Genomic DNA, 142,548 nt, shown 5'->3' on the forward strand with positions numbered 1-142,548 from the left:
CGATTACCAGTCAAGGAAATCTGGAATTTTATAAATATTTCTGTTTGTAAATTAAGCTCTAAATCTGATCAGTTCATCCTTTCAGAGATGGGACAGGGCAGGATTCTGGTTATCTTTGTTAAGATTGGTAGTTTTGTATTTGCGTTATATATCCACATATTTTACACTTACTGACGAAATTCAACAACTGTCCTTAGACTTCAATCATAAATAAGGTTCATACAATAGGGGTTTATAGTGCAGGGAAACATTTACAAAAAAAAAAAAAAGATTTCACAGAAGTGACAGTTGCAGTGGATAGAAATTAGGAAGAAAAATTCTAGAGTAATCCTTTAATAAGGCTTTATATTAAAAATACTGTCACCAAACCTCCAGCTAACACACGTGATTTCTACAGAACGTGATTCCCGTCCCGGAGCCGGCGTTCCTGGATGCCAGGGAACTGTGGGAGAAATGGGTGGGGCTCCCGAAAAGTTCCCATACCATCGTCGTGGCAATTAATTTGCTGAAGTTCATTTCTATAGTACACTCAACTTACACACGCACTTGCATTGTGGATGCAAAACATAATCTAAATCTGATAATAGATTTAACACACAAATAATAATAAATAAATAAATCACAAAGCATCGATATGTCGACACTTTCTTTAAGGAGACCTTTATGGAAGGAGTCTCCAGCGTCAGAGCTTGTTACAGTCAGAGGTAAAGCTGTAATCTTCAGGACTGACGAGTTTACGCTTTGTGAATCTTAGTACGATGACAAGCTGCTTTTACTGACGTTAAGATAGATGGAAAAAGAAGCGACTGCTTGTAGCTGCTATAACGTAAACGAGAACAGGAACGAACTTGCTGCGTAGACGTCTCAACGTTAAATGTAACTATAAACCGATAAAAAGGATAATGTCTCGTTCCTATCATTAAGAACAACGTAATCATGTACGCAAATGACTGTCGTATAAAAAGTGTCTCTCTCTCGGACAGTTATTCCCTAAAGTAAAGTTCAGCTAGCATTAATATTTTAAAAACAATAAGAGTAAACATTTTTAATTACCATTTACTTACTTTTTTTGACGATCTTGTAGTTTTCTACAGTCTCTGAACACAAAACCAACTCTGCAAGTCTACTTTACTCTTTCCTTTGTTTTCCATGTTGTTTCAGACACAATAAAAAAAAAAAAAAAAAAAAAAGACACAGGTGGCAAAAAAGTGCACAATAAAAGAATGAGATATTTATTAAATATAATCATAAAACTCTTTTCCCGGAGTCATACAGATCAGTATGATGGAACGAAGCTGTCCACGGACGGCGTTAAAGGGTTACAGAACTGCTCACTGGTCGATGGACGTTACAAACATGCAGTACGACTCCGTTTTTTACATTTATTTTACTGTATTTAAAGCACGTTCGATACATCCTTCATCTCAAATCACGTTACGATCCCGCTTTACGCCTCGCGTCGCTCTCTACAAAGTCGCCTGTTTAACCAAATGAGAAAACCCAGGATTTTCTTCATCTCCGTGACATCCTTTTTGTACAAATCAGCACTAAATGGAAAAAAAGAAAAAGGAAAAAAAAAAAAAAAAAAAAAAAAAAAAAAAGGGCTATACAGCACCGTCCCATTTATTTAATATAATCTACGAAAGCAGAGATTACGACGACTATTAGCTAGGATTCCGTGACGACGATCCTAAATACAGAGAAATTCCAGATCTTTTAAAATTGGACTCGTACGACAGGATTCCCATGATGAATGCTGCTCTGGAATGTCGGGATTTGCGATGGAGTGTGTGTGAGAGAGGCGAGAGGCAGCACTCTAAGCTCTTGGACATGATCCTGGATCGGGCGCTCGTCCTCCGAATCGCTTGATAAATAACTTCTTTCGAAAGCTTCCCAAATTAAATAATAATAATAAAAAAAACAAACAAACAAAAAAAAAAAAAACACCCCCCCAAACACACTCACTTGATCGGGGTGGAGACGCCGTAAAGAACGACTAAAACACATGCAGGTCGACTTTAGAAAAATATGACATGGTCGCGTCTTATTTGCTGTTTATTCGATACATGTTCTGTTAATATTCAAGGATACGAACGACTAGCTAAGAGGTGTTTCATAAGGAAACACTACATAATTTTCGAGAGAGGCGTCGGAGGATTTAAGAACCATTTCTAGCCTTCTCTCCCCGTAAAGCAGAGAGAGAGAGAGAGAGAGAGAGAGAGAGAGAGAGAGAGAGAGATCATACCAGCAGCGAAAAGAGTCTCGTATTCCTGATAACCAGGATGTATTCATCAATTAGATGGTCACAGAAATATTGCAAGTGGATAGACTGGGTGTGGGGTAACAGGAGGAAGAGAGCAGAGGGCTGACTGTAGTGTGGTGGATCAGGTGAGAATACGACGTTTTAGTCAAAGGAGATGAGCTGAGCCTCTGCACTGCCTGCCGGGGGCTGCTGCGCCTGCTGCTGAGGACCACCAGGAGGCGCCATCTGCATATATACGCACACAACAGAACAAAAATGGGTTAACAGCATTAAACATTAAACGTAGCTATAAACGGACAAAAAACGTATAACCGGTCATTCTTTAATTCTTTAAACATACCAATTCACTGTAGTATAAGAGGAATAAAACCACAGTATACGATAGTATAATGTCATACTACCATAGCTAGCATATTTTTTTAAATGGTAATATGCTCATTTGAGCGTCCCTAGTTGTCATGGTAACTGGAAAACCTTCTCTGCGGTTAGCTAAGCACTTGGCGAGAACTTCTACAATTCAGAGTGTAATTTATATGCTTGTCAGGGCAGAACTGGTCCGTCACAGCACACGTAGTCATACTAAACGCAGTGGTGTGAAGTTTCGGACATGTATCTGCTATACCACTGGATTTATCGCATCGTACAGTATTATCTTTTTAAATGTCTAATAAAAAGACAGATGATTAGAAAGACTATGCCTGTTGAGTTTAAATCAAGTGCACTTGACAGGTAACACACTATGTTATGAGCTCACCTGCTGGTACATGGGTTGTTGGCCAGGCATGTACTGCTGCTGAGGAGGCATGTTGGGGTCCTGTCCAGGAAGTGCCGATATCATGTTCTACGAGGACAAGAACGATGCAATGTTTACGTTTAAATTCATTCAAATCATCGGCGATAGTGCTACGGATCTGAAGGAGGACGAGCGAGAATCCTGACCTGCATGCTGTACGGCTGGTAGCCCATGTAGGCCATGCCGTTGGTCGGGGCAGCCTGGGACATCGGGGGCAAACTCTGGGATTGAGACGCAACATTCTGCAGCGAAGAAAAAGAGGTGATGGGTTAAACCGTAGCGTTTGAAAACCGAGACAGGGGTCATAACGCAGATTGGTTCTCTTGACACAAAGGGCACTTTCACACCTTTTGGTCCACTTTAGAGCAAAAAAGCTCCGTCAACAGGCTCAATTTACACTGCAGCTCGCATTGACATAAATAAATAAATAAATAAATAAATAAATAAATAAAACCCGAGACCACCTTGCTCAGAATCTCTCAGATCGCTTGTTTGTTTCCACAGCGGAGTGTGATTGTGTTCTCACCCTAAAGAACCACTCTGAATGGAACCCTGGTGTGCTCTCAAACAGACTGAACAGTGTGTGTATTAAATTATGAAAAAATTATTTAAAGGGTCATTTCAATAATTTTCATCATATTTAAAAATAATAATAAAATTCTTTTCCTCTAAAAAAAAAAAAGTCAATAATAAAACAAAAAATATATATATAATTTTTATTTATATATATTTTTAATTAAGGTTATTTATACCATGGTCTGATACTCGATTCTGATTGGCTGGAAGGGGTGTGTTCTAAGATTATAATGCACACAGGTCGTTCCAGTGAGTTTATGAATTAATACGCTGCCTATAAACAACTGTAACCATAGCAACATACAGTTACAGCTGCATACAGTAGTTAAACTCTATAACCTTCATTATCAGTAGAGATGCGGCACAGACACGGGTAATTCACACACAATCTCTCCTCTCTCTCTAATAACTATTTATTATAATTCAATCAAATAAATTCAAACAATCTTATCACACTACTGTACGTATAATTTAGAGCAGGCAGAATCCTAGATCTAATGACCCATATCACCATTATTTGTATCCTCAGACAAATTTTGTGCTGCAAAACATGAATGACAGCTTTAACTTGTCAATGCTGGCAAGGGACCACTGGATGATGAGCGGGATGATGATCCAGGGAACACCCTAAATTCCAGCTCAAATTATTTTGGAATTTTAAGACAAAACCAATGCGAGAAATTCTCTCAAAAGGTAAACGATAGATTTTTGATAACATTTCCAATAGGTAACACGACTGTAGTCTATTCCAAGACTTTGTTAATCCATAAGTGTTGCCTGCAGCTCTTACCTGGTAGCCCTGTGTCGGAGTGGGCTGGTAGTTAGTGTATGGAGGGCTGGTGTTAGGAGGCGGACCCTGACCAGGGGCAGCTTGTTGCCCACCGGTACCTGCGGTCTGATACATGTAGGCGTTCACCATGTTGGGATCTGTGTGACATGGAACACGATCTGTGTTATAAACTTTTTCAAAAACGATCAATTCTGCCAAGTCTATGAGGAGCTGGCGTTTATGAGGTTATGAAGAAGCATACTTCAAACACATCAAACATGATGGTTTCAACCATTTCAGATTTAACCACGTGGAGCTCACCCGTAGCTGACACTGGCATGGCCTGGTAGGGTCCTCCTCCGGCCTGCCCGGGTTGGTTCATGTAGACCCCGTGCATGGGAGAGCCCTCCACTGAGCCAGCAGGGCTGAACGTGCCGGGGTAACTGGGGGGACCAGCGGGTGGATACACCACCCCTCCTGCCACGTTAGGCGGCAGTGACTGCATCTGTAGCACCAAATAAATAAATAAAATTATAAAAATTTAAAAACTCAGCAAAATATTGTACAAGCTGATTATTTAAAATTGACACACGAAGCTAAACGTTAGCCAAAAACTGAAAATATTTACATATTTCATAAAATAAACAGACTGTTTATTATATTAGTTGGATTCAGTGGGCAGAGCTCACCTGGGCATAAGGCAGGGAATAGGGCATCTGAGCACGCATCTGGATGGTGTGTTTCTGCTGCTCCAGACGCATCTGCCGCTCCTTCTCCTGCTCCTGCAGACGCTGAATAGCCAGCTGTCTCTGCATCTCCAGATACTCCTGCAACCAATAAGAAACTTGACTGATCGATGAATAATCACGTCCCAGCCATGAGCGAGAGAGGAGGAGTCAACGTGTGCGAATAAATTTTAGGGACGTCACAAACAACCTCCCATCATTAAATTTTCAACAGCGGTTAGGTAGATTTCCTAATCTCTCCTGAACTCTCATGGCTTAACGTACGGAAATATATGAAAAGATCTTTCCACCTTTTGATACTTCAATTGCGTCCACTGGATTCATTTTTATTCGTTCGCACAGCACTCACCTGCTTCTTCTGCCTCATGATCTCGAGTTTCTGGGCAAGCTGGATCTGCCGTTGTCTCTCGGCCTCCTCGGCGGCACGGCGAAGTTTCTCGCGGTGCTCGTCCCTCAGAGCATTCAGAGCGGCCCGTGCGTCCCGAACCTGCGCCAGCTTATCCTGCAGCCCTTCGTAGTACACTACAGACAGAAAGAGAACCGAAGGTCATCACAGAGTGCTTCGTGTAAAATGAGCGGTGTTTTTAATTATTCTTCTTTGTAAATAAGATGTGACACGATTGACTTTATTTTTTTTATAATAATATTGAAATATTGAAAGAGTTCGTTGACTTTGTGTCAACATTTTGCAGTGCAAGGTTTCCATAATAACGCTTTATTCTTATTTAAGAGACATTAGATGGATTCGTTTTGTTTTTTGTTCAGTCCTGAACTCAACACACTTGGAACACACTAGATTCCAGTTATAACGCAGACCACCGCCGTAATATAAACGTAACATTTAACACGCAGAACAAACGTGGAAAAGGACGGTATAAGGTGTGACGGCGTTGACTCACGTCTCTTCTCGTCGTGCTGGTTGAGGAGCTCCAGGAGCTGCGGGTGCATGTTGTTGATGGACTGGAAGAGGGAGAGCACGGCGCTGTCGTTGGTGATGCTGCGCCCGCGCATGTGGTTGCTCTTCATGCGGTTCAGGAAGGTGGTGACGGCGTTCTGCAGAGCTTTGAGGAACTGCTCGTAGTTCTCCTCCGATTCTCCGTTCTGGTACTGCTGCTGTGGAAACGCGTCGAAAACGAAAGCCAGCTGTTACTTAAGGCCGTGTTACTCAGAGTAAGACCTTCCGCGATCTTTCTGTGAAGGGGCTTCCGCAAGAAAGGTGCACGGCGAAAAGAACTTTCTGGAAGAACTCCGCATTTTTAAAACGGAGCACGCATACTGAACACTTTAAATGTACCTCCACTATGTTGATGGGCTGAACGGGGGCGTGGCTTTCCACTGGCTGGCTGATAGGCAACGGTTCAGCCAACGCCACCGGAGCAGGAGCAGACGGGGTGGGACTCTTGCGCACTTCCTCCTGCTTTTTCTCCCAGTAAGTCCTATTCAGATAACGGGCCAGCTGGAAAAGATGAATATAAACATTGTCACTACGGCGTCTGAAAAGACCTCGTGCTAAGCTGCATGCTGGAGCAGAAACGCCGTCGTGTGAGGAACACGGTTAGGAGATACTAACCTCAGGGTCGACATCCTCAGCTGAAGGAGCAGAGGAGTTCTAAAGATACAGAAGACGAGGTAAACGTTCACAAAAAATAAAAAATAAAAAGTCTTGACCCATGACAACATGAGATTTTTCACACAAAGCCCTCTTCTTTTAAATCAAATCTCTCGTTATAGCATCGAAAACCATATTTCGCATATTCTAGGACCATCCAGATGCTTACCACAGGAGAGGAGTAGAGAGTGCTGACGGGTGGAGCGGAGGAGGTCACCGGAGTCGGATCAGCTTTGGGATACACGGGGTACGAGCTCTTATGCCTCTGCATGTACACAAGAGTTATTAAAAGAAAGAAGGGGGGGGAGACAAAGAGAGATAGAGCATATAACCCCGACCCCAATTCTAAACATATCACGGACGTGTTCGTTTTTTACGATCGCTATGACAATTTTTTCAATACTTTTAACAATTTGCCTAAAATCTCAACACAGTCAGCACAACATCCGTCTGTGTAGGTGATACAATTAACGTTGCTTTGACACAAAATGCATACAGTTAACCCAAACTTCTTTTACACTCGAGCTCAACCGAGACCAAAACAATGGATTCTTACTGCCAAGTTTACAAACGCTTTCACACTGCATACCAGAACAGATAACATGTTCTAAACCTAACTTATAGGCTAAAGTCAAAGTGAACAGCTGCTCATATTGTGAATATACCCTGTATTTTATTCCACTGCTATGAAGAAACAGCTGGTTGAAGCAAATAGATCAATCACAGCTGATTCCCATCTAGGAAACACACTCGGCTGTTGAGGTTTCTTTCAAATCGCGTGACCATATGGTATACGGTAAAAGAGGACCTCTTTGGGCTGATCTTGTGTGGAAAAGGAACAATATAGAGCAACACGAAGAAAGTAAGAAAAATGCCTGCATGAGGGAGAAGACGACGTGTACCAGGACAAGGGAGAGGAGTAGGACAAGGGCAAGGGAGAAAAATGGCTGGACGAGGAAAAGGTAGAGGGAGAGGAGTTAGAATGCGTGCTGGCGCTCAACGAAAGGCGAGAGCTAGGGTAACTGATGATATAAGAGCTACTATCATAGACCATGTCATAAACCACGGGCTATCGCACAGAGAGGCTGGTGAACGAGTACAACCAAATCTCAGCCGGGACACAGTGGCATCCATTGTCCGGATTTTTCGAGAAACCAACAGGTAGGAGGATATTGTATAAGAGTTCCTCCTACTGTAAAGTGTAAAAACACACTTTTTACACTTTACCATGTATTACTGTACAGTGACTGCATGCCTCCGGTCTCGAATACGTAACTGTATTGTATAAGGGCAGACCTGACCTGCAGTTTCTGTAATTCCATCTGGTGTTAGTGTTTTTATGGTATTGTGCTATGATTAACATGTTCTCTTCCAACAGGAACGTTCAGTCAGTGTTTTGGAAGAATGATCTGATTTAGTCTAGTTTACAACGTGTGATTTTGAGCATGAAATTAACCGTTTTGCCAGGTGTGGCTGTGTTGGTACGTTAAGAGTTTAGGAAAATTGGATTGTGAGAAAAAAAAAAATTGTCGTGTCGATCGTAAAAAAACAAAACCCACTGTAAACGGAGAGAAGGACCACGTGCACGTCTCACCATTCTCTCCTTCTCCTCAGCTTCACTCTGAGACAGAGCGATGGCCAGCTGCAGCTCCTCTTCCTCTTGCAGCGCTGCCTCGTCTCTCTTAGGAGGCATCTAGGGAAGCAGAGCGGAGATATAAACCCAACATCCATAAATAAACAGGACAGAGTGCAAAACTGGGGCACGGCTTACCGTAGAATTGAATATTCTAAAGAAAACCAATCTAATTATTTAATATCGTGATAGCAGTCGCATGAAACGCTTTGTATTACCTGAGCAAGAAACACAAGCAAGCGGTGCTGAAAAACGAGCCTCGGTGGCAAGTGAATATGAAGAGCATGTTACGGTATGATGAATGGAACATTTTTTTCATTGGAAATATTCCGAATGTCGCAGCGTAACTAACGATAACAATTTCTGCCTTTAAAGCTTCAGCAAAGACGAACCGACCTCCTCGTCGAGTTAAACAGATCCTGTAGTTCATCTCCAAACAGCAAGCTAGGCTAGTTATCTAGCAGACGGCTAGCTCACCGGTACTACCTGAGACTGCTGAGCCAGAGGGCTGGTCAGGTACTCAGGAGGCAGCTCTGACTGCCCGCTGCTGCTACTGCTACTGCTGCTGCTCTTTCCTTCGGCTTTCCTAGAAGGGGGAGAGAGGGAGGGGTGGCTGCTAAGGAGAAGGGATCAGGAAACACACACACATGAGTAAATCTCAGAAGGAATGCAGAACACTTTGAACACATGACTTCACAGGGACGAATAATAACAGATAAATAAAAAACACGGCTATGAAGGTTTGCAGTCGAATACGTCGCGATGGAGCGGTGCGCGTCTCGTAACGGTGTCAAGTTTGGTTCTGAATGTCAAGGAAACGCCTTACAGCAGCATCCTTCGGCCATTTTAAAAATAAGCAGAACTGGAAAAAACAACAGTGCGTATGTGTATGGGTTGTCTCATTTCCGCTCGAACTTACTTGTTGAGCTGCTCGAAGCAGGGCTCGCACACTCGCACCTCTTTCTCAATGCCGAACTTGGGGATAGTGGAGTATTTGGAAGAGCATTTGCCGCAGAAGATCTGTCCACACGCCCTGCAGTGGTGCTGAGGGACGAGAAGCACCATGGGTCAGGAAACACCAACACCTCGCCGATATTACTCATCAGGCTACTCTTAGTTGCGTTGTCCTATTATTAGCAGCGATGGATATGAGTAGTTTGGCGAAACGAGCCCTTGTTACACAAGGCATAGATTAAAAATTCGATTCGGATAAATCCCAGTCCCCCTCAGTACAGATTTACTGATGAACCTGATCCAACTATTTCTAGATTAAGATCTCTGGCCTGACAGGAAATAGAGCTTATACTACATTAACTTACAAACTGCACTAAGTTTGTTAGCCAGCAATAATGGCAGCGGGTACGCCCGAATAAATCCGAGCGTGCCAATACTTTCTCTGATTAACATCGCGCGTCACATGGCTTTTTATTGTACATAGAGGGTCCCGCATAGAATCCACAACTTGGCCAATATGTTATTGGGCGTATATAGTGGATAGGAAGCCATTTTGGATTTGAAACTGAAGATGGTGGATTTTTAAGAACGGTAAAATCTAGAAACATTAACGCACGATACATTACTGTGAGAAATAAAAACTAATCTAAATACATTTCATCTATGAGATCGATATCACTGCATAACATAGCGCTACTTCCTTCCGTCGTAGTAAATGATTTGAACTCTCGAAGCGGCACACGTTGGCTTGGTTAACTGACTATGTTTGCTGCCTATGTTTTGACGGTTAATCTAAAAGGAAGATGTTCTGGTATTTAAATGGTGAAGGAATCTTTCACACACATTTTAGCCAACAGGATTAGCACCACTGTTTAATTACATGTGGTCTTGTGCAGGTTTCTGACCCATTTAAAGCAACTTCAGGAACAAGCGGTCTGCGTTTACCTTTCGGGTCATCACACCGAACTGAACTCTGCACCTGTGGCACTCCTCGGCGTCCACCCAATCAGGAGCCTGGAAAAGGACACGTACACCGTTATTATCGTCGTCCGGATAACACGAGCAACACCACAACGAGTCTCTCTAGCAGGATCGCTCACCCTCTCTGCAGCAAACATGGCGTCGCTCTCTTTAAACTCCGGGAACACATGACCTGATGGAGCACAGGAGAATTAAAATCAGACGTGTTGCTTCGCTTTATATTTGAAAACTCCGTCGTTAAAGCCGACCGTGCTTTGTACCTTCCACCTTCATGATCTGGTAAGTGTCTTGGACCACTTTGTATTTGGGCTCGTTGCGGAAGGCGTGGGCCCAGGCCTGGACCAGGTACAAGATCTTGTTCCTGACGTTCGGCTCCGTTTGCTTCTGAGGACAGCAGAGAAACAGTCACATCAACGTAACGGGACGAGGGTGTATGTGACGGGTTTTGAGTCATCCAGCGCCGTCGAAAATTTTCGGTTTGGACTTTTTGACGTTGGTTTTCTATCCAATTCAGTGCTTAGGGACGTCAAGAGGGTGTGTGGTGGTGTTAAAAAGTATAAACTGACATGAAGACTTGAGCACTGTCTATGGGAGAAAAGCAAGCCGTTTTGAAGCTGAGAAAAGAGGGAACATCTACCAGAGGCATTGCAGAAACATTTTGGGATGTCCTGAAAAAGAAAGAACCCACTGGTGTACTGACACAAAACAAGCTGCTTAACACATCTAGATGTAAATACCAGGGGGGGAAAAATGAAATCCTAAACTCTCGTCTCATATCCATCTTTTGATCTCAAACCCAAATGTCTTTGGTGTATAGCGCAAACAAATGAACTGGCCTTGCCGTTCCAATAGTTTTGGAGGAGACTATACATTTCTGCGGTCTGTTTATCTGTATACGTCATTTCTTTGTTTTGATTTGTCTTTGGCCTAGATATCCAGAAGACATCATATTCCAAGCTGTCACTTAATTTACCATTACATTAAATTTACCCATAACACACAGCTCACTTTCTCTACAAACTTCCTCACATTTTCAGCGCAATCAAACTGCTCTAGGATTCACTCGGCGGCAGAGCGAGACTTGGACCGCAAACGAGGACGGCGACACACCAGGATTTGATTTAAATGGATACGTGAAAAGTCACCGAGCGAGCACGAGCAGCATGTTGAGGCAACTGGACTTGTTGTACAACTCTCATCAATCCACGACCTCGGGTAAAACCTCGACACAATAACACCACAGGCACGTCCTCCTTGACTTATTACTATCAACAAAAGCCTTTTCACAGGACTTTGTCAACATTGTACACAAGAGCAGCTAAATATGTAAAAGTGTCACAGTGACACACAAACAAAAAGCCTTCTGTTCTTAAATATTCGACACTTTTTTTTTTTTTTTTTTTTTTTTTTTTTTAAAAACGATCCACACTGAACCCGTCGTTCCAGAGATTACCTTTTACACGGAGTTGCAGGTTGATTTCGGACGATCCACAGAGCTAAAAAGCATGTCTCACTCTGACACTTGCTGGAACATCCCCGGGGTTTTAAGAACCGAGAGGACATGTGACACGATGACACAACCAGGAAGTAAAGTGCAGAGTATGACTCATCAGGAAGAGCAGGATCATAACACCTCCCAAAGACAGAACAGAGGAACGACACTGCATGTTGTATAAATCACATCATGTCACAACAACGTCTGATGTTTTTCCACTGAACTTTTGTTATAATTTCATCATTTAACCCATGCATGTACAACCAGAAAACCAGCACAAAAAAAAAAATTAATAGACTGTATTCACTGCTAAACGCTCTACTTGGTTTATATAATATCTCTTGGTGGAATGATGTTCCTCAACGCCAAATATTCTGGTAATAGCCAACAAATCATGATTCACCTGGCTACCCCACATTATCATAACAGATTTCCTCTGTTAATACAAAACATGCATTTATCTATACAATAATCAGACCGACACCACAGCGCTGATGAATTCTGGATTCTGATTGGTTAGAAAGTACTGATTAATTTCCTCCAACAGCAGCTCCGACATTAAATGACACGTTATCGATTCTATATTAACAACAAATTCTAGAAACCAACTGCGAGGAGACGTCGGTTCAACGTTTGGGGAAGGAGTCTCCGGTGTCAGCAGAGTCGAGTTAACGTGAAGAGACGGTGAGAGTAACGTCAATAATAAGAGGAACTAACTAATTAAACAGCAATTCGTTTATTATTGGACTTACGTGGAGCTTCTGCCATACAACTCCCTGTGCTTTAGCTGTTACTACAGAAACAACAACGTAAAGCAAAAGGCATTATAATATACTGTTTAGTACAAACTACTTTATACAGTTCTGCACAGGTACAATTCTACGCTAATGTAAATACGGAATATTAAACGTAGTAGAGACACGTAAGGTGCAGAAATGTGCATCAAGCTGTAGATTATGCAATACATAACTGACGTGTTACTACGCTAGGTTTAAACGTACGCAAACAAACGCGGCACTGCTCAGCAAAATGCCAGCGGCTCTGGATTATTACAAACACTAGAACCGTTCGTTCTAGATTTTTCTTCTTCTAAAAACATCGTTCGTGCGCTGTTAATATCCTGCGTGTCGTTTTTTTTAAACCGTGTGTTTTAATTAAAATCGGCACGAGTGCTCGCTACACACCTTCAATTCGAACACGCACAGTTTCCGCGTTCGAATGTGGATTTTTATTTTTGAAAAAGGAGACGAGAGGACAGAAGCGGCGCGGACGGCTAAAATGCCGGCGACGTTCACTCTTACGTAAACACGACGGGAAATCTCCAGGTCAGCAAAAATGATCGAGGTCACGTCTGTATATAGTCGATAACGTAATTATCGTGACAGGCCTATGGAGTCAACAAGAGAAGACACGGAGGGCAAGAAAACGGCTGCATGAGGCGACGACAAGTTCGACTTCATCTGAAAGCTACGACTGATTCCACCTCTATTTACAGATGGACAAAAACAGAAAGTTTGATATTCAATAATTATTGAGACACACAAATAATTCGCAGCTCCTCCATTGTAACCGGGGAGTGGTGTCTTTGCTACGACACATGCGAGGCCTCGTCTTATTGGTTGTGCGTCGAAAACGTCAGTGTAAACTAAAATTCAGTAAAGAGCTGAATTTTAGTGATCTTTCTTTCTCCAAAGGGAAAAACGTCTTGCTGGTGAACGTCTGCAGCTGGCCTAACCAGAGCTCGGGATTGGGAACTTGGGAGGCTGGAGCTGCGAGACATAAATGCTGTGCAATCGTGGCAAAATGCAATATATAATTTATATCACATAACTAGCAAGGACAACTAAATCTTTTAGCTAAACCTTCAGGTAACCATAGCGACCACTAACCCTGACTCATCCAAACTTGTGCATCCAAACTCGTCTTTGGACTGTCCTACTTTTCTCAGAAGGGGAATTGGAGGGGATTTTTAATAATAATATAATAATAATACAAGAAGAAGAAGAAGAAGAAGAATAAGAAGCTGTTGTCAGGTAACATGTACATGCTTTAGTGATGTAGCTGCATCATGAACCAGATGAACGAAATATTTAGAAATATTTAAATCTCATCTATATCAGATGAAGAGTAATAAAACTCTACCTTAAACAGGTCCTTGAGTTCCTCCATGGTTTGCTTACTCGCCACTTCGTCATGAATCGTCTGGCCACAGTTCTTCACCACTGACTCCAGAACCTGTTTAGAAGACAAGAGACAAGTCACCATAATTATAAGAACCACCATAAAAGCATTTCCTCATCAAATTCGGAGATCGCGTGTCCTATGACGTTGATCACAACGAACACGGCAGCTCTTACCTCGAGGGCATAGAGGGCCACGTGCGGATTCTTGTCGTTTAGCTTCTTCTTGATGGCAGCGATTGCGTATTTAGCCCTGAGAGCGATGGAAAAACAGAGTTCTTAAATCTCGGACATGAATATTCACTACAGCCTGGTCACGTGGTGCCAGCGTGACGAGGACTTACTGCGTGTCTCCTTGCCGGATGAGGTCGCAGATCTGGAGGATGGATTCCCAGTCCGTCTCCAGGAGCAGCTGGCTGGTGGCTTTGTCTGTAAAACAGAACGGATGATATCTGAACACAACGAGCACCTTCGCTGCAGGTTACAAAAACACGCGCCCGCAGTGTGCACTCCACTTGTTAAATCATCGGTTCCTGTTTCATCCTTCACCATGAAGAGGCCGCAGTCTCGATTCTCACTTCCTGTTAGTTCACGGTTCTGACTGACCCAAAATCCCAGGGTTCCGGTTCAAAACAATGACAAAACTCACATTTAGAGAATTTACGCATTCACAATTTACACGCTCTCTCTACCACCGATACGGATCAACCATTTTGATTACATCATTCTGCACTTCAGCTTCTCGTTAGATTTTTTTGCCCAATTGAACGCTTGCTAGAATCCTAAGTGTCCCGCCCACAACATTATAAAAATCCATGGTACTAACCGTTAGATACGCCTTATCCCAGGCTGTGATGTAAGCTAAACGCTATTAGTCATTTTAAAAGGGTGAGGAGCTATTCGATATGTCCCGCCTGACTTCCTGTTTCAGTGGAAATTACGTCAACAGGTCGAATAATGCTGTGCGTTTCAAGGCACTTCACGGGGACTTTAAAGGTTCATGAAACCTCCCTCTTTCAGCTAAAGTCTACCTCTCAATGTTTTTGAAAAACACAGCGAAGAAGGGCGGGGGAGTGGGTGTGGCAGGGAAAGGAAGGGGAGGAAGAGGGGGGCGAGCCTTCAGAACACTCACAAAGATGGATAGTGCCAAAAAATTTGCAGATGAGGCAGAGGACTTCTCCTGAATCCCCAAGGCTAAATGGAGACACAATAGATAGCGTTGCAGGACCTCTGCCCTATCGATTTAAACCATTAGCCCCTGGCGTGACTATGGAGGAAAACATCAAATAAAACCGAACGCAGTGTCGGAATGCTAGTTAGCTAATAGGCTCGAGCTTATCACGAATAAAAGGCGAAGGCTCTTCCCTTCAACGCGGACTCTCGTTGTATAGTTCTGCACGCGATGGCCCGCGGTGCTTTAAGCGATTTAATTAGCTCAAAAAGTAAGTAAAACTGTCATGGTTAAAAACAGACACATACCACATTTGAAGGGATAGAAAAGTCCTCGGGACTGAGTACCGCATCATCGTGTAGACGCAAACTGCTTTCATGAGCAACTCCGAAGTCCACCTTTCTCCAATTCTCATAGCGCTCCCGAATAAACACACTCGAACTCTTACACCACTGAAACGAACACCTGCGACCCATTTGAACGCCACGCTCATCTACTACATCTGTAGGAAAGCACCACGTGCGGTCGTGAATAATTAAGAGACATCATCTTCTCATAGGATAAGAACACACGGGCTCATGAATAATTGAGACACCGACAAGTCATCGAAGTATTAGGAAAATATTCAACTTTGGCTTGGTGACAGTAAACTCCGCTTCATCACACCACTCCGTCACTGATTATTTTCCTCCAACAGCATGACACACGGGGTGTCTCGGAGATGCACCGATACTAAATTTCTCAGCCGATATCGATAACCGATTATTCAGAGTGATCTCGGCCGAAACCGATAGCCTTTTATGCCTTCTTTTACATTAAAATACACTACTCTACAAATATATTTTTCTGCGCAATATATACTTTGGCAACTCATCTTCATTTAAGTCTTTCAGTGATGTACTGGCGCTTTAATTCAGCGCGAGCAGCATGGGGGCGGGAATTAATTAGACTCGATACCGAAACTCTCGCTTCACTGCTGCAGCGTCCGGTGTAAAATTTTAGCAGTGCAGAGATTACAAACTGCAGTTTTGTCATCATGCCACACAAGAGACATTTTAACACAGCATGAATTCGATGTGTTTTCCCACCCTCTTTTGATTGACAGGATATAATCGGCCCTGATCATCGGATGTTTTTAATCATCGGCCGACGGCCATTAGCGGGAACAATCGTTCGATACATCAGTGCATCTCTGGTCTTAATCTTTGTGTAACATGCGTGTTATTTTACCAACAGCTTTTTCCTTCAGTATACAATACTTTTACAGACTAAAAATCAATTGAATTCATCTCATTCATATTATATACACACACACACATATACATACACACACGTATATATACACATACATACATACATACATACACACACACACATATATATATACACATACATACATACATACATACATACACACACACACACACATATATATATATATATATATAATCTGGTGTTTAAGATGTTATCCATGTCATTTTCCAAACGAATCACAAGAATTATGTTCATAACAGTTGCACAAGACACAATTATTAACTGTTTCCATGACAATCACTCATCAGGTAACACTGAGAGGAAATAATCCCAGTTACATCCATCCTCCGGTAAAAGAATAGACTTTATTTTAATCCCAGCTGTTATTTTCTTTATAAACTACTGTGTGCTGTGATGGTTATCAGGGGAGTTCATGGCACAGAAAGAAAACAGGACACAAAAACAAGGCCAGCTAACTCTGCCAGGGTCTGTCTGGGATAAAATGTCCGCTAATGATGCCCATCTTTAATCGGAAGTTAGCGCATGGGCTTAACTCGAGTGTTTAAATTAAAGCAGTGACGTGTGATGTTTAATTGCGTCTACATTGAAATCTTACTAGCCGTCTACATTAGCAAGACGCACAAGGCTAGCACTTTAAACATTCGGAAACTAGCTTGCTATTACGGCTAACCTAGCCTTCTTTAACTCTTAAGAGACGGGAGATTTAGCTCCATACGAGTCGTGTTTTAATTTTTATACCGCTAAACAAGTTAATATCAAAGACGTCATCGCGAATTAACACATTTACATCCACGCACAATAGATCGGTTGCTACTGAAACCCCTGGTTTCGTTCCCCAACCGTTTTCAGTCAAGTCCCGTGTTGTGCGTTCTGATTGGCTAGAGCGAATGCACTTCGCGCATTAGGATTGGCTATGTTCTCTGAAATCGGGTGTCAGAGTAAAGGATTGACCAATCCGAGAAGAGGAGGCGGGACTTGTTAAAATGAAAACGGGTGGCGAACCATTAATGCACGCGCTAACTGGCAGCCACAGCCCCGCTAGCTAGCTAGCTAACAGAACTGTTGTTTTGTTTTCCCCCAGAAACTTCTTGGCTTTATCACAATTTATCGTGAGAGTATTATTAAATAAGTAAATAAAACATACCCAGCAGCCTTTCAAATGTACCTCCACCTTTTCCCATGGTTGAGTTCTTGTACAGAACACTTGATGACTAGACGCTTCTATGTTTGTTGGTCAACCGAACCCTGATTTGTCACCTGTGTCGAGATGAATCACGTGACACGTACTTCCGGTTTCTACGTCACTAGTGTCCAGTTGTAAAAAAAAAAAAAAACAACATATATATATATATATATATATATATATATATATATATATATATATATATATATATATATATATATAATAATAATCTGGATTAGAAAGACCCGGATTTGAAAATCCTATGTTTTGCTATCCAGGATCAAGTAATTCATTTTACTTTTGTAACATTGGATTGTATCACCATGATCCAGATACAAACCTTTCAAGATTCCAGATTAGATCCAGATTCCAAATCCAGATAACGAGAGCTCTAAATCAGTTTACATATCACACTGTAGGTTACTAACCATGTAAAAAAAAACAACAAAAAAAAAACAGGTAGATTAGCCAGCATGGGGTCGCTTTAAGTGTTTTTACTTGAAGAGACAGAAATCGGAACAATAATACAATACAAACATCCCCTTCTTTTTTTCCATTTCTTTTAAACAGTCAGACCCCTCATCTGACCCGCAACAAATAAATACAAACAAACAAGTACACTTTATTCACAAATACATTGGGGATATTTTCTACGCATGTTTTAAATCATATAAAGTTGAAATATGTAATAGTTAATAAAATAAGAAAGTCCAGAGTTCTTCACGTGTGGAGAGATTGTTAGAAACTACATTTGACTGGTTCGTCTCTGATGATTGTGTCATTGTAATTAATATAGTGACAAATGACAGTTAAAATGAAATATATTATTTTTGTTTGATATTGACATTGATATTGTTTAGAGATTATTTATGGGGACAAAATCAAATCTTTTTCCTTTTTTACTTTACTGTACTGAAATCCTTAATTTGTAGCCTAATGTATACTTGATCTAATTTATCACACTAACGGTTAAACAAATCCAGTTCAAAATACAAATAAATGTATATACATGATACAAATGTTGTAGTATTTGACCAGTTACAAAGTTTTATTACATTTTCTTCCTGAAATCCCCCCCCCCCCCCTTCTGCTGGGATCAGGATAATCCAGATTTTTTGGATAACAGGTATCCAAATCCTAGTAAAAAGTCTTGAACAACACATACTGAAAGTTTGATCCAGATCAAAAGCAAGATTGGATTACATGACCTTTTTTCTTTCTTTTGAACAACCCATTTTCAAGATTAGATCCAATCCGATCAGATCACTTCTGAACAACTGGACCTAGGTTACGTTCTCAATTGCTCAAGTTATGTCTATAAGAGTGCCCCAATTAAGGCTATGAAGTAGTGTTATATAGTGCAATTTGTGTGTAATAGGTGTTTGTTATTCAGGCCCTGGATAAAAGTTTATTTTTAAAATGCTAATCACACAGACTTTAGCGTCATTTATATAGCTTTATTACATTGTAAAAATTCTGTCGCGATTTGAGGGTCGTTTTACGACACAGTACTACCTACCCTGCTGAAAAAAAGCCAATAGAAACCACTATAGAAATTCTATTGGTTTTAATGATTATAATGGGATTTGTATTGGTTTTAATGGAAACGATAATGGTCCTTGTGGGCCTCTACTGGTAATGTGTTGGGTTCTATTGGTGGCATGTTTATGCCTAGTGGAAACCAATGCAAACTATTAAATCCTAATAGAATATGGCCCAAAACACACTACATTTGCTAATGGTTTTAATAGTATTTGTAGTGGAAACCATTCAAATTTTCAGGAGCATAATAATAACAACAACAACTACTACTACTACTAATACAATAACAACAGCATCAACAACAATAACTGACCATGCTATTATAATGGACATTCTTTTAAAAATCAGCTGGTGAGGACACATACTTCCTTGTTTTAGACCTTGACATACCATTACCAGTGCAAATGCAATATGGTGTCCCACAAGGTTCTGTTTTAGGCCCCCTATAGTTCTCTGTTTATCTGAATAATGAAAAGATTGAATGTATTTGTTGCTTTACTAACCGAATATGACCAAACGATTTATTTAACTGCTCTGTCTGGGCTGTATTCGGAGTTGATCTAAACATGCATAGTGAAGCTTTAATACTGAAACTGATTGTATCGCTATTCAGACCTCAGACGTGACTCTGGACTGAAGCGACATTCTAAAAGATACGCAGGAGTTGCGCACATGGGGGTGGAATTTGAATAGAACACAGGCGTTTCTCAGTTCCACATGATTATAATCTCGGACCGAAGCACCTTCTCTTGTAATATATTGCCCTGAGCATGGAGCACTATCAAGTCAAGCATCACTGTTTTGACAGTTTGATGTTACCACAATGAAATGTATATTTTCGGCTGTGAAACTTGACAAATTATGGAATGCCATTCGGGACCAATCATAGTACAAATTGAAATATGGCTCTATTAGTTTATTAATAGGATCATCCCTTGTTAATTAACTTAAAGTGAGCTATAAGTGTAGCAGATGAGTGCTTGGTCAGCTTATCCTTCAAACTGTGGGCATGTTATCAAAAATAAGTCACCAACTCTGTACGGTTCAAGTCACTATAAAACCTTTCTGACACTACAGTCTTCACTTGGTGTCACCCTGAACAATCAAGGATCCTTTATATTTCTAATGTTTTCCTGTATTTATTTATTTATTTTTTTTAAATCCCCCCACCAGTACCATTAGATCACACATGACTCACTAGCAGGCACACAAAACACTATGGACTATTGTTGCTGCTGTGCCGGTCGTGCTCCATACAATGGCATTGTTTTGCTGGCGTACAGCAGCAGCCCCTCCATCGCTACAGTTAGATACAGTCATAGAAGGAGACGGCACGGGCCGAGTGTGTCCTCATCAGCTACCGGTTCCACACACAATGGCGAGTGTTTCTCAGCTTGAAAGATACCTATCTTGAGAAAGAAACGCACAGTACCACAGTATACTGCGTACAATGTTTAAAAAGGTACCAATAACTAGTAATATAAAACAAAATCGGAGAACAGTACGTGTCTAAACCGTGCCATGTACAGACATCATTCTCAGAAATGCATGCTCTTACTTTCATACACAGTGTGAATGTTTCACAGTCCACATCTGTAGCCTTTCTACGGACCAACAAATATCAGCTCCTCGTGGCAATAAAAAGTATAAGCCTCTAAATCTTGATTCATATATCACTCACATAAAATCCACACATAAATGGCCAAAGTTCATAATCTATATAAAGGCGTGACATATTTTCTTATATGTATTTTTAGTCATATCTGTGAACTCACATTTTCTACTGCCGGACGTTTCCGTGGTCTACATGTAACTTTCCCGTGGTTCTCCGCTAAACTAAAAAGAGTATATATAATTTGAAAATATTTCACAAGTATATATGTATTATAGGAAAAAAAAAATTCCATGGAATTAAAACATAATTATAATCACCTTACTTTTTTTTTTTTTGCAGCATTAAAACATTATTTCAGGAGAGGCTTTGTAGGATGTCTTTATTTTTTTCCATACATGAATAAATACAGAGAGAGAGAGAGAGAGAGAAAGAGAGAGAGAGACAAGGTTATACAACACAAGAGGATGAAAAACTAAATAATTACACCTTTTTTTTTTCTTCACACCCTTCATTGCCTCTTCAGAGTCAGGCATTAAGACTAACAATGAATCATAAAAAATACATTAACATTAACTGGAATGTATGATGATGGGGAAAGCTAGCAGAGGGGATTGGTATGGGCTCGACTGCAGTCGGTCTCGCTCGTTAAACATAACCTTTGACCTGCGTGCTTCCCCCGGCCCGGCGCGGGCTGCTCTCTCCGCTGCTGAAGGTGGGCGATGAGGGGATGCCGGGTGGGCTTGAGCCAGTGTAGAGCAGAGATCCGCCGATGAGCAGCAATCCCGAGCCTCCCCAGCCCAGGTAGAGCGCAGGGCCGAGTTCACGCTTGTGCGGCGCCGCGACGTACGGGTTGTAGAAATCCTTGATGATGGAGTGGGCCGTCCAGCACACGGGCACGAGGTAGAGGAACCCTGCAATGGCGAAGAGTATACCGGAGATGCGAGCCAGCCGTGCCTCAAAGCTCGGCTGACCCACACACTTGGTGCATTTGATGCCCAGTACGCCGAGGGTCAGCGCCAGGGTGCAGAGCAGGATGGAGAGCACGGTGAGGCCACGCGCCGCCTGCATGTCACTGGGTAGCGCCAGCATACTGTCGTACACCTTGCACTGGATCTCGCCAGTACTCTGCACGATGCAGTTCATCCACAGGCCCTCCCACGTGATCTGCGCCGTCACAATGTTGTTGCCGATGAACGCCGTGACGCGCCACATGGGCAGCACACACACCAGGAAGCCGCACACCCAGCCGATGATAGACATGACCAATCCCAGGAGCTGCATGCCCGTCGTCGCCATGCTGACTTTCTGCGTCTGAAGCGTGTGTGATTTTGCTTTTATTTATTTTTTGGGGGGGTCCACGAAAAAAAAAAATCCTTCAACTGAGATTGAAGAAGCTTTTCAGCATTAGCAAGAGTCCTCAATCCTGAATGTGGGTCAACTGAACCTACAAAAACAAACAAACAAACAAAAAAAAAAGCAATAAAATCACTTTCATAACTAGGCACGCTTCATCCTGGGACTCTTATTCACCGTATACTCATACTGAACATCTTTTCAACATACTTCGTACCGTTTATCTTTACTCCCGTCCACTGTAATCGTTTATAATCCCACTATCCGGGGTGAAGATGGCCGCTTCCCTTTTGAGTCTCGAGGTTTTCTTCTGCGCTTCATGTCATCCCTGGCTTGCTCGTTAGAGATCTAAACCTACATCCGAATTTCTGTAGCTTTGTGACGACATCTATCATTAAAAGCACTCTACGCTTTAACATTTAGTTTGAGTGAAATAAACATATGAGCAGATGTTAAAAAAAAAAAAAAAAAAATCGACACGGTGTAAATCTATAAAGGTTTATAGCACCGATTTGTCATATTTAATCAACTAAAGCAAAACAAAATGTTTTTTTTTTTCAATTTATGTGCGATACAAAATTGATTTCATCATGGAAAACAAACTTGAACGGTATTTTAAATTAAATTAATACTCTCTTACAGATAAACAGGCTAACAGAATAGTATATTGTGACTATAATTATATATCAGCTGTGGATATTTTAAAAATCAACTAAATGTGTGTTTGTTTGTTTAAGAGGTGTATAATTCTTAAAGTGTCATTTTTCTATATGTTATCCAATTAGTATAGCTGAGAGTGTGCCCGAGGACTTTATTTCCATTTTATTTTTTTTGGCCAATTATCTTTTCTGCTAAATTCCCCTGAACTGTTTTTCCAATAATCTTCTTTTAAGATTCACTTTGGCCATTATTCTCAAATAAAATGACTAAACATTGTATGGAAAACATCCCAACGTGTAGTACAAAGCCATGAACTGAACTCACGGTACTACAATACATAACGCATCTTAAACACAAATGATGTGGAACGCATCGTCGAAGTGACCCATGATAAATATTTAGGGGTCTGGCGTAAACAGCGAGCCGATGCCGGATTCCAGCGTTAGAGAATGAATCCTTTTCACGCTGAAGGTGGGTGTCGAGCTACGCCTGGTAGGGCGAGCGGATTATCTCAGACAAACATGAGGAGTCTGAGGAACACAAGGAGCTTTCATGGTTTCGTTCAGAGTGGGCCAAGGAGTGTAGCGTCTGTTCGTGCCTCAATGTTTCCTCAATGTTCAAGATGGGGTTTTTTTTGTTCTCTCTTCTTCACAAGAGCCACTCCTCGAGCCATGTAGAATGCTTTCGATTTCATATTACACGAGAAATAAAACACCGTACGAACACCTCACATGCAGAGCAGGAGATCTACTCAGGTAACGTAGATTACGTGGAAATACAGACCGTTTGGTTTTATAATCAAACTTAATAACTAACGGTCTGCAGTTCTGGTTTGCATTTTGATTAGAAGAAAAAGTTACCTGGATCTGGCTCCTCTTCTCGTCAGTTAGAAGTGCTTCTGATGCTCTGATGAAGGTGATCGAGGTACGAGGTGATCCGCAGATCCGGACAGTGTGAGTCGAGCTGCACTGAAGACTGAACAGTACAGAGCAGAGAGAGAGAGAGAGAGAGAGATAGAGAGAGAGAGAGAGAGAGAGAGAGAGAGAGAGAGAGAGAGAGTGATGCCAGCACGGTTCTGTGGTACAGTGGGTAGAAGCACGCGCTTGAGTGTGTGCGCGCTTACTGCACTCTCTGTCTGTCTGTGTGTGTGTGTGTGTGTGTGTGTGTGTGTGTTCATGTGTCCTAGTGTGTGTCCCTCAGTGCCTGGTGGACCAACACAATAAGTCGCTGTTCTGTCGCCCTCGCCTCCTGGACCCCCCTCAACCCCACCCCTCATTCTCCTCCATCCTCTTTTTCATCTCTCGCCTTCTCTGACTCCTGGTCTTACCCCTTTTCTTCTTCTCGCCTTCGCTGCGCTACTTTCCTCTGCATGAACTCAAAGTCAAGACAGTTAAAGTTCCTCAAATGCTTCTTTTAAACGATCGTTAAGTTTGGCATTTATAATCCTCATTAATTAGGCTATTTCTGGAATAAAACACTTGGGGGTGTGCTGTTAAAGGAAAATCTGTAGTTGTTGATTATTTTCCTTTAACAGAACGTCCTGAAGAGTTTTACTCATACCACATACCACAACCATATATATACTCTTATACCATATATATACTCATATACCACATACCACACCCATATATATACTCATATATACTCTTATACTATATATACTCATATATATTTACTCTTATACCATATGTACACTCTTATACCATATATATACTCATATACCACATACCACACCCATATATATACTCGTATATACTCTTATACTATATCTACTCATATATATTTACTCTTATACCATATATATACTCTTATACCATATACCACACCCATATATATACTCATATATACTCTTATACTATATATACTCATATATATACTCTTATACCATATACCACACCCATATATATACTCATATATACTCTTATACTATATATACTCATATATATACTCTTATACCATATATATGTATATACATACATATGTGTGTGTGTGTGTGTGTGTGTGTGTGTGTGTGTATATATATATATATATATATATATATATATATATATATATATATATATATATATATATATATAATTCAACGAACATCGTAAAAAAATTTTTACAGAATGCCACGTGGTACTTTTTAGAAATTCTTTTTATCAGTTTATCCTCTGACTGTTACAAAAGCACGGACACTGGAGACTCCTTCCATCAATGTTAAATAAATGTCTCCTTACAGAAAAGTCATTATATCGACAAAATTAAAAAAAATTTTTTTAAGTTGTTCACGTGGAGCGTCCGCCATACAGGACACTTTCTATATTGTTACTACAGAAACAATAACGTATTAGAAAGTGTACATTAATACTGTATAAACCTGTGATGTTATGGGTTGTTCAACCCCAATTCCAAAAAAGTTGGGACGCTGTGTGAAATGTAAATAAAAACAGAATGCAATGATTTGCAAATCTCATAAACCCATCTGTTATTCACAACAGAACGTAGAAAACATTTCAAATGGAAGTGTACAGTTTTAATGGAAAAAAATAAGGTCATTTTGAATTTGATGGCCGCAACACGTCTCAAAAAAGTTGGGACGGGGAAAGAAAAAGCTGAAAAGAAGTGTTATTGAAAAGAAACAGCTGGAGGTTAATTGGGAACAGGTCAGTAAGATGATTGGGTATAAAAAGAGTATCTTAGAGAGGCAGAGTCTTTCAGAAGTAAAGATGGGCAGAGGTTCACCAATCTGTGAAAAACTGAGTCTACAATTTGTGTAATAATTTCAGAATGTTAATTTAATAACGTGAAATTGCGAAGACTATGAATATCTCATCATCTACAGTACATAATATCAAAAGATTTTGAGAATCTGGAGAAATCTCGGAGCGCAAGGGACAAGGGTGAAAATCAATATTGCATGCCTGTAATCTTCGGGCCTTCAGGCAGGACTGCATTAAAAACAGGCACGATTATGTAATGGAAATCACTGCATTGGCTCAGAAACACCTCCAGAACTCATTATCTGTGAAAACAGTTCACCATGCCATCCACAAACACTGGTTACAGCTCGATCATGCAAAGAAGAAGCCATATGGGAACATGATCCAGAAACACCGCCGTCTTCTCTGGGCCAAAGCTCAATTAAAATGGACCGAGGCAAAGTGGAAAACTGTTTTGTGGTCAGACGAATCGCAATTTGAAATTCTTTTTGGAAACCACAGACGCCACATCCTCTAAACTAAAGAGGACTAAAGAGGAGATGGACCATCCGGCTTTTAATCAGCGCTCAGTTCAAAAGCCTGCGTCTCTGATGGTATGGGGTGCATCAGTGCCTATGGAATGTGCAGCTTACACATCTGGAAAGGCACCATCAATGCTGAAAGGTATGCGCTTCCGTCCAGATTCCATCCCATCTTTACTTCTGAGAGACTCTGCCTCTCTAAGATCCTCTTTTTATACCCAATCATGTTACTGACCTGTTGCCAATTAACTCAATTAGTTGCAGAATGTTCCTCCAGCTGTTTCTTTTCAGTAACACTTACTTTTCCAGCCTTTTGTTGCTGGACCTGTATGTGCATTTGTATACACAGAGAGGATTAAGAAGGAATCTCCCTCCTTTTCTTTTCTTTTCTTTTTTTTTTTTTTACTAAAATGAAATCTGCTGTTATAGAAAATGAATCAAAAACCTTATGACCTGAGAATCCAGAACTGTCCATACTGAGTAAACAAGATCATATGGGTCTGTTACAGCATAGCATGTATGTATTTATTTAGGAAAATACCAGTAATATAATCAAAGTACAAACATTTATGTACACACTATAATAAAATAAATTAAATAGAGTGTGTCTTTTGTTTCGGCCGAGCTCGTTAGAGATTTAACTGTAATCTTCTAAACGCAAAAAACGAAGGCCGGTTTAGATAGTGCAGCAGTTGGTGACGATGATGAGCGGCGCAGCGTTTTTGCTTCCATGCGGTTTTCCGGGATTAAAAATGGGATGAAGCCTTTCAGTAAACTTGTCTGTAAACGTGTAGATATGAATCCCTGACTCAGGACAGAAGAAGGACACACGCCCCTCCTCGTAGTCCAGATAAACGCCCACCTTTCTGGGTTTGGAGTTGAGTGGCAGACAGGTCAGTGGCAGAGTGTTGGCCGTGTACTGATTTCCGCTCCTCAGGCTGAGCGTCCAGAAGCCGTTTGCAGGGCTGACGGTAAATTTCCCCTTCCTGTTAACAGAGTGCCTGGCCAAGCCGAGGTCCCAGTCTGTCTTGTCTCCTACTTCCACTTCCCAGTAATGTCTACCTGAGAGGAGGGCTTCCTTGGACATCACGTTGGTCACACGGTCAAACCTTTTGGGATTTTCAGGGACCTCCTGCTGCTTGCCAGTGTGTCTGACCTGCTTCCTGTCGTCCGAGATGGAGAGGTTGGCGTGAGCCGTGCGATGGTTCAGTCTGAGCTCCACTGTCAGATAGAGACACGATCAGCGTTCCAGCGTAAACCACCACACAAACACTTTAATTATCGGAAACAATTATCACACACAAACATACCTGTGTATATCTGCAGCCTCTTCAGCTCTGTCAAATCACACACAGCACATTCAGTTACTTTCAATCCGTCCTCCAACATTCCCATTTTTATTTCTTTATCCCCCGCCCATATATATAAATCCACATACAGGTCTGTAGATGACTCAAAGCCTCGAAATGTTCATATTCAAACACTTCGTCATTTCATAAATATATCTACAGTAAAAATGACACATTAAAAGACTTTAAATCCACATTATTATTAACAACTACACATTGTAACACCAACAATATTAAACAGTCATAATAAATGTAAATTTAAAATGTATACGTGTAATACGATAAATGTATATATACACAATTAATATTATTATAACACCTTGTCTTTTATTGCACCTTGTTTTCTTTTGGGTTTGCATTATTTTCCTTTATTCCACTGAAAAGTTCCTCATTTTTAGCTTCAATTGATACCACCTCAGTACACGAGAGAAGAGTTTAATGACGCACTCTTCACACTCGTACGTCACATCCGTCTTAAAACACACTGCGCACTAATACAAACCTGCTTTAGAGAGTTTGTTAGCCTCCGTCCTGACAGCGTCGATGAAATCGCTCACAGCTTTCCTGGTGAACCCCACACACGGGTCGGTCTCTAGTGTGACCTTTGACCAGTCCTTCATCTCTCTGGGTAAATGAATGAAACTCTACAAATAAAATAAATTTAAAAAAAGCATGAATGTGTTATGTCGAAACATTACTTGGTGAATTTCCTGCTTCTTGTATTGCACAAAATAGCTATAAAAAGCATCAAAATAATCAATTTTTTTCCCGCTCGTATAGATGAAAAGCCACTCATACGACGTTCACACTTAGCTAGTATCGGCTAACTATCTAACCTAGCTTGCAATCTATATGGCCAAAAGTTTGTGGACGTCTGGCCATCACACCCATACGTGTTTTTCGAACGTCTCATTCCAAAGATGGTCCTCCTTTGCTGTTATAATAAGCTCCACTCTTCTGGGAAGGCTTTCCAATAGATTTTGGAGCGTGACTGAGGATTTGTGCTCATTCAGCTACAGGAGCGTCGGTGAGGTCAGGCACGGAGGTTTGGGGTGTAGTCGGCACGAAGGTGTTCAGTAGGGGTTGAGGTCAGGGCTCTGTGCAGGACACACACGTTCTTCCACCTTCTTCCAACCTTAACACACCATGTCTTCATGGAGCTGGCTTTGTGCACAGGCACATCGTCATGCTGGAACAGTGTTTACTGGAATTTTCCATTTATGCCAAAGTTTTCTAATGTCTCTATCCTGACATGTATGACTTATTGAGATCAAATCATATTAGAAGTAGAGATACACAGCCCTGGCATTTATGTCATACCATTGAATATGTTGGTGATAACTGGGATTTAACGGCCTTGTGTTGGCTTTGGAGAAGAGTCTCACTACATTAGAGCTACAGCGCCATCTGCTGCCAGATAGACGCGTGTAAAATGTTTTAAGCGCGATCTTATGGATACATTTCTGATGTGCACACTTCATGAAAACAACAACAACAACAATCATATGATCGTGCACACAAATACATAAAATCAGAAAAACCCAAGTGGTGCTTTGAAACAACACTAAATAAAACTAAAATAGATGCCTAATACACATTATTATAAACAACAGACAAAATCGAACTGTGGAAGGACTGGGATGCAAAATCTTAACACGTCAAAGCATATTATTAATATACTGGGGAGCTATTTCTGAAGGATGTGTGGTTCATGAATCCATAGGGGACGAAGTTAAGTTCATGTACCAGTTTCTCAGGAAGCGTTAGTCCAATTATACAGCATTTTTGTACTAATCTCAAAGTGGATTTCTAATGATTACTTGCTTATGTGAAAAAATATGAACATCATTGGTCATTTTTAAAAAAAATATCATATCAGTAGCTAACAGTATCTTCATTGTTCTAAGTAACTTGGAAACTAGGAAGAGTGCTTGGACCCCGAGATCGCTACTTGTGGCTATATTTAATCTTATAGCCATACACTATGTACATGAAGGCTGATACTTGGGTAAGTCCTCTTCTCTTACAGTAAATGACAGTCATGACTACTGATCATACTGACGATATGACGAACTCACCTTTCTAAGATACTCCTTGCCATCTAGAAGATCCTCTGGTGTGGTCTGTCCACTTTTCAGATCAGCAATCTCTTTCTCCAGCTCCTTCACGAGTCGGTCCACTCGTTTCTCCGCCTCCTGCCGTTTCTCCTCAACCTCCGCCACCACTGCTTTGTGGGCCGCCTCCACGGAGCTGAGGAGGGCAGAGAACACCCTATGACTCTCCTGCACCTCCCGCAGACACGAGCTCTGATCAGAGGAACACATTGAGAGACATAATAACGTCTTTGATGTCTTATAATGGCAGCCTCTCACTACTCCACCCAACTCCCTACAATATCTTTTCAGTTAGAATTAGTCACGCTGTATGAGTGTAGTCTATTTAAGGAGACCGCCATGTGTGTTTAAAAGTTGACATCTGGGTGCCACCCTTAGCGATTCGTTTTTTCAAGCTGTCCAAACCTTAAATTGTGCCGACTGACGTGGAGAGCAATACGGCTGGACAAAATAGCTTTCACGTACGGATAAAGGTTTTGTGCATCAGTGTATGGATTTACAACTCTTTGGAGGTTCCCAAGTGGCGCAACAGAAAAGGAGCATCAGGAGCTCGTGAGTTTGAATCCCAATGATGCCTCAGCCATCTGTGTGGGAGGGGCATACTCTCTCTGCCCTGTCAATCACAGTGATACTAGCCAGTCGTAAACATCTGAGAGCTCATGTATGCAGAAGAGGGCCGATAGCACTTTCCCTTCCAAGTCTGTTATGGTCTTTCTATCTTTTTTCCCCTCAAGCTTCATATCAGACTACTCACTTGCGCCTGAATGAAAGTAAAAAAGCTGCGTCCAGCGGGATCTCAGTCTGATTCACACCAAAGGCTCAACCAAATTTCTGGCAAGCTTTCTAAAAAAAATACTGCGCCTCCTATTCATATCTGTATTTCTATCTGTTTAGAACATATCATCTATTCGTTCTGAATTACGTATTCGTATTCGGTTATATTCCTAGTACTGGATCTATTAAGAAGAGGCATGTATTTGATAATAATGTTTGGGTTCATTTCACTGGCGATATCCCGATAGTTAGACATTTTCTGGAAAAGTGACAGGCTCACGTTTAGGAGTTTAAGCGACTGCTTGAGTTTATCCATTTTCTGAATCCTCTCTTGGATCATGTGCTCCACCTCTGCATCGGTTTTCTCTACCTGCACATACGTTTTAAAAAAAAGCAGACAATGAAACCACGCTTCAGCTCACGGAGTCAAAAATCGACCCCCACTTTAGGACTTTTCAAACTCTTCCACATAACGCTACCTACAGCAACATTCAACAGACCGCCCACGCTGACGGATTTCGTTTTTCCGTCCAGCCGTGATTTCCTGTAATGCTCCGTGACGTCCGCCAGTATACGGTTCACGTTGAGGTGAGGTTTGGAGACGAAGGACTTTCTGCAGAGAGGACATTTTCTCGTGCGGGACCGGCTCCAGTATTTGTGCAGACACACTTTACAGAAGCTGTGGCCACACGGCGTGGTGACCGGATTGCTGAAGATGTCCTCACACAGCGAACACAGGAAGTGCTTCTTCGACAGGAGGCTAAAGGTCGAAGCCATTCCCTGGGGGAAAAAAAATATTTATAGTCCTTAAAGGGGTATACGACATGAGAAATCAAATTTTCCTGGATCTTTTGACGTATAAGAGGTCGTTGTACCATTAAATCGTCCTGCTTTTAATGTTTCACAGATTAATACGTCCTACTCAGTGGGAAAAAAAAGAGCATTTATTTAACCGAGCTCGTTTGGATGTGGCGGGATTTGTGACGTCAGAAGGGCAAATTCATTTGCATATGACTGCCCTTACAGCAATACACTGTTAGCCCCGCCCACCGCCGCTCAGTCACTGAAAACCATTCCGCGCGTGTTTTTATTAAACAACATCATGTTGTACTTTTTCCCCTCCCATTTATAATTACATGTAATGTTGTGGAATGTCTATGAAACAAATTATAGCAGCTATAAACAATTATTTCATCACCAGCCGCTCTTTATTTTTTTCACTTTGAGACAAAAAAAACAACAACAACCGCAGCTCATCATGTTACTGAGAAACTGCAAAACTCTTTCCTCTGTCCTGAAGCACTGATACTGGAGGCTTTATTTCTCCCCAAAAGTGCTAATTAACACCTCTTTACAGAAATCTTCACCAAATCAACGATTACACCACACAAGTCCTTCAGAACTACTGTCAAGAGCTGCTGTTATAGGAAAGTAATGAACACCACCTGACCTGAAGCGAGAATTCTAAAGCGCTGTGGTAAAAAATACAGTAAATACACACTACAGTATCAGGAACTGCACCATAACTACGTTAGCATTTCTTATCAAACACGAACAGGTAGGAATGGGGCGTGAAATGAATAATAATCATCATCATCATAATAAGGTTATAATGAAGGTTATAATTTGTATTAGAATCCAGAGACATAAATAAGACGGGTGTGTGCCAAAAACTATCCGCGCCATAGAGTCGAGACAATGTTTACGTTCGAAAACATCTAGTACTTCCTCGTACCGACACCTAAAAACCCAGATACACAACAGGATCACTGTGAGAAATATTTTACTCCACAGATTTGACTCGAAAAGTGAATCAGAAAGCAAGCACTACAGAAACCGATGAATCATTACGCTGGATCAAAGCACACAGAGTAAATACTTTGTGAAGTGTATAATGAAAATGCATTGTGCTCTAGATATTCAGTCTCTCCACGTAAGAGCCGAGACAGGTGGCATGCAAGAGAACAGGTTTAACCAGAAACTCACATCGTCATTGAAACAAATCAGGGTCAAAGTAGACATTTCTTGAATTCTGGAAAGACCTCAAAGACAACAAGTTCAACATTTCGTTTAAAGGTAAGTAATAATCAGAAAATTAAAAAGTCTTGTTATCAACTATCAGGAGTTAGAAGGTTAGGATCATATAATCCCTCATTACATCATGGAGACATTCAAGAATCGGTTGTTAAAGAGGACAAACTTGTGTTATACATTTTGCCTTGCTGTATTGAAGTTAAGTGTGTGTGTGTGTGTGTGTGTGTGTGTGATCATAATATATAGTAATAGTGGCCTGGTTTAATCTTACCTGGATGTTTGGGTGTGTGTTGAATAACGTCTCCTTCTCTGCTTCTTTCACAAGTTACTCGGCTACTGAGCTAAAACATTGTAATCAGGTGTACAGGTGTGTTCATGTCGAGGGGAGGGACACGCACAGGTACGGCCCCGTCTCCCGTCATTCTGCTTTAAATAAACAGAAGCTTAAAGTGTCTGAGTAAACGACATGAAGTGCCAAAAACAGACTCTACACAAAAAAGTAGGTGCAATATATTGTATTTATTTTTGTCATGAACAGAAGATGATTTTAATTTCAAATTTAGATTCGGATATATCTAAAACAAAGGTGTTTAACATCGAACCAGTTACGGTTTTCACTAAAATGATTTAACGTTGCGATTTTCAGCAACATGACAACCTCGTTTTTATTAGCTTCGGGAGAAAGAGAGAGAGAGGAAACAAAAGAAACTGGTTATAGCTTTTCTAATATAAATGATAACAGGAAGTAACTCGTTTGGCAGACATGACACAACAATAATCGTCATAAAGTACGATGTGTCGTTCCTGTATAAAATGTAAGAAAATAAAACACATCTTTGAAATGTTGTGGTATGCAAGAGAAAAGAAAAAGAAAAAGAAAAAAAAGAAAAAAAAACACACTTCAGGATAAAACTCTAGTTCATGTCAGGCTGCAACACAGCACCGTCATTCGGTACGTTTACATGGACAGCAATAATCCGATATTAACCCGATTAAGACGATACTCTGATTAACAAACTAGCATGTACACAGAGATTAGTGATGACCTTAATCCGATTAAAGTCATACTCGATGTAAAGACAAATGGAATTAAGACATGTGGAGTATTCCTGTTTTAGGAATATTCCCGCATCGCCGCCCACGGCTTCAAGCAGTCGTCCATTTGCACGTACAGCATGACAAATAATTACCTGCACTCGAAGCTTTCATAAAATTAAACATGAAACACCCAAAACTGTATACGGTACCATAACAAAGACGGACTTCACGTCCATACGTGAAATTCCAGAGGGAACGTCGAACGGTGTGACGTGGGGACGTAATGACGTGTAATCCATCTATGTTCTATAACACCTAAAACGGGAACATGAAAGGAGTATTCTAAAAGTATAAAGTATATCAGTAAAGGAGTACTCTATAGTATGAGTATTCATACTATAAATGTATCAACATGAGAAATATTACATATTACAGAAATATAGCAGTATATAACATCACATATAACATCACATATAAAGAGACAGACTGGATTCACTGATAATTAACAAATGAAACAAAAATAAAACGCTAGTGGTTAGACTTTCCTTCCCAGTTACGATGAATGTCGAGTTGGATTGACATAAAAGTGGCATGAATTGCGTTGCCATGTACCGGATTCATATCGGATTTCATTACCACATATGAGACTGGAATTTAAAATGTCAGATTCAACGTGTCAGCAAATACGCGCAAGTGTTTAATCGGTCCACAAGTGCTAAAGAAGAAGAAAAACGCCAACAAGCACACGGGAAAAACGACAGAAGTTTAGCTCCGCCCCGACTCGTTAAGAGGCAGAGAGAGGAAAGCTCGTTGAGAGGAAAGGTAGCGTCGGTTGCCGGTGTGCAACCGATGCGATGGTTCATTTCAAACAAAGGGAGGAACCACCTGGAATTTGTCGAAGCACCTGAAAGGCGGTCCTGTATTATGTTTGTCTGAGGCAGCTAGGTATCGTTACCGTGAAACCAGCTAACGTTACGCTCCATGTAATGTTAGCGATAGCCAGTTATTTGTTAACGACGCTAACGCATTGCAATGTTATAAACTACCTCCTAATGGTCCACCATGCATCGCCATTCAGCCCGTGTCCTGTCAGCTAAATGTAGCCTAATGTCACTAATAATTATTCACATGTTCATGGTGTTAATAAATCTTTTTGGCCTGCCACCATATCAGTGAATTTAAACTAATGCTTGCATTCAGAGTATAAGGTGTGTGTGTGTGTGTGTGTGTGTTTGTTTGTGTACGCACGCGGGCGGGCGCGTTTAGGAGTGCACCTTAGCACTTAGCAATGTTTTCTTAGTCATCGTCAGAGAGTGTTTGATAACTAAAATCTCTCTCTCTCTCTTTTGCCAGTATCAGCCAGAGGAGGATGTCCTCCAGGAGATCTACTTTTTAAAACCACACCATGGTATCGAGTATTGTGTACCTCTTTCATCTTTACATTACATTAGGAATTGATTGTGTGTGTGGTTGTCTGAGAGTGAGAATTTAATTTTCACACCAAATTGTTGCGGCCCCCGGGCGCCCCCTGGCGGCCCCCACTTTGAAATTCACTGCCCTACTACACTGAAAGCAAAAAAACAGTACTGCAGAGGGGTTTAGTGCTGATAACTTTACACTTACCTGTTTATGATAACTGTAGTGGGCACACCTCTGTAGGTATTATTTTTTCTTTTGTACTCTGTCTTCTGTAAACATCTAAAAAATAAAGCGAACTTTAACCTAAGATTTACTTGACTGTTTTGCACAGTTATACACAATATTTTCTATTACTGTTTTCACTGATAGCTTTTATTAACTGACTGCTCTGAAGCTGGAACTCTGTAAGGAGGAATTTCACTTACCTTTTATACTTGTTAGTCCTGACACCTGGGTAAACAAGAGAGCAATGCAGAGCAGTCAATCTGGCGTTCAAAGAAACCAAGAAATGTGTTTAGAGAAGCGGTGTGTACTCGGCCATCTACAAAAGCACACACGCCACTTAGCTTAGCTTAGCTTAGCTTATGGCCTTAGCGCTTTTAAAGCAAAATAATAATAATGAAACACACACACTGTTTGTTGCAATGGAGCAAAATCCCGTGTAGCTCTTATCTCAGTAAGCGAGCGTCACCATCAGGCTGTCGTTCACTATATGTTCGATGGTGACCGGGAGACGGACCGCAGCTCTTCGGCCCTGGCTTCCGTGTTTCCTGGATGAAGTGTCTGGCTTGGTGCAGCTCGTTTTCTGAGTTAACCGGCTAAAAGTTTTTATAATTCCTCACATTATAAAATGGCAAAACCCAATAAAGTTTAAATAGACGTTAAATAAAAATTAATTTGTAAAAACATATTTTAAGAAACTAGTGGTGGTGTTGTTGTTGTTGTTGCTGTTATAAATCTAACCATAAATAAATGTTTAAAACGTGTACATGGTTAATTTCACAGAGGAAGTCTGACACCAAAATATTAATATTTTACTTTTTCTTAATGCTTTAATAAAAGCGACGTTACAAATTGGTGGACAATCAGACCCACTCAGATCAGTTCATAGGCACTTACTATATTTGCACAATACAGATCAATTCATTTTACTGTAGAATTTTAAAATAATTGCTCTTCAAAGTCATCGGATCTGTCAGTATAGACAGGAAGCACTTTTTAAATCATTATAAAATAGACATTTCAAATTGGTAGACAATCAGACCCGCTCAGATCAGTTCATAGGCACCTCCTCTATGCTCACAATAAACATCAATTACATTTACTGTATAATATTAAAGGAATTGCTCTTCAAAGTCAGGGGCGTAACCTGGCCTGGGCATGAGGAAGATTTTTTTCTTTATCCCAGAATAATTCTACACTTGGAGCGGTTCGTCACTACATAACTGAAGGTCAGTAAAAGAAGACCTCCTGTAATTTCATATCTTTAGTGAACGGAGGCGAGACCGATCAGACAGGGTTTACAGGAAAATACGTGGAAATACTCGTATCTTATTGGCTGACGGTCTCTCAGTTCTGCCAAACACTAGCTCACACAGTCAGTGTGAGGAAAAATGGATTAACGCCGATTTTAAAATAAATAAATAAATAAATGGGTTGAAACTGAAACACTAACATCCTCTCACGCTGAGCAGGAAAACAAGGCGTGTAAATGTCTATACGAGTTCCAAGTTACGTGAACATGAAATGAGCAGTGCATAAGGAAAGATAATGTACACTGCATTACACTGTAGCAGCTAAACCCATACAGTGATAGCTTAGTTGTACCTCCACTTGGCTAGCGTCACCAAACTAGCCTAGTCTTGTGTTAGATAGCCAGTTTGATATTTTATTGGTCTGGTAGTCTTGTATCAGTGATCACACCCAAGGTTTTATGAGAAATCCAACTTTTTGTCCAATTTTTAAAAATTCTAAGCAATCAGCCTTCACATGCAAGAACAAAATGCATGCAAACAGTCTATTTAGAAGTACGTTTTAAAAGGTTGTTTGGTTTTTTTTTTGGAGAAGAATCTGAGCTCAGCATGACCTACTCTATGCTTACAATAATGATTAATTAATTTTGCTGTAGAATTTTTAAGTACTTGCTCTGTAAATCATTGGGTCTGTCAGTATGTTTGAACTAGGAGGCACTTTTAACTCGATTATAAAATGGACAATTCAAATCGCTAGATGATCAAACCCACTGAAATCAGTTCACAGTGAATTACTCGATGTTCACAATAAAGATCAATTCATTTTACTGTAGAATTCTGGAGAAATATGACATTATTCCACTTCTGAAGTCTATACAGACATCAGTTCTAATAAGTAGAAAAAATTAATGGCCAGTTCTTTTAAGGAAATGTCCATACTAGGCGTCCGGAACGCTGGTAAAAACACCAGCTTGTAAAAGTCAATTAAGTTAATTCTTAACGGGAGTTAGTTGGTGTTCTCACTTATGTTACAACGGCTGTAAACATTTTACTTATCACTTTTTAATTTCTAAAACAGGTAGAGAACATGTGCATATGCAGAGTGAGTGGTTTGGCTGCACTGAGTTCAAAAATGGATCTTGTTCTTCAACTCAAATGTAAAAATCAACAAAGAACATTTTGGGAATGATTTTGGTAACTTCAGGAAAGGTTTTTTTTGTTGTTGTTGTTACATTTAGTATCCATTTGACATATTTACCTGTACTGTATATTATTTCCTTCAGGTGGCTGGGCTACGATCCTGTGCTCTTATGTTGTTGTACAGAATAATTTTGTATATGACAGCTCAAAATTCAAGGGGCTACAGGACTATGTTACTGTCCTGGAAACACACGCCCAATGACAACGACTTTGCAAGGGGAGTGGCAAGAGGAAAAAAATCCAGATGGTGATGATCTGGTGAGGGTTAGATGAAATGACAATAAGGTGTAGGAGAAGCTGGATCAAATCCAGATCCATCCCCTGGACTTCCCTCAAAGTAGCAGGATGTCTTCGTGGAGCAATTTGCATATTCACTGATTCTTCATGATCATTTGCATATCAAATTACAAATTAGGATTTTCTGTAGATATTATAATATAACTGTAGGATTTGTGTAGAGTTTTATCATAATATAAAATTATAGATTAGAACTCTGTTTCTTATAAAGAGAAGTCGTGTTTGGTCACAGCACCACCTCCTAACTATGTACGTATTTACATAATACTGTTTTATTTAAATACTATCGAGCATGAACTGACTTAAACCAAGTGTTCTAAACAGATTTATTAAAAAAAAAAAAATGCACATGCAAATATTGTGCTTTATTATTTATTTCCTTCAACTGGACAGATAATGTTCATCACAAATTACAAGTCCAATCTGACAGCCACAATCAGAAACGGTTTATTGCCCAAATGAACAATGGTCCTTTAGTGCGTCAAATCAATATGAGATACAAATGTGTGAACAAAATACAACAATAAAAGCCTAACACATAAAATATATGGATGCTGCATTATTGTGACATTATAAACCACATGTAAAGAGAATATAGAATATTTTAAAGCAACAATAGTAAACAATATCAGACAAATACCTTCCCTGTGTGATCAAATTCTTAACATTCATTATGTTTCTTTTGGGATAAAGTGCTCCATTTGCCCTCCAGAATTATTGGCACCCTTTATAAAAAATAAACATTAAACACAACATTGAAATTTTCCACTTCAACAGTTAAATATCTCTGTAATATACAAAAAATAAACTTGTTCAAAATACTTTTTAACATAATAATGTCTTTTTCTCAAAACTATCTGTACCAATGGTATTGACACACCTAAAGATTTGTAAATAAATTCAAATAAATTGCCATTCTTGAACAATGTGTAGTGTTTTTATAATTTGTTCTCATCCTGTAGGAACTGGTTGCTTTTAACCATGTGCTGTTTCAATGGGGTATTAAATATAAGGTTGCACACATGTAACATCACTTTGTCAACCACATGGGATGGGAAAACAAATTAAACAAACAATGATAAAAAAAATAAAAAATGACAGATGATTGCTGAGCTGCACAAACCCGGTAATGGATAAAAAGAAACACACACCCAGTTAAAAATGCTTTTGAGGCCATACAGTAAAAAAGTTTCACATCTGAAATGGGTGAAATTAGCTTGGTATTGGACTCATGAGCACACTGAACCTCCACATAGTGAGGAGGGTAAAAAAGGCCCAAAGATCACATCTTTAGAACTGCACCAAATAAACTTGACTACATTCAGAAAATTAATATTGCACAAGCCTATTCCTGAGAGTAACAGAACCAAGCAGCATCAGCACTCCAATAGGCATTGTGTGTTGTGGTCAGTTCAGACCCTTATTTTAATTTTCTGTCATGAGCACCATCAAAATGTCTGGAGGCAAAAGCGACTGTATACGAGTAAATCCACCTCATAGCCACTGTAGAGAATTCAGCAGAGGTGGGTCAGTGAGCATCTGAGGCTGTTTCTTTGCGGCTGGTGGTTCATAATCTCTGTAAAGATTGATTCTGGATATTTCACGTCAACAAGATGAGACAAACAAACCAAATAAAAATTTCCTTGATTTTCCGACATTTAAAAGATCTTTGTTCCGTTAAAAAATATCCTGAAAGTTTCATAGCTTAACACGTCCTCCTCAGTACAAAAAGAGCATTTATATAACAGACTGGATTCACTGATAATTAACAAACGAAACGAAGATAAAACAGCAGTGGTTAGTCTTTCCTTCCCAGTAGTACGAAATTACGACGACTGTCGAGTTGAATTGCACGAATTGCATTGCCACGTACCGGATACGTATCGGATTTCATTACCACATATGAGAATGGAAATAAAAATGTCAGATTCAATCTGTCTTCTGTTGTTAAAACAGCCATGTCAGTAACAAACCTGTGTAACGTTTGTCAGTTTTGCCTGCTGTGTGAACGTAGCCTTAAATTGTCCATATTTAAATTTAAAAAAAATATTAGTGCAACAGATAAATAATATACAAGCATCTATCTAGCTCAGAACTACAAAGTGAAATAAAGACTTGAGAGAACTTTTTGGTAACGTATGCATAAAAATATCCTTTTTGTGTTACCATGTGCTCCAACAAAAATAAATCCAGTGTTTCCTTTCCATGACTTTCCAAGAACGGAAAAAACTATAGAGACGGATTATGGCAATCAGAAGAGAAAAAGACGTCGACTTCACCCTCGCGCCCTCAGCAGCTGTATTAGAAACCCCCTCGCAGCAGTGTTTACCAGGTTGTTTTGTAATTTAATATCAGTTAACAAGTAGTGTTGTAAATATACATATTTTTATTTTATATATATTAAAAAACCTTTGCTATTTAGTAATATTAATATTGCACTGAATAATACTTAATAATAATACATTTTTATTATACAAAGTAATTTAACAATAGTCTTATATCTCTGACTTAATTCACTTCTATGTGTTAGATCTTGTGGCTTTTATTTTGGAGGAAAGCCGCAGGTAGACGTCCTTTTAGTTGACAACAGTTTTTTTTTTTTTAAATTAACTTCTCATTACCGATCAGGTGAAATGCTGTAAACCTCGTCCCACAGAAGTGTTTGAGATGACTCTAACGTAAACCCAAAGTGAACCTGACGCGTGCCGGGTCTAAACGCACGTATAAGAGACTCAAACTCACAACTCAGACTGAGATGAAGCTGGTTTGGAGTGTTTCCTGTGAACTGAGCCGCTCTAAAACACGGATGTGAGACACACACACACACACACACACACAGGTTTACCATCTCAAACAGTGACGAGAGAAAATAACATCTAAATCTTGTTTACGGTGTCGGGTCGGTTGCGTTTGTAAGACCTCTGAAACGTGAATTTAAGAGACTTTAATGCTAATGAAGGCCTTATTTTTACATTCAGGAATTTAAGAGATTTGAAGACTTTTTAAGGACCCGTGGAAACCATCCTGAGAATGCTTCTTCTCCGGTTCCTCTAGCACTGCACCGACCTCCTTCTTTCTCTGATTTTCCACGATTATTTCCTGATTTGTGAATTGTTGAGCCACGTCTTTATATTCCAGGTTTGAAAAAACACCATGCTTTGCCACCATCTCGTCTATTTTGTCCAACAATTCTTTTGCCATGCTACTCTCTTTCCTTCTTCCGTTGAAGACTAGGCACCTTCGATGACACTGGTCTAGAAGCTCTCTAAAGTCACGATTCTTCATCACTTTGTCCTCTAACGACTGCCTCCACTGCTCTTCCTCATGGTATAAAACAATCATTGTGTTGTCCAAGATTTGCTCTCCAAAGTACTCCACTACCGGTTTGAAAACTTCGTACGCGTTTGGCGGCACGTCTAACGGATTTACAGTAAACAGGACGGCGTGTGGCCCTGGACAGGAGAACCAAACCGCCTTCTTCAGTTCCTTTTTAAACTTGTAATTGTCAAGATTTGGAGTGTTGACCAGAGTCACATTTCTCCCAAAGAGGCTTCCAGAAGTTTTAGTAGTGAGTATAGTGTGAGGATCAGCGCCGTCAAAGACCGCGCTCTGCAGGATCGACTCGGTGAGAGAGAACTGCTGATGATCAGAGCTTCCAAATATGATCGCTCTCAATGATGTATCTTCAGTACTCACTGGAAATCAGATTTTAATAGAAAACATTATGATTAACATTATGATTAACATTATTAAATGATTTTTTAAAAAATGATTATTATAAATTGTTCATTTTCAATAGATAGAATGAATCAAATTCAATTTTGTCAACATCGAGCTTTAACTCACTGAAAGGAGGCTCCATAATGCTGTTTCTACGCGGTTGATTCTGTACAGGAAACTGATCTAGAAGAACATCACGTTTGAATTAAATTCATCATTATACAACATTATACACCAATGACAAGTAAATGTGTGTTACTTACCCATGTTCTTTTACATCTATTTCACTCAGATCAGATTTAACTGGGGAAAAAAGGTTTAGACACAATTAGATAAGTAGAAGGCACACGGTGGCTTAGTGCAGGGGTTCCCAAACTTTTCCAGGGCAAGGCCCCCCAAATGGCATTGACATTTGCCCGAGGCCCCCCTTTTGCAAGATGTCTTTAAAACACATTAAAAATAAAAGACTTCTGAATATATCCCCCCTTTTTTTTTATTAATAATAATAATAATAATTACATCTTATATCTTTACATTACATTAGGAATTGATTGTGTGTGTGTGTGGTTGTCTGAGTGAGAATTTATTTTTCACACCAAATTGTTGAGGCCCCCCGGGCGCCCCCTGGCGGCCCCCACTTTGAAAACCACTGGCTTAGTGCTTAGCACGTTTGCCTCACACCGCCCGGGTTGGGGGCTTTGATTCCAGCCGCTGCCTTGTGTGTGTGTTTTTTCTTTTTTTTTCCGTATGACTGCATGTTCTCCCCTGCAGGGTTTCCTCCGGTTTCCTCTTCCAGTCCAAAGACATGCATGGTAGGCTGATTGGCATGTCCAAAGTGTCCGTAGTGTGTGAATGTGTATGTGATTGGCACCCTGTCCAGGGTGTACCCCGCCTTGTGCCCCATGCTACCTGGGATAGACTCCAGGTTCCCCACGACCCTGAAGGATAAGCGGTATAGAAGATGGATGGATGGATAAGTAGAACACACTTGTGTGGTTCAGTCTAGCTGACCTGATAATGTACTATTGCGGTACCTCAAATAATGAAGGCTACAGCAGGAGGAAGAGCTTTCTCTTACAGAGCCCCACAGTTATGGAACAGCCTTTCAATTAGTGTTCGGGACTGAGACACAGTCTCAGTGTTTAAGTCTAGGCTTAAAACGCATTTGTTTACTCAAGCCTACCCTGACTAGACTTTCTGTTACACTAAGTACAGTCCTAATAATCTCTTCTCTCCCTCTCTCCTTCTGTCGAGCCACACACGATTTTATGGAGATACTAGAGATCCTGATCCTCTCTGCTCTCCGGACCTGCCTGATCCGTCTCGGATGTCCTACCTCTGGATGGAGCTCTCATCTGCTCCAGTTCCAGATTGCTGGAACTACGGCTGCTTCTAAGGCCAAACAGACTTCATATAAATCCATAATGAACTTTTTCACACTATCCGTCGTTACCCAGATGAGGACGGGTTCCCTTCTGAGTCTGGTTCCTCTCGAGGTTTCTTCCTCTTAACATCTTAGGGAGTTTTTCCCTCACCACCGTCACCACCGGCTCGCTCAATTGGGATAAATTCACACACTTAAAATCTGTGTAACGTGTTCATATGTTTCCGTAAAGCCGTGGATACATATGGATATGTAATTTGTACTCATTAGAAGTTATTCTATTTGCTACTACTGGAAAATGCATAATTCTATTTGGCAGGTGCGATTTCTTGCATTTTTAGCACCATCTAGTGGGTCTTGTCGAAATAGAAAAAATATTCGAGTAAATGAACCATTTCTTATGTTGATAGCGTTTTCATTACTTTGTAAGAGCTGAATCGGAAGTAGTCGGCTTGCATGTGTCTGTAAAGATTCTACATCTTTGTATCACATTCTTAGAACATTTAGAAAATAAAATGTTTGTTTTTCTTTCCCCTTTGAACGCGTTTGCTTGGAAGCATCCGTGGGGAAAATGTATTTACAACATATATAGTGTTGAATTTAGTTTCATAGGTAGCCATCCTTTCTATGATAACTGTAGTGGGCACGCCCCTGTAGGTTTTTTTTTTCTTCTTTTGTACTCTGTCTTCTGTAAACATATGACAATAAAGCGAACTTTAACCTAAGATTTACTTTACTGTTTTACGTTGCTGTTCTGCACAGTTATACACAATATTTTCTAAGACACTATTATTATTTTCACTGACAGCTTTTATTAACTGACTGCTCTGAAGCTGGAACTCTGTAAGGAGGAATTTCACTTACCTTTTATACTTGTTAGTCCTGACTCCTGGGTAAACAAGAGAGCAATGCAGAGCAGTCAATCTGGCGTTCAAAGAAACCAAGAAGTGCGTTTATGTCTTAACCGTCTGTTCTGAATCATCCACAAGCACCAAATGCGCCTTTTAAAGCTCGTCCAAAACTTTCGGAAACAATCTTTCCTTCGCTCCGCCCGCTAACATTTCACTTTTGACAACAAACCAGTGTTCTTGCTGCCAAAAATAAACATTCTGGAGGAGGAGCGATCTTATACAAATTCATATGAAATTTCAAATGCATGATATCATACGAGATGAAGGAGAAGTGCTGAAATGGTAAAAATCAATCAAGTTTAAATGGACATTGCAAAGCATTAAGCTGAATAAAAATATATTTACTAAAACATCTTTTAAGAAACTATGTTGGGGTTGTTGTTATAATGTTTTTGAAATATCATTTGAAATATTTACCTGTACTGTATATTATTTCCTTCAGGTGGCTGGGCTACTATCCTGTGCTCTTATGTTGTTGTACAGAATAATTTTGTATATGACAGTTCAAAATTCAAGGGGCTACGGGACTTGGTTACTGTCCTGGAAACACACGCCCAATGACAACGACTTTGCAAGGGGAGTGGCAAGAAAACATCCCAAGAAAAATCAAAGTATCTTTCTTGGCTGAAGAGGAAAAAAATCCAGATGGTGATGATCTGGTGATGGTTAGCTGAAATGACAATAAGGGACCATCGTGTTAACCCTACTCTAATAAGCACGTTTTAACATTTCATGGTAAAAATGAATGATGACCCAGCATGGGAGTCTAAGGAATGTATCTGCACCCAACTTCTGAACTGACCAATGACAATAAGGTGTAGGAGAAGCTGGATCAAATCCAGATCCACCCCGGGACTTCCCTCGAAGTAGCAGGATGTCTTCATGGAGCAATTTGCATATTCACTGATTCTTCATGATCATTTGCATATCAAATTACAAATTAGGATTTTCTCTAGACATTATATTATAACTGTAGGATTTGTGTAGAGTTTTATCATAATATAAAATTATAGATTAGAACTCTGTTTCTTATAAAGAGAAGTCGTGTTTGGTCACAGCACCACCTCCTAACTATGTACGTATTTACATAATACTGTTTTATTTAAATACTATCGAGCATGAACTGACTTAAAACAAGTGCTCTAAACAGATTTATTTTTAAAAAAAAACACACACACATACACACATGCAAATATTGTGCTTTATTATTTATTTCCTTTAACTGGACAGATAATGTTCATCACAAATTACAAGTCCAATCTGACAGCCACAATCAGAAACGGTTTATTGCCCAAATGAACAATGGACACGGCCTTTAGTGCGTCAAATCAACATGATATATACAAATGTGTGAACAAAATACAACAATAAAAGCCTAACACATAAAATATATGGATGCTGCATTATTGTGACATTATAAACCACATGTAAAGAGAATATAGAATATTTTAAAGCAACAATAGTAAACAATATCAGACAAATACCTTCCCTGTGTGATCAAATTCTTAACATTCATTATGTTTCTTTTGGGATAAAGTGCTCCATTTGCCCTCCAGAATTATTGGCATCCTTTATAAAAAATGATCTAAAATGATTATATAAAATAAACATTAAACACAACAATGACATTTTCCACTTCAACAGTTAAATATCTCTGTAATATACAAAAAAATAAACTTATTCAAAATACTTTTTAACATAATAATGTCTTTTTCTCAAAACTATCTGTACCAATGTTATGGACACACCTAAAGATTTGTAAATAAATTCAAATAAATTGTCATTCTTGAACAATGTGTAGTGTTTTTATAATTTGTTCTCATCCTGTAGGAACTGGTTGCTTTTAACCATGTGCTGTTTCAATGGGGTATTAAATATAAGGTTGCACACATGTAACATCACTTTGTCAACCACATGGGATGGGAAAACAAATTAAACAAACAATGATAAAAAAAATGACAGATGATTGTTGAGCTGCACAAATCCAGTAATGGATAAAAAGAAACACACACCCAGTTAAAAATGCTTTTGAGGCCATACAGTAAAAAAGTTTCACATCTGAAATGGGTGAAATTTAATAGGTATTGGACTCATGAGCACACTGAACCTCCACATAGTGAGGAGGGTAAAAAGGCCCAAAGATCACATCTTTAGAACTGCACCAAATAAACTTGACTACATTCAGAAAATTAATATTGCCTACTCCTAGTCTACTCCTGAGAGTATCAGAACCAAGCAGCATCAGCACTCCAATAGGCATTGTGTGTTGTGCTCAATTCAGACCCTTATTTTAATTTTCTGTCATGAGCACCATCAAAATGTCTGGAGGCAAAAAGCGACTGTATACGAGTAAATCCACCTCATAGCTACTGTAGAGAATTCAGCAGAGGTGGGTCAGTGAGCCACTTTTGTTTCTTTGCGGCTGGTGGTTCATATCTCTGTAAAGATTGATTCTGGATATTTCACGTCAACAAGATGAGCCAAACAAACCAAATAAACTTTTCCTTGTTTTTCGACATTTAAGAGGTCGTTGTACCTTTAAAATATCCTGCAAGTTTCAAAGCTTAATACGTCCTCCTCAATACAAAAAGAGCATTTCTTTATCCAAGCCCCAAAAACGTCTTGTTTTGGATGTGGCGGGTTTTGTGACGTCACACGGGCAAATACGTTTGTATATGACTCACCCTACAGCAAGACATCATCACACCGTTGGCCCCGCCCACTGGCACTCAGTCCCACAAAACAGTTCCGCACGTGTTATGGCAGGGGGCGTTGATTATTAATTCATAGGCAAAGATGTTAGCCAATCATAGCAGTGGGTGTTTACATCTTAAAGTGCACCTATGGTCCAAACACCCTAACATGGACCAAACACCCTAACATGGTCCAAACATGGTCCAAACACCCTAACACGGACCAAACATGCTTGTTACACATGGCAACAATGTCAAAATGATATGGCAGAAAGATTTGGGGATTAATATTAATAACAATGAGTGGCTGGACATTTTGTCTAATATGGGTACAAAATAGTACATAGATAAAACTGTACGCCATCTAGGCTCTACAGGACGGGTATAGCTGGAAACAATTTATATTGGAAGTGGAACAAAGAAGCGGGCATTTACTTATATATGACGTGGAAAAGTTCTTTAGTTCACCCCATTATGGAGCGACGATTATGCCTTATTGGAGATAAATCGGTGGGACCCAACGTGGCAAAAAAATGCATTCGTCCTTATTAAGACTGGTTGTATTACAGCTGCTAGGATGATTCGGCATAACTAGAAATTAAGGATGATTGAAATCGCATCGTATGAGATCATCCTGGATGCTGAAGATTGCATAATGAAGGGGAAATTATAAAAACATGGGATCATTTCTATTCTGGCAGCACATTAAAATGGGTAAAACGAGCAGGACTGTTTCATTTCCGTGTATTTTTGCTTTGATTGCATTATTTTTATTGTGGCGAATGGCTGAATATGTGAAGGTGCTTCTTAAAAGACGTAGTGATGTTCTAATTGTCGAACAATAAAAAGTTGAATTACAAAAATAAAAAAATGAACCAGTGAACTTGCTGACATTAAGAGCGGATGTCTACAATTAAGTGCAATTTCCGCTTTAAGTTGCATGTCCACCAAAATCTGCCAAAGCATTGGAAATAATGCTCCAAACTGCTCCAGCTGCACCACCCAATAAACCACCGAGAGCTGCACCAACCGCTGCTCCTATGGCCACAGCTGGAAAGCCCATCGCCCCTGCTAATACTGCTCCTACAAACGCTCCTTTTCCGATTGCTGCTGCATAATCAACAAGTCTGAGAGTAAAACCGAGTCTGTCTGCGATCTGCACCTCCGCCCTTTCCCTGTTCTCCAACCGGATCTGCTCTTCATAACGTTTCACCTCTTTTTCCAGATCTTCCTGAGAATGCGTTTTCTTCAGTTCCTCCAACACTGCACTGACCTCCTTCTTTCTCTGACTTTGTATATTTTTTTCCTCCGCTTTGATTCGTTTATCAGCATCTTTAAACTCCACGTTGGAAAAAATCCCATGCTCCACCACCATCTTGTCTATTTCCTCAAACAATTTCCACATCATTTTATCCTCATTCCCGTTCTCCTTACCACTAAAGATGAGACATCTCTGACCACATTTCTCAAGAAGCTCCCTGAAGGGCTTGTTCTTCTTCACACTTTCTTCTAACGACTGACTCAAACGCTCTTCTTCATGGTACAGAACGATCACTGTGTTATTCAAGATTTGTTCTCCAAAGTACTGCACTACCGGTTTGAAAACCTCGTACGCGTTTGGCGGCATGTCTAACGGATTCAGCGTAAAAAGGATGGCGTGTGGCCCTGGACAGGAGAAACAAACCGCCTTCTTTACCTCTTTTTTATACATGTAGTGTAATAAGTCATGATTGGTAAGATTTGGAGTGTTGACCAGAGTCACATTTCTCCCAAAGAGGCTTCCAGAAGTTTTAGTAGTTAGTATAGTGTGAGGATCAGCGCTGTCAAAGACCGCGCTCTGCAGGATCGACTTGGTGAGAGAGAACTGCTGATGATCAGAGCTTCCAAATATGATCACTCTCAACGATGTATCTTTAGTACTCACTGGAAGAAAACAAAAAGTAATAGCGGAACTTTATTTTTATATACAATAAACATTTTCCAATACATCTAATGGATGAACTTTAAAGTGAACCTCCGCCCCGAAACACTAAAAACATGTTCATATTGAAATATTGGTGAGTTTTGGCAGGGACGGCCACGGCCACGGCCTTCACAGTGGGATTAGAGAGTAAAGCGCCACGATCAGCAGGTACTCGAATGGCGTTGTGAGTGATGTAGCAAGCCTCGATGAAAAGAAATCAGTGCAGAATTTCATTACAAATTAAATATTGGACGCCACTGAAAATCACATGTTAATTCTATAGATTAATATACGATTCATTCAGGGTGGATTTTTCCTTTAATTATGCTGATAAAGACAGCCAGTTAACTCACTAGAAGGAGGTTCCGTAATGCTACTCCTGCGCTTCTTTAGGCCAGGAGGCGGAGTACCTGATTTCAAACAAAGCAGGAAAATTGTTTTAAATAACAATAAGGAAAACTCCAATATAATATTATACACTAATGTCGAGTCAAAATGCGTTCACTCACCTTCAGCCGCTGCCATCTTCTTTCGGTTGTGGTTTAGAGTGTTGTTTTATGTAGCAACTTGGTCCTGGAGGAACATTGTTTCGTTTCACTGTGTACGGTACTGCTGAAATGCCGACAAAGCCACTGGAACTTGAGAATTTTATAATAACTACTTCTAATCGCTTACAGAAGTCATATGAACTTTATACGTGAATAATCACATTTAATGCATGGTTTATATAGCTACGTCACTTGTTATGTTCCACACACTTGTCACATCTAGTGTATGTGATTTTAAAATTTTACTGTATGTCATATCTGCACATAATTAACCGCTCACATGGAGGACATATGACGTCATGGAGGACATATGAAGTTCTGACATGGTTCATTCTTGTGTACATGTGATCCCACACTGTTCACATGTGTATATTTGAGTATATTTGGGCATAACATGGTGAAATGCACCTTCACGCTCATCTTTTTGAACATGAGAAATGTATGTAAGGGATTTAAAGATCAAAAGAATCAGGTATCATGTCATCCATTCTTCATCCAGGTCAAATACACAAACACAATGTAAATATGCCCTAATACTCCCATTAATGTGTCACATATTCACATGCAACAACATACTGCATTATTTATAACCACTCAGAAGCCCGTAAATTATTGTATGGAGTTCCAACATGCTAATAAATATAGTAAATATAATGTAAAAGAATGAGGAAGAGTTTAGATTGGTTCAGAGGCTGTACTGTAGCTCAGACACAAACTCCACAACAAACCACTGAGCCAGTGTGTTTACAACTTTCCCGTCATGAATAGAGATCAAAGATGGTATATTTAGAAGAAACTTTACCTTTTGTTGTCACTTATATCCGTTTTAAAAGCAAAATACGATACTGCGCTGTTAGGTATGCTGTTGAGTAGAAATCGAAAGTAAGCAACAAAAACACGGTTAATCCAGTCGCATACAGATTTCACGGCGCGGCTTTCACACACTTAGCGGTAACAGCACTTTAAGCGGAAAACGAGCGTCCGCGAGCTATTACACACACCCAAAAAAACAAATTAACAATGATCAATTTAAATAAAGAAGCAACAAAATTCGGCAGCGTTTCTGAATTAACGGGCAAAAGTTAACATAATAAAAAGGTCGATCAAGTTCAAATACGCATTGTAAAGCATTAAGCTGAATAACAATACATTTACTAAAACATCTTTTTAAAACTATAAGGTTGTTGTTATTATAAATCTAAACATAAATAACTGTTTAAAACGTGTGGATGGTTCATTTCACAGAGGAAGTCTGACAATTAAATATGAATATTTTACTTCAATTTGAAGCAAACGGACATTTCAAATTGGTAGACCATCAAACCCACTGAGGATTCGACCGTGGTTTAGTGGTTAGCACGTTCGCCTTTGATTAAAAAAAAAAAGGCTTGAAATATTTCATTTATGTGTAATGAATCCAGAATATATGAAAGTTCCACTTTTTGATCTAAATTACGGAAAAACGGATTTTCCCACGATATTCTAATGTGTGTCTAAATCTATGTAATGTCTAAAATAGGTTTTATTTTAATAATAAAATAATGCATGTGATACTTCACACAGCCGCTAGGTGGACTGAACCAAAGGCAAATTGACGTCATGTGCGTCAGTGAAATAGTTCCGTGCAGCAAATATTCCTCTAGCACGAGTTCGGAGTTGTTCTAAATATATACAAATAAAATTGTATATAAAAAAGTGTTTAGATAGTTTAAATACAGCCGTCGCTGTACTCCACGAACTAACTCAGCATTCTGTAAATAGATGTGATGAATATGGCACGAAGTTTGCGACCTCTGTTTTGGCGCTCGGGTTTGATGTGTCCGGGTAAACAGGCAGGAGGAATAAAAGTGCACAGAGTTTACAGGAACCAGAACCAGAACCCTCAACACTCAGAACAGGCTTCACTTTATATCCATGTGAGTGTCACCTTATGTTTTCTTTATTTTAGTGTGCACGAATGTCATTTCCCATTCCTTGTTGCCCCGAAATTGATTGAACATTACTTATTTCTTGCATTATAATAATAATAATAATAATAATAATAATAATAATAATAATAATAATTAGTGCATAACTAAAGAAGCAAACTTCAGACAGCAAGCATGTAGAAGGTGCATTTACAGGAGAGACATGTCCAGGTGTTTTATTTTTTGCTTTTATTTATTTTGCATTTTCTGTAATATCTGATTAGTTTCCTCGCACCTCCAGGGTCGGGGGTTCGATTCCTGCCTCCGCCATGTGTGTGTGGAGTTTGCATGTTCTCCCCGTGCTTCAGGGGTTTCCTCCGGGTACTCCGGTTTCCTCCCCCAGTCCAAAGGCATACACTGTAGGCGGATTGGCATGTCTAAATTGTCTGAGAGTGTGTGTGTGTGTGTGTGATTGTACCCTGCAATCGGTTGGCACTCCGTCCAGGGTGTCCCCTGCCTTGTGCCCCGAGTCCCCTGGGATAGCCTCCAGGCTCTCTGCGACCCTGTGTAGGATAAGCGGTACGGAAGATGGATGGATGGATAGATGGATTTGATTCGTATCATGGTGCAAAATGAATGAACACATAATAACGTTACTGTATCCTTCCATAGCTCCTCATAGTCAAGTGATTTGGTCATAATACCCACAAAAATCACACAAAAACAACGATTTAAATTAAGTTAGATGAAATGATTAATTTTACACCGCAGTGCTGTTGAATTCTCTAATCTGATTGGTCAGAAGGTGTTGATTCGTTTTCTAGAACAGCATCTCTGACAGTAGTGCAGCTGCGCATCAAATCAAATGTATTACTGCTCTTGGTCTATGTTTCTATACAGCAGTAACACCTCATTCACAGGGACTTGTCTGACAGACACTCCAAATAAAGGTTTTCTCTAAGGAAACATGTATTTAACTGTTATGGAAGGAGTCTCCAGTGTCAAAAGCTGTAAGTTTTCTCACACAAAGTTGCCTTTTGACTTCTTCTCAACTTTACAGGGGGCTGGTGAGGGATTATTATGTAAGTGATAACAGGAACTAACTTATCTCATGGATGTTTAACATTTACTGTAACTATAAATAGATAAAAAGTACGAGGAGTCCTCCTGTAATTCGTCGTACCCCCCTGTTGTTGATTATTTTCCTGTGACAGCACGTCCCGAAGTTTATTCCTTACACGGATTGCTTCAAGAAAAACAAACCTGTTATAGGTCGCTGTATTCAGTTTGTCTGCCCTTCTTTCTTTCTTTCTTTCTTTCTTTCTTTCTCTCTCTCTCTCTCTCTCTCTCTCTCTGTTTGAAAAGTGGCCGTACTGCTTGAAGCGATGCTCTTACTGCAACTTTAACAAGTACATCCCTCGCTCGGTGGATAACGAGGTTATGACTGAGTGCCTTCAGCTGGAGACACAGACACTGCTGCAGCTCAGCCAAGTTTCTCAGTAAGTACTCACACACACACACACACACACACACGTCCTAAACACACCTCATACTGTTTGTCTTTACTCCTCTACACCTTTATACGTTCCTCTCGTTTCTGTCCTAGAGCAACCTGTTTAAAAACGCTAGAAAATGCATTCCTTCGTGCAAAAGAGAAACACATTTCAGTTTTCAGTAGTAACTGTAGTAGAAAATGTCCAAATCTGAGCACGTGAAGCATTTTTTTCGCCCCACGTGTAAATGTCCCTGTGCTGATTCGAGGCGTCGGATTGTTGCGTGTATTGTGTCACGTAGTTAAGTGTGTGTTCTGTATCAGGATCAGCTCGGTGTTTTTCGGGGGAGGAACTCCCAGCCTGGCCCGAGCCTCCACCGTAGCCGCTGTCCTAGAGACCGTCTCTGCACACGCACGTCTCTGCGAACAGGCCGAGGTGACGCTGGAGGTGAACCCCGCGCCCGCAGGAAGAACCGCACTCAGAGACTTTGTGTCTGCCGGAGTCAATCGCTTTTCTGTTGGGGTGCAGGTAACACACACTCTCTCTCTCTCTCACACACACACACACACACACACACAAGCATTTAAATCTCCCAAAAGCATTGAATGAAAACAGACATCTCTTTCTATATGGAATAATGAATCACTTAATGTGTCAGTTGCACAAACATGTTATTATGCAACAGAAAAAAAATCACCTCGACTCTTCTAGAAGAAACCTAGAGATGAAGGAGATGAAGGTTCAAAAGATATAAAGGTTACAAAGCGGTTCTAAAGGTTATATATATATATATACACACACACACACAAATATAAAAGTTATACAGATCTTAAGGTTCTAGAATTCCTAAAGACACTAATGTTTTTAAAAAAAACTTTCCAAAGGCTCTAAAGTTGTTAAGGTTTTAGAGGTTCTAAAGGCATTATAACGGCACCAAGATTCTATCTAAAAACGCTAAGGTTTTTATCAAGACGTTCTAGAGATTCGAAAGACACTACAGTTCTAGAGGCAGTAAAGCTCTAAAGGTTCTTAAGAGATTTCAAAGATGGTAAAGTTGTCCTAAAGACACGAAGGTTTCTAAAGACGAAGCGTTTGAAACATTAATAATAATAAAGTTCTGTGAATGTTCCAAAGATTAAAATTCTCTGAAGATGTTCAGGTTCTGAAGAGTTTCTAAAGACACTAAAGAGATTGCAGATATGCTAAGGTTTTAGAGGTTCTAAAGACTCTGGTTCTAAAAAAAAATGTATAGAGTTCTAAAGAGATTCTAAAGACACCAGAGTTGTGAAGTGGTTCTAAAGAGATTGCAAAGTTGCTAAGGTTTTAGAGGTTCTAAAGCCCGTCTAAAGACACTTTGGTTCTGAAAAGTTTAGAGTTCTAAGGAGGATTCCAAGGATGTTAAGGTTCTAGAGGTTCTAAGATGCTATGGTTCTAAAGACAGTAAATCTTTTAGAACATTAGCATTCTAAAGAGATTCTAAAGATGTCAGAGTTGTAAAGAGGTTCTAAAGATGTTGTAATGTTGCTAAGGTTCTAAAGAATATTCTAAAGGCATTGAGGTTCCAAAGATAGTAAAGTCCGGTAAATCTCTTAAAACGTTAAGGTTCTAAAAGTTGTTCTAAAGACACTAAAGAGGTTCTGAAGAGGTTTTAAAGCCTTTCTAAAGATGCTTCGGCTCTGAAACCAGAACCTCGTTAGTGAGCTTAGAGCCTCAAAATATTTCAACGCAAAGGGTTCCATTGTGTTTAGATATGCTTTTGTTCTCTGCACTAATACAGAGTTCCTCGTCCTGGTTTTTGTTTTCATGAGCACGACCTTATAAATATAAAACAAAAAAAAAACTGCAGAAAAGTCTTGAAAGGACCGGAATGTTTTTTAACACTAAAAGCACAAGAAAGCCACACACTCTGTGTGCGTCACTGAGTAGGTTCTCCTGGCCTGCACTGTATTTCTCCACAGTCACTGAACGAGGCCAGTCTGAGGGTTCTCGGGAGGGACCATGACCCACAGCAGGCTCTGCAGACGCTGGCGGAGGCTCGGACCCTCTGCCCCGGACGCGTGTCGGTCGACGTCATGTTCGGAATTCCAGGTCAGAGTGTTGCATCGTGGGAGAGCGAGCTGGAGGAGGTTCTGCGTGTGTGTGACGATCACGTGTCTCTGTACCAGCTGACCCTGGAGAGAGGAACTCACCTGTACAAGCAGGTACAGCAGGGAGAACTCAGCATGCCCGCTGATGATGTCACTGCCTCCATGTACAAATCCGCCCGGAACGTTCTGGAGCAGGCCGGGTTCCTGCAGTACGAGGTGTCCAACTTCGCCAAACATGTGAGTTCATAAAAGTCACGTGGTTTTAAATTGAGTCTGTGACTACACTGAGGTTAGAGAGATGTTTGTTTGTTTGTTTTTTAAAGAATGCTGTAAGCACACACAACCTGGGCTACTGGAGAGCACAGCCGTATATAGGAGTTGGACCCGGTAAGTTTTCACTCATTTTTTTTTTAGTGACGTTTATATTTATTAACTGACTGATTAGTAAATTCTCTACTAAATTCAGTGTGTACACGTAAACGAGAATCTGATCTGAAAATAAATCCGAGCCGTATAAAGATGACGGGTTTTGCTCCCTCCAGGGATCCAGGGTCGGCGAGTCTCCGCCTTCCTCCCGCCTCGTTTGTATGATCAGATTTGAGCTGAAATATCCCCCAGTTTGTTTTTAGGTTTAAATTAACCTGCAGGTCTAATTTAGGATTTATAAAACCTGAACTGATGTGATGTTCTTTTATACACGCAAGCCGAAAAACCTTTCTCGTGCTCAGACTGACATGTCCCGGCGAGGAACTTCTAGTCCTGCTGTTGTTTCATCAGTGACTGAAAGGGTGAATGATATTCTCGATCAAATACACAAAGAAAGCAATAAAGAAAGAAGCAAGCAGAATGAAAGACAGACAGACATGCAGAAGAAAAAGAAGAAAACAAAACAAAAAAAAGAAAAGACAGGAAGACAAAGAAAGAAAGAGATGAACAGACAAGAAAAGACTAACAGAGAGGAAAGGACAGAGAGAGACATGGAGACAGACAGAGATAGAGATTTTAGGGGTTAGTTATGTGCACAGACACACAGACAGACTGACTGAGATTGACAAACAGATAGAGAGACTGGCAGACAGACTGACAGAGAGAGACAGACAGACAGAGATATATAGAGACAGACAGACAGAGATAAACAGATAGAGAGTCAGAGATATACAGACAGATAAACAGATAGAGAGTCAGAGACAGACAGATACACAGACAGAAATAGAGAGACAGACACACAGGCAGACATAGGCAGACAGATATACAGACAGACAGAGATAAACAGATAGACAGACAGACAGAGATAAACAGATAGACACACAGACAGAAATAGAGAGATAGACAGAGACAGACAGACAAAGATGGGCAGATAGACAGAGATAGACAAACAGATAGACAGATACACAGATAGGCAGACAGACAGAGATAGACAGATACACAGACAGAGATAGACAGATACACAGACAGAGATAGACAGATACACAGACAGGCAGGCAGACAGACAGAGATAGACAGATACACAGACAGAGATAGACAGATACACAGACAGGCAGACAGACAGAGATAGACAGATACACAGACAGACAGATAGGCAGAGATAGACAGATACACAAACAGACAGACAGAGAGATAGACAGATACACAGATAGACAGATACACAGACAGACAGTTTAGATCTATCTCAAGTGATGACTTCTGATAACTCTGTGATGATACATTTGACCAATCAGAGGTCCGTATTCTTTCTAGTTTCACTCATGTGTCCCTGTTTGTTAAACGTAGTACCTGACAAGAAGAGTAACCAAATTCAGTATGACAAAATGCGTGGTCATGGATTTGTTGCTTTGCTGTACACTACTGGTGGAAACACACCTAATGGGAGGATAACTGGTTCTGTTCTCTGAGTGAAAATTAGGACCCCACTTCCTCCCCTAATCCACCCCAGGGCTGATTAATATCCAGTCATGAGGGTTTGTAAGACCAGTGGGCAGTTAGTGCTCTCCTCCAAGTGTGTTCAGCTGCGCTATGACTTTGCATGCGTTGCTATTGTGTGGCGTGGGACGAGCTTGTGGGTGGGAATACGGCTGTAACTAAACCGGGAGGAAAAAACACTGGAGTTTAGTTTGGACTTGATGTAATCATTTGTGTGTCAGGAGCTCACGGGCGGTTCGTTCCCCGAGCGCTGGGCTTGGTTCATCGTGAGGCGCGCACTCAGACGTTGGAGCCAGACGTTTGGGTGAGAGAAGTTCAGCAGCACGGACACGCGACACGCAGACGCGTACAGCTCAGCCAGCTCGGCCTGTGAGCTTCGTTCACTCGTAACTCGTCAAGTACAGACTGATCCCGCCGCACGTGCAGGAAATGAACCTGTGCTGTTTTGTGCTTGCAGGCTGCAGGAGGTGGTGGTCATGGGACTCCGAATGACCGAAGGAATTTCCCACCAGGTATGACAATATTTCTTCTCATCGTAATCTGAAATTACATTCTACCCCATATAAACAGCTTTAAATTATAAACTGTCTTAAATCTAAAAAATTTTTCAATGTGGTGTTTTAATGTGTTCCTCTTTCTTTCTTTCTGCTGCCTCAAACATCCATAATATAGGAGCGTCTCTCAGGTGCTTCGCCAAATTCCAGGTGTTTCCTCGCTTTGTTTGAAATGAACGATAGCATCGGTCGCACACCGGGAACCGATACTAGCTTTCCTCTCTTTTCCGCTCAACGAGTCGGGGCGGAGCTAAACTTGTTAAGCGAATCTTCTGTAGTTTTTCCCATGTGCTTGTAGGCGTTCTTCATCTACTTCACCGTTTGTGGACCGGTTAAAATACTTGCTCGTATTTGCTGCCCCCTTCAGGTCCGGAAGAATTGCGACCACGGTTCCTCCATTAGAATTGGTTCCAACGATACAGCAGAAAAACAAGTACCGTCACGTTTTAACAATGTTGGTACCGACCTGGTACCGAAGTATCGGTTCTCGTCCTTTAGCATTTGGTTGTATGTCGTTAGTGACTCTCGATATCCTTAACACGAGCGAGTGAAAGTGTCGCTATTTGCTGGAACCTGGCTTAATGTAGTGTAAGAATCTGGCACATCTGGAGCGCTCTGTTTTATTGCTGCATTAACAGCTTGCAAATCTTGTACAAATCAAGTGGATATGCATTCTCGTGCACAGACAGAAAAGGTTTAAAATGTGTGCCAAATCTCTAGACATTCAATTAATCATGTAACCTGTAGGTTCAATAGAGCAAACCTTAAGAATGTAAAAGAGTTTACCTTTGAGGGCGAGTCCACATACAGCAATTTGGTAGGACTCACAGTTTTCTCTTCCCTTCTTTTTTTTTTTTTTTAAATTATTATTATTATTTTTTATCTCAGTAGAATTTACTTGTGCGTTAAATTTGCCAAATATATCATGTACCACTGATATGATGGAATGAGTCAATGGGGCATGCCACTTGATGATAACCCGCCGCAAAAATACTGCACCTCTTGCACTTCTTAATAAGTACTCTGTTTACTTATTCATTGCTTGAACCGGACTCTTTCCGTTAGCAAATATTTTTACCGTTATTATCTCTCTCTCTCTCTCTCTCTCTCTCTCTCTCTCTCTATATATATATATATATATATGTGTGTGTGTGTGTGTGTACATTATCAGAGAGTACTGAGAGTTCTCTCTGAGTACTGGGAACTCAGAGAGTTCTTTGCCATGAGGTGCCATGTTGAACCTCCAGTGACCAGTATGAGGGAGTGTGAGAGCGATGACACCAAATTTAACACACCTGCTCCCCATTCACACCTGAGACCTTGTAACACTAACAAGTCACGTGACACCGGGGAGGGAAAATGGCTAATTGGGCCCAATTTTAAATTTTCACTTAGGGGTGTACTCACTTTTGTTACCAGCGGTTTAGACATTAATGGCTGTGTGTTGAGTTATTTTGAGGGGACGGCAAATTTACACTGTTACACAAGCTGTACTCTCACTACTTTACATTGTAGCAAAGTGTCATTTCTTCAGTGTCGTCACATGAAAAGATATCATCAAATATTTACAAAAATGTGAAGTGTGTACTCACTTTTGTGAGATACTGTATATACCCGTCGGTATATATCTTAGTTTTGAAGCTGAGATCTAAGAAACACCAATATCTCTGCCGCCGCAGAGGCGAAGTTCCTGGAACTTCTTATAAGAAATCGCTCCATGCAATACTTCTCTCAATGTAATCCACGCATTTTTTTATATCATTGACCCCCTTCCATACAAACAGGAAAACACTGTGACTTCATAAAATTCTAATTCTAAATCATTGACTCCCTTCCATAGAGACAGCAATACACTATGACGTCATAAAATTCTAATTTTAAATTCTTGATGATTCCTACCAGTCAGTGGTAAGGCTTCATCGGTCTTTCGGCCTTTGTGTCAGCACAGACCTCAGGGTGAAACTTTTCCACGAGCGTCCTCCGGTTTGCTTGTTGTCCAGAAAAGCTGAAAAGACTCGCGCAGCCCAGCCAGGAGACGCCAAATTGTCGTGGAAATTAGACAACGCTCGCAGACTCGTTCTCTAAAGGTAAAAAGGTTTATTACAGAAAGACGGTTAATACAGGATAGAATAAAGCAGGAGAGAATAACGAGTGCTCTGAAGTGCTTGTGCTGAACCACTACTATATATATATGAAACGCAGAGCATGACATTATTCTGTGTACCGATAAGAAGCAGTTCAAACAGGCTTTGTTTTAGGATCTCGGAAGATGTGCAGACGAATATGTTTGTGTCTCTGTAAGCAGATCTACATTCTGTACTGATCTCAGTGACGTGACATGACATGGCCTTCTTAGGCGTTATCCTCACATGAACATGAACAAACTTATTACAAAGTGACAATGAGTCATTTCCCTCACGATACATAATGTATATAGAGTTTGCGCTTATGTCTATACATATTTATACATCCTGTGTATATACTCTTTATATATCCCTGTATTGTTCTCCTTGCTATCTCTTTTATCTCTTCTTTTTCGCTGCTGCTGTGACACACTAATTTCTCGATCTGGGGATTAATAAAGTTTTTTGAGGGATTAATAAAGTGGTGTTACTGACACCACTTTGAGGTGATGTCTGTAACACCACCACTGTGTCGCTGATTATTTTCCTATGACAGCACACTTAACCAAAGCGTGTTCAGCTCAACTAGTTTAACACGCAGGCACCGAGGCTCGATGTTTTTGTTGTGACCTGAATGCGTTGTGATGGACGTGTTTGTGGAATCTAACCCTTGTGTTAACGCGTTGGTTTTGGTGGAATAGCACTGGGCAGCGTTCAGCCCTGAAGCGAACCTACACCAGGTTCTCGGTGCGTCATCTGACGTTCAGGAACTTCACCAGAGAGGCGTCCTCATCCTCGATGACAGGTGAATGTAACTTCACTATTAAATATAGTAATCATGTAGCAGTGTAGTATCTTACAGCTGTGTTCCTCACGTATCAAAAACCTAAAGACAGATCAGATCCGGGCAAAGTGTCCGACAAATCTCAGGTGCTCCAGAAGTTCCTGTGAGGGTTTAAAGGAGCCGTTTGTAACGTTGGAAGTGATTTCAAGTCCTACGGAATGACAAATTACAGTTCCTTTAACGAAACACCGAATACAGAAGATCTGGTGTGTTTCTGTGCGTGTTTTGCTCTGAGTCTCGGTTTGTGTCTGCAGGGGACTGCGCTGTTCCTGGGAGGGTTTAGCGTTATTGGATTGTATTTTGCCTGTTTTGCTGCTGGAGTTGGACACGTTCTTCCACACACACAGACCTGCAGATGGACAGACAGAGAGGTGAGAGTGGAGGAAGTCTGTACAGCCGGACTACCTGAAAGAAGCTACCAGATTTCTCCTCCTTCACATTTTTTTGGAGTTGATTTTCTGGCGTAACACTGGAACGAAGACGCTTTACATCAAGGCTGTTCGTGCCGGACTGAAAGGGATAGCATAAATATGGCGGGTTTTCGTCGTTTTCCCGATTATGTCATTATTCAACTGTAGTTGGTTACTTTAAAGGGGTCATGACATGATTTTTAATGTTTTCCTCTGTTGGAGTGTCATGTATCTATCTTTTTGTGCATGTTGAAGCTCTGCAAAGTCCCCAAAACTCATATTGTCCCCCAAAGGGATTTATCCTATCTAACAGAGAACACTGCTCCAGACCATCGTGCCTGTGAATCTTTTCAGAGTATTATTCCTGGACAGGCTTATGGCTGGGTGATCTGATGATATGATGGTTAAATTGCGATTTGTTAACGTCGTGATACACTTTTGAGTGTACTAGGCATATTTAAGCGTCAGTTCTTCCACTGTATATGAAAATAATCGACGACGACACGTACCGAAGTGTTTTATTCCTCTTGTACCACAGGAATCTGCTATTTACAGAACAACGCGTCGTACCGTTTATCCGGTTATGGTTACCTTTAATGCTGAGGAATGTCCGGGAAACAGACACGATAAACACTAGCCTTCTCTCAACCCAAACCCAGAATTCAACAAGGGCTAGTTAATTAGGTTTCTGGAGTTTGTCCTTCCTTGAGGTATCATTTCTTATTTTAATACAACCTGAGATAACGTAGACGTCTGCAAGTTTGAGTCTCTCTTCTGCACCAGGAAGCTCATTATATTACTGCTCATGAAATTGTCCTGACCTGCGTATTGTGATCATCACCCACAGTTACAGCTGTGTCCACATCTGCATCTTTTCAATTCAGACCAGCGTGAATGAACGAAGCAGACCGGGTGTGTTTCTACGTAGCCGTTCGTTCTCCTTCCAATCATATCGAGCGATTTTTAGGAGCGAACAGGTTTGTGCTTGTCCTTTTTCGCACTTGTATTCCTGACACACACAAAGACAAATCATCCCTTTAAAAGCCTCACCCTTCTGTCAGGATGGACCACACACACACACACAAACCTGTGGCTCTGTCCTTAACATGTGTGTCTTTCACTGTGTGTGTGTGTGTGTGAGCTCTAATACAAAGACCACCTGGAGAATGAATGTGCTTCAAATACAGTGATGAAAATTCGACTGAGGAGCCTTTAGAGCAAAATCCGGGTGAATTTCTGTGCACCTGTAAAAGATGATAGATGTCTTTGACACATCAAATCATTCCTTTACAATACGCGGTGTAGATCCATATGTTTGTTCGTTTTTGCTGTTGTTTACTCCTTAGATCGTCAAAAATATTGTATATAATTTTACAACTCTGCACAGATTTGGTTGTTTTACTATTTATACCTTTTTTTTTTTTTTTTTTTTACTTGGGATAATAAAGGAACATCTGTGAATCCTAACTCTTATTAAATCTTTTCATCATTTCAAAGTGTACAAACTTTTGCACATAAGCGGAGGAGGGGAGGAGGAGGTTGGGGGGGGACCTTAAATAAATGTGTAAAGCCACATGAGGGCACCAAAGTTAGAAAGTTTTCAGACAGCCCATGCTGAGCTCAGCTGAATCTCATCTTCGGATTCATTTTCTCCCACCATCAATCACACGCCATCAACTTCCTGTTGTTCTCACACGCACACAGAGTTCGTACTAGATATTTGGCATCGTTGATACTCCTCCCCCCCTCCCCCCCCCCAAAAAACATATCGTAAGGACACAGATTCTGCTCGTTTGGCCTTACTGCGAATGAACTCATGCATTTTGATGTCAGCATTGTGCAGCACTTCTTTGCTTTGCTCCACCTCTTTGTCTACACAAACCCCCCTCCCCTCCCCTCCCCTCCCCCACATCTGTCTGCAAGCCTCGCTCCAGTGACGTCACCCTGCTTTTGTTGGGAAACAATGAAATTAGAGTCTGTTTTCAGGAAGAAGGAAAAAATAATAAAGTGTGTGTGTGTGTGTGTGTGTGTGTGTGTGTTTGGGGAGGGGGGAGAGGGGGGTGCTCGTAGTGAGTGAGGCCGTGTGAAATTCCCCGAAAAAAAAAAAAGGAACAACGTGTGTCCCAGTGCAGGAATCCGAGGAAAGGAAAAAGAGGACGGAATGACGTCATGGACATTAAAAATGCATGTTCCTGCCCGAGTGCAGAGTTAAAAGCCAGTCGTAATACCAACAGGATCCGTCAGCTCGAGTCAAGGTGACACGCCCAGGGGTTTATGGAAAAGAAAAAAAAAAGTACACCCTGTTATTATTCATGTGACACATCTGACTGCTTCCAAACGTGTCATCAGAGGGAAAATGGTTGGCCTGGTGGGTTCCTCGAATCGTTTCAGGTCATCGAATTGGTTCACAAGATGATATGACACGAGTTAAAGTAGGAATCAAAAGCTGCCTGTAGCGTGTGTGATATATAGAGGATGTGAGTAATAATAATAAGAAGAAGATTTAGACCATACAGGTTCTTTAAAAAAAAAAGACAAAACAGCAGTTTCAGGCTTGTGTCTTGATCACATATGTGTCTCATAATCGTAGGGAGGGAAAATAGTCACAGTCACAGTGAGAAATCACAATTACAACTGAATGTACACAACCTCAAAGCTTCAGGAGCCTGTTGTTCAGTCAGATAAGAGCTCACCTTTCCTGCTCGCTCGTCCTCGACATTCCAGTTTTCACACATTCCGGTCCACGTCCTCATTCAGCTAAATGTTTACACCAGAGGAAAAAACAATGAAAGACAAACCCGTTTACATACAGCAAGTTGCTTCGTTCCAGAAAAAGTGTACGGTCGTGTGGTTAATCAGCTCGTTCATGAAAAGAAATTAATCACAAAATGAAGTCATTAGGAATCCCCTTGCAATTCAATGTTTCGTTATAATAAATGATTTCGTATGCCATGGATATCCTTGGGTCATTCCATATTAAAATTCAAGCACATTCAAGTTCGTATATAATGTCACTGTAAAAATCCCAGGAAAGAAAAAAAAAAAGGCTCGTCAATTTGAACTTCTTCTAATCTAATTCTGCTAGTCTAAATCCATTTTTATTTGCCTTTAATTCTAAAAGCACTTTAGGAAATGATATGTTTTTATAGATGATGTGAAACAGAATCTCTAAAGATGAGGCTGTAATTTTTGCACATACTGGTCACAAATTACACACCGCAGGCGTGAACAGTTTTTGGCATGGTCCTGTGCAGCTGCACATTCACATGCAAACTGTGTGTGAGAGAGAGAGAGCGAGCTGGAGCTCTGAACAGCTACTGCCTGTATCGGACAGGACCGGTGGCACTGTAGTAGCGTTGCCAGATTGGCTGTTTTGTCTCATTTTCACAACTTCAGTTGGTTTCACAGAGCATACTACTGCTACTGCTACTACTACTACTAATACTACCACTACTACTAATACTACTACTAATATTACTACTACTGCTACTACTACTACTATATTACCACTACTACTGCTACTAATACTACTACTAATACTACCACTACTACTATTACCACTACCACTACTACTATTACCACTACTACTACTAATACTACTACTAATTTTACTACTACTACTACTAATACTACTACTAATATTACCACTACTACTACGAATACTACCACTAATATTACCACTACTACTACTACTACTACTATTACTACTACTAATATTACCACTACTACCACTACTACTACTACTACCACTACTACTAATATTACCACTACTACTACTACTACTATTACCACTACTACTATTATTACTACTACTAATATTACCACTACTACTACTACTACCACTACTACTAATATTACCACTACTACTACTACTACTACTATTACTACTACTACTACTAATACTACTACTAATTTTACCACTACTACTACTACTCATCATCACCATCATCATCATCATAATGGCGAGTCCATACAAGATTTTGTGGAGTTTTTCGTGATTGTTGTGGCCAAAAATGTTTGATTTTGCTTCAGGTTAAAAAAAAAAAAAAAAAAGTGATGTAATTCACAGATTTTTTTGTGCTTTTTTGCGGAAAACTACTTGAATTGTCGAAATTGTTTGTTGGTAAACGAGACCTTTTAGCTGTACTCATGTTCGATGCACGTGAATCAAAGAGGGCTTTGGCTGAATGCGCGTCGTGACGACGTCACATCACGCGTCTTGGTGCAAACCTGTGGAAAATCTGCTGTAATTTTGAAAAAAATCGCAAACGCCTCTGAATACTCTGGAATCTCCTTGATTTTGCGTTCACTTCTGCGATCGCAAAATCGCTAAATCCCGGAAGGACCGAATGGCTCATGGCTCCAGGGTCCCCGGTTCAATCCTGAGCTCGGTTTACTCTCTGTCCTGAGTTTCGCACGTTTTCCATACGTTCATGTCGGTTTCCTCCTACTTGAAAAACATTCCAGTAGGCGTACTGGATATGCTCCATGACCTGAGTTGTATGAATGAGTGAATGAGTGTGCTGCGACGGACTGGCGTCCGATCTGTCCGACCCGGTGTTCACGGGACCGACCCCGAATCCACCGGGACTCCGACAAGGAAAAGGCGGAAGGTACAGAAGACCAACGAATGAACAAATGAATGCGATGAACAAGAAGAAGGAGGAGAAGATTCTGCAAACGACTGGTGTTCCATCCATGGTGTATTCTCACCTCTGTCCAGGATAAAACGTTTAATGGAGATAAATCGTAAACTGAAAGAAAGAAAGAAAGAAAGACCTTCCAAAGCCTTTTACATAAATGGTGGACATGTAGTAGGACATGTGTGACTGAATGATTGTTAAGGAATCTGGCAACCCTGTTCAGTTGTTCAGTTTTGTGTTTGTGTGTGTGTGTGTGTGTGTGTGTGTGTGTGTGTGTGTGGTGTGTAAGGGGTTAATGGCTGACTCTGCACCCCTCCCTCTCTCCCTCCCTCCCTCCTTATTACCCCACACCCTCACTTCACTTTCTCCTGCTTTTCCAGGCTGTAGGTCTCTAGGTGTTTAGGTTAGTCAGGGTTTTTTTTTTCTTTTCTTCACTTCACACCTCAGAGAAATCACAGCACATACTGAAACTGGAAACCCGCCGAGTCCTCATTGTATCCAGTGTGTGTGTGTGTGTGTGTGTGTGTGTGTGTGTTGCGGAATAACAGCGCAGGAGATGTGGAAAGGCTGCGCACTTACGCACAGGATCCTGAAGTTGGGACGGATGTGACGAGTCATAATGAGAGGAGGTGAGAGGGGGAAACCAAACCAAACCAAACCAAACAAAACGGGAAATATGCAAAGTTACATTTGTTTCATCTTCTCCCCGGGAAGAATAAAGTCGGTTAGCTTAGCTTAGCTGAGTCACTGGGGCTCTTCTGACGCAGTGCTGGCTTACAGCAAGGGTTTGGGAGTGAACTGAGGTTCGGGGTTTGAATTGGAGCTCAAAACAAACCAGAAGCTTGGAGGAAGCGAAAGGAATGCCGGGTAAGATGTCGACTTTCATCAGGTGCCATTTGCAATTGTACAGACTTGGGTGCTACAATAATAGCAATAATAATAACAAAAGCAGAATGCAAGTTCAGAGAATACAAATCAAACGTTTAAGTGCGTGTGTGTGTGTGTGTGAGTGTGTGTGAGTGATAATGATAGACAGTAGGGGTGGGCTGTGAGTGTTACCTTCACCTAACTCATCACTGTTGTTTTTGAGCTAAAAATGATTTTGTTTGCTGTTCCATAGCTTCACTCCCCCCCCCCCCCCCAACTATTCACTAGTGTCACTAGTGTGAATCACTAGTGTTCTGGTCTCCAATATGATACGATCGCACATTTAAAAGAAAGAAAGAAAGAAAAAACAGTTTTGGAATATTCTCGTTTTAATTTTAGTCTTTTTTTTTTTTAATGAGTCATGATGTACTAGTCTTGTGTCTGTCCAATTAAAACGCTCTCCAGAATGTAGTGTCCCCGCCCCCTTCCAGGCTGTGTTTTGCTCTAAAGCGTCTTAATAGCAGTGAACATGTTTGTCCATGCGTTACTACTTTTCCGTACGTCATTCCCTTTTCCAACAATCGCTCAGTGAAGGAGAAATCGTTGGAGTTTATTCTTATCTTCATGCACAGTTGCGGCTTCTCTACGAGTAAGAGTAATATCCTCTTTTTCTACAACTTGGATGCACCAGAAGCTGTTTTATTTTCTCTCGTTAAAGATACATTGGGCAATTTGTAATAATAATCATTCTTTTTCTTCTATTTCTTCTTATTTACTAGTTAACAAAAAACTAGTTTGTTTGTTTGTTTGTTTGTTTTTAAGTATTGAGCATTTTAAATATTTCTCAGTATTGTTACTCGCAGTCACAAGTAGGTACCTGGATGTTAATTTTCTCCATACCTGATTATCGTGTAGACCTACTACTGGGTACGTCCATCAGGTGGAGTTTAGCAGACCGGCTTTGTGTTCTTTATCTTATCCCCGTTGTATATATAATCCTCTGTATGTAGGACTTTGAGTATGTTAAAGCTAACAAACTATAACGACGTTGTAAACCTTGCACACGTGTCTCTGGTGTAACCCCGACCCCCCCCCAAATTTGATCCAGTTTTGTGGATATCCGTAAAAAGAAAACGGCTTTGCACTAAGGTTAGGTTAAAAAGTGCACTCGACATGTTGATCGGCCCCCAAAGTGAACCTCGGTGCAAGAGGAACGTCCTGACGTCAAGGTCATGACTTTGCACTGTGAAACACTATCCGTTTCTTCATCGGCGTTCCCAACCCTCATCTAAACTAGGCCTATATGTGTCCACTTTCTCCAGAAAGGACTGTCATTTACTTTATATTCCCCTCGGTGATCGTTTCACACATATTTTGCACATATTTCAGCATGTAGCCAGGAGGACAATGTTTGATTATATTGTATTATATTTATATAGTATGCATACGTGTGTGTGCATTTAATAGCTGATGTCTTGGCTTATACATATTTAGATGTGTGTGACGCTAAACAAAATCCAACATGAGCTACGTTGGATTTTGTTTAGAGTCATGTACATCTAAATATGTATATAAACACGAACTATTACAAATAATCTACGTGGAATAATAAACTGTTTAGATAACTATGACAGAAACTCTGGCCAGGTCACTTTTAAAAAGGAATACTTTCGGTTTTCTTTACGGTGTGGATTCAACACTGAGGTTTCTGGAAATCAAAAATAGCATTCGTTTCTGCCGTAGAGAATTATTTTATTTTTAAAACCCGATCTACTGACCAGAAGCAATGTGATACCAATGTTAAACGGTGGTATATGCTCCTTAAGTCAGTCTGATTTATTTTTAAAAATTAGTATTTGGTCTGTAAATGTGATGTCATGCCATCTTGGGATTGGTGTGCCATTTGTCTTGACCCCTTGGGTAGGAATACTCTGAGACACTACAAGTATTCTACTATGAGAGTGTCTGTGGGTGTTTTTAATGAATCGCAGCATTTACATCTTTAACCATTTAACATCAAGGGTTCAGGGGCGACTTTCTAATAAACTGTAACTGCAGCACCTACTGTATCAGTCACATGATCACAACGCAGCCCTGATTCAGAGCCAGAGTTTCACAGAGGATGCGCTCTCTTATCGATCACGGAAAGATACTTCTCCTTCGTGCAGTCCGCTGAGACTGCTGTTATGATCTGCCAGTAAAGCTTATGTGTTCTACACCACATTCGTTCCATTAAGACAGAACTCATTTGTCAGGCTTAATCGGGAAGAAAACCGCCTGGAAGTTGAGCTGGAGTTTCAGTAAGCGTTTTATAACCACAGAACTGACCAGATCTTATGCTGCATTTGAGTGAAACTTGTAACTCCAGAATTTCAGCCCTCCAACTTGGAAAAAACTAAGAAAACTGGATTAGTTTAGCTAGATTAAGTTGTCTGAGATAACGGCACGCTCCCATTTTGCCTGGACGGGGCAGATATAGCAAAACTCAAAACGATGCCAATTGTAGCCATGTTAAACAGTTCGCAATTCGTTCGCGTGAACAATACGGAAGTCTGGAGAGAACAAAAGTAAAAGTGTCTTATTCGTGTTGACGTAATTTCTACTGAAACTGTAAGTCAGGACGGGACATATTGTAGCTCCTCCCCCTTTAAAAAAAATAGCCAATCACGTTTAGCATACCTCACAGCTCGGGATGAGCCGTACTTGACGGTTAGTGTAGTGGATTTTTATAATGTTGGGGGCGGGACATTTCAGATTCTAGAGCGCGTTTGATTGGAGAGAAAATCTGATGAGATGCTGAAGTGCAGGATGATGTCATTTGAACGCACGCACAACCCGACTTCCTTTTCATATCTCAGGATGTCATCTGGATGTCACCCACACTGAAACAGTAAACTTTACGTTTCGACCTCTAAATGGCCAACTGTGTTTACCTTTACACGTGCATATTTGAAACTGGTTAAGCCAGTCAGGTACCATAAGCTATTACAGTCAGCTTCCTCCATGGATACAGATTGCAGTGCTGGTAAAATGGTGGCAATGTGACATACTCGTTACACTCTTCTGTAAGTCCTGAGAATCAGTTTTCCTGTTTCTGAGGTTAATTTAGTGTGCACTCGAGTCTGTTTTCAGCACTTGAATTAGGTCTGATCTAAGATTGAATTACACTACTGAGATATCTTCCAGCACTGATAATCCTATTTAGTCTGGAACTCGCCTTAATCTGTCAGAAAAGTATCCGTAATCGTCCTAGCTTGTGAGAAACGATGAGCTAATGGCCAAATAAGCATTTCCGACTGTGAAGACAAATACATTTCTTAAAATTAATTTGTGCTTATTTGTCCACCGGAACTGTTAGATTTCGCCAGCGCAGAGCTGGATGTTTTTTAAGGTTATTACAAAGAATTGTTGACTACGTAATGATCCTGTATACATTGAAACCTGATTTGTTTTTCTAAGGGTGGGTGGTTATTTTCTGACTAAGGTTCATGGAGTGTTGTCAGCAGGCTACGGAGTCACTCACGCCTGGGTAAACTGCTTTCGCTGGGAGTTTTGTTGGTGTGAAACTTAATCTTATGGTGTTTTCCCACTTGTTTTTGCACTAGGTTCATAGCCTAGCGGACTCCGATGCACTTTTCTGAATTTGGGCGACGCGGTCCTCTTCGATCCTCAAAGCGACACTGAATCGTCTCTGTACCCCGAGCTCTCTTAAAAAGCCGAGCAGAGAGGCAACGTTGTCCTGCTAACGCCGATCAGAACACCATGACGACTTCGTCCTTGCGCCGCTCCGTCAAGAACATCGTAAACAACTACACGGAGGCGGAGATCAAAGTGCGAGAAGCGACCTCCAACGACCCGTGGGGTCCTTCGGGTTCGCTCATGATCGAGATCGCCGAGTTGACTTTCAACGTGGTGGCCTTCGCCGAGGTCATGGGTATCATCTGGAAGCGCATGAACGACCACGGCAAGAACTGGCGTCACGTCTACAAGGCGCTGACGCTGCTGGATTATCTGGTGAAGACGGGCTCGGAGCGCGTGGCTCAGCAATGCAGGGAGAACATCCACACCATCCAGACGCTCCGGGACTTCCAGTACATAGACCGTGATGGCCAGGACCAGGGCGTGAATGTGCGTGAGAAGGCCAAGCAGCTCGTTTCTTTGCTCCAAGACAAAGAGAAACTGAAGCAAGAGAGGGGCCAGGCTCAGACGACACGTGAGCGCATGGCCCGTACCGGAAACGTCATGGCGTACGGCTCCATGCCTCCGCCCTACTCGGGAAGCCGCACCAGCCAACCCAGCATGGCGGCCGTCCACGGGGACACGTACGGCCGATCTCGAGGCTCGCCCCCCACGTTCAACTGTGAGTAAGAGTCTCTATGAATAGATTGTAGTGAGTAATCACTCATGCATGCCACTAGGACTGGTTTATTTCACTTCGTCAGGAAGTGTGTTTGGTTTAGCTCTAAAGCAGGGACGGGCAGCTCAGGTGCCGACAGCCACACGCCAGATTTAGGTTAATACACCTTCAACAAAGCAGGGTGTGATCATTAACCCGTGTGTTAAATTAAATATGTTGGAGCAGCATGGGATGGAATTTCTCATACCGTCCTACCATAGAACTCCCACCAGACATGATGCGTAATACACACACACACACAGCTGTATAGCACAAGTGTAGCATAAGCATCCTATTAGATTGAACACATTGATATAAGGCTATCATTTGAACTATAGCCACCTTCCGACCAATCAGATTCGAGAATTCAACAATTACCATTATACAATTTCCTCAAACCTCTTCCGTATCCACAGAGTCCATTTTTTTTCCTGACACGTGTCCCGTTCTCTGCCAGATGTCACACACTGCTTTCTTTAGATCAGATCTGGAGAGCCTCATGGCAAAGCCTTGACTAATGGGTTCTTTTTAAACTATTTTTCCATTATGTCTGGATTGTTTTGTCTCGGTGCAGGATAACACCCACATTTCATTTTTAACAATTTTTTTTTTCTTTGTAGATAAATCAAGGCACTTCCCCACTTTTTATTTAAATAGAGAAACTGTAAGGGATGTAAACTTTTGAACTCAATCGTTTTAAAATACAGTTGATAACATTGTAATACATGACCACTGTAAGTAGGTAAAAGTTGGCTCAGGTTCACGTAGGACTAGAAAGAAAAACAAAATAAAACAAAAGCGAGCTTGAGGAAATGAACTGGGGCTTTTTCTCTTTCTTTCTTTTTTTCTTTTATTACGCTCTTTATTTCTGACTCGGAATTACCTCGGACACGAATTCCTTCTGTTTCTCTCCTTGCTGTGGTATGCAGCTCTGTTTCGGCAACGCCTTCGCCTGCGTTCTTTCCATAGAGTTAACTCCAGAATTATTGGCACCTTTGATACCCTAAAAATCATTAACGCGTGCATATTTCGAGCTTGGACTTCTCTGATTAAATAGTGAAAACACTAGAACCCTGACGAGTAATATTTAGTTCTCTTCTTCTAGCACTAAATCAAGGTTGGAGAGACTTGTCGATGCATTTCGATCCACTCTTCCGTGCAGGACATTTTTAAGCTTGTTTTATAGTTTGTAGATTTGTGCATGTGATCTTCCTTCTTCAGTTCAGATGACATCGATTTGTGTATCGTGCAACCGTTTCCGTGTTGATCTGGATGCATGTTTGGGGTCGTTATCGTGCGATTTTTCTGTCTACAGCCGAGTCTTAACCTCTTGGCAGAGGCAACGGCGGAAATTATGATCCAAAGCAGCCGCACAGCAACAACAATCCACCACCATGTTATACAGGAGGGTTTTCCTTGTGTACAGTTTTACTGATGGTGTTCATGACTGTCGATTTCGGTCTCATCTGATGATTTTTGTACACTTATGAAGAGTGATCGTATTTCTTGATCTGACCCCCACCCCTTTTCCCTCCGGTCCCCGGCAAATTTTAGCGTGAATCGCTTTTCTGAGCTGTGCGGTACATGATTGCGCTGGAGTCATGGTCGTGAAACGCTTACGTGTCAGTCATGAGCTTATCTGATATTTTAGTGGCATGTCTGCTCGGTTTCTCCCACCGTCCAGCAGAGGCCAGTGAGCCAGGAAGGCACTCTGTGTGTTTTGTGTATACGAGTCTGTGGGGCGCTACATTCGGAGTCCGTCAGAGGAGCCGTTCCGAGTCATTGGGGTTTTTCTGCTCGATTTCATTCTCCGCATACTTTATAGAACACGAGCCCCAAACCAGATGACCTCGTTTCCAAAGGAGCAGCTCGTTTCACAATCTACTCCGCTGGATTTTCCAGATTCCTCACATGCTCTGAGACGTGTCGGAAAAAAGTGCGGTGGACTTGTAACGTCCATAATTAGTTAAAAACTATCAAGAATGGTTTTCACCGACAGTACAAAAAAAAGAGCTCGAGACTTTTTCCATACCTCCGGCCTAGAAATAAAGGATTAAAGTTTGACAGGAGCGATGGCATTTTCCTTTCAATTAGTAACCTGTTCTATTAATAGCAACTAGAATTATGCCCCTTTCCAAGGAACGAGCACGGCTACGTTGCCCACCATTAAGTGCATTATTAACTGCAGTATGGAAAATACTGCCTTATTCAGAATGTACATACAGGCCACTTTGTTAGGAACACCTGTACACCTGCTCGTTCATGCGAATAACCAGTTTCCCAGTCATGAGGCTGAAGTCCAATGCGTAGAACCTTGCAGATACAGGTCAAGAGCGTTACGTTCTCGGTGAGTTGCTTGTGCTTGCTTTTACCCAAAATAACTCTTCCTCGCACTCCTGCAGTCCCGTACCCTACAGAGAGATGAAGACGATTTAGATTTTCTGTTCGAGTACACACCGGGTGTCTTTCAACACCACGAAGACACTTCTTGCCTTACAACCTTTTCTCAATACTGTTGTGCTTTACCCATTCGAGTTTCTGTGAAGATGTGAAAGATGATAAACAGGAACACTGGTACACCTGTATATTCCTGCTATCATTGAATCAGTGTCTCAGCAATGCAATGCAGAAAAAAAAATCATGCAGAGACCGGTCCAGAGCTTCAGTTAATATTCACGTCAAACATCAGAATGAGGAAGGGGGGGGAGGGGAGGAAACATGATCAGAATGGTGTGGAAAAAAGAAAGAAAAAAAACGTCCAGCGAGCAGCAGGTCTGCGGCTGGAAACGCCTTGTTTAATGAGACTGGTTGGAGGAGAGTGGTTTGAGCTGACAGGAAGGCTGCAGTAACTCATATAATCACTCTTTGCAATCATGGTAAGCAGAAAAGCATCTCCCAGAACACACAATTCATTGAACCTTGAGGCAGATGGGCTACGACAGCAGACCACCACGTCGGGTTTCACTCCTGTCGGCTAAGATCAGGAATCTGTGGCCACAGGCTCACCCAAACTGGACAGTTGAAGATTGGAAAAATCTTGGTCACCCTGGTCTTTTTCTGATCTTCACCTGTCCAGTTTGATCGAGCCTGTGGCCACTGTAGCCTCAGATTTCTGTTCTTGGCTGACAGGAGGGAAACCCGACATGGTCTTCTGCTGTTCATTTTAGACTAGAATAAACATACCAATTGAAAGGAAAATGGTCATTTTCAATCACGTATATAATTGATCATTGGTCGCCATGTCAGGGAACGTACTGAAGTCTTCATTTTGGCGTGGTTTACTTTTTATAGGGCTGAATATATTTCCTTAAATTGGTTGGATTAAACATGGGAATAGCACTCTACAGTACATATATGCTCCCCCATTTTTATTCTGTGGTCCAGTCCGGGTGAGACCAGGCACTGGCTTTTGGCTTTAAGGCACTCGTATGCAGCCTTGTGAGGTCTAGTACCACCCAAAATGTGGATGTGGATATGTGTGTGTGTGTGCTGGAGCTTGTACAGAGAATAAGATCCAACACCACCCTCTCCTCCCTACAAACACACACACACAGCACTCCTGCACCTCAAACTGCCCTACACAGGCACCCCATTGTTCCTACCAGAGTGAGAGAGGCACCCGGGCATGGAGCCGCACTCATTTGGGTGCTCGCTCGTACAAACTTAATATGCAGAAGCAGTCACTGCCATACTGTCTCTCAATGCCATGACTATTTTGTTAGATAAATTAAGATATTTTTATATACTTTCTCCATCGATCGATCTCTCTCTCTTTCTCTCTCTCTGCTTCCTCCCAGTGTCCACTTCGCCCCCTCATCTGGCCCCGGAGCTGGAGCAGGCGCGCCCGCAGACCAGCGGCGAGGAAGAGCTACAACTGCAGCTGGCGTTGGCCATGAGCCGAGAGGAGAGCGAGAAGGTGAGGATCACGTACAGAGCTCGTACGTTCTCTTTCTGGCTCGTACACAGTCCACTCACGAAGGACAGGATTAATAACGTAAGATGATCGTCCTAAAGCAACCTCAAACATCCCAAATACAAAATCCCTTCTATTTGCTATAACGAGTTATACAAGAATAACTCACAGGACAACACCACAGACCTCTGAGTCACCGTGTGCATGGTATGCTTGTAATTAGCTGAACAGTGGAATCGGACATGATTTACTTACCTGCATCTTCAGACTATAGAATGGAAGTATGTTCACTCGCAGTGAGTTACAAAATGTACAGCAAGATCTGAGAATCTGCTTCCTGATGAGACAGATGTTGGACAGCTGCTGCCAAAAGACAGTGTGACTGATTACATCATTTAAAAAAAAAAAAAAAAAATTTTTATCGCAGTACAATCCTCATAAGTAAGAACATGCATTGTCAGGATGTTCGTCTCAAGCCGTTTTAGTATTATTGCGCTACAAGATAGATCACAAACGTAACCCTTTAAGCTATGGACATGATAGCGAATGATATGCGTTTTTGATTTTAAATTTCAATAAATCGCTCACAGGAGCGTTTCAACAAGAAATGTGAATATGAAAAACATTCACATCCTCTGCAAATTTATGTACAAGGAGACTCGGTAATATGAATCTCGATCGACCGGCTTCAAAATCGTATATGTTGTGTATATACTTCACCTAGAGGTGCCAACATTTATAGTTTAACCATTTCATTTTGTTACAGCTATATGAGAAAAGCTAAAGAAGCAGACAAACCAAAACGAGAGTAAAATATGGTCGATTCCCTGTAACGGAAAGCATGGGGGACACGGCTGGACGATAATATCGTGACAATATATCATCGATACCATGATAAATTATGTCATAATATTATGTCATGATATCTTTTTGTTAAGTAGATTTGTTTTAAAAATTACAAACCGAATGGACGCAGTTAGCGATTAGCATGGAGCAGTCTCGAGTGTCTTTATGATCGAACTTGTTTTTATATCTTCCCTCTCTGCGCCGATACGACGTTGGTAGCTCTCTCTGCTTTATCCAGGGGTCCTGAGCTCTGTATAGACTTTTATCGTCCCTGCTGTAACACGCATTCTAATATATATTGATCAGTTAGCAAACCTTGTACTTTGAGTCAAGTTGCTGTCAGTGTAGCTCGGTACATGTCTGACCACTTACCCGTTTCCTCTAGCCTCCTCCTCCTGTGGATATCGACGAACAGACACAACTCCAGATTGCAATGAGCCTCAGCAAGGAGGAGGCCCAAAAGGTACTGCGCCGCCAGGACTAGCTTTCTAACCTCCCCTGTGCTCCAAGCTCGATTGCCTTGCTGTGTCGCTCGCATGCCTGTGTCTTTGTGGTTGATGCCGCATGTGCCGGCTTTGCCGTGAACGTTAGAGGAGCATGCATGTCTCTGTGCTTCACTAACCAGCTTGTGTCTCGTCTCTCTCTTCCCCTAATTGGAAGATGATGGCTTTATCTGTCGATTGCTCTGACCCCGTGTCGTTGATAAAAGGCCTGACCTCTGTCTTTTGGTGTGGCAGTGACCAGCTTTTTGCCTGGATACACTCTCCAACATGCACGACAAAGAGTCACCGAAGAATCATGTCGAAAGCTAACGGTCTTCTCCATGTCTTTTTAAAGAAGCCTCCACCTGTCGTCACCTTAGACATGGACGAAGAGACGCAGCTCCAGATTGCTCTGAGCCTCAGTAAGGAGGAACATCAGCAGGTATGAGCTCTATTTGGACGTACAGTGAGGGGGAAATAAATAAGTCTAATAAGTTTAAAAAAATAGAACTCTGGAAAGAATTCAACCCGTCATGTTTGGAGAAAGAAGGTTTGCACGTACGATCTCAAGAAGCATCATGATATGGAGCTGCTTCTCTGGACTTTATTGGATCAAGATTTAATCTCCTTGGCCAAGAAGCTGAATCTGTGGAGGAGAGGGACATTTCAATAAGACGAGACTCGAGAAGATCTTACGTGGCCTGGCCACGTTCCTGACTTAAATCCTATTGGGAAAACTTACAGAGGATTTTGGAAATACGACCAGAGTCGACCCTTCTCACCCTGTAGAACTGAAGGTGATTTGGCACGAAGAATGGACCACGATTGAACCACAATACTAATTGCTGCAACAAAAGAACTAACGGTGTTAATTTGTGGTGTCGGAACACTTTTTTTCCCCCCTGTTCACTTAAACATATCTTTCTTCATGCTTAGGAATATATATACATGTCTTTTGTTCATATTTAGAAGTAGAAAGTCGAAAGACATTACCTGTATAAATCTGAAGTGTGATCTTATTTCCCCTCACTCAGAATGGGTCAGTCTTAACATCCTCTCCACAAACTTCGTCTTTTCTGCTAATGGATGACTTTTTGTGCATTATCTGTGTGTATTATCCAAAACAACTTCCAGATCTGTACAATGGAAGCAATGAAATTGGCACTTTTAACCCATTTGGTTTCTCTTTGTCCTTTGCATATTTGCATTCTTGTTTCAGAATTAGCAAGCATGGTGTGTGTGTGTGTGTGTGTGTGTGTGTGTGTACGAAATTCGCAACAATGACTGTACTTGACATGTCTTTTGTGTCCATGTGTCTTCCGTGGGTTGTCAGGAGGAGCGAAGTCGCCTGGGAGATGAGTCGTTGCTCCAGAAAGCCCTTGAAGAGAGTAAACGCGAAATGGAAGCTAAAGCAGGAGGGGTATGAACCAAGAACAGTTAGCCTTGATTACTGATCATCTCTCATTATTTTTATATGATTCATCTATACACGCTTAAAGAAACTAATGTTTAATGGGCTATAAATAAGAGCTATTGAATATCTAACCTTCTCTATTACGTACCTGGCACTGCAGTTTCCGAAAGGCCCTTTTTCAGTGAACGCAGCGCGATGGCCTATAAAAATATCTCTTGTCTAAAAGTGCTACTTTCTCCCCTTTGGCAGTCTGCCATGTTGGATCTGCTGGATATTTTTGCTCCAGACTCTGAAGCGCCACCTGGTGCCAACCCGTGGGATCCGGCTGGAGCCGGTGGTCAAGCGCAGGCTGTGGGACCGCTGAGGGTCGACCCGTGGGATTCTCTGGGTATTGTTGTCCGTGTACTCATTACATTACATTTCCTAATCCTGATGAAACAGTCCAAAATGCACATCTCGTTCACTACTAGGCTCGGATGATGCACAGGATACCCAAATTTTGCTTTAATGATGATCATGTGCGCACTATGAACAAGGGGCTGCCCATTGATTTTGACCTCAGATGGAGGTTCTTCTGTTTCCTCTTGCTATTCACTCACACCGGAATCTCATTAACCCAGGCTTAACCCATTTAACGAGTCCCTTTATTTAATCATTCTCAATAAATAAACTTCATCGACCAGGATAAAACATACACTATATCTATCTAATATCTATTACTGGCCCAACATTACTAATAGTGCACTATTTTGGAGAATAATTGTATAAATGTTATGAAAACTGTGATGTACCTTCATTATTCCCCATAAACCACTTTTTAAACCACAGAGTGAATAAGGTGTGGTGGGCTGTACTTCATTTGAGGAATAGGGTGCCATTATTAATCCTAGCATCTTTCAGAAACCATAAATGTACTCTAAGTGCATCACAGGGCCATAATTTCAAACAGAGCCAAGCTCCTCAACTCGAGGTCCTGGCAGCTCCTGGGCAGCACCTTCCAGTCTTCACTCTCAGCCCTGGGACACTCGGTCACGTCCTCCTGACCCATGGGAAGCTCCTCAGAACGCCCCCAGTCCTGTTCCCTCGAGTCAGACATGGCCCTCAACTGTTGCCCCTGGTATGAACATGTAACTTTATTAACCAAAATAAATACATCATCATGCATACAGATGATTATATACATACAGGCATGTGGAAAAATAAGTACACCCCATGGAAATGGTTATTTATTTATTTATTTATTTATTTATTTACATATTTGGACAAGCAAACATTTGATCCTCTTTGAAACAGTGCCTATTAATAAAGGTGATGAACTCTATCAAATGACACATGATTGACATTTTGTAGTAATTTTCACAATTTAAATTAACAAAAAAAAAAAAAATAAAAAATCAGTCACATGGAAAAAGTAAGTACACCCCTACATTTATCACACCTTCAAATCCATAAAATTGGAATCAGGTGTTCAGGATTGGGTGCCAGTGGTTAGAACTTGCTTAGGGAGTGCAGGTGGAACCGGTCTTATTTATACCTCTCTCATATCTAGTGTCTGGTGTTACCTTTGTTCTTGAGGCGAGTGGTGTCATCATGCCAAGATCTAAAGAGTTCTAAAAGGCCATCAGAAAACAAAGGTTGTGGATGCCTAGGAGTCTGGCAAGGGATTTAAAAAGATCTCCAAATTATTTGAAGTGCATCATTCCACTGTGAGGTAAATCATCTACGAATGGTGCAGACTTCAAACGACTGGCCGTTCCAGCGAATTCGGCCCAAGGCTGTCGGATGCAAAAAGAAGTCTCCAAGAACTTCAAAAAGTCATCACAGGATCTGCTAGTAAGACTTGCAACTGTTGGTGTCCAAAGTGCATGTTTCTACAAATATAAAGAGATTGCACAAATTTGACCTGCGTGCCAGGAAAAAAGCCTCAGGGACTGGACAGCTTGCATTCATTGTTTCAGATAGGAAGTGCTTTAAGATAATGTGAGGCCATCTGTCCAAAAGTTGAAACGAAAGTGGACCTTTCAGCAGGATAATGAACCTAAACACACGAGCAAATCCACCAAGGAACGGCTCAAAAGGAAGAAACGGAGGGTTATGGAATGGCCGAGTCAAAGCCTGGATTTGAATCCTATTGAAATGTTGTGGGGGGATTTGAAACGGGTCGTACATACAAGAAAACCCTCAAACATCTTGCAACTGTAAGAATATTGCATGGAAGAGTGGTCAAAAATTCCAGCAAGCCTGGTGGACATTCATGCAAAATGCCTACAAGAAGTTATTTCTGATAAAGGGGGCAATACTAGCTTCTGAGGCCAAGGGTGTACTTACTTTTCCCACAGAAGAATATCACCTCTATAGATATTTCTGTTGAATAAATGATTGAAAAAGCTAAGTTTCCTTGTGGTTCTGTTCAAGTATATCAACTTTATTAATAGGCACCGCTTCAAAGAGGATCAAACGTTTGCTTTTCCACATATGTCAAAAAAGCCAACAATTTCCATGGGGTGTATTTATTTTTTCACATGACTGTGTGTATATATCATCATTGTGTGCGTGTGTTTTAGCAGCCACAGGAATAGACCCTTTCTCTCCTCTAACAGCAGACAAAAAAGGGTCTGCTGTCCCAGTCAAATGCTCATCACCACGGCCTGGAAGTCCCACAGGTAATAATATAAGCCCTTAGTAAACTAACACTAATGTGTTCATGACCATCGTGGATTTAATTAGTTCATTTCCTGTAAGCTCATATCTTTTTTCTATTGATTGATTTTTATTGTTCTAAACATATTTCTGTTAGATGGAGATTTTTTTGATGACGCCATGGATGGAGGTCAAGTGAACATTAACGGGCGTAGTGAGGGAAGTCCGGAATTATTTGACTTGTCTCGTTTGGGAGAAAGTTTAGCAGAGCCGGCGTCTCGGACCTGTCGCACTCCGGAAGCCTTCCTGGGCCCCGTAGCGGCCTCGCTCGTCAATCTCGACTCCTTGATCCCGCCGAATCAAGCTCCTAAGAACTTAAACCCGTTTTTAACAGGTGAGCCCAAGTGGGATGTTTCAGATTGAAATTATGGATGTTTCCATTCAAAGGTTTCATGAACTACTACATTATCTACTTTACTTTTTAACGCTTAACCGTTTGGTGATTAGTTTATGGCTGTATTCCACACTGGCACTTCATGTCATCACTTTCAACTAGCGCCACTCGCCCCGTTTTGAATTTTGAAGCATAGAACAAAATGCAGACTGGTCTTGAAACTGTCTGTGTCAATCATCTTTAAACGTTTTGTTTTCATCGTCGCTTTACATTACATTTACATTTTATGGTATTTGGCAGACACCCTTATCCGGAGCGACTGACATTTATCTCATTTATACATCTGAGCAGTTGAGCGTTAAGGGCCTCGTTCAAGGGCCCAACAGTGACCGCTTGGCAGTGCTGGGATTTTGAACTCATGATCAGTAGTCCAACATCTTACCCATTGATCTACCATTGCCCCAACTTCACTTCTATGAAAGTCTGTGAAACCCCTCCCATTTCTTAATGAGCTTAATGACTTGTATCACTTTTTTTTTTTTTGGTCCAGATCATGAAATTATTGAGTGAAACTGTGAGATAACAGTTGTGGATGGGAAGAGGGGTGCTGAACTGACATCTTTGACCTTTTACAGTTGCATGCATGAAAACCCTGATGATGTTTCTCACTCTTACTCCCTTTAGGTCTGAGCGCTCCTTCGGTCACAAATCCATTCCAAAGCGAGCAGCCACGGCTCACGCTCAATCAGATGCGTCCTACCTCCACGTCCCCCACTCCCAGCTCGCTGCAGTACAGCGCCTCTCTGCCTCTGCCTGCGAGCAATCAGCCTTTGTCCTTACCCAGCTCCTTCACCCAGCCTTCAGAGGGACACGTTAACATGCCTGGGAACCTGCCTCAACCGCTGCTACCGCTCTCGTCCACATCCGCACACGGACAACCAGATCAGAGTCAGAACCCATTCCTCTGAAGGTTGGCGTGAGCGGTGCTTCACGTGGCCTGAATGTAAGCTTGCTGGCCTGAGTAACAATGCTTATAACTGAGTGACGATTTAACTGCATACTTGGATCTAAACTGGAATATAGTCCAAATTAAAGACACTACTGTTTTATACTGGCTAACTATTTTCACAGCTCTTTGCTATTGCCACTTATCCTCTTATATCCATCTGCACTACAGAACCAACGTGTCTTTATAATCATAAACGCAAACAGCACAAGTTTTTTGTTTTTTAATATGGAATCATGATCTAATTACAGATGAAACTTCAACCTACTCTGTAATGACCAGTAACTTTACAACACGTTACAGCTTCACTGATCTCTCTAGAGCTGCGTTAGTGATCCTTCCTTTTTAGTATTCCATCCATACACCCTGGTGACTTCCTGTTCCACTTTCCTTCTGTATTATTCATTATGGATGACCGATATCAATGAGCTGAATAGCATGGAAGCTAGCCAACAGCCCCATCCCGATAATGAAGCTCACTCAGTCAAGGATGTCTAATATGTATAAAACACCAGACCAAAACCTGTTTGTTTTTGTTTTTTTAAACCATCATTAAGATTGGCTGCTAAGTGAATACACTTCATGAAGAGAATGAATTTACTGTGGAGTGATGACATACTAACAGAATGTGTGAATAAGAGACTGTTATGGAAATACAAAACATTTCTCATCAAATATAGGAATGAAAATACAACTGGCTGTCAACTAATGTATTTTTTTTTTTTTTTTTTTTTTTTTTTTTTTTAATTTATCATGGTTGTGCTTCATGACTTTCATCAGTAGGTTTGTAAAGATGTCGACAAAAACAAAAGGGCAGCTTTTTATAACCCAGGACCAGTCGAGGTGTTTTCAAACTGGGTCTGAATACTCAAATCTCTACCCAGGATCAGTTCTAGTCGTGTATAGCAATAACACTGCATCTAAATCTGCATCTGTATTTGGATTTAAACCCGAAGTGGTCGTAGCTTAAACCAGAAATTTTTTTAATGAAATATGACGAAATTGCAGCAGCGTGTGAGAATTCTGGCTCGGACAGTTCCTCAACCTCAGCTACATCACTCCAGTGCATAACTGCTCTCAACTACACGTGAACAGAACTGTTTTAACGCCGCTTACACGATTACTGTTTTTGTTTGCACCTGCCTGCGATGTTTTCTAACTCATTACATTTTTATTAGCATTTTATTTGATTTCACTTCCCAAAATATACACAAATTAGTAGCCTTATTTAAACCACCGCAGCCCTGACCAGGCAGTTACTAAGGATGCTGTGAATACGTCACACAGTAGCAGTCTTTCTTTGTCCGGCGGGCTTCCTATCTAACTGCTCGCTCATGCCTACATTAAAAGTAAAAACATAATGCTATTTTTCTTTTCTTTTTCCCCTTTTTAAAATTTTTATTTTTTAAACTGCATCCTGTGAGAGCCCACACCTCTAGTCCCATCTCAACCCAATGCCCTGTGGACCTTTCTGGAAAGCATTCTTAAAAATTTCTTATTTGTATGTTTATTCCAAATAACGTATTCGTGTCCGTTCGTACACTGAGGATGGACATTGGTCGACGGTTTGGGTTATGTCGAAAGGTTTGAGGTGGTACTTGAGGTGTACCAGAGCTCCTTGGATCACATGTGTGTTCAAAAACCTGCATTTTGCACTCCGATCGAAAAACTACTTGGTGCAAAAGTGTGAAAACGGGCTCAAACGATTTAATATCATACCAGTTGACTGTTTGCTGCGAGTCATATCCAAGCATCATTACAGTCTTCATAGGGAGAATGAATTCCACGTTACTCTTACATCATCAGCCACAAAAGTATGCACTAATGCAGATGATGTGCCGATTAGATCGTCTCTGCTGCATTTTCGCTCGGCTTGGGAAACACTCATTCGCAAAGTTCTGATCGTGCTGCGATCCTACCCCAGATGTTTGTATCATTATGTACGGTTAAGATCGGTGTGTCGGTGTCTTCCATGATCTCCTATCAGACCTGTATGTCGTCCAGGTCAGTCGGGTTGAGTCGAGTCCAGCCAGTTCAGCACTTCGTGAAGGCCCTTTCCAGAGCGAGCACTGAGCTCCAAGACCGTGATCGATTGAGGAGCGGAGGAAATGATGTCATCCACCCTGAAGAGTGATTTCATTTCCTCTAGTGACATGGTGCACGGAAGGTCCCTAGAAAGAGAACAGGAAATTAAAAGATTCGCAACAAGCAAGCTGTAACACTCAAATACACCTATAGTGCATCCTAAAACTCTTAAATGATACCACCGTGATTCCTCGATCCTATTTCTTTCAGCCATCGTAGAATCCTGTTTATGCTCAAACGTAAACGATGTATACATGCAATAATGTTTTAATCAATAAGTAAATTCGCTCGAAACGCTTTAAAGTGAGGCTTCAGTGAACAAAAATATCTAATCTGGTAAAATACTTTTGTTCTTGATTCTCCCTGTGCTTATTACTGTTACTTGAAAAGCACAATGCTCGTTTAAAAAAAAAAAAGGTCAGTCTGACCTCTTATTGAACAGCAAGAGCACAGAGGCGGACCGGAGCGGCGCGGCAGAGAGAACGCACAGCAGCTGGATGCAGGAGGAGGAAATCTGTGCGATGTTGGCAGAATCTACCATGAACTGAAGACAAAAGCACAGTGTCATTGCTACAGAAGCATTTTGGAATGTATGAATAAGGGGTATATTTGTATTTCAGTGGGGAATCGATCTAATCGTGCAGCATGTGAAAGTCATCTTTACAGTGTGGAGTGTTAATAAATTATGTACTGATATTGCTGAAACTGCTGTAACATCAGATATTTCCATTCTGTGACCACTCGTGTCGTTTTCACAATACACCACACTCACGATAACGGATGTGCAGTCCCGGAAGTAGCTGGGCCATATGGGGCCCATGCAGCCTCCTAACTCCCTCACAGTCACTCTCCTCTTCCTCAGGGTTAGATCGGTCAGGTTGGTGCCCACCTGTGCAAAAAAAGCTATACAATGCATCTGTTTGGATAACGAGCTTTTATATAAATCTATAGTACTTAACGCTCATCTGTTTCTACGTGATGTGTTCTCGTTTTCATCTCGATTTGGTGACGCAGCAAGTACCGTAGTCTCCTCGGCTCACGGGTTTGCGGTTCAGATGAGTGTACGTGAATAAATATTCATGCTGTCGGAACAAATCTCATAAACCGAATTCCTTAATACGTACGTATTTGAAAGAAAGAACAAAAAAAAATCCACATATGAATGTTTTGCATGAGTATAAAATCACAACCTATTGGCAAAATGATCTTCGCCACTTAATGTATGAAAATCTGTTAATTGCTTAAATAAACATGTCACTATATAGTGCTGGTTCGCGAGCTCCTGAACCACATTCCCTATGTAGTGAGTGAATATAGTGAAAGGGCGGCACGGTGGAACCATAATTCGATCCTGAGCTCGAGTTTTTATTTAGGTGGGGCTTCACACGTTTTCTGTTTCTTGCTTGGTTACATCCGGGTTCTCCAGTTTCCTCCCTGGTCCAAAAAACCTGCCAATAGGTGAACTAGTTGATGGATACGTGTGTAATCCCGCCTCACGGCCGTTATTCCTGGGATAGACTCCGGAACCACCATGACACCGACCAGGCTAAAGCAGTGTCGTTGGCCAGAGATTTCCTGAACTGGAGACCATTGTTCATGAGGAATGGGCTAAGGTTCCTCAGGAATGCTGCCAGAAGCTATGTATCTCGTTTGCAGCAGGTCATAACAGCAAAAAGGGTGCTCTACTAAGTACTAAAAATGCTTGCCATGAAAGGGTTGAATAAATTTGGGGAAAACACTTGAAACATTCGTTGTGTTGAACTATTTCAATTGCTTTTGTTTGATTTGTTCATTTCGAACAGGTGAAAGTCGGTAAATTTTGACAATAAACCTGATTTGCAATGGGGGTTGAATTATTTTGATTGCAACTGTATATATGTCAGACAGTAACCTCAAATGCATTTACATCTATTTTACTTTATTATTTTACCCAATCAAGTTCCTCCAGCAGTTCTCAAAATTTTTGCACGTGGTTGTGGCTACCAAAAATAATTTCACAACCCTACTTCCTCAACAGCAACTGTGGTTTCTCAGAACTGGGGATGCAGCTGCACTGAAAATCCGCTGGCTGCATAATCCACTACACTGCGTACGCACTGCTGTCTCTGCTGCTACTCTGAACATCTTCGTAACTTGATCATACATGAGCGTGGTCACATGCACAGAACAACATATTACTGACTAGAGATACACGATACGGCCAAAACTTTGTGGACACCTGACCATATCCATATGTGGTTTGCTCGATTTAATCCTCCATTCGCTGTTATAATAAGCTCCACTCTTCTGGGAAGGCTTTCCACTAGATTTTGGAGCACGACTGTGGGGATTTGTGATCCTTCAGCTACAAGAGCATTAGTGAGATCAGGCACTGATGTCGTGTGAGGAGGTCTGGGGTGCAGTTCATCCCAAATGTGTTCAGTAGGGTTGAGGTCAGGGCTCTGTGCAGGACTCTCGGGTTCTTCCATCTTCTTCACACACCACGTCTTCATGGAGCTCGCTTTGTGTACAGAAGCAACAGGTTTTGGTCTCTTAGCTTCAGTGATGGGAAATTGTAAAGCTACAGCATACAAATACATTCATTGTCTGGGGAAGACCCGCATATGGGTGCGATTGATATCCAGGTGTCCACAAACCTTCTGACCATATGGTTGGTGTAGTTCCCTTGTCACTGACTGAGGAACTGACAGATAACCTTATCGAACAGCTGTATGGTGGTGGACCTGATAAGATGGATATTTGTTGCACATATTAATCCTCTGTCATAAACAGATAACTTACCGTGGGCAGTGTAGAGGGTGTTTCTCCTAAATCAGCAGGCTCACCCTTCTGACACAGCTGTACTCTTTGCTAAGGAAAGAACAACAATAAGTTGCTTAACTAACCAAATAACTAGCTTTAAAAAAAAATAATAATAATTAAAAAAAAAACCTTGCTTAGCGTTAGCTACCTCATGTGGTGAATTAAAATGAGATATTCTCTATCCAAATAAAAAAAAACCCTCAACATTATTTATCTTTTTAAATATATAAATACGACTACCAGGTCTAAATAGTTCGTATGTAAATAATGCTAGTTAGTTAGCTAGCTAAGCTGAGTAAGGATATTTTGTAGCCGTTTTAGGAGTAGAGTCTTTCCGACGCCGGTAGCACCCAGTAGCAAGCACATAATTGTTACTCGATGTGGTGTCGGATAATAATTAAAAACAAAACAAAAAAAATATGTACTGTTTTGGGGATAAAGCAATAAAATATCTAGCGCTTTTATTCTTTGCTAAGCAAGCGGCTGGTGGTTGCCATGACGACGCCCCTTCCATTTTCAAAGTAAAAGTAATTTAACGGAAATCCATTTTGTCTACTTTTTTACCTCAAGAATTTTCTCATCTTTAATATGTTGTTGTTGTTTTGTTGTTGTTTTGTTATTTTTCTGTTATTTATCAGTCCCTCATTCAATGAAAAGGGAACTATGCTATACGGCCAAAAGTTTGTGGACACCTGAGCATCGCACTTATATATGGTTCTTCTCCAAGCTGTTCCCACAAAGCTGGAAGCAAACATTTATATAGAATGTCATTGTACGCTTGTAGGCCCAAACCTGTCCCAGCATGACAATGCCCCTGTGCACAAAGCCCGCTCCATGAAGACATGGTTTGTCAAGGTTGGAATGGAAGAAACAGAACACGGAATAACAACAATTTACACCGAGCATCCTGTTCAAAAGTTTGCACACTCCCCCGGCTCTTAATGTATCGTGTCGGCTTCTTGAGCATCGGTGAACGTTTGCACCTTTTGTAATAGTTGTGTACGAGTCCCTCAGTTGTCCTCGGTGTCAAATATGCAGAAGATGCTGGAAAAGTAGTTTTTCTGAAGAACAGTGGGTAGTTTAACTGCTCAGGACAAACAAGGGACTCATGAACAACTATCACAAAACATTAAAACAGTTGTCGATCTTCCAGGTAACGACACACGGTATTAAGAATCGAGGGTATGTAAACTTTTGTTCGTATAATTGAATTCATTTTCTCCTTCTGGGATCAGTGCATTAATAGAGAAAATCTCATCATCGTTGTGTTATGCTAATAAACCTCGTAGCTGTATTAAACAAACCTCCTTAATTTTGCTCCTGCAGTACTACACACTCAAATGGTTTAACTGATGTTTCATCAGTTGGTCATGTTATATGTCTTATCTATTTTTAGGTGTCAGAAGTGGCTGTGGTGGAGTTTCTGGTTAAATTCGTTCCCGTGATCGAGCTGAAGAGAAGCAGAATATTAGAATATTAGAATATTAGCAGAATATACTGAGAAGTGACATATTAGACTGAAGTTTTAATGTGATCCATTTAAAATCGAATGTAAACAGTGTAGCTTGTATATTTCTGTAGAAATAAGTCTACATGGAGCTAAACTGATTGATGCAGTAGTTTATTTTGTAAGTTACTTTTGTAACTGTGACACCATCACAGCATCCTTGTAGAGTTACCCCACCTCCAGAGGGGCAGGACTCAGACATCTTTCACTGCTTATTTAAACCTGAGTGTTTCTACAGCAGTAGCAGGACATCAGTAGGGAGACAGAAACGCACCATGAGCCGCCTGTATCTCCTGTTTTTGGGTGAGTCACATCTAGTTCTGTGTGCTTCTGTCTTATCACGGCTTTGGATTGTGTTTTTTTTGTTGTGTTTTGTTCTTTGATCGTTTAACACTGAGGTGTTTGTAGGTGACACTGTTATCCGTTATAATCTTTTCGATTCTAACAGCGCTGACGACATGAGAATACACTCTGTCCACTTTATTAGGAACAGTCTAGAGACTGGTGTCTGTAGATCATCAAAATGATTTTATACGTTTGTGTGGTTGTGACATGATTGGCTTATTAAATAATTGCAATCAGGTATAAAGTGTTCCTAGTAAACATTGAAATGTTAATAAACTACTTTAAAATCGACATCTGGACAGAATAGTTTGTTTTTTTTCGTTGTCTGTGCTGATGCACTACAAGCTCTAATAATCTGAATGCTCACTCTGTGCTTGTCAAAAAATCTCCAGAGAAGCTTTGGTTCATCATCTATCTCACCTTTACAGAAACTCAAATTTCACAACTTTATGGTGGACACCGCACCCAAACCCCCCTTTCAAACACACACACACACACACACACACACACACACACAGAAACAGGAAGTCAAAACTGTGTGTTACAAAATTGTAGGACTGTGCCAAAGGGTTGTTCTGGGTGAAAGCTAACGTAAACAACACTGTGGTGTAACAGGAACTAACTTGTTTCATTAAATGTAACATTAAATGTAACTGTAAACAGATAAAAAGTATAATGTGTGGTGTCATTGTGTAATTAAAGGTTTTTAGCTTCCAAAAGGGGTTCTACTTGTGCGTTCCAAGAACATTTTTGAAAACTAATTCTGGAGGAATCCTTAAAGGTTCAATGTAGAACCCTAAAATAAAGAGCTTTCCTATCATAAGCGGTTCCATGTAGAACTCTTTTTTGTAAACTGTGAACCCAATAATTATCCTAAAAACGCTCGTAGAAGCAAGAGTGTGTGTATTAAGTGGGTAAGTGTGTGTTGCAAACTTAAATTATTTTCTTCTTAATATGTAGAACCTGTCAAGTGTTTAATATTTAACTAAACTGTCCTGGTATCTGGTACACCGGACAAAAGGTTCTTCGAGGGTTCTTTAAGGGTTCTTAAATCCAAAAAAGGTTCTACTTGGTTCACATGCTGCCGGCACAGATAAGATGAATGAGTTACAATCAGAACTGAATCTTTTCCTGCAGGTGTTCTGTTAGCCGAACTGAACGATGCGACTGCTGCTGTAACATGTGCTCCTGGATTTAGAGTTTCAGGCATGTCCTGTATAGGTATGAACAAACCTGCAACATATATTAGAAGGATTTTTTTAATGCTGACTTTTCTATCTTCGATCATAATTTGATACATTTTTCATACACTTTAAGACTGAGCTGATGTCATCTGTGTTACTTGTTACCTTTTAATTCTAATACACAGAGTTTATCCAGCAAACAGCAATGTGCTCAGTCACATACAAGCTTGCATTATATGAACTGATTTATTGTCAGACCCGTGTGGAATCAGAAGAATCGAATCTGTCTCGTTCTATTCTTCTTCTTTCTTTTTTTTTTTACACCCACTCTTTGAGACTTCGTTTCTGTTCTGCATATTAGAAATAATACAGGAATAAATTAAAGTGTTTACATGATTCTGTTTTTTGTCAGTTTCTTCATCCTACAGTGAATGTGTTTATTGATCATTTGTGATCTACATCCTATGAAACAGATGAAGACGAGTGTGAGGACGAGCCATGTGGTCTGAGTGCAACTTGCATCAACACACAAGGCAGCTACTACTGTCAGTGTGTAACGGGGTTCTGGACAAATAATGACAAAGTTAATTTCACTGCAGAGGAAGGTGTAGAATGCAGTGGTCAGTATGTGTGTAATATTCACTGGTTTTTGTTTTCCTGTATTAACGATGCACTAAGGATAAACCTGAACCTCTGAGCTTGTGATTTTCTCTCAGACATTAATGAATGTCTGGACAACAACATCTGTGGCCCTAATACTAACTGCAATAACTCTATTGGCACCTTTTACTGCACGTGTCGTTCTGGTTTTGTGGCCAGCAACGGACAGGAGCGGTTTAATAAAAGCCAAAGTGTTACATGCGAAGGTGAGGTGTGAATTAACTTCAAGGATACACAGAAACAAGTTACTGTATGTATTTGCATTAAGGTGTTTGTTATTGTGCTTGATTCTTAGTTTTAATAATGGACAGGAAGTAATGTGATATGTTTCTAGGCTTTTCTGGGAACTATGCAACACATTTAACAGCTTTTGCCGCACTCACGTTTATTTATTTATTTATTCGGTACTTGATGTACTTTTATAATGGTATATTAAGGGTGTAATTATATTTACCTCTGATTGAGAAGATAGACCTCTATCAGAATGCTTTGTTGTGTTACATCAAGCAACACCTTGTTTATAACAGGAACTTAGTTGTTTTGTTGATGTTCCATGACATTAAATGTATCTGTACCATAAACAGATCAAGTGTTACAGGAATAAAACTCTTGTTGGGATCTGCTACTATAGGAAAATGATGAACATTGGGGTAGTTACACGTACTCTGCTTATATCGTTGATTATTTTCCTATTGCAGCCCGGCACTGAGTGTTTTATTTGTTACTTATGACCTTTTTGCAATCATGGTAACTGATTGTTACTGTAGGAAATAAAACAACAACAACAACAACAAAGAAAAACGTTCTGCAGAGTTCTGCCACAGCAAAACTGGCATCCTTCCTGGAAGAAGTAGCAAATTAATAGTATGAAAAACAAACAATAATTCACATGTCCAATCAAACAACTGATTCTCACAAAATGGGTCCTTCCATGATTCTTTAAAGTCCCCTTGAAGTGCCTTGAATTGTGCAGCTTTATTCGATATGTTGACGTCATTTCCACTGAAACAGGAAGTCAGGGCGGAACATATAGCGTAGCTCGTCACCCTCTTTAAATAGCCTAGCGTTTAGTTTACCTCACAGCCCGGGTTAAGCTGTATTTGATGGTTAGTTCCATGGATTTTTATAATGTTGGGGGCGGGACACTTCGGATTCTACAGAGCATTCGATTGGACAGAAAAGCTGATGAGAAGCTGAAGTGCAGAATGATGTCATCAAAATGGTTGATCCGTATTTGTGATAGAGAGAGTGTAAATTGTGAATGCATATATCTTCTAAAAGTGAATTTTGTCATTGTTTTGGAGCGCACTAGCTTATAGATGACCTTAAAGCGAACATATCATAAGAAAAGCCACAAAATTTCCGTTTTGATTTCATGGGGACTTTAAGGGTTGATCATATCATTTAATGAATACTCTCTTTCCTAATATGTTTGTTGGAGGTTGTTCTTCTGGAGGAACCTTTAAGGTTCTATGTAAAACCCTTTTTTGGAAGTTATGAACATTTTAATTATCTACTACTACTTCTGAAATATTCACTGAATTATTTCCTGTCTGGATAAACCTGAACCTGTACTCTTATTCTTCTCTCTCAGACATTAATGAATGTCGGGACAACAACATCTGTGGCCCTAATGCTCAGTGCAGTAACTCTGTTGGTTCCTATTACTGCACGTGTCGTCCTGGTTTTGTGGCCAGCAACGGACAGGAGCGGTTTAATGCAAGCCAAAGTGTTACATGCAAAGGTGAGGTGTGACATGTTCATTGTTCTGCTTGACTCAGTTGTATGATCATATGATCTAAAATAAGTGGTGATCAAATGTATTCGTGAGTGCTCCGGGGATTTGTGGAAACCATGCAGTTTGCCATAACACAGTTGGTAGCTACTGTTGCACCTGTGTGTCTGGCTCCACGCTGAGGTCTGGGAGAACTACTGTACCTTCACTTGTATTGGTGAGGTTTCTCTTTTCCATCCTGCTTTTCTGAGGTACACTTTAGTAGCAGACTATTAAAGGTGTTATTGTGGTTTTCTCTTAGTGTAGTCCAGGCATTTTACAATATAACAGAGTTAATAACTGGATAATCAGTGACAGCTCGTAGGGATGAAACGATTAGTGTCGAGCTATCATCCGTGGCATAATAAGAATGATGTGGGCCAAAATATTCGCACTGTACCCTAAAATTCCATGTGTACTACATACAGCTTATTTTTAAAATGTTTGACTTTTATTATAAGGGATTGTGGTAGGTCCAAGGGTGCGCGGTGCCTTAGTGGTTAGTACGCTCGTCTCACACCGCCAGGGTTGGGGGTTTGATTCCCGCTGCTTCCCTGTGTGTGTGGAGTTTGCATGTTCTCCCCGTGCTGCGGGGGTTTCCTCCGGGTACTCCGGTTTCCTCCCCCAGTCCAAAGACATGTATGGTAGGCTGATTGGCGTGTCCAAAGTGTCCGTAGTGTATGAATGTGTGTGTGATTGTACCCTGTGATGGACTGGCACCCTGTCCAGGGTGTACCCCGCCTTGTGCCCCATGCTCCCTGGGATAGGCTCCAGGTTCTTAGAAACTGAGCTAATGCTGTGCAGTTTTGATATTGTCTAGGACTAAATAAAAGTATTCACGGGTAAATCTTCTTCTTTTCTTGCAGACACCGGGGCAGGTTCCAAGTCCAGCGCCGGACTACAGCACTTTAATCTGACGCTTCCCACATTTCTACCCGTGATTCTCTGGATGTTGATGATCTACCAGTGACGCATTTACATATCTTTAAATCTTAATCTTAAAATCGAAATCTTAACAGCAGGAGAAAACAAAGTTTGACTGTTTAGCTTGTAAAAGTTTCAAATGTTAATGAAAAATGTTTACTTAAAGCAGTATGTATATTAAAAGTATTAAATACTCAAACTATTTTTAAAAATGCATTGTGAGTTTTAAAAAGAGTGACATTAATTAAATGCAAACTGAACTGCACAATCCAGAAAACTCGGAAACACGCAAGGATTTAACATTTTACGTGACTAAATTTGACTATTATATTATGTTATAAATGGCTTAAGATGCCATGATCATTGCAGGGTTAGGGTCACAGTCAACGCTAAAATCCTACCTGAAGAAAAAATAAATTTAAAAAAATCCAAATACTGTATGTCGCTTTTTAAACCTTTTTAAATCTTAAATGTAAAGTATTTAATGATGCTCTTATATGCACTGTTAACCATTTTAATATGTCAAAAAATATATCAATAAACAAGCAAATAAATAAATACATTTATATTAACATCTGCAAATCTAAAATAAATCAATGCTTTTAGAGGTATTACATATATATAAAAGATTCTACAAAATTAGGCAGTCTAATAAGAAATAGGTATTAATGAATTGAACATTTAAAATCATTTAAAAATTTTTATTGTAAACCATATTGCACCATGGGTGATCACTCTCATTATGAGCTCACAGCACACAATATAATAAATATTTCTCTACAATTTATACGGGCATGGATTATGCAGCTTTTATCTCTCTTTAATTAGCTTGTCTTTCAAAGCCTTCTTTTAATAAACCATTATTTAAAATCGGAAAGGTTCAATAATGTGCTTTCTTAGGTCCTTTTTGTTTATGGCTTGTACAAAATGCTTGTTTCTTGTTTTCATTTCTTTGCCAGACATGTGCAAGTTTTTTTTTTTTATTAACCTAATACATACACAATGGACATTGTGCTGTGTTTTGTTATGCAGTTAAGAAAGAGGAGAAAGTGAAGCTAGGACTGTCATATATAGCTGGAATTTAAAGCTGGAGTGTGGACAATTACGTGACATCCTTTTTTTTTTGGTGAATTTCTGGTGCTTGAATAAAATGTTGCTTCTGTATTTTACTATCCACAATATTATCCACTCCATCATCCCACAACAGAAATGGTTTTGTACATCATAGACACACTGTCTGCACTATACGCTTTGCCCTTTTGTGTGAATTTATTACATTTAATTCTGATTATTTGCTATAAAACAAGATGGCTGCAGGTATATTAAACTATCCCAATCTGGCAACCCGGTCATTAACTGTCTGTTCGTTTCTTCTGCTTCTCCACTGAAAATGTTCATAGAGCCAGCATGGGGCAGGAGAACCTTTCAGTCTTTAGTGCTTGTTGCAGTTCCCATTTTTGACCACTAGGTGTAATAATATCTCTAAGGAAGTTTAGTGGTCTTATATCTACCAAATACAACAACATTTCTGGTGACTCCAAAGAGGTCATTTGTGTTTCAACGGGATTTAAAATGTATGCAGTTCTGAATCGGGACTTTATGGAGAATAACATGGGCTCTGCCCAGCCTGCCCGTATTTACGCGCCTCAACGGTTCCTGTTATCGCTTACATTATAGCATCTATAAATAGTCCATCCCTCACCAGCTTTTCTTTTCTCTCTCTTGGAGGTAAAGAAAAAAAATGTAGCTTTATCATGTTACAGACAAACCGCAAATCGTAAACTTTTCTGTCCTGACACCGGAGACTCCTTCCATAAATGTCAGAATCGAGAATTCAACAGCGCTGATATGTAATAATTCATTAAAATAAATAAATAAATCAATAATGTGGAGCAAAATTGTGGTCAATTATAACATGACTTCATCCTTTGGATTTGAATACTTTTTCACACGTTTGCAGAGAAAGGCTGTGTAATATCCACGGTGGACATTTTTGCGGAGATTCTGATATAAAAACTATATTTGCAGTACCATATTTATACACAAGATGCAGACAAATGACAAAACTACAGATGAGATAAACGCCCACTTCTGTATTCTCCAAGACCCTGAGCTGCTTTTTTCACATGTACTTGGAAATCTTTAGCGTTTCCTGACTGATACAGCAGCTGAGAGCATGAGTGTTCATCAGTGGTGTAGTGCGTACCAAAATACCTTTTACTTCATTACATATTACAAGCAAACCCTGACTTTACTTTCATGAACGTATCCATACATGTTTATTAAATACTGCAATTTAATCCTCTCCTGTCGGCCTATTCTGAGTCAGAAAAAGGTCTAAAAACTTACAGCTGTCATTTTTCATGAGTCACTATCTATGTCTTTCAGAACAGCCTCGAATGTTCAAACAAGTCAACAAAAGAGTATTCGGCTTTTTACATTCGGCCCGACATATTCCTCAACATTAAATGTAACTATTAAATGATTTTAAAAAGAAATCAAACTTTTTATCATGTGCAAATCTCTGGTGTATCCGCGGAATAAAACTCTTCAGGACGAGCTGTTATAGGAAAATAATTATCTTTGAGTTGGTACAATTAGCATCACACCACCGTGTCACTGATTATTTTCCTAAAACAGCTCGCCTCCAAGTGTTTCATTCCTTACATATTCTATTCACTGTTGAAGGACACAATCAGGCACAAAGGCAACAAGGAAATAGTTATGATATATATATATGTATCTTTTACTTTTGTAACTGTGACACCATCACAGCATCCTTGTAGCGTTACCCCACCTCCAGAGGGGCAGGACTCAGACATCTTTCACTGCTTATTTAAACCTGAGTGTTTCTACAGCAGTAGCAGGACATCAGTAGGGAGATAGAAACGCACCATGAGCCGCCTGTATCTCCTGTTTTTGGGTGAGTCACATCTAGTTCTGTGTGCTTCTGTCTTATCACGGCTTTGGATTGTGTTTTTTTGTTGTGTTTATCTTTTTGAGGTGTTTGTAGGTGACACTGTTATCCGTTATAATCTTTTCGATTCTAACAGCGCTGACGACATGAGAATACACTCTGTCCACTTTATTAGGAACAGTCTAGAGACTGGTGTCTGTAGATCATCAAAATGATTTTATACGTTTGCGTGGTTGTGACACGATTGGCTTATTAAATAATTGCAATCAGGTGTAACGTGTTACTAATAAACATCGAAACGCTAATAAACTACTTTAAAATCGACATCTGGACAGAATAGTTTTTTTTTTTTTCGTTGTCTGAGCTGATGCACTACAAGCTCTAATAATCTGAATGCTCACGCTGTGCTTGTCAAAAAATCTCCAGAGAAACTTTGGTTCATCATCTATCTCACCTTTACAGAAACTCAAATTTCACAACTTTATGGTGGACACCGCACCCAAACCCCCCCTTTCAAACACACACACACACACACAGAAACAGGAAGTCAAAACTGTGTGTTACAAAATTGTAGGACTGTGCCGAAGGGTTGTTCTGGGTGAAAGCTAACGTAAACAACACTGTGGTGTAACAGGAACTAACTTGTTTCATTAAATGTAACATTAAATGTAACTGTAAACAGATAAAAAGTATAATGTGTGGTGTCATTGTGTAATTAAAGGTTTTTAGCTTCCAAAAGGGGTTCTACTTGTGTGTTCCAAGAACATTTTTGAAAACTAATTCTGGAGGAATCCTTAAAGGTTCAATGTAGAACCCTAAAATAAAGAGCTTTCCTACCATAAGCGGTTTCATGTAGAACCCTTTTTTGTAAATTGTGAACCCAATAATTATCCTAAAAACGCTCGTAGAAGCAAGAGTGTGTGTATTAAGTGGGTAAGTGTGTGTTGCAAACTTAAATTATTTTCTTCTTAATATGTAGAACCTGTCAGGTGTTTAATATTTAACTAAACTGTCCTGGTATTTGGTACACCGGACAAAAGGTTCTTCGAGGGTTCTTTAAGGGTTCTTAAATCCAAAAAAGGTTCTACTTGGTTCACATGCTGCCGGCACAGATAAGATGAATGAGTTACAATCAGAACTGAATCTTTTCCTGCAGGTGTTCTGTTAGCCGAACTGAACGATGAGACTGCTGCTGTAACATGTGCTCCTGGATTTAGAGTTTCAGGCATGTCCTGTATAGGTATGAACAAACCTGCAACATATATTAGAAGGATTTTTTTAATGCTGACTTTTCTATCTTCGATCATAATTTGATACATTTTTCATACACTTTAAGACTGAGCTGATGTCATCTGTGTTACTTGTTACCTTTTAATTCTAATACACAGAGTTTATCCAGCAAACAGCAATGTGCTCAGTCACATACAAGCTTGCATTATATGAACTGATTTATTGTCAGACCCGTGTGGAATCAGAAGAATCGAATCTGTCTCGTTCTATTCTTCTTCTTTCTTTCTTTTTTTTTACACCCACTCTTTGAGACTTCGTTTCTGTTCTGCATATTAGAAATAATACAGGAATAAATTAAAGTGTTTACATGATTCTGTTTTTTGTCAGTTTCTTCATCCTACAGTGAATGTGTTTATTGATCATTTGTGATCTACATCCTATGAAACAGATGAAGACGAGTGTGAGGACGAGCCATGTGGTCTGAGTGCAACTTGCATCAACACACAAGGCAGCTACTACTGTCAGTGTGTAACGGGGTTCTGGACAAATAATGACAAAGTTAATTTCACTGCAGAGGAAGGTGTAGAATGCAGTGGTCAGTATGTGTGTAATATTCACTGGTTTTTGTTTTCCTGTATTAACGATGCACTAAGGATAAACCTGAACCTCTGAGCTTGTGATTTTCTCTCAGACATTAATGAATGTCTGGACAACAACATCTGTGGCCCTAATACTAACTGCAATAACTCTATTGGCACCTTTTACTGCACGTGTCGTTCTGGTTTTGTGGCCAGCAACGGACAGGAGCGGTTTAATAAAAGCCAAAGTGTTACATGCGAAGGTGAGGTGTGAATTAACTTCAAGGATACACAGAAACAAGTTACTGTATGTATTTGCATTAAGGTGTTTGTTATTGTGCTTGATTCTTAGTTTTAATAATGGACAGGAAGTAATGTGATATGTTTCTAGGCTTTTCTGGGAACTATGCAACACATTTAACAGCTTTTGCCGCACTCACGTTTATTTATTTATTTATTCGGTACTTGATGTACTTTTATAATGGTATATTAAGGGTGTAATTATATTTACCTCTGATTGAGAAGATAGACCTCTATCAGAATGCTTTGTTGTGTTACATCAAGCAACACCTTGTTTATAACAGGAACTTAGTTGTTTTGTTGATGTTCCATGACATTAAATGTATCTGTACCATAAACAGATCAAGTGTTACAGGAATAAAACTCTTGTTGGGATCTGCTACTATAGGAAAATGATGAACATTGGGGTAGTTACACGTACTCTGCTTATATCGTTGATTATTTTCCTATTGCAGCCCGGCACTGAGTGTTTTATTTGTTACTTATGACCTTTTTGCAATCATGGTAACTGATTGTTACTGTAGGAAATAAAACAACAACAACAACAACAAAGAAAAACGTTCTGCAGAGTTCTGCCACAGCAAAACTGGCATCCTTCCTGGAAGAAGTAGCAAATTAATAGTATGAAAAACAAACAATAATTCACATGTCCAATCAAACAACTGATTCTCACAAAATGGGTCCTTCCATGATTCTTTAAAGTCCCCTTGAAGTGCCTTGAATTGTGCAGCTTTATTCGATATGTTGACGTCATTTCCACTGAAACAGGAAGTCAGGGCGGAACATATAGCGTAGCTCGTCACCCTCTTTAAATAGCCTAGCGTTTAGTTTACCTCACAGCCCGGGTTAAGCTGTATTTGATGGTTAGTTCCATGGATTTTTATAATGTTGGGGGCGGGACACTTCGGATTCTACAGAGCATTCGATTGGACAGAAAAGCTGATGAGAAGCTGAAGTGCAGAATGATGTCATCAAAATGGTTGATCCGTATTTGTGATAGAGAGAGTGTAAATTGTGAATGCATATATCTTCTAAAAGTGAATTTTGTCATTGTTTTGGAGCGCACTAGCTTATAGATGACCTTAAAGCGAACATATCATAAGAAAAGCCACAAAATTTCCGTTTTGATTTCATGGGGACTTTAAGGGTTGATCATATCATTTAATGAATACTCTCTTTCCTAATATGTTTGTTGGAGGTTGTTCTTCTGGAGGAACCTTTAAGGTTCTATGTAAAACCCTTTTTTGGAAGTTATGAACATTTTAATTATCTACTACTACTTCTGAAATATTCACTGAATTATTTCCTGTCTGGATAAACCTGAACCTGTACTCTTATTCTTCTCTCTCAGACATTAATGAATGTCGGGACAACAACATCTGTGGCCCTAATGCTCAGTGCAGTAACTCTGTTGGTTCCTATTACTGCACGTGTCGTCCTGGTTTTGTGGCCAGCAACGGACAGGAGCGGTTTAATGCAAGCCAAAGTGTTACATGCAAAGGTGAGGTGTGACATGTTCATTGTTCTGCTTGACTCAGTTGTATGATCATATGATCTAAAATAAGTGGTGATCAAATGTATTCGTGAGTGCTCCGGGGATTTGTGGAAACCATGCAGTTTGCCATAACACAGTTGGTAGCTACTGTTGCACCTGTGTGTCTGGCTCCACGCTGAGGTCTGGGAGAACTACTGTACCTTCACTTGTATTGGTGAGGTTTCTCTTTTCCATCCTGCTTTTCTGAGGTACACTTTAGTAGCAGACTATTAAAGGTGTTATTGTGGTTTTCTCTTAGTGTAGTCCAGGCATTTTACAATATAACAGAGAGTTAATAACTGGATAATCAGTGACAGCTCGTAGGGATGAAACGATTAGTGTCGAGGTACCATCCGTGGCATAGTAAGATTGATGTGGGCCAAAATATTCGCACTGTACCCTAAAATTCAAATGAGGCTCAGCGTGTTTACTTTTCATATGTGACCTACATCCTATAACACAGATGAAGATGAGTGTGAGTTTGAAGACCCGATATGTGGTAAGAATGCAAAATGCTACAACACAGAAGGCAGCTACTACTGTCAGTGTGTAACGGGCTACCAGACGACTTCACAGACTGTTAAGTTCACTCAGGATCAAGGTGGACAGTGCGTAGGCCATTATGTCTATAATATCCACTGATGGGTTTAATCCCCCCCCCATTAACAGTGCACTAAGGACAAACCTGAACCTCTGCTCTTGGCGTTTCTCTCTGACATTGACGGGTTTGTGGAGAACAAAACTATCGCCGCCCTAATTCTGTGCGTTATAACTTACTTGGCTCCTTTCACTGTACGTGTGTTTTGGGTTTCATGGCCAGGAATGGAGAGGAACGGTTTAATGCAATCCAGGACATAGATGTAACTGTGAAGCAGACAAGTACAGCTGTAAGAATGTTCTAACATTTTCTGATATCTGTGTCAGTGAGATGTTCTATCCCATCCTGCATTTCGGAGAAATTTTGACCTTAAAAAATAATAATCCGATCATCAGTGACAGCTGATTGTGACATTAGATTGGAGTCTAAAATTATATATCTATCAGTAGCTCGAGAATGAAACTCTTAGTGTTGAACCCGTTATATCACAAGGTGTCATACTATCGATGGCGTGAAGAGGATGTTGAAAACCAAACTGTAAATGATGCCACTCGTCACACTACAAAGTCCATGCATACTGCATACACATCATTTTAATAGGCTACTGATCGTTTAGACCTTTATTACAAGCGCTTGTTCTGTCACATCTCTGAGGTGTGCATTTTATCCTTCTTCATTTTAAATTCGGACTTGCTTTTCGTTTTTTGTTGCGGCATGAGATGGTAGAAAAGAGAGAGCAGATCCATGAGCAAAAAAAAAAAAAAAGAAATAGCAAAACTTCTTTTCCGCTTAGGATATAATATAATGGATATAACGGATTCTTTACCGACATTTCAATTCGGACAGGATCTATGATTACCCGGTGTTATCGTTCAACATGTAAACTTTACTGATATGATAGAATGACATTTAGACTCATTTTATAACTAATCCAGTCTGAATAAGGTTTACGTCTCCTAGCCAAGGACGGCTGTGTGGCATATATCAAGGGCTTAACTCTGGACTTCATTTCCCAGCAGCCACTGCACCATACTACATCACTGTCACATGACCACCTGCACCTGTATCACGTTTCTGTTTTGAGCACTCCTATATATAGCCACTGTTTGTACTGCTTCCTCGGCTTACGTATTGTCTGTCTTGACCTTTCTCCCTGTACCATGTTTTGTTTGATAGTTTATATTTAGTCTTAGCCACAGTATTTTGCCTAGTTGTCTTAGTGTCTCTGTTTTGTTGTTTGTTTGTTTGTTTGTTTATTAAATGTTTGAAGATCTGCACTTGCTTCCGTATCTACCTTTGTAACCTGACACTGTGTATTTCCGCGTCCTAATTATTTTAAATATGCTCAGTGTAATTGTATAATATTTTATTAAAACATTGTTATCTGTTATTTGTTGCTTTTGGCCACAGCTCATTAATACAGTGAGTTTGTCCACTACAGGCTGCATGTTTGCCTGATTTATTTAACTTTTTTCTTAGAAACTGAGCTTATGGTATTGATCATACTGTCTATAAGTAACTGAAAGCATTCAAGGTAACAGCGAATCTCTTCCTCTTTTTTTGCAGAGACTCCAATGAGTCCTGAAAACAAAATTTCGTGTGCTCCTGATGCTGAGTGCCATAAAACCAGCGTTTACTGCATGGAGTAAGAAGCTGAGTCCAGCACCGGACAGCAGCAGTTTCACCCGACTGTTCTCGTGTTTTTACCTCTGATTGTTCTACCAGTGATTTCCATTTCTATTTCCTGGGTTGGAATACCTGCCAGCTTCAATTGCAAATGCACAATTAACTTGAACTGGTTTACCTTTCACGGCCACCTGCTATTAATAAAGCACTATTTAGAGTCGCATTACGATCTGAAAAGTTGAGTAAAGTCCTTAAAATGTTTTAGGTCTTTGGTGTATTTCTGCTATTTTGCATATGCCTTGTACAAGATGGGTTGTTTTTTTGGGGTTTTTTTTTTTTTAGGGTTTTTTCTGTTCATTGCCAGACACTTGCACATTTGTTAAGCCAGTCAATACAAATCTATGCTGGGTTTTGTTGTGCAATTAAGAAGGAGAAGAAACTGAAGCTGGTGTAAGAAATTACAGACTGCCTCTAAGCAGACTCCACTCCAAAGTAGGCGTTAGAACAAGCTCTCTCCCCCCCCCCACCCACCCAAAACGGCTTAATTATCATAGGGACAATTCATCTCAGTCTCAGAAACATGTGGATAATATCACCTGAAATGACATTCAATGGGCGTAGCAGTGGGACATCAAGAACCGTCCCTGAACAAAGGGGTACGTGATTGTAATTATCATTCAGAAAGGCGTCTGTCTAGACAAACGTGAGAACGGAGACTGATCGCTTCAATTTATATTCAGAGCAAGGCTTCATTTACATTACCAGCAGGAAAGACTGACGTGAAAAACAGTATGAAATGTCAGAGCTGATATTGTTCGAGGTTCTCTTTGACTCCGATGAACACGAAGTGCTTCATGTACTTTGTCACTGCTACACTGCGATAAAGTTACTCTTCATTGAGACCTTTGACATCGTCAAAAAAAAAAAAAAATCCTACACTGGATGGCTGGGCTTTGAAGCTGGTCCCATAAAAATTCTGTGACATACAGAATGCTTTGTATTTTTATATATATTTAAAAAAAAAAAAAATTGGTACATGAATAAACCTTTGCTTCTGTGATTGTGTCTTCTTCTTCCTTGCTGAATTAAAAAAAAAAAATCTATAAAAGACCAAAGAGAGAGGAGATGAATTTAGACAGCAACACTAGTTAAAGTTCTGCTCGAAACATTGTACATTGGAACTATATCGTCCATGCAGTTATTTCCTATCTACATATATAGATAAACAAGTCACTGGTTGATCTAGTTAACTAACAAACAGTACAGTATAGCTTCATTCTGCAGTTGATTTATCAGCAGAAATTTTCTGATTCCAGCTGCACCAAGTAACAAGCACATAACAAGGACATCCTGGAGGGACTTGTGGGCGGAAATTGTGGTCAATCGTAACATGGTTTCATCCGTTAGATTTGAATACTTTTGAAACATTTTTAACAAGAAAGATTGCATAATATCTTGGTAGCTCATAGTGTGAACATTTTGAGATAGTATCTGCAGTACCGCATTTTTACACATGATGCTGACAAATAACTACAGATCAGATAAATGCCCAGCCCACTTCTGTATTCCCTGAGACGCTGAGCTGCTTTTTCACATTTACTTGGATCTATTTTTCATTTCCTGACTGATACAGAAAGAAATTTGCCATGTGACCCTTATCTGAGAGGATCAGTATTAATCAGTGTACAGTTTTTTTTAAAAAAAAAAACATTTTTCCAGACACGTTTCTTATTAGAATTATTGCAATATTAATGATGTCCCATTCTAAATCCTTCCATCCATCCATCTTCTATACCGCTTATCCTTTTTCAGGGTCACGGGGAACCTGGAGCCTATCCCAGGGAGCATCGGGCACAAGGACAGGGTGCCAATCCATCGCAGGGCACAATCACATACACTCACACACCCATTCATACACTACGGACACTTTAGACATGTCAATCAACCTACCATGCATGTCTTTGGACTGGGGGAGGAAACCGGAGTACCCGGAGGAAACCCCCGCAGCACGAGGAGAACATGCAAACTCCTCCCATTCTAAATGTATTAATAAAAATAACTTTGAACGTTTTAAGTCTTAAGTCTGTTCAGATCTCAGCTCTTCAGACGAGTCCAATCCCTGCGTTCATCTAAAAGAGTCGAATCAAAGAGTCGACTCGTTTTTGAACTACACATTGCTCTCTTTTACCTCATCAGTAAAGCCTTTCCTGTGGCAGAAATCTTAACGTTACCTCTTCTTTTTGTTTTGTTTTTTTTGTTGCGGTTTTGACTGTTACAAAGCGCTGACACTGGAGACTCCTTCCATAAAAGGACACCATATCAATAACTACATTTTTCATCCATTTGTTATTAGATTTAAATGATATAGAAGTTGAATCAACTTATATATCAACTTGGTGTTATAGAAGACGAATCAACACCTTCGGACCAACAGAATTGAGAATTTACAACACTTCGGGGTGCATGGTGGCTTAATGGTTAGCACGTTGTTTATGTTATAGGCTGATTGGCATTTCCAAATCGTCTGTGGTACCCCGTCCAGGGCGTTTCCCGCTTTGCCTTCCTCCCCTGAGTTCCCTGGGATAGGCTCCAGGCTTGTGCGTGACCCTGTGTAGGATAAGTGTATGGACAATGGATAGAATTATAACTTTAAATCTTATATACTCAAGTAATTGTGCTTGGGGTCACTTTTTTACTCATGTATATTTACATCCAAGTATGCCGCTTCTGTACTATTTGGAACACAGAGGTTCAGAGAAACTGCACTCTGAAAAGTAAAGTACGCAGTGCGTGTAGCTACTTGCACTGTCGCATCAACCCTCCCCTTTAATGAGCCATTGTTCATGCAGAAAATGAACTGCAACTATGGCTAAAATAACATATTATGCTCCATAAAAGCATTACAGCTGTGCAGATGCATCATGATAATAAGTTTGCTTGAATGGTTTGGAGTTTGTGTGCTTGTGATTCAGACCTACCAGATTGCTGTAACACATCTTTCACTCTTGCTTTCCTTTTTCAGCATACAATTTCCACCTATTGTGAGTCCAAACTTGCAGTCTGATTGATAAACTGTCACTAGACCTCTGTACAGTACGCTGAGACACTTCTGAGAAAAAGGGAGTGAGGAAATGTTACTCTCTTTGTGTGTGGGTGTGTGTATGTGTGAAGGGTGTGTGATGCTGATGCTGCTGTATATATTACTGTATACACAGCGAATATTTCTGAACACCCATTGGCTAAACTTCAATTAATCGGCTCATTTCAAATACTCTAGAATTAAATTTCAATTGAAATGTTACAAGTAGAAAATCCTGAAACAGCCGAGATATCACTCTAGTAAGGTACTTCTAGCACACAACATACACCGATCAGCCATAACATTATAAAACCACCTGCCTAATATTGTGTAGGTCCTCCTCTCCTTGTGCCGCCAAAAACCGCTCTGACACGTCGAGGCACGGACTCCACAAGACCTCTGAAGGTGTGCTGTGGTATCTGGTACTAAAACGTTAGCAGATCCTTTAAGTCGTTCGAGTAAGTTGTGAGGTGGGGCCTCCATGGATTGGATTTGTTTGTACAGAACGTCCGACAGATGCTCGATCGGATTGAGACCTGGGGAATTTGGAGGGCGAGTCAACACCTTGAACTATTTGTCATGTTCCTCAAGGCATTCCTGAACCATTTGTGCCGTGTATTTCGTCTGCAACGATGTTTAGGTAGGCGATACGTGTCAAAGTAACATCCAGATGAATGCCAGGACACAAGGTTTCCCAGCAGAACATTACCCAGAGCATCACACTTCCTCCACCAGCTCACCTTCTTCCCATAGTACATCCTGGTGCATCTCTTCCCCAGGTAAGTGACACACACACACACGCGGCTGTCAACACGATGTAAAGAAAGCGTGATTCATCAGACCAGGCCTCCTTCTTCCATTGCTCCGTGGTCCAGTTCTGATGCTCACATCTACATTGTCGATGACAGTGGACAAGGGTCTGCATGTGTACGCTGACCGGTCTGCAGATACACAGCCCCATACGCAGCAAGCTGTGATGCACTGAGTGTTCTGACTCCTTTCTATCAGAGCCAGCGTTAACCTTTTCAGCAATTTGTGCCACGGCAGCTCTTATGTAGGATCGGACCAGACCCTGCCCAGTCCCACGCATGTATTGGTTGACTAGGCTAAATAGTGTTAGCTAATATAGTAATGTATGGCCAGCTGGTTAGCTAAAGACGCAAACAAGTTTAGCTTATGATCATGGAGCACATCACAACAACAACTTTGGTGAACGTTGTGGCACGTAAAAGATATTATTCGGGTCTCTATGGCAAATGAGCAGCATGTAAATGGAATAGCCCGGAAAAGAAATCTGCTTGTCCTGTGCACGATTTTTGTCTAACCCTGAGTCATGGCTTACAGTAATGGCTTCACTAAACTAGTGCATTTGTTGTCTTTTCTCTTGAGTGCATGATGACTTCCTTAACTGATTAAAGCTAGCTTATAAATAATAATCTTTACTGTCTGAGATCATGATAGGCACTTTATCCTGGTCTGGACTGCATCTGGATCCTATCCCATGAACCCTTTGGTGTGAACCACTGATCTACTATATAAAACTGGATAGCTCATAAAATTCTAAACTGACAGCAGTAGGTGAAGCCACCGGAAGTGCTCTGGCGGCCATTTTACGATTCCGTACCGACAGAGAGCGCAGACCGCCAACGTCGAAAACCATCAAGATGACCCGATGTGCTGCTTTTAACCACAAAATAACGTTTGCTAAAAGATCTGGCGGAAGAGCCGACATGTTGTAATTTATACAGACCGTGTACCTATTAAGCACAAATACGTCATTATCCGCATGTAGAGTGCGGATACCGATCATAATCTTTAATAATCAACAATACAAATATAACATCAAAGTGTATAAAATACCCCCTTTTAAAGCCAAAGTACCCAATAGTGTTTTTATAGAGATTTCTCTGTTAAAATATCAGCTTTTGTGGTCAAACGATAAGAACGTAGAGCTTAGCAACAACCTACGGCTAAACACTAAACACTAACACTTAAACACTTAAGCACTAAAACACTCACACTTAAACACCGACACTTCAACACTACTGTAATCTACTGAGGGAAAAGATACCGAAAATAACGGATAAAAAGTGCGCGAGAATAAAACGAACCGGTCCTGGAAGGTAAATAAAAACACGTGTAAGAATGTCCTGGTGTATATTAACTGTGTGTGTGTGTGTGTGTGTGTGTGTGTGTGTGTGTGTGTGTGTGAGAGAGAAATCTCTGTAAAAACACCAAAATGAAACCCACATCATCTCCACTGAGAACGAGTTTATATAAATATTACTATTTATCTGGTTATATATATATATATAGAGAGAGAGAGATCAGTGATTACGACCCCTAGTGGGTTCATAATGTTAGGGAATACAAAGATGGCAGCGCAGTTGCTTCACTGTTGGTGACGTCATGAGCTATTCAGTTTTATATATATATATATATATATATATATATATATATATATATATAAGCGAGAGAGAGAGAGAGAGAGAGCGATCAGTGGTGGGAATACACTCAGGATGGGACAGTAGGATGGGACTAGAGAACCCATAGGAAACTCACACAGACACACAGAAGAGGGTGAAGCCAGTTCAGAGACATTCCTGTAAATCAGAGGCGTCTCTCAGGGACACAGGAACAGAGGAGCATTGTGAGGACCTGGAATGAAGACATGACGACTGAATGTTTTATTTGTCCACATGAGAGAGAGAGAGAGAGAGAGAAAGAGAGAGAGAAAGAGAGCTACAGTAGAAAGAGAAAGAACACAAACATTGTATAAAATGAGTGAACTTAGCACACCCTGTGAGAGCACTTAGAGTGTGAAAAGGGAGGCTTAATCTGTTCAGCATTCAACACACAGTGAATTAAGGAAACAGAATGAGGCACACACAATAGAGCACTTAAATCCATCAACATGCTTTCCTGAGTGTGTGTATGTGTGTGTGTGTCTGTGTGTGTGTGTGAGAGAGAGAGAGAGAGAGAGAGAGAGAGAGAGAGAAGGACCATTATTGGCCATTATTAGTATGCTACAAAGTCCATTTTCTTTATACCACAGTGCTGTTGAATTCTCGAATCAGGAGGTGTTGATTGATTTTTCTCTGTAACACAATAAGTTGTGTATGAGGGGGGAAAAGCCTGATGAGGGAAACTGCTAAAACGCAAGTCAAACGTTTTGCAGATGTACAATAAATGTAACCATAAGCGGTTTAAAAGTGTATCGTTATTTTTCAGTAATGAAATAAAAATGGTAATTATCGGCAAACTGCTGTGGTACAAGAGGAATAAAACACTTCGGGACATGCTGTTATGGGAAAACAATCCATTTCAGGGTAGTAATGGCCTGACGTGAATCATCACACCACCGTGGCGTGGGTTATTCGTTATTTTTGGTGATTTTTGGGCAGAAAACTACTTGAATCGAAGAAGGAGTTGGCTGTATGTGCGTTGCGATGACGTCACATGACGTGTCTTGGCCCAAATCTGTGGAAAATCCGCGAATGTTGCAGAGTTTCCTTGATTTTGCATCAATTTCAGCGATCGCAAAATTGCTAAATCCTGGCGGGACTGATTATCGTCCTATAACAGCGCACCCTGAAATGTTTTATGAATTACTTATTGCTGTAAAAACCCATCCATCCATCCATCCATCCATCCATCTTCTATACCGCTTCAGCTTATCCCAGGGACCATGGGGTACAAGGTGGGGTACACCCTAGATGCGGTGCCAATCCATTCACATTCACACTCCCATTCATACACTACGGACACTTTGGGCATGCCAATCAGCTTACCATGCATGTCTTTGGACTGAGGGAGGAAACCGGAGAACCCAGAGGAAACCCCCACAGCACGGAGAGAACGTGCAAACTCCATACACACAGGGCAGCGTTGGGAACCAAACCCCCGACCCCGGAGGTGTGTATGAACTTCTTGCATACCATTCTGTGTGTTTTTATTACAACCATTAGAGGTGCTGTTGTGCTCGATTCCACATAAATACAAAATAACAGAAAATGATCTCATATGGTAAAGAGGAACCCTCGCTGTGGACTGTGGTTTAATAAAACCCAAAAATGTGTTACCAAACTTACCACACATTCAATTGGACTTGGTATTTTTGGGTGTGGGGATTTTTTTTTTTTGTTGTTGACATTAGTTGACATGGTGACATTTTAACATAGAGTAGAGTCGAGGTTTCAGTGTTAAGAGGAAGTGGTTGTGGTTTAATCGCGGGTTAAATTTAAACCCTATATAAGGACTGAAGACAGTGTGAGAGATGATGAGGAAGAGAAGACAAGCAGCAACATTACAGTACACCGAGTAGCACACTCAGACATTAGAGCCAGGAATTATTCACCCTGAAGCCAAGATACTAAAAGGACTAAAAAGATTATCCATGTTTTATAAATCTTGTAGAATATTTTCAGTCCCACAGCCGGAGTGAGTACCTACTGTATATGACTCATCCCAGCATAACACAACATTAATGTCATGAACATTTTCATATTTATTTATTACAGTATACTACCACACCTCTATATATGGATATGAAAGCGAGAAACCAAAAACATCGTTGGATTAGACCAAGATTAGATTAAACTGTGTTTACAGCCAGTCCAGGATTTGTCGTTTTTAGGTTTATTATTTTGAGGTCTGTTTCACTTCTTTAAAAAAAAAACCAAAGCTATAAAATTGATCTTAAATCTTCATTCTAGGTAATGGAATAGCAGGATTTAAGGCAATCTAAATTGACTCTAAAACAAAAACCAGGATTACAGACAAGCTTAAAGGATTGAAGGAAACGTCGAAAGTTAGAAGTCCGATTAAAAGTGAGTCCTAACTGAAACTGAAATCTTAGTTGAAGATAGAGGAAGAGGACTTCATTTTAGTTTGCTGCAAAACTAAAAACCAGGATTACACAGTATAGTTTAAATGCAATCCTGATCGTTTTGTAAACATGGTTTGAAGGTTTAAAGCTTAATATAGGATAATCCAGGTCTTTCCAGAGGTTCTCTGGGAGTCGATCCCATTTCAAACACCCCGCCCTCCTCATTGAAATCCTCGTCCTGTACATCATGGCATTTACCGATGTAGTGGAAAGTAAACCACTGCGTAAGAGAACTCTGAGTAAAAGACCTAAACCCAGGTATTTTGCATATTACCAAACTTCCAACTCTTTTATCACACAGGAAGTTGAAATTTCCAGCTAAGGTTATCCATCAACCATCTGGTATACTGACATCAGCAGCCTCTGACTTTACTGCTTACATTTGAGCAACAGCTGTACGTTGTACATTTCGCTTTGAAACCAAATCTCCCGCCATGGTCTTGTCAGTCAGTTTGCCTCACTCTCGCCATGTGATAAACGAAGTCTGACTCCTGCTGATCTGTGCTGCGACTCTGATTCATTCGGATCATGCTGAAGTGAGCAGACACGTACAGTTTTTAACCGTAGCGTCCGTTCTCTAACTGAACTAAATGATTTTTATTACTATAAAAAAAAAAAAAACGAAGGGGAGGGGGGTTGGTGGTGCCACTGTCGGCAAGTGATGTAATCAGTGTGTGGCCAATCACTGGTAACGCCGACTATCGCAGCAAGCCTAATATCCACACGTCCAGGGTCGGGGGTTCGATTCCCACCGTGGCCCTGTATGTATATAGAGAGAGACACACACAATATATAGTATATAATATAATAAACATATATATATATATATATATATATATATATATTGTGTCATTCAGCACAACCAGAACTCCTATTTTCAGTGGCAGTGAATAGCATTACTCATTACTACACTGTGTGTCCTTGGTGAGACCCTGGGTCAACCCATTGTTGTAACATAAAATAACTTTCGTGGTACACAACGTCAGCATAACAGCCAAACGCCAATCACTAAGCCAATATATCGTGCCACACTATGTCACCATGTCCCTTATGGGCTTCATATTCCTATTGTTAGGAAGCCTGGGACTTTTCGCTCATTCTTCTGGCTGAAGAACAATTCATGACCTCACTTAACCTCTAATGTAGTAACAAAAACTCTCCCTGGTCAATTCAATTCAATGCTCGGTCTATGTCTGTCTCTCTCTCTTTATATGTCTTCACACTTCATATGATTGTTCCGTGCGCACTTGTGCAAACAAAGAAGTCGCACCTTCAGAGAGAACATTTTGTTTCCATGTCGAAGTGTGACACTGAAAAAAAAAAAGTGAGAGCTTGCAAAAAGTAATTCCCCTTCGTCATGCGTATCAAGTTTCTAGGGTTCTTGAACTAAACACTGTGACTAAAAATGTGTGTAAAATCTATAAAATCTATGTACCGTATGTATTTGGCTATATATTAGAAAATGGCTAACTAATGTGAAACATGAAACATAAAACTTTAGACACTGGAACAAAATTCTATACAGAGCTAGCTAGTTATCTTGCTAATTTTTTGGAAAGCATTAACAAATGTTTATACTTCATGGTTGCTAATTTGTGAGGTTTATTTAAGAAGACCTTTCTTATCTGGCTTTATTTAGATTTGCCAAACTGGGAAAGTATACAGGGGGGAAAATGTAGTACTGTAGTAACTGTTACTAATGCAACATCATACACAGGTTATTTAAAGCAAATAACACATCAACAAGGCAATTTATAAATCTATTTAGCTTAGTAATAAGGAAGCTGGAAAAAAAATATATACTAGCTGGCCATTCTGTACCTAGCTACCTAATTATCTAGTAAACATTTGGACAACCATTAGTAAATGTTTACGACGGTTATAATTGACTAATGTATAGTGAGGTTATCTAAAAAGTCTCTCCTTATATAGCAATAATCTGTAGACTGTCTAGTTAGCTAGCTATCGTGGCTAACTAACAAACTAATGCCAGTGTATACTCTTTAAATCAGTGAGATCAAGCTGAACAGAGACATTATTGGGGTCCAGTTGATTCAAAATATGTTGTCATTGGTTTTCAATTGATCCTGGTTTATATCTTTATATTTAAAAAAAACAAAAATGATATATAGACAATTAGTAAACATGGCAGCTAGCAATAACTAGCAAGTGAATATGTTTGACAGAGTGATTTCAAACATTTTGGAACACTTATCAAACCTGTAAAGGATAACTTTATCATCCTGAGTGCTTATATATCCCTCATAGAATTTGTAATGGTTTTAATGGGAATTGTATTAGTTTTAATGGGATCTTTAACTGTTTAATGGTCCGTTGTGGGTCTCTACTGGTAATTTGTTGCCTTCTATTGGTGGCATGTTATGTCTCGTGGATACCATGAGGGACCAATAATGGTAATGGTTTTAATGGTTAGCTGATGGTTTGTAATGGTATTTGTAGTGGAAACCATTCGAATTTCTGTGATGGTTTCTATTGTTTGTTTGCTTTTTCAGCATGGCAGTGTTACGACTTTCAATCCGAATAACATTACTAATAAAGTGCACCATGACCTCACGCTAAAACACAACACAAGGAATGAAAATGAAACCAAACGAGACTCTTAATAACCAAAGTGGTTAATGCAACAGCAGATTATCTAACACCCCTGGTGGTACTCTCAGTTACCACGTATTATTAGCAATTGGTTATTAAATTGGTTAGCAATTCAACAGGTCTTTTTACCAGAGCCCAAAACAATGGGATTTCTGCCTGTTTTGGTTGTGCACGTGTTCAGAGTTGAATTTATTTGTGATGTGACGCTCCACAGTAGTGGTTAATGCCTCATATGGATGTAGACACTCAAGGCTTTGAGAATTTGCAATTTTTCATGTTTTTCTTATAACAGACTTGGGCGATAAATTAATCTTTTTTTTTTATTATTTGAAAATGTCCATTAAGTCAATTTCCGTTCTGCCGGTGGAATGAAACGCCAGTGTACTGCGAGAAAGGATTGAGGCTGTTTAATAAAGTAATAAGGAAACTAGAGTCATGCGTTTTTTCTTCTTCTTTCAGTTCAACCTGCGTTTGATCGGTTTTATCATCATATAAAATCACGTCTAAAGCATCAGTTATGTCAGTTTATTGTTTTGTTTTTTTTTAATTCCATCCAATGTTAAGAAAGACATTGAGACAGAAATGAGAAAGATCAACACTCTGATGAGTAATGGTGAGTTACTGTCATCGAGGTTGTATGTATTTTCAGCCCTTTTATTTTTATAGCCATGGAGACTCATACCATCACAACTCCCTCGTAGAGACACCCCCACCTCCAGAGGGGCAGGACTCAGATGGCTTTCACTTCTTACCCTCTGAAACCCTCCTCTTTTCATTTCAGCATTTCACACAGTAAGATATACATAGAGTTAGGCAAGCGCTGGAGAACCTTGTGCTATTTTTTGTCTTTCGTGTGTGTTAACATTGCACTGGTAGACAAAAAGAACGAGTAGTGATTGTGTAATCCTTTAATTTAATGGCTGAGAGCAGGGTTTAATCAGTGGTCAGTGTGTTCACTCTGGACCTGTTTTCTTTCTGCTCACCATGAGGTGCCTGTATCTGCTGTTTCTGGGTGAGTCACATCCTCTATTTTGGGTTTGTGTTTCTGTGGTAGTAGTTACGGCTTTTAAATCATGCTCCGCGTTGCGAATGTCACAGGTGTGGTGTGACCGATCAGACCATGAGTATTATTAAGACTGAAGTGAATGTAAATGCAATCTACAGTATGTAATGAATAACACTCTCCATGTCATGCTGGTATCGGAAAATAATCAGTGGCACTACTCGGTGTGAACTGGTGTTACTGTTAGTACCTCAGTCATGATTATTTTCCTTGAACAACATGCCCTGAACTGTTTCCTTCCTCTTATACCACAGCAGTTTTGTCACCTATGACCGATATTGTTTAATTTCTTAAAGAACAGTACGTTGTATTCTTACTCTTCTGTTTAATGTTGTGAAACATCCCTTTCACACTTACATTAACTCACACTTATGCAAAACTTTAGCTGTAATCAGCCGTGCCCTCACCAGCCTCTCTTTTTTTCTTTCTCTTGAAGCAATAAGATAAAAAAAAAAAATGTAAAAACGCATGTCCTGACGACTTTCCAAATGATGGACACCGGAGACTCCTTCCATGAATGTTAAATAAACACCTGTGGGAAGTTTCACCACTTCACCGACTATATACCTATGCTAAATAATAACATGTTTTAAAAATGTGCTTATTATTAGACTTAGATCATACAGCGCGACCGCCATACAAGTCCATGTGTACTGTAAGTTGTTACTATAGAAACAATAACGCGTCGGAACGATAAAACGCGTTAGTAATGCGAAGGCACTAGTTTCAGAGCTGCTGTTCTAGAAAATGAATCAACACCCTCTGACCGATCCGAATCGAGAATTCTACAGGTATAATATGGAATCGCGTGCATTTAAAAGATGCTTGGACTATTTTTTTGTGCCACAAAATGCACGAAAATAAAAATGACGTGAGTGGATGTCTACCGGGAGCCATTTTGCTCTTTAGCGAGTGAATTTATGCGCAACATCTGCGACTTTACAAGCGTCTTCAAAGCTGCAGGCAGTGAAACTAGAACTGAGTGAACAGCAGAGGAAAATATGATGTAGGTTCAGACTGTGGGCAAGATTTTTCTTTCCGTTTTTTTCTTTTTTTCTTTTTACTTTCTGTGATCTCGAGTGATACGGGCGAGCAATCTGTTCTCACGATCTGACCTTCTTCTGCCGCTTTTAATGCATTTTTCGTATCTTACTTCTTTCAATGTTTCTCTCTCCAACACACCCACACACTGCGGGTCATGACATTACGGGATGTTGACAAACCAAATGGGTGTTTCTCAGGGGAATTCAAAAGAGCAGCTGTGAAAGAAATGATAGATTGGGGGTGGGGAGGGGGGGAAAAAAAAACCAGTTGTGATGTCAGCTCTGGAGATTGTATGAAGATTGGTGTGTAGTTAGATAGCGTAGTCTTACTACACTGACTAGACCTTAAAGTAAATATGAGTGGAGATGCAGAAAGGTGTCGTAAGAGCAATAGCGAATAAAACACTCGATGTCGTTATTTTATACTGTAGGAAAAAATATATCACCAATGGTGTGGTGCGACAAAGCAGAGTAACTCTTACCACCCCAAAGGTCATTATTTTAACAGTAACAGTAGTGTTTTATCCCAGGCAGGTGACTTTATATTCAATTCAAATCAATTGTATTTGTATAGCGCTTCTAGCAATGGACATTTCTATATATTTCAGCCTCACAGAAATCTATAGATTCAGGATATAGATTTTAAATGTGTGAATTTATCCCTAATGAGCGAGCCGGTGTTGACGCTGATGAGGAAAAAACTCCCTGAGATGATATGAGGAAGAAACCTTGAGAGGAACCAGACTCAAAAGGGAACCACATCTGGGTGAGACCGGATAGTGCGATTACAAATAATTTCCTTCTATAAGTGTGCGCTTTATAGTAAAATCGTGCAATTGTGTTTCCAGAAAATTGATTCTAGTTACACTATAATGAAGTCTTACCAACTGTTCACTGATGGAGGCTTGAGTGCAAAACTGTTGGTGGCGCAATTGTAGTTCTTAAGCTATCATAGCAATTGCAGTCTAAAGCCATCTTCATGGTTATATCTGTTTATAGCTGCTTTACTTGTTTCATAGCGGTTCCACAACATTAAAGGTAGTGATAAATATATTATAAAAAAGTATGAATGTTGTTCTTTAATATTTTATTTTTTTTTAATTGCTAGTTGCTTTAGTATAAGAAAATGAAAAACATTTCAGGATGTGGCGTTATAGAAAAAATAATCCACTTCTGTGTCGTAACTGTAATTCCTCTTCATCGCACCATGCCATCCTTGATAATTCTTCTGTAACACCACATCGCCAAGTGTTGTATTCCATACACGTAACACGAGTACAACCAATACGTATTGATAAAGTTTAGTATGCACTTTAAAATAAATTTTATATAAGTGTTTATATTAAATTTACTTAGCTGATATATTTGGAATCGAACAGGAAACGAAATGAATTGCACATAATCTGAAACTGTACAAGTGGATCCAAAGCTCTACGGTGAAATGGTCTCTGTGTGTTGGGGTGGTTTCCAGGTATTTGCATGCTCGCTAAAATCAAACCTATTCCGCACGGATAAAAGGGAACACGTGGGGATTTTTAGAGCGTCGCGTTCTCAAATTACACCCGAGCGAAAACCATGGAAACACTAGTGACGCAAGTGCATGAGGTATAGTACAGGCATTTTCCTGTGTGAGGCACATGGGCAGTGCAGTTGCACTGTGGTCAGTGTGTTCACAGTAAAAAGTGTTAAAAAGCATTCAGTAAGTGTTATAACCGAGCACAGCCCTGTTTCTGTAAATGTGTTGTTGGTGTGTTCTACAAAGTGTTGTAACGAATGCCTTCTTCTTCTTTCGTCTTTTATGTTTTCATTTCACAAGTCACCGTGATCATGCTGTTACTATAGAAACAATACTGTTTTTTTTTTTTTTAATAACATGCCCTGCACCTGAACTATCTCAGAGCTCCTATTAAAGAAAATTCATCAAATGATTAATCGATACGATTCAAGAATCAACAGCACTGTGGAATGAGTGTATAAGAAGCTGGCAAGTTACCTAATATCCATTGCACATAAGCACCAAATTTCCTTTGTGGTTAAAACTACCCAGAGTTACTTTGAATACCATGTTGTAGATAGTACAATTGACCATGACGAGATACTATTGCTCTGTTCTACTCTAACTTGGGCGCATGTCTAACTTGACCAGCTGTCTGTTCTCTCGGCCAGCAGGAAGATCCGCCTGTACGTTTCTGACCCGACAGCTGTTTCTCAGGAACAATCAGAGGAAGATAGTGTGGGATAAATGTTGTTTTTACTGAGCCCGCAGGCAGCTTTGCCTGCTCAGATACCAGGATAAAAATCCACAAAAGATCTGCTTAACTGTAAAACAGATAACGCTCCAAAAAAAACAAGTCAGGCACCAAACAGGAGTGGGCAGAAGAGATGATCTCCTAATAGGTGAACTCCATATAAAGTAAAAGAGTATTAATATTCCTCAGCCATCTCATTTCTGTTTCCTATGAAGAGATCAGACCTGCTTCAAGCGATGTGATTAAACCATGCAGTAAGGAGTGAGAATAAATATTACTGCATGGCTACTACATGTTAAGTCTACCAGATATCCAGTACACCCAGATTGTTATCGCAGATGTCTGCTTTAAGACGGCATGTGAAGCCTGGTCCTCCATAAAATTCAATGGAACCGCTCTGGTTTTTTTTCCACAGGAGCCAGGAGAAGCTCTAGCAATAGAACTGCATTGATGCACGGCTTCAGTGGAATCCTAAGCACACTTTGGTTTAATAGAGGAAAGATTAACGCTCATTGTTCAACTGACTTTTAATGCTTTATTTTGGGTCTGGAAACACGGTTTCACCGCGAGTCGACGAGGCTATCTCGGGTGGGGTTTGCATTGAAAAATATCTCAGTTTTTACAGTGCTTCCAGTCTTTGCTTGTCCTGCCAGGACATTTTTATGGCATTTGGCAAACGCCCTTATTCAGAGCGATTACATTTATACAACTCATTTATACAACTGAGCGATTGAGGTATTTAAGGGCCTTGGCAGTGCTTGAACTCCTGACTTTCTGATCAGTAACCCAGAGCCTTTAACCACTGAGCCACCACTGCCCGGGACACGTTGCTTCTCCATATGATGATTGATCTCTGATCTCTCAAAGTGGCAGAAGATCATTACAAACTTCAAATCGATGAGATGGTAATGAACACGACTGACAAACTAAACCATATCAGAGTGCTCCGAGCTGCAGTAGTGGCCAGTAGCTCAATCCATAACTGTTTTACGCCACTAGAATAGCTTGTTATTGTATCCTTGTCATTTGTAAATATTGTAAATAAACTGTAAGAATAAAGTTCTGCCATAAAAACACCTGACCAAGACCAAGTTTAATTCAAATTCAGGGAATAAAAACAGGTTAATGGGTACTGATTAGTTTCTCCTGCATTAGTTAATACATTTAACTTTGCAGCAAAAACCTACACAAGATCAGTTGATAATCCCACACAATAATCAGTTGATCTTGGCTTTCAATAGACTCAGGTGTGGCTTCTGCTTGGTTGGAATGAAAACCTGCACCCACACCGGCCCTGTCCGGATAAGATTGCTCACCCCACATTTAGTGAATAATTTGTAGATTTCCAAAGCATATCACTGTTAAGTCTTACATGATGCCATCTCACTGAGCGTCCTTCTATATACGTCCCAACACATGACCTGAGATCTGTCAGGAACAGTCTCTGTAAAATACCGACATAATGGAGTACCAGTTTTCATTAAGCTCAGTATAATGCAGGGTCGTTGTTATTGTTTGTTTGTTTCCATTTAATTAAAAGTACTTCCTCTGTTTTGGTATTTATAGTTCATGTACTTTCATTTCATTATTTTAAAAATCTTTTCATTACTTAATTCTTTATTACATTACTATATATTGTATATGTTGAGATACCACAAGTATGAAAAGTGCTCTATAAAAAAAAGTTTATGTTATTAAAAGTAATAGTAGTAATAATAACAACAACAACAACAACAACAACAACAACAAAACAGACACCCAGTTGTATACTGAGCTAAAGGTAAATCTTTTCCTGCAGGTGTTCTGTTAGCCGAACTGAACGATGAGACTGCTGCTGTAACATGTGCTCCTGGATTTAGAGTTTCAGGCACGTCCTGTATAGGTATGAACAAACCTGCAACATATATTTGAAGGATTTTTTTAATGCTGACTTTTCTATCGTCGATCATAATTTGATACATTTTTCATACACTTTAAGACTGAGCTGATGTCATCTGTGTTACTTGTTACCTTTTAATTCTAATACACAGAGTTTATCCAGCAAACAGCAATGTGCTCAGTCACATACAAGCTTGCATTATATGAACTGATTTATTGTCAGACCCGTGTGGAATCAGAAGAATCGAATCTGTCTCGTTCTATTCTTCTTCTTTCTTTTTTTTTACACCCACTCTTTGAGACTTCGTTTCTGTTCTGCATATTAGAAATAATACAGGAATAAATTAAAGTGTTTACATGATTCTGTTTTTTGTCAGTTTCTTCATCCTACAGTGAATGTGTTTATTGATCATTTGTGATCTACATCCTATGAAACAGATGAAGATGAGTGTGAGGACGAGCTATGTGGTCCGAGTGCAACTTGCATCAACACACAAGGCAGCTACTACTGTCAGTGTGTAACGGGGTTCTGGACAGATAAAGACAAAGTTAATTTCACTGCAGATGAAGGTGTAGAATGCAGTGGTCAGTATGTGTGTAATATTCACTGGTTTTTGTTTTCCTGTATTAACGATGCACTAAGGATAAACCTGAACCTCTGCTCTTGTTCTTTTCTCTCAGACATTAATGAATGTCGGGAATTCAACAACTTCTGTGGCCCTAATGCTCAGTGCAGTAACTCTATTGGTTCCTATTACTGCACGTGTCGTCCTGGTTTTATGGCCAGCAACGAACAGGAGCGGTTTAATGCAAGCCAAAGTGTTACATGCGACGGTGAGATGTGAATTAACTTGCAGGATAAAAGCAACCAGCAAGATGACTTGTTTCTGTTAATAATTTCATAGTTCTCCTTAACTCTGGTGTAAATGTATGATCTGAAATGACAGTAATAAGTTCACTTCCATGTCTAACTAACAGACAGGTCGAAATATGACCGTTTATCAGGGATTTATGAAACATACTTGTATATTTTCTGTGCATTTTTTTTTTGATAGACTCTCACATGTACAGTATTATTGTATTTACCATAATCTGGTAGTAAATATTCATCAGGAGGCTCCTTAGAGCTGCATTTAATGTATTAAACATCATGAATTCAATCAGTATACACTACATTACCCTACATGTAAGGAGTAAAAAACTAACGACGTGCTGTTAGGAAATAACTACTACTATTATTGTTACCAACCCAAAGTGTATTATTCCTCTTAATATAACAGCAGTTATACTAGACATTTGTATTAATTAAATAACAATACATTGCACTGTTTTTAAAAATCCATTTACAGTTACATTTTACGTTATGGAACATCTGCAAAGCATGTTAGTTACTGTTATCGCTTACGTTACAGCAGTTATAGACAATCGCTCTTTGACCCGCCTCTCGTTAAGTTAATGAGATGAGAGAACGTTAAATCTCCTTCATTACGCACTTCATGAATTCATAATTGTGTGCGTAAATTAATATGAACCCAATGGCAAGTATTAAATTTGTGTAAATCACTAGCTGAAAATCAAATTATATATCATTCACTAAGTTCTAGTAATGAGAAGTTTATGTCACGTTGTCTCTAAATGAGCAAAGTGTTTCCTAAAATGATGACAATATTGCTGCATCAAAGTGGGCTTCACATTAGATACTATAATCTATCCGAACAAACTTTGTCTTGAATTAGACGGCGCTACTGTGAGAACTGTACCGATATAGAAAAGGAATGAACATATTCTGACCAATCGGATTAAAGAATTCAGCAGTGCCGTGGTATAAGCCTATAACAAATATAATTATTACATTTTTAAAAATTAAATTATATCATTATAATACACGATATTTTAAAAATGAGAGCATTTTAAAAATGTATTTAAAAGTAAAAGTACTACAATTTGTTTTCATTTATTTTTAATATGGGGGGGGGGGTCAATTAAGAAGTTATTTACAAATATAGATCTTATATAAAATGAGGGAAAGAATGCATATGTCTCTGAGTTTTTACTAATAGACGAAAGAATGTGAGAAAATTCATTTAGGATTTGTGAACAGCATACAGACTGCCATAACACAATTAAACACGATCCTGCATGTTTTCCGTTCGTGTTTCCCTTATGGTTTGTTTTAATGGTGAACCCCTGCTCTTGTTCTTTTCTTTGCAGACATCGACGAGTGTCTTAACAAGAGCATCTGTGGCCCTAAAGCTGAGTGCAGTAACACAAACGGCGCCTATTACTGCACGTGTCTTCCTGGCTTTGTCGCCAGCAACGGAAAGGAGAAATTTAATGAAAACCAAAATGTTAAATGCAACGGTGAGATGTGAATCTGAAGCAAGATTTTATTTACTTGCATTATTGTGTTCATTGTTCTGCAATCCATTGGTTAAGTAAGGAATAAAACATCTGGGATCATGCTAGTATAGGAAAATAATCAAGGATTTTTAATGACGTATTACTTAGAGATATATGTAAGTGTATGTCTGAAAAAAATTTCATGTTATCTCTAAAACATGTGTTTTCTCTGTAGAACTGGACTGTAACAGACTTCACAGTGGAAGCCTATCTGGGCAGGTATGTGAAATAAAATTAAAACGTGCCACACAGAAGTAGACGGGTTCCCTTTTGAATTTGGTTTGCAATATTTCGCCAAGATTGGTGTCTTGGGCTTGGTCATAGAATTGAACAAAAGCGAATGATTCTGAGACGATCTTCCACGAACAACGGCACCGAATCTCTGTAGTGCTTAACGAATAAGAACCTCACGCTTATCGTTTACCTCCTCTGTCTGACGTCACCACAGATCGATTCCGAGCTGAAGCAGATTCTGACAGAGTTGAGTAGCACATGCAAGCAAAAGGGAGCGACTGGAGAGGCCATGTTACAGGTAACCGTGCACAATAATCTACTGACTTTCAGGTGGAAATAAAAACAAATTAATTCCAACCAACACATTTATATGCTATTAATCCATACACTAGGTCTACATGCAGAAAATCATTCAGTAATTGTGTTCATTTTAGTAGCACTGATACAAACTTTAGTTTGATTACATTGATTACATTTCCCAGCAGCGAACTGGTATCATCACTGTTTTTTTTTTTTGTTGTTGTTGTTGTTGTTTTTTTTGTTCTAAGGAATTAAACACTTGCTATTATAGGCATGCTATTATAGGTGAATGATCAGTGAAACGGTCATGTGATGATTCTTAACGCAAAGAGAAGTTCCACTTATTGCACTGTGAAAATTGCTAGTAATTATTTATTTAAAGAAACTAAAGAAAGACATGTCATGCCTTGCAGCCATTTTTAGTTACATTTAACATAAATTACATTGTGCAACATCAACACCAAAAAAATCTAGATCCTGCTGTCTGCTTTAAACAGGAGGTCCCGCTCTTTCTTTTGAAATGAATGAGACAAAAATGTCCGCTTGTTACCGAGAACCCGCACACGAGAGTGCATACGTCCCCTGTCCTGAAGACTTTCCCATGATGTCTGATACAAAGCTCTGACCCTACGGACTCATTCCATAAATGCTCACGGAAAACTTCACCATATTAACAATTAGAGACGTTTTTCCATCTGTTTCCTATAGAAACAAGAGCATTCTGTATTAAAACAAAGCTCATTTGATTTGATTTGCAGCTGGAACTACTTTCAGAGATGCGGGTATAGAAAATGAATCAGTTCTTAGTGTAAACACACTCATATAGAGTAATGGTGGCTCAGTGGTTAAGGCTTTGGGTTACTAATCATCAGAAGGTTATATCCTCACCGTCTCTGTCTTTCTCTCGGTCTCATAGATTCTCACTGAGGCTTTAGAAGGCTTTCTTTCAAGAGCGCCTTTAACAGATAACAAGACCATTACAGCACTGTTTGAAGTGGTTGAAAACACACTGCCGCTGATTGGACAGCTGCTGGTTAGCAGCTATATCAACCAATCATCTCCTTACACACGTAAGAGACTTAAAGCAGCCGTCAGACTCCATACACACTCACCTCACTCATTAGATCACTATTTATTGTAGCATCTTTCATGATACACCATTCAATTATTATAATATATACTAATATTTATTCCACAGGAGTCGAGATGGTGACCCAAAGAAGACCGACCGCCCCACGTGGTCCATTTTCTTTGTCCACAAACGATGTGCAATTCATCAGCCACTGGGAAACAGCAACGGGAGATTCATACCTGGGTACTAATCACCTCATTGATTTGTATTTCTTTACGAATAATATGTCGAGTTTTGACCAAGAGGAACGGATCAGTTCTCGGCATACACTCGATCGCGTGTTTGACTTACGCAGTTCGCAGATCAAACTCAAACACTGATCTGCTGAATGAAAGAAGTGCGAAAGGATGGAAGGCAATTTATTGTTTTGGCTTCTTTGCGATTGCAACTTAGTGATTTGTTCAAAAAGTCTGAATCGTTTGCGAATGAAACATGGCAACCCTAAGAGTAAAATAAAATACTATCCCCTCCAATACTATTGGAACGGCATGGCAAATTCATTGTTTTTGCTGTAGACTGAAGACATTTGGGTTTGAGATCAAAAAATGGATATGACATGAGAGTTTAACATTTCTGCTTTTATTTACTGGTATTTACATCAGACAGCTTTCTGATCTTCATGTTGGCTTATCCTTTGTAACAACAACTGGAGTCTTTACAGTTCAAACTGAAGGCTAAAACCAAGAGTAGAAGTTCAGAGCTATTTATTGTTTAAACAATCAATCTAACAGGACAAACCTGGGTAACATATATACCATACATCTTTCAGTCACATGTTCCAGTATTTTTGCTCACCTAAAAATTGGGTGGTCTGACATAAAAGCTTCCATGTTGTATATTGTTTAACACATCTCGCTGTAAATATCAGGAAATGACAGCTGAAATCCTAAACATCCCGTATCCATCTTTTGATCTTGAACCCAAATGTCTTTGTTGTATAGCACAAACTAATTAATTGGCCGTGCTGTTCCAATAATTTTGGAGGGGACTATACTATTTTATACTCATACCTGCACACACACACACACACACACACACACACACACATACTGTACCTGTCATCAGGTGAATCCTCAAGTGTATGACAGGCCTTTGACATGAATCCGGTGTCATTTTCCAAAACAGAGAAGAAACCCAGAAGAAAACGAAAAAGAAATGGATCCATTCAGTATTTTGACACATATTGTAATAGTTTGAATGCTATAAAATGTGACCCTTGTTTGATAATGAACAGAACAGAGTGGTACAGACTGTATCGGCTCTCACGCTGCCTGCTTGTGCTCATCGTCAAACAGGATTTACCTCCGCGTCCCTGTTCGAGTACGAGAGTTTTGGAAGTGCACACATCAACAGCTCAGACAGTGGGGGGAAAATCTCTGCAGGTCAATACAAGCTCAACTCCAAAGTAGTGACGATAGCAGTCACAAACCCAAACACGGCTCTTCTGGAGAAACCGATCACGCTCAACTTCTCTCACCTGCAGGTACCACACTAACAGCGATATTCTAATAAGGGAATCATATGCCACCGATTATTTTTGTGTCTTTACGATGACTTTCTAGCTTTCTTAAACATTTGAATTTTATAATTTGATGCAGATCGTTAATATGAACAACAAAGGTTCTTGTTATTTATCCCTGAATACACAAATTTAATACGTACACTCACTTACGGGGACAACAGACAAAACTTAAGAGATAAAACTTAGCATGATATTTACTAGGGGGAATTCAAAAATCATAGCAGATGTCTGAAACGTGGGTCAGGTAGAACAGGTAGGCAACAACAACAACAAAAAAAGGGCAAATTCAAGAACCAAGTCAAAAAATAGGCATGAATAAAAGAAATAAATCAAATCAGGGCTCGGAACTTAATGATACAAGAATGCACAATAAAGCAAGGGACAGAAACAAGAGAACACAGAACAGGTGAACACATTAGGTTAATCAACCAGTGGCATAACAGGGGTGGAGACAGAAATAAAACAGAAACAAAAGCACACGGCAAAGTAAACAAAAACAGCATGAGAGCAGTGTTCGGCATGTTTTGGGAAAATCGTTTTAGGAAACTTGCTGGTTAATTTACTGAGGTGTCATTTTTAAATTTAAATTTTTTAAAAATTTTTTAATTCTACAAATTTAACACCTGCCCCTTGGTCATACTAATTAGCATATCCAATCTCCAGGCTTAGTAGGCTTGTTAAATCACACTGCATGTGCAAAAGAACTCAATTTGCCTTGACACCGTATTTTACACGTTTAGATAGAAATGCCCAAAATCACTTATTCATTAAAGCAACTTGCATCTTTTAAAAATAAATCAATAAATAAATAAATAATTATCATGTTTGCATGTGATGATAGTATACATACGTGAACGTTGATTGATTCAGGCCCTCTATATGAAATGACCCTTTTAAATCGTACTCTGGCAGGAAGCGGTGAGGAATGTATCCTGTGTGTTCTGGGACTCGAAGCTGGAAGGTGGAGCGTGGTCTACTCAAGGATGCAGTGTGGTCCAGTCCAGCACCTATAACACCGTCTGCTCATGCTCACACCTCAGCAGCTTCGCTGTGCTAATGGCGCTCTATGAGATGGAGGTAGGTGGTCATAAAGAAACCTTGGGAAAAGTGTTAAGCTGTTTGGTCGTCATAAAGAACCTCAATGCTGATATGTATCTGCATCAGTGTTTTTTCATTTTCCATCTATGTCCTTGCCATAGAATGTGTTTGAGCTACAGCTGATCACCTGGATTGGACTCTCCCTGTCTCTAATCTGCCTCCTCATCTGCATACTGACCTTCTGGCTGGTCCGTGCCATCCAAAGCACCCGCACCACCATCCACCTGCACCTCTGCATCAGCCTCTTCCTCGCAGACTTCATCTTCCTCGTCGGCATCAGCCAAACGGACAACAAGGTACCGTAATATTAGCCGGTGTACCGAGAGCTTTCTGGTTAAAAAACATCATGGATTTCAATTCAAGTAAATAAAAGATCCAGTTTAAAACCAAGTTTAAAGTAATATTCAGAATTTCTTATTGGTATTAGAAACGTGCTCTTGTGGTTTAAGTGGAACTCTAAAAGGGCACTTGGTAAAGAAACTGATGTCAAAGCTTAATCACTCAAATTTTACATAAAGGCTGTGGGAAATCTTTCCAAATGGTCCAAAAAAAACAGTAGGGGTAATAACAGAAGTGAAACAGACCAACTCATCATAAGACAGGCAGAAGTAAAGCTATAGTATTATTTAGATTACATTTTAAATTAAAAAAACGTGCTTGAGTGCAGAAGTGGGGAAAAAATAAAACATGCTACTATTTCACAATTTATCTTGACAGAATGAATTGTAGTTCCTAATTCAATACGGCTGTATCAAAATGGGCGAAAGATATCTAATATCTGCTCAAAGACAAAGCGTGGATATTCAAGGTATCAGGGAATATTTATATCACAACTTATATAATTTAGATTTTTTTTTTTTATTAAAGTACACCTATTATGTTTTTTTAGATATTCCCTTTCATGTAGTGTGTTATAGAGCTGTTTGTGAATGTAAAAAGTCTGCAAAAGTCCCATGAATCAAAGCGCATGACAAACGGAGTTATTGACTCCTAAAAGAAGGAATCGATTCTGAACAGCTGAATCGAGTCGTTAGTGATTCCAGACTTTACTTCTTGTACTAATCTACGTAGGTTTGTAACAAAAAAGCCCCGCCTCTGGTCTTCATCGGCTGCTTGGGACGTCTGACCAATCAGAGCAGAGTATGCTCTCTGAAAGGAGGAGTTTAGAATGAATCCTTTAGAACGGATCATTTAACGAGTTGTTTGTGACACTGGGGGGGACGGGGGACGGGGGACGGGGGGGGGGGGGATAATGCTGCAATTTAGATTATGAGCACGTTAAAGTGTTTTTTCACCTCGGATGCGTGTAAATCTATTGTATGAGAACTTTAAAACAAAATTAGGCATGTTTCAAAACCATAATAGGTGCGCTTTAATTATAACTATTTAGTCATACAACTTAGTGTGCATTGTGCTGTTTGGGATGCAGTCCAGATTCTCTAAATGTGCATTGATTTGTGAGATGAATCCACGCAGTACAGCATAAACCATATTACAAAATGTTCTTCCATCATTATATTCCTCAAAAAAAGTAATTTCCTCAAAACAAGCTAACCTCCCCTGCTGTATCTGCTCGTACTCCAGGTGGGATGTGGGGTGGTGGCAGGTCTGCTGCACTTCTTCTTCCTCGCTGTGTTCTGCTGGATGTGTCTGGAGGGCGTGCAGCTTTTCCGCATGGTGGTGCTGGTGTTCCACACCACTCTGAGTCGTGGCTACCTGATGGCCGCCGGTTACGGAGTCCCCGCCCTCATCATTATCATATCAGCCAGCGTCAATTACAGCGGATATGGCACATCACGCTAGTGAGTTTTGAGCAGAAAAATCAAGCATTTTTCGAAATCCTGTACGGACTGCTTAATTTACAAATTAAAGTGTCATATAAAGACAAAGATTTCCAATATAAATGCAGGTTTTTGTTCGAACTTCTTGTCTGTGGTAATCACACATACATTGCAATACAGATTCAGTAAACAGACATTAGGTTGAGAAAACACTGGAGTATTTCTTTAATACTACTTAAAGTCACTGATGAACTGTTGCATGTTTCCGTTGCATAGCTGTTGGCTCAGTCTGGAGAACGGTTTCATCTGGAGCTTCTTCGGCCCTGTTTGTGTCATAATCGTTGTAAGTACTGAAATCATTGCGAGTTGACTCTGGTGTGAATTGTATTTTTATAATTTTTAAAAAAAGCAATATTCTTATTGTTTGTTGTTATCTGAATAATATCTAGTTATTATTTTGTCGGACTATGCCAGGTGAATGCAGTCTTCTTTCTGATAACGGTATCGAAGTTGGCGCAGAAATTCAACTCCCTCAACCCTGAGTTAAGCAACCTGAAAAAAATCAGGTAAGGGTTTCCCCCTCATTAACCTAGATTATTATTATTTTTTTTTTTTTAAATAGTAAAATTAAGGTTTCTAAGATATAAATATGCGTGTGGATACATGTACGTAAATGTATATTTGGCATGTCCTACCATATAGTTGTAATCTCTTATTTTTAACTTGACCCCTTTTTAAAGGATCTCTGTATTAGCTGTGTATAAGCTGTGTATAACGCTTGATCTCTGTCTCCCCCTACAGGACATTCACAATCACTGCCGTTGCTCAGCTGTGTGTGCTCGGCACCATGTGGATCTTTGGCTGTTTTCAGTTTGATGAAGGAACGTTGGTCATGTCCTACATCTTCACTATCCTCAACAGCTTGCAGGGGGTGCTGGTGTTCATCATGCACTGTCTGCTCTCCAAACAGGTCTGCCCATTTATCTTGCACTTTAAAATGAGATCTCGATTAAATGTAACGAAGGGGTTACGGCTTGTGAGTCACGGTTGAATATGCCGTATTTCAGAAACAGAAACGGAAAACTTCTGAAAAACTCTTGGGATTTTCACTCGTTTTGCACGAACAGACGTATCATTTGCATATATTACATCCAGCAGCCTCACAATTCCACCATGCCTATGAAATCCTTTCTTCTGTCATTAGGTGAGAGACGAGTACATCCGATTCCTGACCTGTCTGACTATAAAACAGAAGAGGTCATACTCCGAGTTCAGCACAAACCAGTCCAGCAAATCCCAGGTACAGTCCCTTTTAAAATCAGCCTTAATAACATTTATACAGAATTTGTAATGCAGAATCATGGGGAGGTAAATAAATAAAGAACAAGATCATACACAGAATGAAAAATACTCCTTCAATCCCAATTGGGTTGTTTTTTAAAATAAATGAATAAGACAGATATTAGCGTTTACCCCTTTTTTTAAACTAATATGACAAAGCAGAGGACATTTAATTTCCATTTAGTTATCAACCATAAAATATTTCCCTCGAAGCCAAAAAATGATAGATATACTAACTCTTCTGAAATAGCCTATATATAAAGGCAGTCTTTCAAAGCTTGAATTAAATGTGTATTTCATTTTCTAGCTAGCTAACGAGTGAAATTATTGAGTGCAGCGCCAAGTTTGGCAGCGTTATCGAGACAAGACAGACTCTCGTATCTGTGCGCCGTGTTCCTGGATGAAGACGGCAATTTCTCAGCACAGACAATGCTCTATTAGAGGGCCCGGTTTGAGATAATGCTCAGCTGAGAGCTTTGAATGAGATGGCGTGAATGAAAAAAAGTGTTTGTTCTGATCCAAATGGCAAATAAACTCTCTGGCTTTCTGGCTCCACAGGTGACCAAAAGCGTTCAGACCACAGGAGAGTTGCACCGCTGAAGCGTACACACATCGGGCAACGCTACCTTGTGCGCGTCTTCGCCGAATTCTCTGCGATGATGCTCCCGTTCAGCACAAGCTCATCTGTTGAATTAGCTGCTTTCTGATTCTGCTGTTGTGTGTTGTTGTTTTGTTACAGCAAAAACCCTGTACGTACAAATCCAAGTCGAGTCTGACGTTAGCAGATCGCAAGTCTAATTAACCTCAGGCTCAGTTTGTAGTACAAGTCAGTACAAAACAATATTCTGCTGCTCAAGTCCTGCTCTGGTTCTGGTGATGTAGGCTACAGAAGCATACTACACACAAGGACTTACTGTTACTGTTGATTATTTTCCTATTGCAGCATGGTAAAGTGCTTTATTCCTCTAATTCAGCAGCAATTTGTTAATGACTACAATATTTTATTTATTAACGAATAACACTTCAGCGTTCTTCCTCCATTTAACGTCGAGGAAGATCCACGAAACAAGTTAGTAAGTTAATATAGCAGCTATAAACAATCGTTCCCTCACAACTTTCTTTTCTCTCTTGATGTTAATAAGACGAAGAAAAAAAAAATGTACAGCATGTTACAGTACCAAGAAGTAATAGTAATCTGCCCTGAAGGCTTTCCTGTAGCAAATAACTAACCTCTGTGTGTTACAAAGCACTGAAACTGGAGACTCCTTTAAAAAGCATTAACTAAACCCCCACACACAGAAAAATTCACCATATCGACAATTCTACGTGTTTCCATTATTAAATAACTAAAGTTATATGCAGGGCTATTACGGAATTGCACAGAGGTTTTGTTTTGTGATTATTACGACCAAAAATGTTTGATTTTGCTGCGGCTTTTTCCTTCAAAATTTGCGATGGAAGTCAGGGAGCTTTTTTTGTGCGTTTTTTGAGGAAAACTACTCGAGTCACACGTAATTGTCTTTCGCAGTGATGCTTGTTGGTAAACGACACCTTTTTAGCTGTACTCGTGTTCCACGCACATGAATCAATACGTGCATTGGGTGAAGGCACGTTTTGATGTCGTCACATGACGCATCTCGGCCCGAGTCTGCAGTAAATTTGCTGTCGTTTTGAAAAATTGACAGAATATCGCGGCGTTTCCTTGATTTCACAATTCATTTATGAGATCGCGAAATCCTGGAGCGACTGCATATAGAGCGTCTGCCATACAAGTCTTTGTATATGTTGTTACTATAAACAATAACGCGTTCAAGTAATCAACACCGTCTGACCAATCAGAATTGAGAGTTCGACGAGCATGCAAAAAAATGAAAATAAATGAAATATGTATTTACAGAGCGTAGTTACGAAAGGTTACAATAAGTCACAGGACCGGAGCGCTCGATCACAGATACGTACCTCAAATTGATCAGCACACTGAGTGAGTGAGTGAGTGAGTGTGTGTGTGTGTGTGTGTGTGTGTGTGTGTGTGTGTGTGCTGCAGGAAAGACCAACAGTCTACAATTACAATCAAGCAAATAAGGATCGACCTCATATGATCGCTTTTAAACGTCTTTAAAGAGATACGAAAAGAAAAACACCTTTCTGTCTCCAGAGCGCATCACTACTGAACCTCAGTAGTACTGACTGAATCAGTTTAGTGATGGTGAAAGTTGTTTTAGCTTAAAAGCAACCGATTAAAGAGTTGAAATGAGGAAAGGAACGTCTTCATTAGTATTAGAACATTTCCGAACATTATTAGTGTCCCAGGCTTAATTTCAAAGGGTAGATGCAGGCCATAATGTAAAACCCTTAGCAAATGTATTTATAAGTGGGTGTAATTTTTTTTATATGATGTACACAATTTTAAATGAATTTTAAATGATTTTATTGTAATATTTAATGCTGAGCTCTGATTATTTGAAAGCTACTTTGGTATACTTTTTTTTATGCAATACTGTTAGAATGAATGCTAAGAATAGTACTTCTGATCTATAAAACACAGCTTTCAAGGATTTAATTTTATATTGTTATTAAAATATTCTGTTTGAATATTGCAATGTAAATGATTACCTATCTGGTGTTATGGCACTCTTTATTGCGAGAGGAATGAAAATGAATGTATGAGCTGGTGGTAGCTTCAGGTGTAATGTAGAGACATGTTTCTAGCTGCATTTTATCAGGTACATTTTGTTCCATTCTGCTCTCCTTCAAACAAAAATAAATAATATGCTTTAAAAAAAAAAAAAATTAGAAAAAACCTCTGCAGTGCACTGCTGTTACCGTCCTGACTGTAATATTGTGAGTTCAAATCCATTTTCTTTTTAATAATGTTTTTTTATCCTGTTTATATGAAAGGAGGAAAGGTAACTCGTGCTTCCTCTGAGATGTGAAACTACTGCGTCTAACGACACGAGTTCTCAACATTTTTTACCTCATTTTCAAGTCGCAAATTTCTCACGATTTTTTTCTAGGAGGCTAGTAATTACGAGCGTTGAAAATCACAATGCATTGTTGTGGAAAAAAAAAAGATTAGGTACTTTTCATATTTAAAGATTCAAATTGTGTGCAATTAAAAATCTCTCATTTACATTAAAGACGTGGGGGATTTACAAGTGTCCCCCCCCCCCCACACCATTTACTGATGCGTTTATGAATCACTGTGTGTAGGCACTTAAAATCTGTAGCATTATGCACTTACCACATCTAATCGGATGACTGGGCTTGTGCAACACACTACAGCTTATTGAAGTAAATCTCAGCTTTTGCATCCAACCTGGATCACTATTTTGATTTGATGCACAAGGGCATTGACCCTGATTCACTAAAATCTGTGCTAGCACACAGGACCAACATTTCAGCAAATAAACATGCAAATATCTATACTAGGGTTTTCATGAAACCATAAACCTACCTTACAGTACTAAAGTATACAAGCTGTAGTATCACGATATTGCGTTATTGTGTTAATTCATAATTCAAATCTACAAAATGAACCAAATTTACAGAAATACACAGACATAAATGAAAACAGACAAAACTAGTTTTCCTCTGAATACTTTATTAATGAGGATGAATAACTGGCTATTACAAAAACTCAAGAACAATCATACTATTGGCAAGCAACTAATTCAATGTGCCACATATTTCATCTATTGTTCCCTAGAGCAGTGAAATCATGCGAATGGAAATTGTCCTCAGTAAAAAAAAAAAAATTTTAAATAAGAATGAAAACATTAGGAATAAATAACTGAATTTGGAAATGAACTCCAAAAAAAAAAAAAATCATAAAATTAGGAAAGTTAGCTTGCTTACTAGCAAACATGGCCAATTTTAGCATGTACACACAACGGTTAGCGTAACGTTAGCTCGCTTCGGCTAATTTTAGTATTTACGCATAGGAGTTAATGTAAAATTAGCTCGCGTACTAGCGAACAGGAAATCTTTAAAGATTTAAGTCAACAATTTAGATTAAATGAAGGGTCATCAACCTTTTTGTATTCTGCAAAAGCAGTAGGATGTGTCGTTTTACAGAAAATTGTATTAACCGCCGCACATACAGTACAACATTACTTATGGTACTACCGTATTGATGATACTACCGTTTAAAAAATACAGTGGCGTGTTAATCCAATGAGACTTAACGTCAATTTTATATTTTTGTATAGCACTTAACAACAGACAAGACCTTCATGCCCCTACCACCATGCTCCACAGTTGGTATGAGGTGTTCGTGGTTATACGCTGTGTTTGAATTTCAACAAACACGGTACTGTGCATGATGACCAGACATCTCCACCTCGGTCTCATTAGTCCAACAGATATTGTTCCAGAACTTTTATGGTTTGTTCAGATGCAATTTTGTAAACCTAAGTCATGCTCCATATACTTTTTGGAGTGAAGGGCTTTTTCCTAGCCACTCTTCCATGAAAGCCATACTTGTTCAGGTTTTTTTTTTTCTTCTGATTTCGCTGTCATGAACATAAACATTTAACATCAGACATCTGATAATAATGCAGACATCTGATTCCTCATCAGTACTAAAGCTTGACACATGGCTTCTTTATCTCAAACAGGAAATGCAATCCAATTTGGATAACGCTGGGATTATTTAGGTGGAAGTCGGCTTCTCGGGTGCTCTTGCTCTGGCCATTAAAAGCAATCTATCTATCTATCTATCTATCTATCTATATATACACATCTGTTTCTATTTACATACAGTATATATAATAAGTTTTATTTAAATTACTTTAATGTATTATGAACGGTTCAGCTGTTTGAGAGTTACCATGACGACAGTGGCGCCTCCTCAGACAACACAGAGGACCACTTGAATAACACCTAACACCTTGTCTCTCTCACTGTAATTTAATACTAAAGGAAGCACTATGAATTTTGGAGGCACCGCTGGGATGTTTATAAGGTGGTTCATCTTCCTGACCAGCAGAGCCCCTTCCTTTAACATTCATAATTACCTACTGGATAAGCAGCAGTGTGAAGCAGCTGAGCAAAGTGGTACTACAAAACTGACTACTAAAGGCAGCCTAAGTCAAGTCAGTGAGGTAAGCTTTCATTTTCGACACACTGTCAGCCACCACCGATAGAGATGGATACACTTCAGAGTCTTCAAGAAGAAACAGGTGAACGTCTGTAGACACTAACATTAGGAAAGCTCATAGCACTCTTACCAATTCTTACCAATTTCTTTAGGGGACATTGGAAACACAACACGTCTGTTTTTAGTAAATCTCCTCAGTAATCCTCTAATAAGAAAAGAATTAGAAGAGCTGCAGGATGGAGGCATGGATGAGCTTCTCAGCATCAATGGGAAATTAAGTGGTATGATAATGCCTAATGTTACCGGGACTGAGCTGAAGAAGCTGAGAAGTTAAGACCACCTGAAAGAGAGATAAAGGTAGCTCAGAGAGCATTTCGACAGCTTGAAAGTACAGATGAGTCTGCCATGTACTTAAGCCTTGATGTCTCACAACACAACAAGTAGCAACTGATCATACACTGGTTGATGCTCCAGCTCCATCACAGAGACAAATCGCACCAGTCATATGGCACAAAGAATTCAAAAATTCAGGCCTCATTGGTGAACCAGGTCAGAAGGACAGATTGTCGTTCTCAAGTCTTGCCCGTCAAATAGAGATTGAGAGCTACCTCGAGCAAGACATTATTGATCCGGTCAATCGAGCGATCACACCTCATGTTTCCAACATTAAGGAGAATCCTTTGTTCTCAGTATCAAGAGAAAAATGCCACAGAACTATACAAACAGCTCACTACAGAGGAACAGCGTGCTCACGAAACACCACAAACCTGTCTCGTTCGTGTTCTTGATCTCAGAAAGAAAATCCTGTTCGCTTCACGAGAAGATGAGTCTGGCTTAAAATATCACCCAGCTCTAGTCCAAAACATGTTCCTTCATACCGTGCTGACTGGCTTACAGAATGACCGCATTCAGAGTGACCTCCAGCCGTTCCTGTCTGACCACACCATTTCAGATGAAGTGTTGTCGGAGAGATTAAATGCCGCTTGTACCCATATTTCCAGTGAATGATCGTTTTATGAATAATTTTAGTACAGTTAGTACTAGAGAAGTCTGTTTGGGTATCATTTATCTAAGATACCTACCTGAGATCAGTCTGCTGTGTGAAAGAACTGTGTGAAAGAGTCTGAACTATTTGCGTTCATGTTGTTAGGATTTGCTCATTTCTTTACTTCTTTACATATTTGTATATTTATATATTTATTCCGAGTTAAGAACGCTGCATTTTCCTCATGGTTTTGAATACTGTGTTTAAATAAAGACGACACAGAGGACCACTTCTATAACACCTAACCCTTGTCTCTCTCACTCTCGTTTAATACTAAAGGGAGTACCACACAAGCACAAAAATCAACATGGTTTCATGTTTATAACAATGTTTTGAATGAATTAATCTTCAGTAAGTTCTATCCTGGTCATGAGACAATGGGTTAACTATTGATGGTCTTGGTGGAGAGGCATATATGCATAAAACAGGAAGCATATCAAAGTAGGACAGGAACAACTCTATATATGGTTTTCAGGAAGTCATTGGAATACGGGCAAATGGTATTCAGGGAAATGAAGGAATGGGCAAATGGTGAGGGGCTTTATCTGTCTGTACACTTTCTTTGTTCCTGAGGGAACAGACAGGGAAGAGTGTTCACATTAAATTTATCAGGTGGGAATACACCCTGGATGGGACACCTTCTCAAAGCACCACACACATACCCATTCGCATATTCATTCACACCAAGTTGCAATGTAACACAGCTAATCCATCTATCATCATGTTTTTGGTAGGTTGGAAGAAACCAGAGAAACCCACATGGACAAGAGAACATATGAAGCTCTGTACAGACCTTAACCCAACTGGACCTGTAAGCGGTCAACCATATTGCCTTTGCTGGCTAAACTCCATAAAAACTCAATTTGGGATCTGAAATGGCAAGGTCAGACTGATACTGATGAGTAGAGACTGGAGAATGAAGGACAGTCCCTTCACAAACTATTTGAACGGCAATGCCAATTGGTTTGTTTGTGCGATGTGGGTTTAGGATTGGGTCGAGAGTTTAGGATTTCAGATTTTATTTCGTGGTATTTACGTCTAGATGTGTTAAACAACATAAAGACCGCCCAATTGTCCAGGCTTTTCCAAGGGGTAGTGGTAGTTCAGTGGTTAAGATGCTGAACTACTGCTCAGAAGGTTATCAGTTCAAATCCCAGCACTGCCCAGCTTCCACTGCTGGGCCCTTGAGCAAGGCCCATAACCTTCAACTGTTGTATAAATGAGATAAATGCAAGTCCCTCTGGACAAGGGAATCTGCCCCATACCCTTTTCAGTTGTTGTTTGTGGGGGGGTGGGATGCATGCACAACTGGGTTCAGGTCTGGTGACTTGGCCAGTCTAAACCCCTCCACTCCCCCCCCTCCCCCCCATCTAGTCCTTTGTTGAGTTGGCAGTGTGTTTCATGTCATTGTCTTGCTGCATGATGATGTTCATCCCCATTAATTTGGATGCATTTCTGTGCAAATTGGCAGACAAAATGTTCCTGTAAACTTCTGAATTCATTCTGCTGAAACCATCATGAGTTACATCATCAATAAAGATTAGTGAGTCTGTTTCTCAAGCAGCCATACAAGCCCAAGACATGACACTACCTCCACCATGTTTCACACATGAGCTTGTATGTTTCTGATCGTGAGCAGATCCTTTCTTTCTCCACACTTTGGTCTTTCCATGACTTTGGTAAAGGTTAATCTTGGTTCCAGAACTTTTGTGGCTCAGAAAAACCTAAAAACAACAGTCAGAGACATCACCAAGAACATCCACAGGGCAGGGGTGAAGGTATCACAATCCACCATTCAAAGAAGACTTTGAGAGTCTTCTCTTTGAGAGCAGCCATACCACATGATGTAAACCACCCATCAGAATGCCAAACTGGAATTCGCATAGAAACACCGAGGTGCCCTGTGGAGGTTATTGGTGATGTCACTGACTGTTGTTTGTAGGTTTTTCTTCACAGCTCTCACAATGTTTCTGTCATCAGCTGTTGTTGTTTTCCTTGCCTGACCCATTCAGTGAAAAGTGCGAAACATGCAATGACTATTATCCTGTCTATTATTAATAAATGCTAGTACTAGTTTTGAGTCCCCTTGCATGTTTGAATCAGAGATGAGTTCATCTGATTGGAAATTAAAGTGTTCTCTGTGCAGAACTACAAGTATTTCTTGCTCTAGAGCAAAAATGAATCGAATTGAGTCGAAGAGTCAAATCTAACACCCCTAGCTGGAGAGTCTAATTCGAATCCAGATTTAATGTAGTCGAGTGTAAGTCAAATTTAGAGTTTTTAGCGCTATGTTGGTTGTATATTAATTAACTTACATACTGAAACTGAATCTTGTAGTATTCCTGTATAAGCTACATAACAATCTGATCTTGGTGTTTTTGCAAATGAAGGTTGAAGTTAGCTGTGGTATTCCTCTTACATTATAGATGCAGTCCTTCCCATTTTTTCCCTTTATTTAATTGCTCTTGAATCTAAATGAAACAACGTTCTTGGCCATCATGATGGAACAATCAAAGATGTGTCAGTACTGTCATCCAGCACAAGGGTTTGTGCACTTTTTAGGGTGCATTCAAAGATATAAGGCTTTCGTATTGACTGTGAATTACCGTAGTAGAACGCACCGAGTTATTTGAGTCAGAGATCAGAGAATAAGAATGGGAGACACCATTCAGTATATTAGTGACTCGTGTCAGATTCAAGTCACGGATCTGAGATGCGAGTCCTTATCTCTGCTGCTCACATTAATGTCACTCCCTTGCAGTCTGATGTAGAGCAAAAGATACAGATGCGCATTGTTCCTTGTCTCGATTTCTTATCAGGGCACTCGATTGAAAGACTGAAAGACTGTGTTGGAGATAAAGAAGCAGACTGGGAGAAGGTGTCGCAAAATAGAGAAAGGGAGGGACAAAGAGAGAATGTGGACAGTGCACAGAAATTACAAAAAAAGAGGTGGGTTTGGAGAGAGAGAGAGAGAGAGAGAGAGAGAGAGAGAGAGATTACTACAGAGAAAGTGACTGGGTGAGGCAAAGACATTGGTCAAATCAGTGAGTCTGTAGTCTGGAACATTAGCACAGAGGACGAGGCAATACTGCAAAACAGAAGGAATTAACTCTGATGAACTGACCCCAGCACCTGGGTGAGTGACGAACCTCGACTCTTATCATTCTTTTCTGTTATACAATGTCTGCATGAAAGATGCTTAATATGCAAATAAACTATGCAAAAACTTCTAATTAATTTCTTTCTCATCACGTGAATGCTTTGGGTTCATCATGACACCACTGAGCTCTTGCTGATGTGTGTTAATATGGATGCATATTTCTGCTCAGGTTCATTATCAGAATTAACTGAACAAGGAGTGGCTTTTCTATCCTCAGCATCCAGAGCGTGGGTCTCCCTTCCATACTGATCAGTTTTGTTTTGATTTTTTTTTTTTTTAAATTGAGCACCAGCAGTATATTGTTGATCGTCATGATATTCATGATCGTCTTCCTCTAGAGCAACAGAGGAGTCATTACTGACTGTACACAGGATGTTTTCTGCGTTTAACTAAACATCCTACAGGTACACACTGTATACCTCTGAAGAAAAGATGATCCAATTTCCAGTTTCCTGTGCCAATTATTCCTCTTCTACTGTGGCAGATTGTTCGATACACTGCTGACGAAGAGTAAAAAAGTCCAAGTGAAAAAAACAGTAACAACGAAGGACGCATAACAAGGCAGTAGAGAGAGGGAACGAGAGAAAAGTCCTCTGCATATCACAGTATGTCTCGTTTAAAAAAAGCTAAGCTGATTGATTATTCATTCTCTCAGGTTTTCATTTTCAGTCATTGTGCTGCAGTCTGTCTTTTTGGATAATGTTGGGGAGGAGGGAAGTAGGCTGACACTGTTATTCCGGATATGAAAAAAAAAAAACAACCTTATATCGGTGTGTGTGTGTGAAAGTCTGAAAGTCCAAAAAATCACCCTCATGGGATATCTCTGTTCATCTGATAGTGTAGAAGCACTTGCAGAGTTTCTGTTGGCTGATATTTAAAGTGCACATATTATGGTTTTTCAAATATTCCCTTTCATGTAGTGTGTGTTAGAGCTGTTTGTGAATGTAAAAAGTCTGCAAAGTTTCAAAAATCAAAGCGCACAACAAACGGAGTTATTGACTCCCAAAAGAAGGAATCGATTCTGAACAGCTGAAACGACTCGTTAGTGATTCCAGACTTTACTTCCTGTACTAATCTATGTAGGTTTGTAACAATAATCCCCATCTCTGGTCTTCATCGGCTGCTCGCTGACAGCGGTAGACCAATCACAACAGACTGGGACGTCTGACCAATCAGAGTAGAGAATGAAAAGAGGAGTCTGAAAGGAGGAGTTTAGAATGAATCCTTTAGAACGGATCATTTAACGAGTCGTTTGTGACACGGGGGGGGGGGGGGAGGGAGGAAATGCTGCATTTTAAATCATGAGCACATTAAAGTGTTTTTTGATCTTGGATGCATATAAATCTATTTTATGAGACCTTTAAAACAAAATTAGGCACGTTTCAAATCCATAATAGGTGCGCTTTAAATAACACCGGCCTGCTGGTCCTGGCTGCTCAAAAATAGCTGACACTGTGATATTAAAACATGACAAATGGATATAATGTTTGTCTATAATTTTGATCTGGTTACAACCTGTTCTTGATTTAATTAAATAAGCACGACTCATTATTCACTTGTGTAAGCGGCTGACAAATTCAAATAGTGCCTTTAGACCTCCTACTCTAATATTAATTGGCTTTTGTTTGAATTTCCACATCAGTGCTTTGATGTGCGTTCATTTTTCTGACATGTCAAAGTCTTGAGATTAGGGGACTTTCTGGTTTCTCTGTAACATGATAAGCTGCATTTTTGCTTCTTATTAAATGAAAGTGAAAAAGGGATCATTTAATGAATGAGAGAAAAACAGAGGATGTTCCACAATAATAAAGGTAACTATATACAGTGGTGCTTGAAAGCTTGCAAATTTTCTACATGTTGGGCATAAATATGACATCAAAACATCAACACCAACTAAACAAATGAGGCAAAAATATGATACTTAGTCATTTATTTATTGAGGAAAATGATCCAATATTACATACCAGATGAGGCAAAACAGTCCCAAACCATGACACTACCACCACCATGTTTCACAGATGGGATCAGGTTCTTATGCATGCTGGAATGCAGTGTTTTCCTTTCTCCAAACATAACGCTTCTCATTTAAACCAAAAAATTCTATTTTGGTCTCATCTGTCCACAAAACATTGTTCCTATAGTCTTCTGGCTTGTCCACATGATCTTTAGCAAATCCAGACAAACAGCAATGTTCTTTTTGTAGAGCAGTGACTTTCTCCTTGCAACCCTGCCATGCACACCGTTGTTCAGTGTTCTCCTGATGGTGGATTCATGAACGTTAACATTAGCCAATGTGAGGGAGACCTTAAGTTTCTGAGAAGTTACCCTGGGTTCCTTTGTGACCTCGCAGACTATTACACGTCTTGCTCTAGGAGTGATCTTTGTTGGAAGACCACCCCTGGGGAGGGCAACTATGGTCTTGAATTTCCTCCACAATCTGCCTGACTGTGGATTGGTGGAGTCCAAACTCTTTAGAGATGGTTTTGTAACCTTTTCCAGCCTAATGAGCTTCAACAACACTTTTTCTGAGGTCCTCAGGCCATTAAGCCGACATCTAGACATATTTACAAATGTTGTGCTTACAATGGTCTTATTCTATTCGCAGATAATGATCGCACCACTCAACCCCCACTCCATTCAACCACCCCCCCCCCAATCCTCCCCCATCCCATCACTTCCCTTTCCATTTCCCAATTTACTCGTTTGCTGTGGAGTGGCGATTCATCACAAAATGTATTCTTTCCTCAGGCTTGGTTAAATTATGTTTTTTTTTTAAAAAAAAAATACAACTGAAAACAACATTTCATAAATATGTGCAAAAATAAAAAGTGCACTTTCAGTCACTGTGAGAATAAACAGAACATGTATGATCAGGCTGGACAGGAGAGAAGTGTGACGCTCGGGAGAGAAAGCTACAGAGTAAAAGGATGACGTCGAAGCTGCAGGAAAGACGCAGAACAAATGAATTGTCTAAATTCATTCAATTCACTGGAGATTAAGGGACAATTCACAGTGGACTGATGAACATGAAATGCACTTGAACGAGGATTGCTATCCGTGAACTGTTATGAGGGAAAAAATCTAATGCAAATGCTCATCATGTCAAGCTGAGCGGAGAACATTAGGACATTATCTGGAGCAGCGTGACACTTCAAACATAAAAAGGACAAGCTGCGCCTAGCTATCTGAAAAATGTGTGATTTCAGCATACTGCCACTGGTTAAAGGATATTATTCTGAATATATTGTGTGCATTATGATGAGAATGTAATATTTGCGCCATATTTGTGCATAGGGGGCTCTATTCATCCAGCAACAGGTTTTATTCTGATCATGACTGCACTCAGTCGAAGGTTGAAGAGGTGAAGGGAAAGTCTGCTGCTGTGATGTTAACAGGTTCAGACGTAATGCAATGACACACTGCGATAAAAAAAAACTAACTTTTAATCGACTCTTCTTTTTCCAGGTGGTGCACATCTGGCAAGCTGGCCTCAAACGCTCCGACGATTGTCCCAACATGGATTTTGTCTTTAGCGCCTCCATTCCTACCATGTGTCAAGACTTTAACCTGTCGTTCTTCTGCCAGCGTGAGCCGAACTCCACGTCGCCGTTTCCTCTCAACCCACCAAACTTTGCGATGTCCTACTTCACCATGACCTTCGGGATCCTCTCTAATCTAATCGGCCTGGCCATCGTCTCCGCATCCTACACCCGCTTCCACCACCGAGCGAAGACGCCATTTCTGCTGCTCGCAGCCACTCTTCTTCTGAGCGACCTGGCAGGACATTTGGTCACCGGCGCGTTCGCTTTGCACCTGCATCTCGGAAGGGTCAAGAGGCAACGAGTAGCAAGCAGGGAGGCAAGCGAACCCCCTCAGGTTTTCTGCAAACTTTTCGGTGCCTGCATGGTCTTCTTTGGCTTGACTCCTCTCCTCCTGGGTAGCGCCATGGCCGTGGAGCGGTGCATGGGCATCAGGCAGCCACTCCAGCACTCTGCTGTGGCCACCACGGCCCATATTCGCCACTGTGTCCTCCTGCTCATCACCATGGCTTTTACTTTAGCAGCGCTCCCCTTGTTCAATGTGGGTACCTACACACCTCAGTTTCCTGGTACCTGGTGTTTCCTTCCTGTACACGGTGCTCTCTCGAGTGCTGACGCCGGCCTGGCATTGGCCTTCTCGAGCCTGGGCCTGGCAGCTCTAACAGTCTCTGTACTATGTAATGCTGTGAGTGGGCTGACGTTGCTGCAGGCCAGGTTTAACAACCAAGGAGGAAAACTGACCGCCTCCAGGAGACGCAGATCGTCTATGTCATCTGGGCATTTGCTGGATGTGGAGATGATGGTGCAGCTAGTGGTCATAACCGTGGTGTCCTCCGTCTGCTGGAGTCCCTTCCTCGTGAGTGGATAAATTAAAGAAGCCGTTTAGAATTTAACATATACACGTATACAGATAGCCTATGACTGGCGGGGTCATGTGAGCATTTTCAAATTGTTTTGTGTTTTCATGTGGACGGGGATAAAGTGGTGCTTGAAAGTTTGTGAACCCTTTAGAATCTTCTATATTTCTGCATAAGTATGACCGAAAACATCATCATATTTTCACACAAAAGTAGACAAAGAGAACCCGATTAAACAAATGAGATTAAACAAATAAAATATTATACTTGGTCATTTATTTATTGAGGAAAATGATCCAATATTGCATATTTGTGAGAGGCAAAAGTATGTGAACCTCTGGGATTAGTCATTAGAGTCCGGTGTTTTCAATCAATGGGATGATGATCAGGCGTGAGTGAGTGCCCTGTTTTATTTAAAGAACAGGGATCTATCAGAGTCTGATCTTCACAACATGGTTGTGGAAGTGTATCATGACACGAACAAAAGAGATTTCTGAAGACCTCAGAAAAAGAGTTGTTGATGGTGGAGTTTTTTTGTGATTGTTGTGGCCAAAGATGTTTGATTTTGCTGCGGCTTTTTTCAAAAATTTGCCATGCGATTTGCAGCGTCTGTTGTGCTTTTTGCAGAATACTGCTTGAATTGACAAAATTGCAATTCCACAAAATTATTTTGCACGGTATCTCACAGTGACGTTTGTTGGTAAATGAGACCTTAGTAGAGCGCTGTACTCAGGTTCGATGAACGTAAATCGAAGAGGGCTTTGGCTGAATGCGCATTGTGGTGATGACACATGGTGTGTCTTGGCCCAAATCTGCGGAAAATCTGCTGTAATTTTTAAAAATTGCAAGCTCCTCCTTATATTGCAAAGTTTCCTTGATTTCGCAATCGCAAAATCCTGGCGGGACTGGATGAGTCCAGAATAGAATTTTTTGGTTTAAATGAGAAGCGTTATATTTGGAGAAAAGAAAACACAGCATTCCAGCACAAGAACCTTATCCCATCTGTGAAACATGGTGGTGGTAGTGTCATGGTTTGGGCCTGTTTTGCTGCATCTGGACCAGGACGACTTGCCATCATTGATGGAACAATGAATTCTGAATTATACCAGCAAAAGAAAATGTCAGGACATCTGTCTGTGAACTGAATCTGAAGAGAAAGTGGGTCATGCAGCAAGACAACGAGCCTAAACACACAATTCATTCTACTAAAAATTGGTTAAAGAAGAATAAAGTTAATGTTTTGGAATGGCCAAGTCAAAGTCCTGACCTTAATCCAATAAAAATA

General features: G+C 40.2%; 11 protein-coding genes across 37 annotated transcripts in view; 6 read left to right on the forward strand and 5 right to left on the reverse strand.

Moving 5' to 3' along the window:
- Positions 1 to 1,209: 1,209 nt before the first annotated feature.
- Positions 1,210 to 17,720, reverse strand: hgs (hepatocyte growth factor-regulated tyrosine kinase substrate). Of its 11 annotated transcripts, none has more exons than XM_053612789.1 (21): positions 17,590 to 17,720; positions 14,344 to 14,428; positions 14,177 to 14,252; positions 13,962 to 14,054; positions 10,585 to 10,705; positions 10,444 to 10,496; positions 10,289 to 10,357; positions 9,309 to 9,433; positions 8,867 to 9,002; positions 8,351 to 8,449; positions 6,926 to 7,021; positions 6,718 to 6,756; positions 6,442 to 6,603; positions 6,047 to 6,260; positions 5,497 to 5,669; positions 5,091 to 5,228; positions 4,723 to 4,906; positions 4,423 to 4,559; positions 3,203 to 3,298; positions 3,018 to 3,104; positions 1,210 to 2,488 (listed from the first exon to the last, which is right to left on the reverse strand). In XM_053612789.1, the coding sequence occupies exons 1-21, from the start codon at positions 17,624 to 17,626 to the stop codon at positions 2,405 to 2,407; spliced, it is 2,304 nt and encodes a 767-aa protein (XP_053468764.1). In that variant the 5' UTR covers positions 17,627 to 17,720; the 3' UTR covers positions 1,210 to 2,404. The 11 variants fall into 11 exon arrangements, with proteins under 11 accessions (XP_053468764.1, XP_053468763.1, XP_053468769.1 ...); XM_053612788.1 differs by having other exon boundaries at positions 8,867 to 9,005; XM_053612794.1 differs by having other exon boundaries at positions 6,047 to 6,257; positions 8,876 to 8,975; positions 10,585 to 10,708.
- Positions 17,721 to 21,430: 3,710 nt separating this feature from the next.
- On the reverse strand, positions 21,431 to 24,161 carry cldnk (claudin k). Its single transcript, XM_053613370.1, has 2 exons — positions 23,659 to 24,161; positions 21,431 to 22,229 (listed from the first exon to the last, which is right to left on the reverse strand). Exon 2 carries the CDS (start codon positions 22,079 to 22,081, stop codon positions 21,431 to 21,433), a length of 651 nt encoding a protein of 216 aa, XP_053469345.1. The 5' UTR covers positions 22,082 to 22,229; positions 23,659 to 24,161.
- A 1,496-nt stretch (positions 24,162 to 25,657) lies between these two features.
- btr02 (bloodthirsty-related gene family, member 2) lies at positions 25,658 to 33,606 on the reverse strand. Its single transcript, XM_053612931.1, has 7 exons — positions 32,567 to 33,606; positions 30,741 to 31,041; positions 30,542 to 30,627; positions 29,452 to 29,679; positions 27,876 to 28,017; positions 27,335 to 27,361; positions 25,658 to 27,245 (listed from the first exon to the last, which is right to left on the reverse strand). The coding sequence occupies exons 2-7, from the start codon at positions 31,036 to 31,038 to the stop codon at positions 26,701 to 26,703; spliced, it is 1,326 nt and encodes a 441-aa protein (XP_053468906.1). The 5' UTR covers positions 31,039 to 31,041; positions 32,567 to 33,606; the 3' UTR covers positions 25,658 to 26,700.
- Positions 33,607 to 44,923: 11,317 nt separating this feature from the next.
- Positions 44,924 to 50,242, reverse strand: LOC128600437 (GTPase IMAP family member 9-like). Of its 3 annotated transcripts, none has more exons than XM_053612934.1 (4): positions 49,743 to 50,242; positions 48,902 to 49,001; positions 48,746 to 48,802; positions 44,924 to 48,352 (listed from the first exon to the last, which is right to left on the reverse strand). In XM_053612934.1, exons 2-4 carry the CDS (start codon positions 48,915 to 48,917, stop codon positions 47,361 to 47,363), a joined length of 1,065 nt encoding a protein of 354 aa, XP_053468909.1. In that variant the 5' UTR covers positions 48,918 to 49,001; positions 49,743 to 50,242; the 3' UTR covers positions 44,924 to 47,360. The 3 variants fall into 3 exon arrangements, with proteins under 3 accessions (XP_053468909.1, XP_053468907.1, XP_053468908.1); XM_053612932.1 differs by having other exon boundaries at positions 48,902 to 49,004; XM_053612933.1 differs by having other exon boundaries at positions 48,902 to 49,030.
- A 315-nt stretch (positions 50,243 to 50,557) lies between these two features.
- rsad1 (radical S-adenosyl methionine domain containing 1) lies at positions 50,558 to 62,978 on the forward strand. Its single transcript, XM_053612929.1, has 9 exons — positions 50,558 to 50,856; positions 52,213 to 52,346; positions 52,664 to 52,868; positions 54,299 to 54,664; positions 54,751 to 54,814; positions 56,569 to 56,716; positions 56,805 to 56,859; positions 59,726 to 59,829; positions 60,123 to 62,978. The coding sequence occupies exons 1-9, from the start codon at positions 50,707 to 50,709 to the stop codon at positions 60,241 to 60,243; spliced, it is 1,347 nt and encodes a 448-aa protein (XP_053468904.1). The 5' UTR covers positions 50,558 to 50,706; the 3' UTR covers positions 60,244 to 62,978.
- epn3a (epsin 3a) lies at positions 58,858 to 81,471 on the forward strand. Of its 8 annotated transcripts, none has more exons than XM_053612922.1 (11): positions 58,858 to 58,988; positions 69,394 to 70,148; positions 73,982 to 74,100; positions 75,329 to 75,406; positions 75,781 to 75,867; positions 76,759 to 76,845; positions 77,089 to 77,227; positions 77,789 to 77,956; positions 79,404 to 79,502; positions 79,637 to 79,873; positions 80,558 to 81,471. In XM_053612922.1, exons 2-11 carry the CDS (start codon positions 69,551 to 69,553, stop codon positions 80,839 to 80,841), a joined length of 1,896 nt encoding a protein of 631 aa, XP_053468897.1. In that variant the 5' UTR covers positions 58,858 to 58,988; positions 69,394 to 69,550; the 3' UTR covers positions 80,842 to 81,471. The 8 variants fall into 8 exon arrangements, with proteins under 8 accessions (XP_053468897.1, XP_053468895.1, XP_053468898.1 ...); XM_053612920.1 differs by lacking the exon at positions 58,858 to 58,988 and adding an exon at positions 65,222 to 65,788; XM_053612923.1 differs by lacking the exon at positions 58,858 to 58,988 and adding an exon at positions 65,222 to 65,788 and having other exon boundaries at positions 79,407 to 79,502.
- Positions 81,472 to 81,592: 121 nt separating this feature from the next.
- arl16 (ADP-ribosylation factor-like 16) lies at positions 81,593 to 86,600 on the reverse strand. Of its 6 annotated transcripts, XM_053612943.1 has the most exons (6): positions 85,915 to 86,051; positions 85,746 to 85,814; positions 85,601 to 85,647; positions 83,737 to 85,464; positions 83,393 to 83,508; positions 81,593 to 83,050 (listed from the first exon to the last, which is right to left on the reverse strand). In XM_053612943.1, exons 4-6 carry the CDS (start codon positions 83,878 to 83,880, stop codon positions 82,885 to 82,887), a joined length of 426 nt encoding a protein of 141 aa, XP_053468918.1. In that variant the 5' UTR covers positions 83,881 to 85,464; positions 85,601 to 85,647; positions 85,746 to 85,814; positions 85,915 to 86,051; the 3' UTR covers positions 81,593 to 82,884. The 6 variants fall into 6 exon arrangements, 5 of the variants coding, with proteins under 5 accessions (XP_053468918.1, XP_053468917.1, XP_053468915.1 ...); XM_053612942.1 differs by lacking the exons at positions 85,601 to 85,647; positions 85,915 to 86,051 and adding an exon at positions 86,559 to 86,600 and having other exon boundaries at positions 83,737 to 83,853; XM_053612940.1 differs by lacking the exons at positions 85,601 to 85,647; positions 85,915 to 86,051 and adding an exon at positions 86,459 to 86,554 and having other exon boundaries at positions 83,737 to 83,853.
- LOC128600438 (adhesion G protein-coupled receptor E2) lies at positions 86,484 to 93,324 on the forward strand. Of its 2 annotated transcripts, XM_053612935.1 has the most exons (7): positions 86,484 to 86,948; positions 87,163 to 87,576; positions 88,756 to 88,839; positions 89,276 to 89,422; positions 89,519 to 89,668; positions 91,057 to 91,206; positions 92,103 to 93,324. In XM_053612935.1, the coding sequence occupies exons 2-7, from the start codon at positions 87,549 to 87,551 to the stop codon at positions 92,204 to 92,206; spliced, it is 663 nt and encodes a 220-aa protein (XP_053468910.1). In that variant the 5' UTR covers positions 86,484 to 86,948; positions 87,163 to 87,548; the 3' UTR covers positions 92,207 to 93,324. The 2 variants fall into 2 exon arrangements, with proteins under 2 accessions (XP_053468910.1, XP_053468911.1); XM_053612936.1 differs by lacking the exon at positions 89,519 to 89,668 and having other exon boundaries at positions 86,493 to 86,948.
- A 1,542-nt stretch (positions 93,325 to 94,866) lies between these two features.
- LOC128600439 (adhesion G protein-coupled receptor E1) lies at positions 94,867 to 102,189 on the forward strand. 2 transcript variants are annotated; one of them, XM_053612937.1, is made up of 6 exons: positions 94,867 to 95,083; positions 96,234 to 96,317; positions 96,756 to 96,902; positions 96,999 to 97,148; positions 98,537 to 98,686; positions 100,884 to 102,189. In XM_053612937.1, exons 1-6 carry the CDS (start codon positions 95,056 to 95,058, stop codon positions 100,964 to 100,966), a joined length of 642 nt encoding a protein of 213 aa, XP_053468912.1. In that variant the 5' UTR covers positions 94,867 to 95,055; the 3' UTR covers positions 100,967 to 102,189. The 2 variants fall into 2 exon arrangements, with proteins under 2 accessions (XP_053468912.1, XP_053468913.1); XM_053612938.1 differs by lacking the exon at positions 96,999 to 97,148 and having other exon boundaries at positions 100,884 to 102,188.
- Positions 102,190 to 111,700: 9,511 nt separating this feature from the next.
- Positions 111,701 to 130,048, forward strand: LOC128600430 (adhesion G protein-coupled receptor E1). Its single transcript, XM_053612918.1, has 18 exons — positions 111,701 to 112,535; positions 117,677 to 117,760; positions 118,195 to 118,341; positions 118,438 to 118,590; positions 119,968 to 120,117; positions 120,332 to 120,375; positions 120,605 to 120,688; positions 121,607 to 121,760; positions 121,889 to 122,005; positions 123,118 to 123,305; positions 124,257 to 124,421; positions 124,544 to 124,738; positions 126,027 to 126,244; positions 126,500 to 126,566; positions 126,698 to 126,789; positions 127,025 to 127,193; positions 127,428 to 127,523; positions 128,123 to 130,048. The coding sequence occupies exons 1-18, from the start codon at positions 112,508 to 112,510 to the stop codon at positions 128,162 to 128,164; spliced, it is 2,193 nt and encodes a 730-aa protein (XP_053468893.1). The 5' UTR covers positions 111,701 to 112,507; the 3' UTR covers positions 128,165 to 130,048.
- A 9,724-nt stretch (positions 130,049 to 139,772) lies between these two features.
- The window catches only part of ptger1c (prostaglandin E receptor 1c (subtype EP1)), a 4,321-nt gene continuing 1,545 nt past the window's right edge, over positions 139,773 to 142,548 (forward strand). Inside the window, exon 1 of the mRNA XM_053613496.1 lies at positions 139,773 to 141,262. Within this exon, the coding sequence (XP_053469471.1) occupies positions 140,279 to 141,262 (984 nt within the window). The 5' untranslated portion in view covers positions 139,773 to 140,278. The remainder of the gene's footprint in view (positions 141,263 to 142,548) is intronic.

Source organism: Ictalurus furcatus, chromosome 24 (assembly GCF_023375685.1).
Source record: "Ictalurus furcatus strain D&B chromosome 24, Billie_1.0, whole genome shotgun sequence".
Taxonomy (NCBI): Eukaryota; Metazoa; Chordata; class Actinopteri; order Siluriformes; family Ictaluridae; genus Ictalurus; species Ictalurus furcatus.

Bases quoted from the DNA above. Each gene is read 5' to 3' on its own strand.
- epn3a (XM_053612922.1), top strand. From the start codon at position 69,551: ATGACGACTTCGTCCTTGCGCCGCTCCGTCAAGAACATCGTAAACAAC. The intron at 74,101-75,328 runs GTGAGGATCACG...CGTTTCCTCTAG, and splicing joins GCCGAGAGGAGAGCGAGAAG to CCTCCTCCTCCTGTGGATAT. The intron at 75,407-75,780 runs GTACTGCGCCGC...GTCTTTTTAAAG, and splicing joins GCAAGGAGGAGGCCCAAAAG to AAGCCTCCACCTGTCGTCAC.
- LOC128600439 (XM_053612937.1), top strand. From the start codon at position 95,056: ATGAGCCGCCTGTATCTCCTGTTTTTGG. The intron at 97,149-98,536 runs GTGAGGTGTGAA...CTTCTCTCTCAG, and splicing joins CCAAAGTGTTACATGCGAAG to ACATTAATGAATGTCGGGAC. The intron at 98,687-100,883 runs GTGAGGTGTGAC...CTTTTTTTGCAG, and splicing joins CCAAAGTGTTACATGCAAAG to AGACTCCAATGAGTCCTGAA.
- rsad1 (XM_053612929.1), top strand. From the start codon at position 50,707: ATGAATATGGCACGAAGTTTGCGACCTCTGTTTTGGCGCTCGGGTTTG. The intron at 52,869-54,298 runs GTAACACACACT...ATTTCTCCACAG, and splicing joins GCTTTTCTGTTGGGGTGCAG to TCACTGAACGAGGCCAGTCT. The intron at 56,717-56,804 runs GTGAGCTTCGTT...TTGTGCTTGCAG, and splicing joins CAGCTCAGCCAGCTCGGCCT to GCTGCAGGAGGTGGTGGTCA.
- LOC128600438 (XM_053612935.1), top strand. From the start codon at position 87,549: ATGAGCCGCCTGTATCTCCTGTTTTTGG. The intron at 87,577-88,755 runs GTGAGTCACATC...CTTTTCCTGCAG, and splicing joins CCTGTATCTCCTGTTTTTGG to GTGTTCTGTTAGCCGAACTG. The intron at 88,840-89,275 runs GTATGAACAAAC...CCTATGAAACAG, and splicing joins TTCAGGCATGTCCTGTATAG to ATGAAGACGAGTGTGAGGAC.
- cldnk (XM_053613370.1), bottom strand. From the start codon at position 22,081: ATGGCGACGACGGGCATGCAGCTCCTGGGATTGGTCATGTCTATCATC.
- arl16 (XM_053612940.1), bottom strand. From the start codon at position 86,521: ATGTTTGCTTCCAGCTTTGTGGGAACAGCTTGGAGAAGAACCATATAT. The intron at 83,509-83,736 runs GTGAGTGTGGTG...TTTTGTCTTCAG, and splicing joins GGGACTGCACATCCGTTATC to TTCATGGTAGATTCTGCCAA. The intron at 83,051-83,392 runs GTCAGACTGACC...TTCTCTTTCTAG, and splicing joins CTCTTGCTGTTCAATAAGAG to GGACCTTCCGTGCACCATGT.
- LOC128600437 (XM_053612934.1), bottom strand. The intron at 48,353-48,745 runs GTGAGTTAACTG...GTTTTCTTCCAG, and splicing joins CATTACGGAACCTCCTTCTA to TGAGTACTAAAGATACATCG.
- LOC128600430 (XM_053612918.1), top strand. From the start codon at position 112,508: ATGAGGTGCCTGTATCTGCTGTTTCTGG. The intron at 120,118-120,331 runs GTGAGATGTGAA...TTTTCTCTGTAG, and splicing joins CCAAAATGTTAAATGCAACG to AACTGGACTGTAACAGACTT. The intron at 126,567-126,697 runs GTAAGTACTGAA...GGACTATGCCAG, and splicing joins CTGTTTGTGTCATAATCGTT to GTGAATGCAGTCTTCTTTCT.
- hgs (XM_053612785.1), bottom strand. From the start codon at position 17,626: ATGGGAAAAGGTGGAGGTACATTTGAAAGGCTGCTGG. The intron at 6,261-6,441 runs GTACATTTAAAG...GCGTTTCCACAG, and splicing joins AGCCCATCAACATAGTGGAG to CAGCAGTACCAGAACGGAGA. The intron at 4,560-4,722 runs GTGAGCTCCACG...CATGTCACACAG, and splicing joins CATGCCAGTGTCAGCTACGG to ATCCCAACATGGTGAACGCC.
- btr02 (XM_053612931.1), bottom strand. From the start codon at position 31,038: ATGGCTTCGACCTTTAGCCTCCTGTCGAAGAAGCACTTCCTGTGTTCG. The intron at 27,362-27,875 runs GTTTGTATTAGT...GTGATTTGACAG, and splicing joins TAACAAACTCTCTAAAGCAG to AGCTGAAGAGGCTGCAGATA. The intron at 27,246-27,334 runs GTATGTTTGTGT...TCTATCTGACAG, and splicing joins GAGGCTGCAGATATACACAG to TGGAGCTCAGACTGAACCAT.